The sequence below is a fragment of the Macrotis lagotis genome, chromosome 1 (assembly GCF_037893015.1).
Source record: "Macrotis lagotis isolate mMagLag1 chromosome 1, bilby.v1.9.chrom.fasta, whole genome shotgun sequence".
Taxonomy (NCBI): Eukaryota; Metazoa; Chordata; class Mammalia; order Peramelemorphia; family Peramelidae; genus Macrotis; species Macrotis lagotis.
The window spans coordinates 39,125,958-39,270,136 of record NC_133658.1 but is presented as its reverse complement, the minus strand read 5'-3'; the positions used below and the strand labels follow the sequence as shown (position 1 = coordinate 39,270,136).

Here is a 144,179-nt window from a genome sequence, read left to right as displayed (position 1 = left end):
CTAGGGCAAGAAAATATGATATGGTTGTATATTCTCTTTCAAGAATATATTGGAGAGGGGGACTTTCTGTATCATGCCAATTCCCATGAATAATTTGGTTAGGCAATTTGAGCAAAACAAGATGGAGATCTCTGTGCCAGCATTCTTGTGATTATACAAGTAAACAATATTGACCTTTACCTTGAAAACTTGAAGTCTTTCATGAGGCCTTCCAGTTGACTCTACATTCCTATGTACCTTATACAAAGTATGATTAAAAATTGTTTATTTTTATACCTGTTATTAGATGACTGACTAAATATATGCCCCTAAATGAGTATTCATTCCTAATTACTAACAATCATTATCTTTTATAAAATCAAAATGATTTGAATGATATTTATTAGCATTTGAGTAGAGTTCCTCATTCTAAGCTGATTAGCTTTCTCTTTCATCAATCCACAGAAAAAATCTCTCATTACAATTTAAATGCTTGGAGGGCAGCCCTCCATGTGCAATACAACCACAAACAGGGACAGTTCCCTTACAACTTGTACTGTACATGTTCCATTTCATTAAACATTAACTCATAATATACTAAATATGCAATATATATATCTGAAGTAATTCATTATTTAAGAACCATGAGAAACAAATAACTCCTAGCAAAACATATGTTACCAAATATGAAAATTTGGGGATCATAGAGCATTTGTTCAAGCTCATTGTTTACCCTGCACAAAGGTTCTGCAAATCTCTTGAACTTATGAAAACAATTCAAGCAATTTTGACAAATAACCAGTTTATTATGGTAATGAGAGGCAACATCCCTGCAGACAACAAAACAGATTTAGATAACTGCAGCATAAAAAGTGGAAGAAAATAAAGAACAGATTGAATTCCATGAACAAAGGAATTATCAGTCCATTGCTGTTAGTTGTGGAGCAAAGACTGAAGTGGGATATTGAAAAGGAGGATTTGAAGTCCCAGTCACAGCAGGGTCAGGAACAGGTGGATTAGGAACTATATGGGGACAAGATGATGATGATGAAGATACCGTGTTTTCTCATTGCATCTCATACAGTTGTCCAGTCTCTGAAACATTCTCTGATACAATCCTGTGGTCCTCTGGGGAATCTCTCCTCTTAAGAATACTGGAATGAATGGGGCTTCAAGACATCTTCTAATATATTTGCTTCTTTGGTTTGGGTCACTTGCAGAGATCCCTTTTTCTGTTAAAAAAAATCTCTGACAAAATAGATCTTGAAGCAATTCCAACTTGGTATTACAGAAATCAGGTCAGACAGTGAGAACCAACTCCAGCCTCAATATCAGTGTAGTTTGATCACCACTAGAGCAGAGATTTTACATATTTAGGTCAGTAAATTCAAATAGCTGAAAAAATTCTGAATTTAATATTTGGCAATTATAGTTACCTTGTTGCCACGATTTATTAAAGCCCACTGAAAAATTATCATTCCATCTACTTTCTTTTAACTACTCATTTAGCTATTCTAGGAGGCCAAGCTTTTGCTGGGGAATTAATGAGAGCACTTTTTAAAAAAATCCAATGATGACCCTGATATAAAACTGAATTCATGTTGTCAAGATAATTGCATTTGTCAGAAAAAGTTCTGGGCTAGAATGCATAAAAACACTGAATAGGCAATTTCAAGATACTGAATATTAAAAAAAGTTATTTATATTAAAACATGGTTGTCTTTCAAGACATGCTCAAATCTAGGTGGTAATAATAACCCTAAATAAAATTAACTTTTTTCCATTTTGTAACATTAGCTATTTAATCATTCTACTTCCCCCCTTTTCTTTTTAACACAAAACTGGAGATATTTAAGCTTAAAGTTCTTAATTCAATTCTGAAAATTATGTCACATCTACTAATATTCCTATCATGATATAAGAATTATAAAGTTGTCTCTTATAAATTAATAAACTACCACTTGTAAGATTTCAAGGTCTACATTATTTGTGATTAAAATGGCAATCAAAATGATCTCTCATTCTAACAGCATGCATAACTTTTTCAAAAGTCATCAATAGGGTTCTTCTTTTGCACTTGCTCTTATCAACAGAATTTGCTATATGAGAAGAAAGTCAGACACATAGCAATATTATTTGTTTGATTTCAGGTATAAGTCATGGGCAGTCAATTGTGTATGGCAGGATATCATACCAGGTTCAGCATTAACCCTGTGAAAAAATTTCTTATTTATTTAGATGGGGATAGGTCAAGAGAATCCCATCTTCACGTTTGCAAGATCATTCTCTTGACTTTCCCAGGGACAGACATCTACCTACAGCAGCCCTCAGACTGTAGGGGCTCATAGTATTTTCTTTTTAAAAATTTTATTTATTTTGAGTTTTACAATTTTTCCCCTAATCTTACTTCCCTCCCCCCACTCCCCTCCACAGAAGGCAATTTGCCAGTCTTTACAGTGTTTCCATTGTATACATTGATCCAAATTGAATGGGATGAGAGAGAAATATCCTTAAGGAAGAAACATAAAGTAAAAGATATAGCAAGATCAGACAATAAGATATCAGTTTTTTTTCTAAATTAAAGGCAATAGTCCTTGGTCTTTGTTCAAACTCCTCAGTTCTTTCTCTGGATACAGGTGGTATTATCCATGGCAGACAGTCCCAAATTGTCCATGATTGTTGCACTGATGGAATGAGTGAGTCCATCAAGGTTGATCATCTCCTCTATGTTGCTGTTAAGGGTGTACAATGTATTTCTGGTTCTGCTCATCTTACTCAGCATCAGTTCACCCAAATTCCTCCAGACTTCCGTGAATTCCCATCCCTCCTGGTTTCTAATAGAACAATAGTGTTCCATCATATACAAATACCACAGTTTGCTAAGCCATTCCCCAATTGAAGGACATTTACTTGATTTCCAATTCTTTGCCACCACAAATAGGGCTGCTATGAATATTTTTGTATAAAGTGATGTTTTTACCCTATTTCATCATCTCTTCAGGGTATAGGCCCAGTAGTGGTATTGCTAGATCAAAGGGTATGCACATTTTTATTGCCCTTTGGGCATAGTTCCAGACTGCTCTCTAGAAAGATTGGATGAGTTCACAGCTCCACCAACAATGTACTAGTGTCCCAGATTTCCCACAACCCTTCCAACAAAGATCATTGTCCTTTCTGGTCATATTGGCCAGTCTGAGAGGTATACGGTGGTACCTCAGAGATGCTTTAATTTGCATTTCTCTAATAAGTAATGATTTTAGAGCAATTTTTCATATGACTATGAATTGCTTTGATCTCCTCATCTGTAAATTGCCTTTGCATACTCTTTGACCATTTGTCAATTGGGGAATGACTTTTTTTTTAAATTGACTCAGTTCTCTGTCTATTTTGGAAATGAGTCCTTTGTCAGAAATACTAGTTGTAAAAATTGTTTCCCAATTTGCTACATTTCTTTTTTTTTTTTGCAAGGAAAACAGGGTTAAGTGGCTTTGCCCAAGGCCACACAGCTAGGTAATTATTAAGTTCAGGTCTGAGACCAGATTTGAACCCAGGTACTCCTGACTCCAGGGCCAGTGCTTCATCCACTACACCACCTAGCCCCCCCTGCTACATTTCTTTTGATCTTGGTTACATTGGTTTTGTCTGTGCAAAAGCATTTTAATTTAATATAATTGAAATTATCTAGGTTTTTTAATGATGTTTTCTATCTCTTCCTTGGTCATAAACTGCTTCCCTTTCCATAGATCTGACAGGTAAACTGCTCCTTGATCTTCTATTTTTTTTATGTTTATATCCTCTATCCATTTTGATCTTATCTTGGTATAGGGTGTGAGGTGTTGGTCTAATCTAAGTTTCTTCCATACTAACTTCCAATTTTCCCAGCAGTTTTTATCAAAGAGAGAGTTTTTTATCCCAATAGCTGGACTCTTTGGGTTTATCAAACAGCAGATTACTGTAATCATTTCCTGCTATTGCACCTAGTCTTATTCCACTGGTCCACCACTCTATTTCTTAGCCAATACCAGACAATTTTGATGACTGATGCTATATAATATAATATAATATAATATAATATAATATAATATAATATAATATAATATAATATAATATAATATAATGTAATGTAATATATAATATAATATAATATAATATAATACAATATAATATAATATAATATAATATAATATAATATAATATAATATAATATAATATAATATAATATAATATAATATAATGTAATATAATGTAATATATAATATAATATAATATAATATAATATAATATAATATAATGTAATGTAATATAATGTAATATATAATATCATATCATATCATATCATATCATATAATTTTAGATCTGGTAGGGCTAAGCCACCTTTTTTTCATTGAATCCTTGGAAATTCTTGACTTTTTATTTCTCCATATGAATTTACTTACCACTTTTTCTAACACATTAAAGTAATTTTTTGGAATTATGCTTGTTAGGGCACTAAACAGGTAGTTTAGTTTTGGTATAATTGTTATTTTTATTATATTAGCTCTATCCATGAGCAGTTGATGTTTGCCCAGTTATTTAAATCTGATTTTAGTTGTGTGTGTGAGAAGATTTTGTAATTGTTCTCAAAAGGTTTCTGAGTCTGCCTTGAGAAATAGACTCCCAGCTATTTTATATTGTCTGAGGTTACTTTGAATGGGATTTCTCTTTCTAGATCTTTCTGCTGTATTTTGCTAGTCATATATAGAAATGTTGAGGATTTATGAGGGCTTATTTTATATCTTGCAACCTTGCTAAAGTTGCTAATTGTTTCCAGTAATTTTTTGCATGATTTCTTGGAATTCTCTAGGTAGACCATCATGCCATCTGCAAAGAATGAGAGTTTTGTCTCTTCCTTCCCAATTCTTATTCCTTCAATTTCCTTTTCTCTTATTGCTGAGGCTAACATTTCTAATATGATAATGAATAGTAGTGGTGATAATGGGAATGCTCATTTCACCCCTTATCTTATTGGGAATGCCTCTAGCCTCTCCCCATTGAATATAATGCTTGTTGATGATTTCAGATAGATACAACTAATTATTCTAAGGAACAGTCCATTCATTCCTACACTCCCTAGTGTTTTTAGTAGGAATGGGTGCTGGCTGTATTTTGTCGAAAGCTTTTTCAGCATCTATTGATAAAATCATATAAATTTCTGATAGTTTTGATGTTGATATAATTAATTATACTGCAGTTTTCCTAATGTTGAACCAACCTGCATTCCTGGGATAAATCCTATTTGGTCATAATGTATTATACTAGTGGTAACTTGTTGTGATTATTTTGATAAGATTTTATTTAAGATTTTTGCATCTATATTCATCAGGGAGATTGGTCTATAATTTTCTTTCTGTTTTAACTCTTTCTGGTTTAGGTATCAGCACCATATTGGTGTCATAGAAAGAGTTAGGCAGAGTTCCATCTTTCCCTACTTTTTCAAAGAGTTTATGTAGAATTGGAGCCAATTATTCCTTAAATGTTTGGTAGAATTCACTTGTGAATCCATCAGGCCCTGGAGATTATTTCTTAGGGAACTCAATAATGGCTTGTTGACTTTCTTTTTCTGAGATAGGGTTGTTCAGGTATTTAATCTCCTCTTCATTTAACCTGGGCAACTTATATTTTTTGTAAATCTTTGTCCATTTCACTTAGATTGTCAAAGTTTTTGGCATAGAGTTGGGCAAAATAATTTTGAATTATTGCTTTAATTTCTTCCTTATTGATGGTGAGTTCATCTTTTTCATTTATGATACTAGCAATTTGGTTTTCTTCTTTCTTTTTGTTTTAATCAAATTGACAAGAGGTTTATCAATTTTATTAGTTTTTTCATAAAACCAACTCTTGGTTTTATTTATTAATTCAATACTTCTTTTGCTTTCAATTTTATTAATTTCTCCTTTAATTTTTGAATTTCTAATTTGGTATTCAATTTGGGGTTTTTAATTTGTTCTTTCTCTATTTTTTAGTTGCATATTTAATTCATTGATTTCCTATTTCTCTGATTTATTCATGTAAGCATTTAAAGATATATATCCCCTGACAGCTGCTTTGAGTGAATCCCATAGGTTTTGGTATGTTGTTTCATTATTGTCATAATCTAGAATAAAATAATTAATTCTTTCTATATTTTGTTTTTTGATCCACTCATTCTTTAAAATGAGGTTATTTAGTTTCCAATTAGTTCTGGGTCTATATCTACCTGGCCCAATATTGAATATGATTTTTATTGCATTATGATCAAGAAAGATGTATTCACTATTTCTGCTTTTCTGCAATTGATTATTAGGTTTTTATGCCCTAGTTTATGGTCAATTTTTGTGTAAGTGCCATGTACTGAGGAGAAAAATGTATATTCCTTTCTATCCCCATTCAATTTCCTCCATAAGTCTATCATATCTAGGTTTTCTAACAATATATTTACATCCTTAACTTCTTTCTTGTTTATTTTATGATTTGATTTATCTAAATCTGAGAGCAGGAGGTTGACTCCTCCCACTAGTAGGGTTTTGCTCTCTATGTCTTCCTGTAATTCTTTAAGCTTCTCCTCTAAGAATTTGGATGCTTTCCCATTGGGTGCATACTTATTCAGTATTGAAATCACTTTATTGTCTATGGTACCTTTTAGGAGGATATAATTTCCTTCCTTATCTCTTTTAATGCTATCTATTTTTGCAGCTGCTTTGTCTGAGATAAGTATTGCTACCCCTGGTTTTTATTTTGTCCCAACATTTTACCTTTACCCTATATGTATTTCTTTGCTTCATATGAGCTTCTTGTAAGCAGCATGTTGTAAGATTCTGGTTTTTAATCCAGTCTGCTATTCGCTTATGTTTTAAGGGAGAGTTCATCCCATTCACATTCAAAGTTATAATTACTAACTCTTTATTGCCCTCCTCATGGTATTTTCCTTGAATGATAAATTGTTGATTCAATGCCTTATGTGAGACCAGACACTTCTACCTGGATTCAAGACTTAGAAAGCAGCAAATAAAAGTTCCAAGATACTCTTTGTCAAATAGAAAATTTTACTAATTTACAGTTTAGGACCATAGACCTGTTATACTTTTTTTCCATTATGTTAGCCCTCAAAACTCATTTAGAATTTTTTAACTGTTCACAACTATCATTTCCCTCCCCATCCTTGGTCTGCAGGTAAAGTCTAAAGGAGAAAGGGAGAATGTCAGATCATTTCTAGAATAGAATGGAATAAAAATGAGATGTTTACTCCAGTGGAGTCCATGCAGCAAGTGGCTTATACCTGAGCTCAATCTCTTCAGTGAAAGCTATGGCTTTTGAGTGAACTCTAGTTGGTTTTAGAACTAGGAAATAGTTTAACTGTGGGCAAGGATTGACTTGGACACAATAATAATCTTTATCTGTAAGTAGTCAAAGGGGTAAAGTTAGCAAATAGATATCAGTGAATAAGGCTTAAAAGGCAAGCTGGTTAAAAGAAACATGGTTTGGACAAGTGACTGTCATGCAAGTTGCCACTGGGGTGGCATCTGTAGTAACCTACTCTTTTTTAAATTTTATTTTTTCCATTTACATTCAAAGATAATTTTAATATTGTAATTAATAAGACATTTAATGAGATCATTAATAAGATAATAATTTAATTAATGGAATCTTTTTATAACATTTTGAGTTCTGCATTTTTCTACTACCCTTCCCCCTCACCCCATCTTACAGCAAGTAAGTTGATACATTTAACACATTTCCATATAAGTCACATTGTGAAAGAAAAATCAGAATTAAAGGGAAAGAAAACCATGAGAAAGAAAGAAAAAAACATAAAACAAGTTTAAAAAAGTGAAAATAGTATGCTTAGGTCTGCATTCAAACTCCATAGTTTTTTCTTTGGATGTGGATGACATTTTCCATCACAAGTCTTTTAGAATTGTCTTTGATTACTGAATGCTGAAAGGAGCTAAATCCATCATAGTTGATCATCTCACAATATTGCTGTTAATGTTTACAATGTTCTCCTGGTTCTGCTCACTTCACTGAGCATTAGTTCATGCAAGTCTTTCCAGACTTTTCTGAAGTTCACAAGCTCATTATTGCTAAGCAAACAATACTATTCCATCACATTCATATACCATGATTTGTTCAGCCATTCCCTAGTTGATGGGCATCCCCTCAATATCCAATTGTTTGCCACTAAAAAGAGTTCCTATAAATATTTTTGTACATGTGAATCTTTCTCCCCTTTTTATGATCTCTTTGAGATACAGACCTAGTAGTGGTATTGTTGGATCAAAGGGTATGTACATAGGCAAATGCAGAATGGCTGCATCAGTTCAGAACTCGAGCAATAGTGTCTCTGTTTTCCCATATCCCTTCCATAATTTTTAATACATAATTTGTATGGACTCCATTTGGCCTATCCCTTTATAATTCTGAACTCCTGATCTCCTATGTAGCTGGTATGATAGGAATCACTATACTATCTGGTTTTATATTTGTCTTTTATATCCTTTCATGTCCTGGTTAATCTATATCTCTCTGACCTTTTTTAGAGCAGGTATAGACTAGATTCAAAAGAATAATCTGTTTCTAAATACATCAGATCATTCAGGTGAATAACTTCCTTTCTCATCCCCACATGCACCCCTTCAGTAAATAGAAGTAACACTAAAGAAAGTCATAGTAACATTCAATAAGGATATATATGATGTCTCAAAAGTCTTTGTGTTATTTTAAGCTTTGATAGACTTTTGGGGCATTCTTGAGGTGGGGTGGCACTCAGGTCATTGACATCCATCCACAAGAGATTCAGTAGTTTGTCAGATCTGAAGAGCTCCCTCTCTTTCTGATACCAGTTTGATGAAATTCTTTCCACCTCCCTTCACCTCTAAAGTCACTGTTAGAGCATTTCATCTCTCCTTGTTCTAGGTCTCCATGTAAATACCATTTCATTTCATTTTTTCATTCAATTTTATTTTTAATGGGCTAATTTTATTTTTTATTTTAGAAAACATTTTTAACATTTAATACAATGTTTAAAGATTAACATTTTAAATGATTTTTGAGTTTCAAATTCCCTCCCTCCCTTCCATCTCCCCTTCTTGAGAAGGCAAGATCTTTGATATATTTGTAGTCATGCAAAACATCTTTCCCCATCAGCAATGTTGCAAAAGATGATATAGACCAAAAAATGAATTAAAAAAATAAAGTAAAAAGTATACTTCAGTCTGCATTCAGGTTTCATTAGTTCTTTCTCTAGAGGTCGATAAGATTTGTCATCCCGAGTCCTTTGGAATTGTCTTGGATGATTGCATTATTCATAAAAGCATAATCATTTACAGTTGATCATTGAACAATGTTGCTGTTACTGTGAACAATGTCCTCCTGGGTTTTCTTACCTCAGCCTGCATCAGTTCATGTAAGTTTCTCCAGATTTTTCTCAAATCATTCTGCTTGATATTCCTTTTTTTTTTTTAGGTTTGTTTGGGTTTTTGATGCAAGGCAAATGGGGTTAAGTGGCTTGCCCAAGGCCACACAGCTAGGTAAGTGTCTGAGGTCAGATTTATACTCAGGCACTCCTGACTCCAGGGCCAGTGCTTTATCCACTGCACTACCTAGCCACACCTGCTTGATATTTCTTAAGGCACAATAGTATCCTATCACTCATACACCATAACTTGTTCAGCCAGTTCACAGTTGATGAGCCAGTCCCTCAATTTTCAGTTCCTTGTCATTGCAAAAATAGGGTTTTTTTTTAATACTTTCATAATATAGGACTCTTTTCTTTTTGTTCCTTTTCTTTCTATTGGGGCTACAATTATAGTAGTGGTATTGTTGGTTCAAAGGGTATACACATGGGCGGGCACAGCTCCAAATTCCTCTCCAAAATGATTGGATCAATCCACAACTCTATTAAAAAATCCCAATTTTTTCGCAATCCCCATTGAAATTTTGGCCTGCAGTATAAAGAGGATAGCAATGCAAGATGAATGGCAGGTGGTGGTATAAAGCTGTTTACTAAAGGAAGAAATGTGACGGGGTCAGAACAGACCACAGAAGTACATAGTTGGGAGAATACACCTTTTATAGGGTGTTATAAGAAAGTAGGGTGTTGTGGCTTTCATTGGAGTTTAAAAGTTGTTTGTGGTCACCATGGAGGTTCTGAGTTGCTTGCGGTCTCAGCAATTCTGGGTTCTTTGAGGTTGAGAGTCATTTAAGGTTTCTATAGAGGTTAAGATTTATTTTCTTAGGAATCAACACTCAACCAGGCTCAAAAAGCAAGAGTGAAACTCAGGCCTGGATCCAACACCCATCAACATTTATTGTTTTTGTTTTCTGTCTTATTTGCCAACCTGATAAGTTATGTGGTGGTATCTCAGGGTTATTTTAATTTCCATGTTTCTATCCATTAATAATTTAGAGCATTTTTATGATTTTAGATAGCCTTGATTTTTTTAATCTGAAAACTTCTTGTTCATGTCTCTTGGAAAATTACTCATATTCTCATATAAATTCTACCCAGTTCTTTATATATTTGAGAACTGAGACATTTATCAGATATATTTACCATAAAAACTTTTCTCCACTTTCCTTGTAAGATGTTTCTAGGAAATTTTCAAAGTAAAATTATGGTGAAACACCCAGGGCCCACTCCAATTCCTCCCACTGCTGCTGACCCAGTTATATATATTCTGTTCCCCTCCCCTTGCTGCCATTCTTTTCTCATCTCACTCAGCTTGGCATTACTAGAATGGCCTCCATCTATAGGTTAATGGGAATCCCAGAGAATAAAACTTTATGTCTTACCCATATTTTCTGTCATTTTATAATAATCCTAATTCTCTAAGATTTATTTTTTAAGGCTAACACCTACTATGTGCCAGGATTATACTCAGAGTTGAGGCTACATAGAAAAGTCAAAACAGTCCTTTCTTTCTTAGAGCTCATAATATGAATGTGAAAGACAACATGGAAGCCACTATACAAATCAGATCTATATAGGATAGAGAAGGCACCAGCATTAAGGGGTAACAGGAAAGCTCTCAAAAGATAGGATTTTTTTCTGGCACCTGAAGGAAGCTTGGAGGAAGAAATGGGAAGGAAGACAACTGAAGGTGTGAGGGACAACCAGTGAATATAGCAGAGTAAGGAGATGGAGTGAATTATTCCTGGAGCAGCAAGGAAGCTGATATCACTGCATCAAAGACTATGTGGAGGCACATATACAAGGGAATTTCCTAAAATCTCATATTTTTGATCCAAAACTGGTTTCTCAGTCTCTGAATTTTAAGTCTGAATTTTATCACTACATCCATAAATTTAGATGTCAACTTTGTATATGTCAAATTTGCTTGGTCATCCATATCCTTTTCAATAAATTAGACTTGCAGTTGTCCTCAAATTATAGGAAGACAGATGATAGGAGGCAGGAAACTTGTCTGGTTAGCTCTAATTAAGCCACATGTCTTCCTACTATTGTGAACTTCTGGCAGAAGAAGAAATGTTAGTTCTCTCTATTTGAATTAAGCCAGAAAAAATGATTCTCCTAAAATGTAGGTCTCAATCCTCTTCCCTTTTTTTCTTTTCTCTTCTAAGCTTCTTCTCTTTAACAATATGGTCTCAGCTCCATGTAGCTGGATCTATGTTGATCTAAGTTTCAATCCTTTCTTTTTCTTTCAAGCCCTAGACTTTTTTTCCATTCTCAATTTATACTAATCAGCCTATCCTTTAAGTAGCTCATCATCTTGCTACCTCTCCAGAGAGCTTAATCTATGAACTATTTGCAGTCACCAGGGAACTTTACGTAGTAACTTGTCATCTTCTCTAATAACATGTGAATAGTAACCAGTCAATTAAGATCAAAACCTTTCTTTACTCCAGGGTTAGATGGTCTGTCTGTGAATTTTTCACTTAAAATGAACCCAATTTTTAAGCCCTCTTTACCCAAACCAATTTTCCATTATCAAAGTTACACAATCCAGTCATAAAATGTCATTCCTATATTCATCTATTCAAATGAGGTTTTTAAAAAAAATTAGTTATTTTTCATCCATACGTACATGCATATTTCCAAGTTACAAAATTTCCCTCCACCCTCCCTTCATCAGGAAACAGTCAGGTTAGCATTTTACAACATATTTTGTTAAACATGTTTACAGATTAGTAATTTTTGGCATGAGGAACTAGGATTAAGGGAAAGAGACACATAAGAGATAATTTTTATAAAGTGTTCATCAGATTAGGAAAGGTTTGGGTTTTTTTTTTTTCTGTGCGCTCTGTTTTGATTTGTTTTTTTCCCCTCTGGATAGGTACAATATAGTCCATAATCAGTCACATACAGTTGTCCTAGCTCTCTGGACTGCCAGAGGAGCCACTTCCATCAAGGTTGTTCATCTCATAATGTTGTTGATGTGTACATTGTTCTCTTGGTTCTATTCCCTTCGCTCAGCATCTGATCCCTTAAGTCATTCCATGCTTCTCTGGGGTCCAACCATTCATGGTTTTTTATAAAACAATAGTATCCCATAGCATTCATGTACCATAACTTGTTTAGCCCTTCCCCAATTGATAGGCATCCCCTTGATTTTCAATCTTTGCCACTACAAAAAGAGCTCCTATGAATATTTTTGGAGCATGTAGGACTTTTCCAATTTTTTTTTATCATTTCTTCTGCATATATAGTCCTAGAATAGGAATTGCTTGATTAAAGTGTATGAACAGTTTTATTGCTTTTTGGGCATAGTTCCATATTGCTCTCCAGAAAGGTTGAATCCTTTCAAAACTCCACCAGCAACGCATCACTTTCCCAATCCTCTCACAATCCCTCCAACATTGATTATCTTCCCTTTTTTCTCATCTGGGTTAATAAAATAAGTGTGAGATGATATCTCATTGCTATTTTAATTTGCATTTCTCTAATCAATAGTGATTTGGAGCATTTTTTCATGTGATTATATATAACTTTAATTTCTTCAATTGAAAACTGTTCAAATCCTTTGACAATTTGTCAATTGGGGGATGACTTGTGATCTTATAAATTTGATGCAGATCTCTATATATTTTAGAAATGACACCTTTAGCAGAACTCCTGGTTATGAAGATTGTTTCCCAGCTTTCTGTTTTTTTTTTTTATTTTTGGCAGCATTGATTTTATTAATTCAAAAACTTTTTATTTACTATAGTCAAAATCATTTTTCAGTTTATAATGTGCTCTAATTTCTTGTTTGGTCATAAACATTCCTTTTCCATAGATCAGATAGATAAGTTTTGCTCTATTAATTTATCTATTATATCACTCTATGTCTAAATCCTATACCCATTTTGACCTTATTTTGGTATAGGGTGTGAGATGTGGATCTATGCCTAGTTGATGCTATAATGTTTTCCAGTTTTCCTAACAATTTTTGTCAAATAGTGAGTTCTTATCCCAGAGGCTGATGTCTTTGGGTTTTGTCAAATAGTAGATTGCTGTAGTCATTTACTGCAGTTTCTTTTGAGCCTGTCCTAATTCACCGAGCCATTACTCTGTTTCTTAGCAAGTACCAGGTAGTTTTGATGACTGCTGCTTTATAGTAGAGTTTTAGATCTGGTAGAGCTAGGCCACCTTCCTTTACATTTTTTTCATCAGTTCCCTTGCTATTCTTGCCCTTTTGTTGCTCCAGATGAATTTTGTTACTATTTTAACTAGCTCCGTGGCTTGATTGGTATGGCACTGAATAAGTAATTTAATTTGGGTAGAATTATCATTTCTATAATATGAACCTCAACTTAACCATGAGCAATTTTTCCAATTACTTAGATCTGACTTTATTTCATTGAAGAGAGATTTATAACTGCATTCATACAATTTCTGGGTTTGTTTTGGGAGGTAGATTCCCAGGTACTTAATGTTGTCTACAGTTATTTTAAATGGAATTTATCTTCCTATCTCTTGCTCTTGGGCTTTGTTGTTCATATATAGAAATGTTGATGATTTATGTGGGTTTATTTTATATCCTTCTACTTTGCTGAATTTGTTCATTGTTACAAGGAGTTTTTTTAAGATGATTTTCTAGGGTTCTCTAGGTACACCATCATATCATCTGCAAAGAGTGAAAGGTTTGCTTCCTCATTGCCCATTCTGATTTCTTCAATTTCTTTCTATTCTCTTATTGCTACTACTAGCATTTACAATGCTATATTGAATAGTAATGGTGATAATGGGCATCCTTGTTTCACCCCTGAATTTATTTGAAATGCTATGAGTTTATTCCCATTAAATATAATATTTGTTGATAGTTTTAGATAGATACTATTTATTATTTTAAGGACAACTCCATTTATTCCTAAATTTTCTAGTGTTTTTAATAGGAATGGATGTTGTATTTTATAAAAGGCTTTTTCAGCATCTATAGAGATAATCCTATGATTTCTGTTGGTTTTACTATTGATATGTTTAATTATGTTGAGTGTGTTCCTAATGTTGAACCATCCCTGCTCACCTGGTATAAATCCAACCTGGTAATAACTTGCTGTAGTCTCATTGCTAAAATTTTATTTAAGATTTTTGCATCAATATTCATTAGAGCTATAATATTTTTTATCTGTTTTGGTTCTTCCTGGTTTAGGTATCAGCACCAAGTAGTTTATGTTGAATAGGAAGTAGTTGTTCCCTAAATATTTGGTATAATTCACTTGTAAATTCATCTGGATTTGGAGACTTTTTCTTGGGGCATTTATTGATGGTTTCTTCAATTTCTTTTTCTGAGATGGGGTTATTTAAGTAATTTATTCCCTCTTCTGTTATTCTGGGAAGGTTGTATTTTTGTAAATATTCATCCATTTCACTCAAGTTGTCCAATTTGTTGGCATATAATTTGGCAAAGTAGTGCCAAATTGTCTATTTAATTTCCTTCTCATTTTTGGTTAGTTCACCCTTTTCATTTTTGACACTGGTAATTTGGTTATCTTCTTTCTTTTTTTTTTAAATCAGATTACTAGAGGTTTGTCTATTTTATTGTCTTTTTTCATAAAACCAACTCTTAGTTTTATTTATGAAATCAAAAGTTTTCTTGCTTTCCATTTTATTAATCTCTCCCTTGATTTCCAGAATTTCTAATTTGGTATTTAATTGAGGTTGTTCAATTTGTAGGATTCTGGTTTTTAATCCATTCTGCTATCTGCTTCCATTTTATGGGACAGTTCATCCCATTCACATTTACAGTTAAGATTACTAATTCTTTATTTCCCTCCATGCTTTTCTCCATTTATATTTATCTCTTTCCTTTTCTCTTATTCCTCCTCACCAAAATTTTACTATATTTCCTCTTTGATTCTTCTTTTAGAAATTTAACTTTCAGTTTATTTTCACTTATACCTTCCCTTCCCTTTTATCAGTCCCTTCTCTTATCTTTCCCATTCCCTATCCCCTCCTTCCCTGTAGATTAAGTTAGATTTTTAAACCCAAGTGGGAATGTATCTTATTCCCTCACTGAACTAAATCTATTGAATAGAATTTATTCAGCATTCACATTCTCTTTTATTTCTCTCTAAAATTATAAATCTTTGTGCCTCTTCCCTTGGTGCTCTAATATTATTAATCAGGTATCATAAATCACAGTTCAATTATTTGATTGCTTGATAACCTCCTACTATTATCAGTGTATCATCACAGGTTGTTTACCCTATTGCTTGATAAGCAGCATTGACTCAAATTGCCTCAAATCATAATTATAATAATTTTTTACCTTAACCCCTTTTCAATATTTTTCAAGTACACATAATCCTCCTTATAAACCAACGTATCATCCAAAGCCATATCATTTCTTGAACTTTTTGTGCCCCTTCCCCAGTCCTATTTTCTTTCATACTTCCCTTCCCCCACTCCCCACCCAGGGTACTTAACCTTTGTTAAGTGAAGCTCTGGTTGTTAATCTGATTAAATGTAAGAAACTTGAAAATCTCTGAGTACTGAGCTGCTCTGGAGGTCTCACTGAGAACTTAACAAATGATTGAAAGTAACAGAGACACTATCTCAGGTCTTCACAGTTTATGATGCCTTCATTAGACAAAGTGTTTAGCACCTTGTGATTAAAGTGAGATCAAGTATAATGAGACTCTTAAGTTAAAGTTAACACATTGATTTTTTTTTCAAGGGCTTTCTGTCTCAAATATAGTGATGTGTTCTTGGACCTAAGGGAGTTTTGATGAGTTCAACTCAGGGAAGCTAGCTCTCACTATTCTAATCAGACTGCCTGGACTTCTTGAATAAGAAATCAGAATTCCTAAGGCTTGATTCCACACTCTTTTCCTCTTCTCCTTCTTTTTCGCCCTCCACTTTCCCAGTCAATTATCTACTTCAGGTGCTCACCACTTTTTATGAATTTGTTTAGTAAAAAGTTCCTTATTTGTCTCCCTGTCTCAGGTCTCTCCCCATTTTTACATGGTGGCCAAAGCTATTGCCCCAGAAGGCATTTACTCAATAAATGGCTATGGTTCCCTATTGCCCATAGGTTCAAGCCTTTCTATAGTATTCTTCTTTTTTTTCTCAAAACTGGATCTTCTTATCTCTCCCACAATGGAAGTATGGGGCTATTCACCAGTTTCCATTTTAATGGGTAACCGAATTTAATGGGTAACCGAATTGCTGCTTTTCCTGCCATGAGCTTGTTAACCCGTCCTAAGGTAGGCTCATAGTCATACTCCCTCTTTGCAGGGACTCACAATTGTTATTATCATAATTAGTGTAAACTCCATTTGATCTAGGCCACTGTAGTCCAGAACTCCTGAGCTTCCCAGGTAATACCTGTTTTTTTATTTGGCCTTTAATACCCATTATGTCCTGGCTTAATCAAAATTTCTACCCCTTTTTTAGAGCAGATCCAAAATAAAATTCTGGATCTGAATATATTGAATTAATGAGATGAATAACACACTCACTCACTTCCATACCCATCCTTTTACTAATTAGTAATAAACAGAAAACAAAGTTGTAGAAATATGCAGGATGGCTCCAAATTCTTAGGGTAGTTTTAAGCTTCAATAAACTTTTATGGTATTCTGTATAAGTGGGAGGCACTCAGATCAGTGATATCAGCCCACAAAGACTCAACAGTTTATCACATCTGAAGAGCTATCATCCTTCTTTGATGTCATTTGATATCACTTCCCCAGTTGGCTGTTGGTGCACTTCATCTATTCTTTTTCTGCATCTCCATGTGAATAACCCAACATATGTCATTTCATTCATTCATTTTTTTACTTCCAAAGTGATTGATTTTATTTTATGTATCTACTTCAGAAAACAATTTTTAACATTCATTTTACATAGTTTTTGAGTTCCAAGCTCTCTCTCTCTCTCTCTCCCCCTTCTTCTTCCTTGAGAATGTAAACACTTTAATATAGATTATACATTTGTAGTAAAATATTTTAATATTAGCCATGGTGGACATGAGAATACAGACCAAAACAAATGAAGAAAACACAATAATATATTCCGTTCTGCATTCATTATCCTTCAGTTCTTTTTCTGGAGATGGATTACATTTTTTTAAAATTTATTTTTATTAAAGATATTATTTTCCCCCAATCTTGCTTCCCTCTCCCCATCCCCACCCCACAGATAGCACTCTGTCAGTCTTTACTTTGTTTTCATGTTGTACCTTGATCCAAATTGGATGTGATGAGAGAGAAATCATATCCTTAAAGAGAACATAATTCTCAGAGGTAACAAGATCAGACAATAAGATATCTGTTTTTTTTCTAAATTAAAGGGAATAGTCCTTGTACTTTGTTCAAACTCCACAGCTCCTTATCTGCATACAGATGGTACTATCCTTTGCAGACAGCCCAAAATTGTTCCCAATTGTTGCACTGATGGAATGAGCAAGTCCTTCAAGGTTGAACATCACTCCCATGTTGCTGTTAGGATGTACAGTGTTTTTCTGGTTCTGCTCATCTCACTCAGCATCAGTTCATGCAAATCCCTCCAGGTTTCCCTGAAATCCCGTCCCTCCTGGTTTCTAATAGAACAATAGTGTTCCATGACATACATATACCACAGTTTGCTAAGCCATTCCCCAATTGAAGGACATTTACTTGATTTCCAATTCTTTGCCACCACAAACAGGGCTGCTATAAATATTTTTGTACAAGTAATGTTTTTACCCTTTTTCCTCATCTCTTCAGGGTACAGACCCAGTAGTGGTATTGCTGGGTCAAAGGGTATGCACATTTTTGTTGCCCTTTGGGCATAGTTCCAAATAGCTCTCCAGAAGGGTTGGATGAGTTCACAGCTCCACCAACAGTGTAATAGTGTCCCAGATTTCCCACATCCCTTCCAACAATGATCATTATCCTTCCTGGTCATATTGGCCAATCTGAGAGGTCTGAGGTGGTACCTCAGAGAAGCTTTAATTTGCATTTCTCTAATAATTAATGATTTAGAGCATTTTTTCATATGGCTATGGATTGCTTTGATCTCCTCATCTGTAAATTGCCTTTCCATATCCTTTGACCATTTGTCAATTGGGGAATGGCTTTTTGTTTTAAAAATATGACTCAGTTCTATGTATATTTTAGAAATGAGTTCTTTGTCAGAATCATTAGTTGTAAAGATTGTTTCCCAATTTACTACATTTCTTTTGATCTTGATTACATTGGTTTTATCTGTGCAAAAGCTTTTTAATTTAATGTAATCAAAATCATCTAATTGGTTTTTGGTGATGTTCTCCAACTCTTCCCTAGTCATAAACTGTTCCCCTTTCCATAGATCTGACAGGTAGACTAGTCCTTGATCTTCTAATTTGCTTAGAGTATTGTTTTATATGTCTATGTCCTGTAACCATTTGGATCTTATCTTGGTAAAGGGTGTGAGGTGTTGGTCTAATCTAAGTTTCTTCCATACCAACTTCCAATTATCCCAGCAGTTTTTATCAAAGAGGGAGTTTTTATCCCAATGGCTGGACTCTGGGTTTATCAAACAGCAGATTACTATAATCCTCTCCTGCTTTTACACCTAGTCTATTCCACTGGTCCACCACTCTATTTCTTAGCCAATACCAAACAGTTTTGATGACTGATGCTTTATAATATAATTTTAGATCTGGTAGTGCTAAGCCACCTTCATTTGCACTTTTTTCCATTAAGCTCCTGGCAATTCTTGACTTTTTATTTCTCCATATGAATTTACTTACAATTTTTTCTAACTCATTAAAGTAATTTTTTGGAATTTTGATTGGTAGGGCACTAAACAGATAGTTTAGTTTTGGTAGAATTGTCATTTTTATTATATTAGCTCTACCTATGCATGAGCAGTTGACATTTGCCCAGTTATTTAAATCTGATATAATTTGTGTGACAAGTGTTTTATAATTGTTTTCAAAAAGATTCTGAGTCTGTCTTGGCAAATAGACTCCCAAATATTTTACACTGTCTGAGGTTACTTTGAATGGGATGGATTACATTTTTTATGATAAGTCCTTTGCAATTATCTTGGATCAGTTTATTATTAAGTTGCTAAGTCATTCACAGTTGATCATCATGAAATATTGCCCTTACTGTGTATAATTTCTCCTGGCTCTTCTCCCCTTACTCTATATCAGTTCATGGAAGTTTTCCAGGTTTTTATGAAAGCATCCTACTTATCATTTCTTATTGTACAATGGCACTGCAATTCATATATCATAAGTTGTTCAGTCATTCCTCAACTGATATATATATATATATATATATACATATATATATATATATACGAATATCCCCTCAGTTTTTCAATTCCCTGCCACTACAAAGAGAGCTGCTATAAGTATTTTTAGACATAGAAGAGTCATTTCTTTTATTTCTTTTTCTTTTCTTTCATGTTCTTCTCTTTTCCTAGTAATAGTTCTGCTAGTAACAGTCTTAATAGATCAAAGGATATACACAAGGGCATAGTTCTAAATTCCTGTCCAAAATGATTGGATCAGTCCTCAACTCCACCTATAATGCATTAGTATCTGAATTTTTCCACTTCCCTTTCAACATTTATTAATTTCTTTTTTTTGTCATATTAGCCAAGATCATATTCTCCATTCTGAGGTGGTACCTCAGATTTTTTTTTATTTGTATTTCTCTAATGAATAATATTTAAAGCATTTCCCCCACACAACTATAGACAGCTATGAGTTCTTTATTTGAAAACTTCCTGTTCATATTTTGATCATCTATCAATTGGGAAATTACTTGGATTATTATATATTTGACCCAGCTCCATATATTTGAGAAATTAGAGCTTGCTGCAAAAAAAGTTTTTTCACTTCCCTGGTAGGAAAATAGCTTTTAGACAGAAAAACAGCTATCTAGGAAGTTTTCAAAGTAAAACTAAGGTGGAACCTTCAGAGCCCAACCCATTTCCTCCCATTGCTGTTGACGTAGACCTTCCCACCCAGTCACCTAATCCACATTCTTTGACATCCCCATACCAAAATGAGGTCAAAATGTGTACAGGATTTAGACAAAAAGAGCAATATCATAGATAAATTAATAAATAAAAAATACTCTATCTATCTGATCTACAGAAAAGGGATAAATTTATGACCAAACAAGAATTAGAGTATATTATAAACTGCAAAATGAATGATTTGACTATATTAAATTTAAAAAGTTTTTGCACTAATGAAATCAATGCTGCCAAAATTAGAGGAAAAGCAAAAAACTGGGAAACAATATTCACAACTAGGAATTCTGATAAAGGTCTCATTTCTAATATGGGGAACTCATATGGGAACTCTAATATGGGGCATCAAATTTATAAGGTCACAAGTCAAAGGATAGTAACAGGCAGTTTTCAAATGAATAAATTAAAGCTATATATAAATATGAAAAAAATGCTCCAAATCACTATTGATTAGAGAAATACAAATTAAAACAACAATGAGGTACCATCTCATACCTATTAAATTAGCCCAGATAAGAAAAAGGGAAGATGATCGATGTTGGAAAGGTTGTGAGAGGATGGGGACATTGATCCATTGCTGGTGGAGTTGTGAATGGATCCAATCTTTCTGGAGAGCAATATGGAACAATGTCCAAAGAATAATAAAACTGTTCATACCCTTTGACCCAGCAATTCCAATTCTAGGTCTATATCCAGAAGAAAGTGTAAAAAATGAGAAAAGTCCTCCATATTCCAAAATGTTCTTAGCAGCTCTTTTTGTAGTGGCAAAAAATTGGGAATTGAATGGATGCCCATCCATTGGGGAATAGCTAAAGAAGTTATGATACATGAATCCTATGGAATATTATTGTTCTACAAGAAATGATAAATGTAAGGATTCTAGAGAAGCATGGAATGACTTAAGGAATCTAATGCTGAGCAAAGGGAGTAGAGCCAAGAGAACAATGTACACATCAACAACAACATTGTGAGATGAACAACCTTGATGGAAGCAGCTCCTCTCAACAGTCCAGAGAGCTAGAACAGTGATTAGACTGGTAATGGTCCATATTATCTCCAACCAGAGGAAGAAAAACAAAACAAAACAAAATAAAATACACAGAAAAAAACACCTATACCAAATCTGATGAACACTTTACAAAATTATCTCTTATGCATCTCTTTCCCTTAATCCTAATTCCTCATGCTAAAAATTATACACACACACACACACACACACACACACACACACACACACACATATATATATATATATATATATATATATATATATATATATATAAATGCTAACCTAACTGTTCCCTATTGAGGGGAGGGGGGTGGGAAGGAAGGGTGGAGGGAAATTTTGTAACTTGGAAATATGCATTTGCAAATGGATGAAAATTTAAAAAATTTAAAAACATTCTTTGGCATCATTGGTAATAATATCAGATACTGGAGCTCTCTCCACCCAAGCTACAGAACAATACAGATCTTCAACTAAATAAAAGGCCAATCAGCTCCAGAAAATCTCACAGCCCAGGAGTTCAGGAAAATTGGAGAGAGTAGTTGAACCAGGATTCTCTTTGTTCCTTCCTCTAGGCAAAAGCCAGGTCTCTGAATCTTTCTCTCCTTGCTGTGTCTTGGGTTCCAGAGATTAGTGTGGATGTGAGACCAAGTATTTCTATTACCTGGATGTTTTGGTTTTTGCTATAGGGCTCTTTATGGTCTGTGAAGTAATCAAATGCCTTCTGTCCTTCCTTGGAGAAGACACTGATGCCTGATGGGCCAGATTAGTGTGGAAATTCTTTTTTTTTCATTTTTTTCCTATTAAAGATGATAAAGATAGCTTTCACATTCATTATATTTTGTAGGATTTTTGTACCTTCCTCCCTTTCCTCCTCCTTCCCCTTGAAGGGGAGTAATCTAAAATAGGTTATATATGAACAGCTGTGTTGAACATATTTCCATGTTAGCCACATTGTAAAAGAAGAATTAGAACAAAAGGGGGGGGATCATGAGGAAGAAAAAATAAAACAAATTTTGAAAAGTGAAAATAGAATGCTTTGATTTGCATTCAGAGTCCAAAATTCTTTCTTTGGATGTGGTTGGCATTCTTCATCAGTGTAGATTCTTTCCCAAATGGGAAAACTGCCGCATTGGTGAATCTTCCCATTTGAATGGGAGTATATTCTTGAGGGCTTGTCTGCTGGCCCATCTGTTGCTCTAGAGGATACTGGGGAGGGTGGAGGTGATGCCTGTGCCCAGGTGGCATTTCCTGCTGAGCAAGGTGAACAGAGTGCTCAGGGGTGCCAGAAAAGATGAACCATCTGTAAATGTGTGTAGTGCAATAACCATGACCTGCTAACGCATGACCCAGGAGGTTTCCTCAGTTTTGCACAGATATGTGGCACAGTAGAGGGCTGAGCCAGGAGTCAGGGGGACCCAAGTTCAAATCTCACTTTAAAAGTTCTTAGATATTTCACTTTGAGTAAGTTACTTAAAAACCTCTGCCTTAATTTCTTCAAATGTAAAATGAGGATGTTAACCACATGTGCCTTCAAAGTTGTTATAATTATCACATGAAATAATATTTGTAAAAGGCTCAGTCCAGAAATATTTGTACAGTGCTTAGCTTGGCAGATAATAGGAAGGAAAGAGAGAACAAGGATTAAATACTGATTAAGTTCTGTCTATTAAGGTCCTTCAGAAATGCATGTTTCCTTCCTTTCTCACTGACATCTCTGGATAGAGGTGCTGTAAAGTTAGGTATGGATCTGTTCCTGAAGAAAGCCCTATAAATCCACTATGTTTACTATATCTCTACGGGACCATAGAGATCTATCATGAGTACAAGTGACCTGAATATACACAAGAATGGTGAGCAGACAATATGATGGGCAACATTGTCTCTCAGACTAGTCAGAATGAGCTATGTAGCAATGTTAAGAGCATTAGTACATTAAAAAAAAACTTTAAAAAAAAGAGCACTGGTTCTAAAGTTGGAAGCCTGGGTTCTAATTCTTTCTCTGATGCTCACTGCATAGGTCTTCTTGGGTCAATCATTTAATACCTTTGTGCCTCAGTATCTTCTTATAATAGTAGTAGTAGTAGTAGTAGTAGTAGTAGTAGTAGTAGTAGTAGTAGTAGTAGTAGTAGTAGTAGTAATAATAATAATAATAATAACACCAACAAATAGCATTTGTACAGGGCCTATGATGTGCCCATCAGTGTACTTTACAATGCTTATTTCATATGATTCTCACAACAATTCTGGGAAGGAGGTGCTATTCTTATTTTATAACTGAGTAAACTGAGGCGATATGAGGTTAAGTGACTTGCCCAGGTAAGAATCTGAAACTTAATTTAGCCATATACATTACACTATATGGTCACTATGATCTTTTATAGCTTTGGTTCTATTCTCTACATCCACCCAGCAGACCTGAAAGCTAAAGGCCTACATTGTTTGACAATGCCCAGTTATGGAGAACCCAAAAGTCATGCATATTTGAACACATGAAGTCCCCTCAGTTTATCCAGTATATGGAAGACACTTGTGTGTCCCATAACATTCATTTTCACTTATGCCTGTGGTGGAGGCTTTCTTATTCTCATTGGTTACTGATTTTATCCCTCTTGAAACTACCCCACATTCAGTTTGTATATATTCTGCATCTTCCTATATAGATAGTTCTTACTTTTCATAAATTTACTCAAATTTGACTTTTCTTAAAGAATTCTGAAAGGAATCCCCATTCCAAAAACCACCTATGTTAGCCTGACTGTACTGTATCCACTCTCTTTCTCCACTCCTGCCTGTTGGTTTGGGTATTCTTTATCCTAAGGGCTTCACACTCTCCCTCACCAAGAACAAACAAAAAAGCCCTTAAAATTAAACCCTCCAAGAGAAAAAGATATCCCCCACTGTTGTGAGGTGATAGAGGACTTGACTGGAGGTATCCTGTGCTGAGGAAATTTCCTTTGCTCTGCTTTGCCCATCTGTCCTCCTGTCTGTCTTCTATCTGGTACTGTAGGTTTGTTTTCTCCAGTCTCTATCTGTCTGGCCCTAACATGTCCCCTCAACCCCACCCTCTGTTCTTCATTAAGGTTCTGTCTCTGATCCCTGTGAGTTCCTCCTTCTGTTCTCACTCCTCTGTCTTTGTCCTTCAACCTGTGCTGACCCTTCCTAATATGGGAGGCAAGCCCCCTTTGCAGCCCCCTTCCTCCCTCCATCTCTCTCTTTCCCAGGATCCCAGGTAAATTCACTTTACTTCTGAAAAATCCACTCACATAAAGAGAACTGTCTGTATGTGTACATGTTCCATCCTCTGTTAGAATTTAAGCTGTTTTGAGGGCAGGGATGAGCCCTATTGCAGAGCAGATGTGCTTGATGATTGATTGATTTATTGATTGATTGAAGTATATCCTGTCTTCTTTAACCTGGAAATAACACACTGCCTAAATTATTATGCTTCTGCTTTCATTACTTTTCAGGTTTAGAGACACCACAAATACATTATGGTGAAACATAACTGTGCCCCCTCCCATTGCCCCCATGTGTGATAGTCTGGGTTCCCTGGGAGAGGCAGGGAACTGTCTGAGGCTCATGTAGTTCCCTGATGACACTAAGTCATCTACCAATGATCATCTGTCCATTTCTATTATTTTATACTCTCCTCTGATGCATACCCCCTTGACATTTATTGTAGGTCTATTTGGTCTTGGAAAAATGTCTTATGTGGCATGGGCCCTTAAAGGAATATATGGAACATTATCAGCCCAGAAAAATCTTTTAAAAATCTTAGAAATATTTCAGTTTTCCCAATTATATGTGGCTTTTTAATAATAATTTTTGTAAATTTTTTCTCTCCCTTCAATCCTTCCTTCCCCAATATAACAAAAAATCTGATACAGGTTGTACAGGTATAATTATGTTAAACATATTGCCATGTTACTCATGGTGTGACAGAAGAATCAGAAGAGAAAATAAAAGACCCTACAAAGAAAAAAATTTTAAAAGTGAACAAGATTATGCTTCGATCTTTATTGAGACTCCATAGTTCTTACTTTGGAAGTGGATGCTATTTTCCATCACAAATCTTTTTTTCCCCAATTTTTGCAAGGCAAATGGGGTTAAGTGGCTTGCCCAAGGCCACACAGATAGATAATTATTAAGTGCCTGATTTGAACCCAGGTACTCCCGACTCCAGGGCTGGTGTTCTATCCATTGCGCCACCTAGCTGCCCCCAGAATGAGAATGTTTTTAAGCCAAAATAATAAAGGACTATTAATTACTCTGCTTTTGGTAAGGGAAGTATTCAACAGAAGTCTTGATACCTGAGGTTCTCACAGAAATTAGATATCACTAAGTAGCTAACCCATCTCTGTTTTCTCTTTTTTCATTCTGAGATCCATCTCCTTGGAAGGGAATTATTCATTTCCCCAAGAGGATCTGGGGTCTCAACAACCTGGGTCTTCCCTCTAGTGAGATGAACTACAGGTTACTTATGCCTACCTTCTTTGAAGGAGTCTCTTCCATGGCCTCCTAAAGAATTCATGGATGAACAAAATTTCCTCTCATTCTCTGACTTGCCTCCCTCATCCCCAGGTTATTCCCAATAAGAGGATTTTTATTCTTCTTCCTCAGGATAAGAACATAATGGACCTGTAAAATTTCAGATAAGGCACAGAAACCTTTTGTCTTTCACCATACCTCTACCTTCAAGTCAGCTGTCTGTCCTGGCTGGTTCATCTGCACTTCAGACAAGATGTGGGAGAGCTTGTCAAGATGACCAAGGAGTTGGGGAATCAAAAAAACACAGACTTCTATTTAAAGAGTAATGGGTAGCCTGGTGTGGGGAAGCAACCTCATTTCAGGGAAGACCCACACAATTTGTCCAGATTTTCCAGTTCCCAAAGTCTTTTTACATAATGTTAATTTATCTTCATCTTTAAGCATGATTGACTTTGGCAAGGTTGGTATTATTAACTCCATTTTTATAGAATCCCTTAGCTAGACAAGGTTGCTGTTACCATTGCTATATTACAGATGTGAAAAATGAGGTCAGTCAGGCATGTGATTTTCTAAAGTCTCATAGTTGAACCAGGCCTCTTGCCCCCTTATCTATAGGTCTTTAAACCCTCCACATCTTGGGGAGTCCCTCCTCTTCTCTTGACTTATCATGAGCTATGATGACCTTTCTTTTTTCCTGTCTTTTTAAATCCCTTACTCTTTCTAAGTACCTAGATTCCTCCTTGGGCTTTTCACTACTGAACCTGAAGCCCATTCCTACAGTTGAGGGTACATTCCCATACCCTCCCAGATTCATGTGTAGAAGCAGTATTAGGAATATTTCTCTCATTATCTCCAGTATTTTCTCCTGCTACCTTGGCCCTTGCATCTGTTCCAATGGAATTCTCTATGGGAGCAAGAGGCCATGGAGTTTCTCCTCCATCTCCCGAAACAAATTCACTTTGGCACCAACTCTCACGGCATACTTTAAAATATATTCATGTTCAGTGATCTATCTGTGGTTATAGGGTTATAGGTTTCAATTTGGAAATAACTTGAGAGGTCATTGAGTCGAAAGTCTACCAAACAGCGAACTGCCACTAAGTCAGATGAAAATGCAACTGGGAAAAGTTTAATAAATAAAAATATAATACAGTATTTTTGCTTAGTTGGTGTCTGATTCATAATGGTCCCATTTGGGCAAAGATCTTGGGATGGTTTGGCTGTTTCCTTCTCTAACATACTTTACAGATGAGGAAACTGAGGCCAACAGAAGTGACTTGCCCAGGGTTACACAGTTAGTAATTGTCCATGGACAGATTAGAACACAGGAAGATGAGTCTTCCTAACTGTAGGTCTTGCATTTTATCCACTGGAATACCTAACAGTATCCCTACTTGCATAGTTTCTGTAATCAGACTGTAGGTTTCTTTAGTCCCAAACCTATTTTCCATTTTATATTTTACAGCCCCCAAACCTAGCAAACTTACCACAGGAATTATCTTAACCCTTTCATTAATGGCATTGTCATTGTGGCCATCATAATGAATACCTGAAACTTTTAGCATCTCTCTTCCTAAACTCTGCTTCATTCCTAGTCTATGCTGGCTGTACCCAGAAATACTTCAAATAATAGGGCCTTTCTGGGAGAGAGACTGACATTAGATTGGAATTCTTGGTGGGTGAATGATCTGCCTTCATGTAGAAATACCCTAAAAAAACCTTTGCTAGTTTTCCTTTACTGTTAGGGATGTTCCTTTTGTGCTTTTCTTCCATTTACCTTACTTCCATTCCTTTCTCTTTTATGAGCAGTGAGTTTATATTTTTTCTTCATTAGACTTGATGGCAGAGATCATGTTGTAGCCTTATATCATTCGCATAGTGCCCAATATTTAGTAAGTTTAATAAAAGCTTGTTCCTGGCAGGCTCACTAAAAATTCCCTATAACAATGAAATCATAAGAGCAGTTCAACAAAAAAAATACAGTTTGTGTGTCTATATAATGATTGAAAAATATTAATCTTTTATGATATGCAAAACACTGTGCTAAATAGACTGAACCCCCATATCTCTCCCACAATAGAAGCCAAGGGATGGACAATTATTGCCAGATTTCATTTTAATGGGCATAGAGAATTCTAGCTATGACTTATCTTGGCCTGGGCTGATTCACCCATCCTTAGTCAATCTAGTAGCCCCTCCATGCAGGGACTCACAATTGTTACTATTATCATTAGTGTGGAGTCCATTTGGCCTAGATCATTGGAGTTCAGAATTCCTGAACCTCCCAGATAGCTGAAGTTATAGATTGCACCATTACACCTGGCTTTCTATTTGGTTTTTGAAGTCCTTCTTAAAACCTGACCTACTTTAAATTTTTATGCATATTTTTATGTAGGTATAGACTGGATCAAGAAGATAATCCTGGATCTGAATAGGTTGAATTAAGGAGGTGAATAACTTCCCTACTTGCTCTCATGCAATCGTTTATAAAATAGAAACAAACACTAATCATAGACACATTTAGCAAGAATATACAGGATTTTTTTACAGTTTTTGAGTTCTAAGTTCCCCTTACCCTTCTCTACCCTTGTAAGAAGGCAAGCTCTTTGATATAGATTATACATTTACAGTTATACAAAACACATTTCCCTATTAGCTATGTTGCAAAAGAGAAAACAGGATAAAAAATAACTAAGAAAAATAAACAGTATACTTTAATCAACTTTGAGATTCTATTAGTTCTTTCTTTGAGGGTAGACAGTATTTCTCATCATGTGCCCTTTGGGATCAATATTACTGTTATACTGTACAGTATTCTCTTGGGTCTGCTCATTTCACTCTACATCAGTCCATGTAAGTTTTTCCAGGTTTTTCTGAAGTCTTGCTTGTTATTTCTTGTAGCACTGTATTCCATCTCAATCATACACCACAATTTATTCAGTCATTTCTCTACTGAAGGACATTCCCTCACTTTCCAATTCCTGAAGACCACATAAGGAGCTTCTATAAATATTTTGGACATATAGATTGTTTAATTTTCAGCTCTTTGCAATATATACATAGTAAGTGTAATTGTTTGATCAAAAGATATACACATGGGCATAGTGCCAAATTTCTCTCCAAAATGGTTGGATCAGTATACAACTTCATATACTTTTCACTGGTGTCCCAGTTTGTCCACATCTCCTCCAACATTTATTTTTTTCCTTTTCTGTAATATCAGTAAACCGATAGGTGTGAAGGGTTACCTCAAAGTTGTTTTAATGTGCATTTCTCTAATCAATTTCTCTAATCAATAATGACTCACATCATTATAATCACATGACTCTAGATATCTTTGATTTCTTCATCTGAAAACTTCCTATTCATATCCATTGACCATTTATCCTTTTGGAAATTGCTGCTATTCTTATAAATCTGTGCCAGGATCTAATTGAGAAATGAATCCTTTATCTATTAGATTTCTTGTAAATATGCCCCCCCCAACTAGGAAAATATCTCCTTGACAAAATAATCAAGTGTCTAGGGATTTTTCAAAGTAAAACTAAGGAGGAAACTTCAGGTGGCAGAATATTCCAGAGGGTTCATCTTCTATCTTATCTGTTGCACTGAAGAACAATGGAGGTCTCTGTTACAATCCTGTGGTCCTCTGGGAAACTGTCCTCTCAGGAATACTAGAATGAGTGGAACTTCAGAGTAGTTTCTAGTAGATTTGCTTCTTTAATTTGGGTCATTTGCAGAGATCCCCTTTTCTATTAAAAAATCTCAGACAAAATAGATCTTAATACAATTCCAGTTTGGTATTACAGTAACCAAGTCAGGTCAGCTCAAACCTCAATAGCACTGACATGAACATCACTTGATCAGAGAATTTGCATTTTTAAGTTAACAAATTCAAGTAGCTGAAAAAAATTTTTTTAATTAATTCTGAAGACAAATTATATATATGGTTATTTCTAATTACCTAATCTTATTACAATTACTTATTAAAGCTAACTGAAAAAAATTATCACTTTTCTTTTCTAGCTATTTTCTTTTAGGTGCTCATCATTCCTAACCTAGGAGGACAGGATTTTGCTAGGAAGCTAGTAAGGGAGCACTTTTTTAGGTTTTTTTTTTTTTTTTGCAAGGCAAATGGGGTTAAGTGGCTTGCCCAAGGCCACACAGCTAAGTAATTATTAAGTGTCTGAGACCGGATTTGAACCCAGGTACTCCTGACTCCAAGGCCGGTGCTTTATCCGCTATGCCACCTAGCTGCCCTGGAGCACTTTTTTAAAAAATACAATGACGACCCCTGATATAAAACTGAATTCATTTCAATTTTAAGTTCTGAAATGGGATGTATAACTATATTAAGTAATCAATTTCAAGACAATTCAGATAAATAAATTATTTAATCATGTTCATCTTTCAAGACATATTCATTTCTGTGTGGTAATAATAAGCTAAATAAAATTGACTTTTTATATTTTGTAACACATTCTATCATTCTGCTTTTTTCTCATTTTCTTTTCAATTCCCAAAAAGATGATATTTCTGCTTTAGGTTTAAAATTCTAAACGCAGTTTCAAAAATTGTGGCACATCTCCTATTAATCCTATTATCATGATCAAAAAATATAAGGTTGTCTCTTATAAATTAAATACCAATTGAAGACTTCATGGTCTCTATTATTTGAGATTCAAATGACAATCAAAATGATCCTTCACTATAATACTATGTACATTTAACTCTTATCTAAGGTCACCAATAAGGTTCATCTTCTTTTGCATTTGTCCCAATCAATGAAATCTGCTATGTGAGGAACAAGGCAGGGACAGAGCAATATTAGTTCTGTTTGATTTCAAGTCTGAGTCATAGGCACTCAATTGTGTGATAGGATGTTATAGCTACATTCAGAATTAACCCAGTGGGAAAATTTTACATCAATATTCCTTAGGGAAGTTGGCCTATAATATTCTTTGTGTATATTTGTTCTTCCTGTTTTAGGTATCAGCAGAATATTAGTGTCATAAAAGAAATTTGGCAAAACTCCACCTATTCTTTCAAATAGTTTATATAAAATTGGATTTAATTGTTGCTTAAATCTTTGGTAGAATTCACTTGTAAATCCCCTTGACCCTGGAGATTTTTCTTAGGAAGTTCTCTGATGGCTTGTTCAATTTATTTTCTGAAGTGGGGTTATTTAATATTATATTAAGATATTATTTATCTGGGCAATTTATATTTTTGCAAATATTCATCCATTTCACTTATCTTGTCAGATTTATAGGCATACAGTTGAGCAAAATAGCCCTGAATTATTGCTTTAATTTCCTTCTCATTGGTGATGAATTCACCATTTTCATTTTTTGATACTCATAATTTGGTTTTCTTCTTTCTTTTATAAAATCATATTATCAAAAGTTTTATCTATTTTATTGGAGTTTGGGGGCAAAATCAACTATTAGTTTTACTTATTAGTTCAAATATTTTCTTTCTTTCAATTTTATTAATCTCCCCTTTTATTTTCAGGATTTTTAATTTGGTTTTTACTTGGAGATTTTTAATTTTTCTCTAACTTTTTTAGTTTCATGTCCAATTCATTGATTTCCTCTTTCTGTGTTTTATTCATATGAAAATTTAGAGATATAAATAAAATTTCCCCTAATATCTGCTTTGATTGTATCCCACATGTTCTGGTATGATGTCTCATTATTGTTATTGTCTTGGATGAAATTAATGATTATTTTATAATTGGATGTATGATCCATTAACTCTTTAAAATTAGGTTATTTAGTTTTCAATTAATTTTAGTCTATATTACCATGGCCCTTTATTACATATAATTTTTATTGAATCATGATCTGAAAAGGATGCATTAAATATTTCTCCCTTTCTGCATTTGAGTTTGAGGCTTTATGCCCTAGTACATGATCAATTTTTGTGTAGGTGCCATGTACCTCTGAGAAAAAGTGTATTCCTTTCTATTCCCATTCAATTTTCTCCAGAAGACTAATCATATCAAACTTTCTCTAAAATTCTATTCACCTCCTTAACTTCCTTCTTATTTTGTGGTTAGATTTATCTAATTCTGAGAGAGGAAAATTGAGTTCTCCCACTAGTATAGTTTTGTTGTCTATATCTTCCTGTAACTCATTTAAGAATTTGGATGCTATACCCCCCTTGGTGCCATATACATATATATATATATATATATATATATATACACATATATATATATTTAGCATTGATGTTCTTCATTATCCGTGGTACATTTTGGGTAGATGAAATTTCCTTATCTCTTTTAATTTGATCTAATTTTGCTTTTAATTTGTCTGAGATCAGGATTACTACCCCTGTCTTTTTTTTTTACTTCAGCTGAAGTATAATATATTCTGCTCCAGCCTTTTACCATTACTCTGTGTGTATCTCTTTGCTTCAAACATGTTTCTTATAAACAGCATATTGCAGGATTCTAGTTTTTAATCCACTCTCCTTGCATTTTATGCAAGAATCCAGCCAATTCACATTCACATTATGATTACTAAGTCCGTATTTCCTTCCATCCTATTTTCCCCACATTGTACTTTTCTCTCTCCTTTCATCTTATCCCTCCTTACTAGTGTTTTGTTTCTGACCACTGCCTCCCTCAATCTGCTCTATCAGCCCCACTCCCTTTTCTAGTTTCTATTCCCTCTTATTTTTATTCTTCTTTCTGCCCTCTTCTTTCTTTCTTTTTCTCCCATTATAATCTTTTATCTCTTAATTGTTTTATAACTGTTTTATACCCTCACCTTCTGTCTAAATATGCTCCATTCAACTGTCCAAATAGAAATAAAATTCTTGAGTTACAAGTATCATCACATCATGATCAACTTCTGCTCTCTAACTATACTTCTTTCAACTGACCTAATAGAAATACAAATCTTAAGAGTTATAAGTATCATCACATCATGATCAATTCATACTCACACCCTTTAAATATATTCCTTTCAACTTTCCTAATAGAAACACAATCATCAAGGATCATAAGTATTTTTTTGTGTTCCTGTTTAGGAATGTAAACAGTTTAGTCTTAATGATGAACATTTTTTATTTCCATTTATATTTTTATGAATCTTTTGAATCTTATATTTTAAGACCAAGTTTTCTAAACTTTTTATCAGGTAAGTTTGAAAATCCCTTAGTTTATTGAATAACCATTTTTTTTTCACTGAAATAATATACTGAATTTTTCAAGGTAGCTTGTTTTTTTTGATTGTTATCTAACTCCTTTGCCCTCCCAAATATCATATCCTAGGCTTTTTGATCCTTTAATGTTGAAGTTGCTATATCTTGTGCAATCTTGTGATTCCTTGATATCTGAATTGTTTTTTTTTTTACTTCTTGCAGTATTTTCTCTTTTAGCTGATAATTCTGAGATTTAGCTACACTATTTTTTGGAGTTTTTATTTTGGAATTTCTTTCTGGAGGTGATCAGTAAATTCTCTCAAGGACAATTTTACTCTCTTGTTTTAGGATAATAGGGCAGTTTAACTTGATAATTTCCTGAAAGATATTGTCCAGGCTCCTTTTTTTGATCATGATTTTCAGGTAGAACAATAATTTATTAAATTATCTCTCCTAGAGATATTTTTAGGTCAGTCATTTTCTTCTATTTTTCCAGGCTTTTTGTTTTCTTTGATAGATTCTTGATTTTTCATAGAATCATTAGTTTCCAATTGACCACTTCTAATTTGTGAGGATTTATTTTCTTCCATTAGCATTTTTATTTCCTTTTCAAGTTATCCAATTCTTCTTTTAAAGTTATTTCCTTTCCCAGTTTTTCATAATTCTCTTGCATGCCTCTCAATTCTTTTCCAATTTCTCTTGTACCTCTCTGATTTTTAAAATCTTCACTTCAGCAAAAGCTGAAGTGAATACTGCTGACACAGTATATCCCTCATTTTAAAAGACTTTCCTGGATATTAATCCTGTGTCAGTATTGGGAGACGTGGACTATAACTAGATGTGTTCCTGCCTGTTCTAGAAGCTTAGCATTTAACTCCATGGAGTTAAATGAAACTTTATGCCAATCATTGCAGTCACTGATATAGATATCCTAGGGTTTTAATAACTCAACCTCTTAACTCCCTATGCAGTCAATTTTCCTTATATTCCCTAAGGAAGCATGACCCAATTCCTAATGACGAGAGGAGAAGCTGACAGCAGTCGTGAAGATTTTTGCCAGATGACACTTGGGAAAATTTTTCTTCTAGAATTGCTCTGAGGAAAATGCTTTTCTTACCAAATCTGTCCCAGTCTTGTAGCTGTTTCTCAGACTTTAAGCATTAACACCAAGGATCTTGAAAAATTAAAAAAATATATTAAGGATGCAGTCCCCAATGGGTTTATGGATATGAACTGTCTGTCAGGATGTTGGGATTATTGGAATAAGATGAATGTGCATAAACTTGAGCACTAAATAATTTAAATATATATGATACATATTTTAATATTATGTAATTATGTGTATGATACATTTATAGTTATATTATACATAAATATGTATTTAATATATCATACACAAGGCACAACAGAAAGAAAGAAGTACATTTGAATGCATGTGTACCATGACTAGATTGCATAGTATAGTTGATAAAGACACTGAATAGGGATTCAGAGGATGTGGGCTCAAATGCTAACTGACACTTATTACCTGTGAGATTATGGCCAAGTCACTCAACCCTCTTCTTGGGCCTCAGTCTCCTCACTTGTAAAATTAGAGTAAAACTCATAGTTTGTTGTGAAAGAACCAGGTTGAGAATCTAGACCTGTTGACTCCAAATTTTCCCCTGTTTCACCTTCCTGCCTCCCAGAACACCATATCAACCCCAGCACTTCCCTGCCTCCATGAAATATGAATTCAAAATTCATATTTTGAATTATTATTCAATAGATCATGAAAATATGTGTAAAGTTAGATGACAAAGATATTGATGAGGCACCCAGTGCACATAAACATGTTTATGTGGTATAATCAGATTGAGTCAAAAGCATGTATGTATAGATTTCAGTGCATGTCATTACTTGGATGTCAGAAACTGATATTCACCATCTGTCTTCTCTGTACCAATGAATGAATGGATGAGTAGGTGTATAAGAGATAATTTAGATATTTGTACAGCATAATTTTACTGCTATAAATGTTGTTGTATTTGATTCTATGAATTGTTTTCTTAGTAAAGATACTAAAATGGTTTTCCATTTCCTTCTCCAAACAGAGGTAAAGTGACTTCTTACCCAGGGTCACACAGCTAGTGAATGTCTGTGACCAGATTATAACTAAGGTCTTATCTCTAAGCCCAGTGCTCTATCCAAGTTGCTTCCAAGGCAGATAGAGGTTAAGTGACTTTCCAAAAATCATATAGCTAATGATTGTCTGAAGCTTTATTTGAACTCAGATCTTCCTATCTGTATCTGAATAGTTGTCTATAAATTAATTACCTGATATTCATAATACTGAGTGTCTGAAATCTGTTTTTCTTATTTTACAGCTTTGTGCTTTTCACTTACAAACTAACAAAGGATGTGCCAGTGATCATCAGCATATGAGAGGTCTTGTCCTTGTTCTGAGTCCTTTAATAGACTCAGAAAGAGGGGCAGCTAGGTGGTGCAGTGGATAGAGCACCGGCCCTGGAGTCAGGAGTACCTGAGTTCAAATCCAGCCTCAGACACTTAATAATTACCTAGCTGTGTGGCCTTAGGCAAGCCACTTAACTCCATTGCCTTGCAAAAAAAAAAACCTAAAAAAATAGACTCAGAAAGAGATTAATGTTCTTTATCCTCCCTCAAACTCATATCAGAGGATCTTTCACCCATGTCTCAGCTTGAAACTCAGGCAGGATTTTCCTTGGATCAAGTATCTTTCCTGGCAAAGGGCAGCAATCCTGGTAAAGGAATTTATTATTAGTGAATTTCTAAGGAAGAATCTATAAACCTCCAAATTTGAACTTGTCTGAATCTGCCTCTTACCCATACTGTTGAATGTGACTTGGGTCAAACAGTTACATGTCTAAAATGACAGAGTGCTTGCTGATCTGTATATACAGAAAGTGCTTTTATCATCTGGAACCTCCCTGTACTGATGAAATCAAAAGTCTAGTCCCCAGTACAAAGTCTACCAGAAATTAGACTTCAGAAATCTAATAGGTGATAGGAAGAGTTGAATGAACCCCTTTGGGAAAGAAAGACTTTATCATCTCAGGTTCTGTGACCTTCAGCAAGTGTGGTTAAGATGGAGAAAAAAAAACAACATAACTTCTAAAGACAGTGAATTTGGGTTCAACTCCTACCTCTGCCATTTACTACTGTCTGAACTTGTGCCTGTCATTTCTTCTTAGTGGGTCTCAGTTTCCTCATCTTTAAACCTCTCAGGAATCTTTCAGTTCTAGATTCTAACCCAGTTAACCTTCCTCAGCTTTGATCTTCTCATCAGCACAATGGGGTTTCTCCACTAACTTCACAGGGATGTTAGAAAGTTCCATTGAAGTATTCTATATGTGCTTTGAAAAATTCAAAAATCAAAACCTAAAACAAAGGGGGGGGAGGCGGCTAGGTGGGGTAGTGGATAAAGAACTGGCCTTGGAGTCAGGAGTACCTGGGTTCAAATCCAGCCTCAGACACTTAATAATTACCTAGTTGTGTGGCCTTGGGCAAGCCACTTAACCCCATTTGCCTTGCAAAAAACTAAAAAATAAATTCAAAAATCCATTATATCAACTCACTCACTCTGAGCTCATTCATACCTTCAAATTTATGTCCATTGTTTTGAACTTAGTTCTTTAGGATTCCAAGGCTGTGTCTCTATCTGCTATGGCATGGTGCCTTTCTGAGTGCTTCACTTATGAATGAAGTCCCTGAGAAGGACTGATAAATAATGAGCCTAAAATGTGTCTTCAATAAACTTGAAGGTTGAGGTTAGGGAAAGGTCATTAAATAGGAAAATGTTTTAGGATGGGGAGATGTCTAGACTTCTTTTTCTGTGCCATTTTTCCTAAGAGTTGACATCTTTAGCCCCAGAGAGAAATTAGATTTGGAATCAGGAAAACCTACATTATTATGCTGCATTATGGTAAGAATTCATTTAATCTCTTAATCTCATTCCTTTCATCTATAACATGGGCACCTATCTCTAAAGGTTGTTTGAATAATAAGGAAGAGTATAAAGTGATTTGTAAAGAATAAAGTACTATAGAAATATAAGCTATTTTTGTTATTCTAATTATTATTCTGTCCCCATTGAAAATCTTCTCTGAAGAAATAGAGGCAGTGACTAACACTGTGATTTCTTTGGTATTGAGAACTTAAATAGCCTTGCTCATATAGATTGGTACATTCTCATGAACTCATATTCTTAGAGAGTTGTTGGGGAATCCTAAGAAACTAGATCACTTGCCTCACAGGGTGGCGTGAGTCAGGGATGAGATCTGAACTCAGATCTTCCTGACTCCATCTATCTACTATGTCTGATGCCTCTCTGAGTAAGGAATTTATAAATGAAGACATTGAAAAAATTTGACATGAAATGAGAAAATGTAAACATGCCTTCAATGAGTTTAGGGATATATTCTCAGGAAAAAATGTAATGAGGGAAGACTTCCTCTAACGAACTTACCTACCTATTGCCTTTGATAATAGTATGATTTTATATTTGTATAACTGTTAAAGCTTTGGGATTTGCCAATGTAACATATTCCTCCTTCTTCCCCATTTTGGGCATGATGGAAGAAGGAAGGGAGCCTAGCTCATAAGTCAATAATGTCATATCCAAGACAGTACAGAGAGAATCATTTGTCTTGGGGGAAATAACCTAGGAAGGACAGTGATCAACAGGAAAGATTATGAATTTTTCAAGGAGGAAAAAGGACAGAGGAAGGGCAATAGGGATACTGGGGATATGGTAGAGTTATTTCTAATTCTAAAAGATTGGATGAGACTGAAAGATCTGAACTGAACACAATGTGTAGAGCATCCATATCTTGCACTTAACTACCTGCCAAACACTGTATTGGGCACTGGGAAAACAAGGGCAAACAATGATAATATCCACATTTCTAGAGAATGGATATTCTGCAGAAGAAAATATGGAAAATTACATTTAAAATATATATAATGGCATATAAAGTTAATTTTGGGAAGAGGGTAGTAACAAATGGAAGGGGAAACTGGGAGAGATCAGTCTCCCTGGAGAAGATAACAATTGATATGTGATGGAGGAGATGGCACCTGATAGGTGATGAGCTTGTGGTAGGTGCTAAAAGAGCAGAGCACATGGTAACTTCTCATTTGGATTCTTTGAGTGCTGAACCCTCCATGAACAAGGGCTGAGAAGCTTGAATCTGAGAAACCACAATGGGGAGGTTTGAATATGAACTGCCTTTCTTGAACTTGGGGTTTAGATTATCTGTGATTCAATAGCTGTAAAAATTCAAGCCTGAAGGAACCATAGAGCTATATAGATGCAGTGATTGTTCAATGTATCCATTTTCTTTCCTTTTCTATCTTGTGATTATGAATAAAGAAAAGCATTTTATCATACTTTGCTTGTAGTATTCACTGTTGAAACAGAGAGGGAAAGGGAAGAAGACCATGTTTTCTAGTGGATGGGTCCAATAAGATATAGTCACATAGTGCAATCTTATAGGCTGATGGGATGAGAATGACCACCTGGAAAAGAGGACAAAGGGAAGAGTTCTAAGAGCAACAGAGAGATTGGTATCACCTAAGAACATTCTCTTAACTTGGGTGAGGCAGAAAGATTAAATGATTTGCCAAGGTCATTTAGCTAGGAAGTATCTGAAGCTGAATTTGAACACAGGTCTTCCTGCCTCCAGGCCCAGTACTCCATCCACAATTCCATCTAACAACCCAAGTTGACAAAGTGATTCATAGTACAGGCAAGTTATCGACTGCATAGCCTTCTGCCTTATCTGGCCTTCTGGGCTCTGCCTAGGAATAACCATCCGATTATTGCTTATCAAGCATTTGGATCTCACACTAGGAAGCCAGGCTGTTAACATTCTCTTTGACCTCAAGTACATAGTTAAACATTGACTAGATTAGTAAAAGTCCAGAAGAATTATATACATGAATTATAGAATCCAAGATTCCAAACATTCCTAAGCCCCAACTCTCCCAAGGCAAAAATTTATTTTAGGTTGAAATATGGTTTTTCCCTTTCAGCCTGCCATAGTTGTGGGAGAAAGGTTCATTATCCTACCATAATCCTCTCATTCCAGTGAAGTGGAACTGAGATACAGAACACTGTTTCAATGACAGCATTTATTAAGCAACAACTATGTGCAATACCCTGTTCTGGATACTGGAGAGACATGAAATGGAAATAGTCTTTTCCTTCAGGGAGCTTACATCAAAGACCTAAAATCAAGGTAAAAAGAGATTGGAACTGGGGGCAGGAGGCTTCAGTGATTCTCAAAAGGGGGGGAGGAAAAAAGATGGTTGGAGAGAGAAGGGGAAGGAGGATGGAAGAAAGAAGAAAAAGAGAGAGGCAGGAGGGAAAAAAGAGGAGGGGACTTTTTTCTCTTTAGTTCTGATTCTTCTTTTACAACATGACTAAGATGGAAACTTGTTTAACATGATTGTACATATATAAACTATATCAGATTACTCACTATTATGGGGAGGAGAGAGAAAAGGGAGGTTGGCTAAAAATGTGGAATTCAAAAGTTTACAAAAAAGATGAATGTTGAAAACAAATTTGTATATAATTGGAAAGAATAAAGGGGAGGAGAGGGAGAGGGAGAGGGAGAAAGGGAGAAGGAGAAAGAGAGAGAGAGAGAGAGAGAGAGAGAGAGAGAGAGAGAGAGAGAAGAGATGGGAAGTCATAAAACTTCTAAGCTTACTGCTTAAGGTCTTGCTCTTAGCCTCTTTGTGAGAGGTCATCTTTCACAAAGACTGGGCAAGCATAATTCAGACCATGATCTCTACTGGAAATATCTCTCTAGGGGGCAGCTAAGTGGCACAGTGGATATAGCACAAGCCCTGGAGTCAGGAGTACTTGAGTTCAAATCCGGCCTCAGACACTTAATAATTACCTAGCTGTGTGGTCTTGGGCAAGCCACTTAACCCTGTTTGCCTTGCAAAAACCTAAAAGGAAATATCTTGCTAACCTTTGCTTCCCTCAAACCCTATTCCTTACCCATCCTCCCATGCCCAGTGACCAAGGTGGAAGAAGGTAGGGAGAAGGAAGAGAAGGAGGCAGCAGAGGGAGGGAAATGAAGAACATAGAGAAAAGAACAACAGAAGAGGAGAGACTTGTCTATTTAAACACAGGTAAGATCCAATCCTTAAATCTTTAGAGAAACAATAGCATCATTTGGAAAATTATAGAGTTCACATAATCATAATATGAGGTTTGGATCCTCCAGGTTATTTAAGCCATAACCCATTGTAATAGATCTGACAAGGGATTATCCAGTCTCCTTTTGAAAACCTTGATAGCTCCAAATTTTAGAAAGTTTTTCCTGGACTCCAAGATTGATACTTCAATGATAAATTCCTTCTGACTCTTAATCCCATGATTCTTTTTAGGATCTCTACCTCTCAGAGGCCTTAGTTCCTTCAAAGTTTAGCATTACCTGTCACAAGGCCTTTTCTGACTGTCCAGTACAAGTATTTTTTTCTGTGTCATGACCCCCTTCTGCAGACTGACAAAAACCTGTGAGTTCATAGTCACAATCACAGTTTTTAAAAGCATAAAATCAAATCAATCAGTAAACATTTTTTATGCACCTACCCCTGTGCAAAACTCTGGGGAGGAAAAAATAGATGAAGACAATAAGCAAAGAAATACAAAACAAGCTATTCAGAAGATAAATAGGAAATAATTAAAGGAAGTAAATTAAGAAATGCATGACATTTCTTAAAAATATGGAAATGTGAGGTACCACCTCACACCTTTCAAACTGGCCAATATGACCATAAAGGGCAATGATAAATGTGGAAGGGATGTGGGAAATCTGGGACACAAATACATTGTTGGTGGAGCTGTGAACTCATCCAAACTTTCTGGAGAGCAATCTGGAATTATGCCCAAAGGGCAATAAAGACATGTATAACCCTTGATCCAGCAATACCATTACTGGTTCTATACCCTGAAAAAATCATGAAAAGGGGTAAAAACATCACTTGTACAAAAATATTCATAACAGCCCTATTTGTTTGGGCAAAGAATTGGAAATTGAGTGAATGTCCATCAATTGAGTAATGGATGAACAAATTGTGGTATATGTACATTTTGGAATACTGTTGTTCTATTAGAAACCAGGAGGGATGGGAATTCAGAGAAGCCTGGAAGGATTTATATGAACTGATGCTAAGTGAGATGAGCAGAACCAGAAGACTCTTGTATACCATAACAGCAACATGGGATTGAAGATCAATCTTAATGTGTTTGCTTGTTCCATCAATGCAACATTCAGGGACAATTATGGGATATCTGTGATGGAAAATACCATCTGTATCCAGGGAAAGAATTGTAGAGTTTGAAAAAAAGACCAAATACTATTACCTTTTAATTTTTAAAAAAACCATTATATTATTATGTAATTTTGCTCTTATATTTTATTTTTTTCCCTTAAGGATATGATTTCTCTCACAGTACATTCAATCTAGATCAATATATAGCATGGAAAAAATGTAAAGACTAACAGACTGCCTTCATGGGGGGGTAGGGATAGGGAAGCAAGATTGGGGGGAAAATTGTAAAATTCAAAAATAAATAAATTTTTAAAAAAGAAAAAATGGATATGTATAAATTTTAAAGGAGAGCAATTATAGTGAAATGTTACTATGATAATATTAAAGAAGGGAAACAAGCTCAATGTCCCCAGGTTGAGATATATTTCTATGTCCCCATGTATCCCTGATACCGTGTAACTTTCCTGAAAGCAGGTAGCAGTTCCTTTCAGTCTTTGTATCCCTAGCACCTGGGCAGTGTCTGATAGAGTAATGTCTTCATAAGTTCATTTTGAATGGGAGATTGAGAAGACAGTTTTCTGATGGAGGCTGGGTTCCAGGCAGAGACCGACCTAAGCATTTTATTTGGGTACACCCTGAATGAAGGAATGAGATCCTGAAATGTGATAATGTAAAAAGATCCTGAAATAGGATATGAGAGAATTAACTTGAACTACTGTTTTTTCATGACTATGGGATAAAATGGAGAATGAATCTCCTTAGAGTTACTGGAGAGCAAGCAGAGCCATATTGGTATCTAGTATCTTGTGTTTTGCAACCATGGAGAACCTAGTACATTTTAGGGGGGGGAAAGAGTTGTCCTTTGAAAGGATGTCTGGGAAAGACAGAGGAGAAGGAAACACTTTCCAATGAAATTATTCCATTCAGAAGCGAAATTAGAACTCATGTGGAATCATGTGATTATAGAATTAGAGCTAAAAGGATTATTTATTAGATTATTAGAATTATTTATTAGATTATTAGAATTATATAGTCTACCATCTCCCATCCAATTTTACAGATGAACAAACTGAGACCCACAAGGTTAAGTGACCTGCTTAAGATTGTACAAGTAGCAAGCATCAGAGAAGGGAATTCTACCTAGGCCTTCTGATTGCAGGGCCTGTGCTTTGTCTGCTCTCCTAATGCATCTTAGGGACATCTAGGTGGTGCAATGGATAGAGAACTGACCTTAGAGTCAGAAGGATGGGAGTTTGAATTCAGCCTCAGACACTTGACACTTACTAGCTGTACAACTTGGGTAAGTCACTTAACCCTGATTGTCTCACATCCAAGGCCATCTCCAGTCATCCTGAATCATAGCTAGTTACTAGACCAAGATGCTCTGGAGGAGTAGGTGAGGCTAGTGATTTAGCACTCACTTAGATACCATTCATGGGCATGTAATGGCATCACCTCCCTGAGACAATGATCTTTTTTGAAAATGAAGAACACATCTAGAGGCATTCCCAATAAGATTGGGGTGAAACAAGGATGCCCATTATCACCACTTCTATTCAATATTGTATTAGAAATGTTAGCTTCAGCAATAAGAGAATAAACAGAAATTGAAGAAATTAGAATTGGGAAGGAAGAGACAAAACTCTCACTCTGGTATACTTAGAGGATATCAAAAAATCATCTAAAAAACTACTAGAAGGTGGCTAGGTGCACAATGGATAGAGCAATGGCCCTGGAGTCAGGAGTACCTGGGTTCAAATCTGGCCTCAGACACTTAATAATTACCTAACTTGGTAAACCACTTAACCCCATTTGCCTTGCAAAAACCTAAAAATATAAAATAAAATAAAAAACCTTAGTAGAAATAATTAGCAACTTTAGCAAAGTCACAGGATATAAAATAAACCCTCATAAATTTGCAACATTTCTATATATGACTAGAAAGATACAGCAGAAAGAGCTAGAAAGAGAAATCCCATTGAAAGTAACCTCAGACAATATAAAATACTTGGGAGTCTACCTGCCAAGGCAGACGCAAAACCTTTTTGAAAACAATTACAAAACAATTCTCACACAACTAAAATCAGATTTAAATAACTGGGCAAACATCAACTGCTCATAGATAGGTCCAGCTAATATAATAAAAATGACAATTCTACCAAAACTAAACTATCTGTTTAGTGCCCTACCAATCAAAATTCCAAAAAATTACTTTAATGAGTTAGAAAAAATTTTAAGTAAATTCATATGGAGAAATAAAAAGTCATGAATTTCCAGGGATTCAATGAAAAAAAGTGCAAAAGAAGGTGGCTTACCCTTACCAGATCTAAAATTATATTATAAAGTATCAGTAATCAAAACTTCTAAGTTTGGCTAAGAAATAGAGTGGTGGATCAATGGAACAGACTAGGTGCAATAGCAGGAAACAATTATAATAATCTGCTGTTGGATAAATCCAGAGTCCAGCTATTGGGATAAAAACTCTTTCTTCAATAAAAACTGTTGGGAAAATTGGAAGTAAGTATGGAAGAAACTTGGATTAGACCAACACTTCACACCCTACACCAAGATAAGATCAAAATGAATACAGGATTTAGACATAAAAAACAATATTATAAGCAAACTAGAAGAACAAGGAGTAGTTTACCTGTCAGATCTATGGAAAGGGAAGCAGTTTATGACCAAGGAAGAGACGGAGAGCATTATTAAAAACAAACTAGATAATTTTGATTACATTAAATTAAAAAGCTTTTGCACAGACAAAACCACTGTAACCAAGATCAAAAGAAATGTAGTAAATTGGGAAACAATTTTTACAACTAGTATTTATGACAAAGGATTCATTTCTAAAATATACAGAGAACTGAGTCAGATTTTCAAAAGTACAAACCATTCCCCCATTGACAAATAGTCAAAGGATATGCAAAGGCAATTTACAGATGAGGAAATCAAAGTGATCCATAGTCATATGAAAAATTGTTCTAAATCACTACTTATTAGAGAAATAGAAATTAAAGAATCTCTGAGATACTACCTCACACCTCTCAGACTGGCCAATATAACCAGAAAGGACAATGATCAGTGTTGGAAGGGATGTGGGAAATCTGGGACACTAATGCATTGTTGGTGGAGCTGTGATATTACCTTCAATTTAAGGAGAAAAAACCCATTATCTTATTATATAATTTTGCTATCTCTTATACTTTATTTTTCTTCCTTAAGGACATGTATTTTCTCTCATCACATTTAACTTAAATCAATGTACCATGGAAATAATGTGAAGACTAACAGACTGCCTTCTGTGGAGGGTGGGGGGAGGGAAGTAGGAATAGGGGAAAATTTGTAAAACTCAAAAAAATTAAAATCTTTCTTTAAAAAAATAAAAGAAGCTGAAGGACACACATCATCATCATCATCAATTCTTCTTGGTCATTGGACATGGGAGGATGAAGAAGGAATAAGACTTTGAGGAAGCAGGGGATGGAGTGAGATTGACAGCAAAGACCATGGTCTGAATTAGACCTGCTCTTTGTGAGAGACAGTCTCTCACAAAGAGGTTAAATGCAAGACCATAGACAAAAAGATTAGAAGTTTTATTATGTCAAATATTTTGTTTATTCAAAATGTAAGTCATCTCAAGGAAGGAGCATTTTTCAAACTGCTGAAACGGAGGCAGAGCTAAAGGAATGAATTAATTCCACACCAAACTTGATAGAAACTATTTTGAATTTTTAAAATAGTTTTTCCCTTAATTTATATATGAGTTATTTTATTTTCTCAGACTTTAAGTTCTTTCAGGTCGGACACTGTTTATTTTTATCTATGAATTGCTAGCTCCAAGCTCAACTTCTGGGCTTAATAAATTATTGTTGAATGAATTGAATATATTGCTTCTCACTTCAAGGAATTATATGTGTAAGGCAAGCATGAGTTTTGTCATAGCCCTGAACTCTTTTTGAGTGAGAGATGTAGGCAGAAGGAGAAAGCAACAACCCACTCTCTCCATTCAGCCTTTGGTTCTATAGGCCTTCAATGACAGAATCAAATATGACCCTGCAATGTTTTCTTTTATTTCCACTGTTTTGCAATTTGATTGAGGTTTTTGTCCTAAGTACTGTCTGATTTTCAGTTATCAATGGCTTCAAATATTTTATGGATATTTTTTTTGGTTTTAAAAAGGACCAATTACATCACAGGGTGATGTCTTGATTTGTGAGGTACTTGATTAAGTGAGGAAGAGTTGCATAAAGGGGTATGCCTCACTGTCTTCCAGAGTCATCACTTTCTGGTGACAAAAGTCAGACAATATAATGATGGTCTTGGAAATTTTGATATCTCACCTATGTCTGGGCTCTTCATTGCCTTCTTGGTCATTAGAACACATTTTTCTCATTTGCCCATTCTGCCAGGAAAGTCTTCATAGACTTGGGGTAGACCCCCACCTAACTCACCGACAGATTTGAAGCTTTAAATATTTTGGAGAGAAAAGTCAAGTCAAGTGTGAAGGAGGGAGAGAGTGAAGGTGACTAAGTAAGTTTTATCATGATTTGGGTCTCAATACCCTCTTCTAGGTGACCATGGATGGAGAGAGCAATGTAATATGAAGTGTTCAATTTAGAGTGTGGGGACCTTAGGTTAAAAATCTCAACCCAGTCACATATTACTTGTGTGCTTTTGGACCAATTATTCAATCTCTATGTATCTGGACTTCTTCATCTGTAAAATGAAGGAATTTGGATTAGATGGTTTCTAATGTGCCTTCCTATTTTCTAACTATGATTCTATGGTCCTTTCTAGGTCTGATCTCAGATACTTTGGTACCATAATCAGGTTCTGAGGTTCTCTGTGATTCAATATTGTACTGTTTCATAGGTCTGGGTTTCCAAAGCAAATCTTATGATTCCTCCTCAGCACTTTGACTCTGACTCAACACACATTAAATGAATGATCTGTGCCAGACAAGACTCCTAGGATCAAGGAATTTTAAAAAGACTGAATTTCGGCGGGCGGGACCATGGCGGGCAGCGGCGCTGCTGGACTCGGCGGGGCTGGCGAGACGAAGGTGATTTACCATCTGGACGAGGAGGAGACGCCGTACCTGGTCAAGATCCCGGTCCCGGCCAAGTGCATCACCTTGGGAGACTTTAAGAGCGTCCTGCAGCGCCCCGCCGGGGCCAAGTACTACTTCAAGTCAATGGACCAGGATTTCGGAGTGGTGAAGGAAGGGATTTCAGATGACAATGCCCGATTGCCCTGCTTCAATGGGAGGGTGGTCTTTTGGCTTGTGTCCTCAGATAACTCACAGCCAGGAAATGCCCCCCATCCCCTGAAGCTCGGGCAGAACCCTCATCTCCACCCCCACCATTGCCTCCCCTCCCTCCTGAGAGGACTAGCGGCATTGGGGACTCAAGACCTCCATCCCTCCACCCTAATGTATCTAGCAGTCGAGAGAACCTGGAACCTGAGACAGAGACAGAGTCAGTGATATCTTTAAGGCGAGAGTGTTCCAGGAGGAGAGAGAGCACTGATCACGTTGGTGGAGGCCATTGACCTAGTGGTTCTTCCCGCCTGGAGCGATACCTGGCTGGTTATGAGAGTCCCTCTACTCTCCTAACTAGTGAGCTGGAGAACACCAGCCTGGGAGATTCAGATAAGGATGATACCATGAGCAGATTCAGTAGCTCCACAGAACAGAGCAGTGCCTCCCGACTCCTCAAGAGACACCATCGAAGGAGGAAACAGCCCCACCTCGACTGGAGAGGACTTCATCCTTCAGCAGTGTAACAGATTCCACCATGTCTCTCAACATCATCACAGTCACACTGAACATGGAGAAGTACAATTTCCTGGGCATCTCCATTGTGGGCCAAAGCAATGAACATGGCAATGGCGGCATCTGCATTGGCTCCATCATGAAGGGTGGTGCTGTGGCTGCAGATGGGTGAATTGAACCAGGGGACATGCTACTGCAGGTGAATGACATGAACTCTGAGAACATGAGTAATGATGATGCTGTACGGGTGCTGAGAGAGATTGTGCACAAGCCTGGACCTATTGTGTTAACAGTGGCCAAATGCTGGGATCCCTCCCCTCAGGCCTACTTCACACTCCCTCGAAATGAACCAATCCAGCCAAATGACCCTGCTGCCTGGGTGTCTCATTCAGCAGCTCCTACTGGCGCCTTCCCTGCCTACCCAGGTTCTTCTTCCATGAGCACCATAACCTCGGACTCCTCCCTGCCTGATGGTTGTGAAGGGCATAGCCTCTCTATACACACAGACATGGCATCTGTGACCAAGGCCATGGCAGCCCCTGAGTCTGGGTTGGAGGTCCGGGACCGTATGTGGCTCAAGATAAGTATCCCCAATGCCTTTCTGGGCTCAGATGTAGTAGACTGGCTTTATCACTATGTGGAGGGATTCCCTGAGCATCAGGAGGCAAGGAAATATGCCAGTGGGTTACTCAAGGCAGGCCTCATCTGACACACAGTCAACAAGATCACCTTTTCTGAACAGTGTTACTATGTCTTCAGGGACCTCAGTGGGGGCTGTGAAAGTTACCTTGTGAACCTGTCTCTGAATGATAATGATGGATCAAGTGGAGCTTCTGACCAAGACACACTGGCTCCCCTGCCTGGGGCCACACCCTGGCCTCTGTTGCCTACATTCTCCTACCAGTACCCAGCCCCACATCCCTACAGTCCCCAGCCTCCCCCTTATCATGAACTCTCATCCTACAGCTATGGAGGGGGCAGTGCTGGTAGCCAGCATAGTGAGGGAAGCCGGAGCAGTGGGTCTACACAAAGTGATGGGGGAATAGGACGGACTGGGAGACTGGAAGAATGGGGCCTGGAGTCCAAGTCAGGCAGTGGGCAGTGGTAGTGAATCAGAGCCATCGAGTCGTGGTGGCAGCCTCCACTGGGGTGAAGATTCTGGTGATGCCACCCCTCCTCCACCCAGGGGATGGGGGGGGGTGGAAGTAGCCTTCGTTCCATCCTAATCTCCATCCCTATGGGCCACCTCCTGGTGGCCACCCCCTCCCTTATAACCCCATGATGGTGGTTATGATGCCTCCTCCACCACCCCCAGCAATTCAACTTCCTGGGGCACCTCCTGTTCATGACCTGGGCTCTGTACCACCTGAGTTAACTGCTAGTCAACAGAGCTTCCACCTGGCCATGGGTAACCCCAGTGAGTTTTTTGTGGTTGTCATGTAGGACTTTTTCTATCACTTGACTAGAGTTTTCTTGTATTATTTGTGTCTTGATTTTAATTCCTAGCATATGAGTAGCCCTTCCCCCTCACATTTCTGTAGCCAAGACTCATTTTTACACCATCAGTCCAACGTGGTTTCTTTTTTTTTTTTGGTGACTTAATCCAGCCAAGAAATTGCTACCACCTTTAGTGCCTGATTTGACTCTTTTCATTAGGGTTGCAGGAGATTTTATATAATAAATTTTTTTTTAGGGGAGGAAAGGGGAAAATGTTCTTATACTTTTTGGTACTTAAAAAAGATATTTTTCTCAAATGAAGTAGCCCTGTAACAGTCCCTTCCCATCTTCTTTGTCTTTACACAAATGTTGGGGAGTAATAAAGGGTTGGGGATGATGTTGTGGGGACCCTTATTTCCACCTGGCTTTAGAATTCAGGAGCCCCAAGCAAGGGCTCCATAGCTGCCTATATTGCTATTTATTTTAGATTTTTGTGTATAAAACCCTAAATAAAGCAATAGATGGGGGAAAAAAAAAGACTGAATTTCCTTAGATGCTAGCTACAACTAGCCACTAGATGGCGATCTTGGGAATTCATTTCTCAAAAAAAGTACGGAGCATTTACTAAACTGAGCATACTCGATATTCTCTTAAACAAATCAAACTTTTAATATTAAATAAAACTCGCGTCTGAACAAATTCTTATTGTATAAAGCTATGACATAGCAGCAATTATTGTTGTTATTGTTGACCTGGACTATTAATTGATCATTTGATCCGAGGAGGGAATAGGAAATAGAACACTACGAGTCGCTACAATTGCAAGCATTTAGCTCCTCATGAATAGCTGGTATAACAAGGGCCAACAAACCTCACTTGCAAGTCACTCCTTGGCCTGTTAAGTGATTTGGTGTCATATGGATTTTTATCATCCCAAGCACTAGAGCAATCCAATTGTGAGTATTTCCTCATTACTTAACAAGATGCTACATCTTACAGTAATTAGCAAATCCAGTTTTTTTAATTAGGAATTATTTCATATTTCATCTCAAAACCTCTTATTTTCTAGGACTAATTCAGAATCCAAGATACTGAATATGCAATTTATTAACAATATAGCTGATAATGACATAAAGATGTAAAATCTGTTATATTCTAATAGATAGTAAAAACACAGTCAGAGTCACCTCAGATTTTTCCTGTGATGTACAATACTTTTTGTGCTTCTGGAAACATAGTTCCACCATTCATTTTACTCAAGATACCAAGCAACGTCTCCACTAAAGATTTAGCACCACCTGTCCCACCAAATAAAGGTTAAAACATTAAGAGAGTATCTTCCTGTTCATAATTGCTGACTTGAGCTGTGATGAATAAAGAGCTCTATTTTTACTCTAGATCATCTGCACAGAAAGATGAAATAAATGAGGAATTTGGAAAACATAAATAGCCTGCAAAGAAGAATGATACAGAAGCTAGTCAGTCAGTCAGTCAAGAAACACTTATTTAAGGTGAATTTGTACTAGACACTGAGCTAAGCACTAGGGATTCAAAGACAGTCCTCCTATTTTTGCCTCAACTTTGGGCATTTGTATATAGATAGCTGAGATTGAGCATTTTCCTAATGATTCTTCTTCTGGATTTTGTAACCTATGAATTTCTAATTTTCTCAGTTACTATCACTTTTTTTCTTTGTGCCTTTCTATAGTATATAATTCAGAAGATATGTAATCCTGCATGCATACACACACTATGTGCACATATATCCCCTTTCAAAGCTTATTAGCATTTAGCTTGATCTTATTAAGGAAAGGATTCCTAGTCATGCCACGTTGTTAGATAACAGTGAACAGGAGATGGCTTTGAAGAACCAAAGCTTAGCAGATGGTAGTAGAGAAGAGTTTGGAACACCAAAGCCAGATGTGGCAATACAAGAGAGAGTAGGGATAAAATACTCCACAAAGAGAACATCAGAAGACATGTATCACATGGGTTCCTGGTACATATGCTCTTAATGCAGGTACCCTCTCTGCACAGATTTCTGTTTCGAGCCTATAGCCACATATATTCCTTAATTGTGTACTCTCCATGTGTAGTTCATAGAAAAAGAGAATCAGAGCTTAAAGGAACCTTTTAGTCATCTAGTCTAACCCCTTCATTTTATAGAGCGGAAAATTGAAATGGAGGGTGTTTAAATACTTTGCCTAGGGTCACATAGCTAATAAATTATCTGAGACAAAATTCAAATTCAGATCTTCCTACCCGTGTGCTTCTCACATCTCCTGCTATTGCCTCCTTCCCTGTATTCTAAAATGAAATATTCCTTCACCTTGCCGAGGTCAATGTCTCTCCATGTAACCTCTATTCCATTTTCTCTCATCCTCTCCATCAGATCCCCTTTCCAATCATACTCATTCTTTCTCTAATCTTCTATTTCTCTATATGATGCCTACAGATAGATCCAAGTTTTTTTATCCTTAAAACAAACCCTCAGTAGATCCTGTCATACCTACCATCTATTATCCTTAGTCTCTTCTCTACTCATCTAAATGACTTAGAAAAAACATTCACAATTAGTGGTTACATTTGACTATAACTTTGATCTGAGGAAGGGTTCACAATCACCACTTAGTTGATCAAAGTTGTTTAGTAGCAATATAAATAGGTTCATTTTGCCTAGAGTTGCTTATGCTTTCTAGCTTTTGGAACATAGTGAAAAAATGCCAATGTGGTATTTGTTCAAGTGGGTGGCTGACAGATACAAGTCTTTCACAATTCTCTTTAATGATCTCACTCTAGACACTGCAACAGTTCTCCCTAGTTCCCATCACAAACAAGAATTCTCTTGATTTTTAGATTTGGATGTGCTATGATGTACAGGACTCTCTGTATGTATTTCTTTAAACCAGCAATTGCTACAAAAGTTATCCATCTGATTTATCATTACAAAGTAGTATGGAACCACAGATCCCAGGATTATTTTGGTGTTGTTCTGCTTCTAAAGTTTGTAATTATTACAAAGGGATGAGGATAGTTTAGTTACTATTCATCTAACAAACTATGGGCACATATTTTCCCATGGGAAACTTTGTTGCCTCCAAGTAGAACAAGTTATAAATTTGCTGCACTCAATTATCTGTTAATATTTTACCCTTTTCACCAAATATTCCACACCCTCCCCCACCCATCTGCTGAGCCTCAGTGATTCCACTCTGTCTCCATTTTTTTGGTCATTAAAATTATACAGTATTCAATTTGGGGAGTTTCTATCTTGTTCTTTTATGGAAGACATTCTATCCCTGTTAACCTGATCCAGTCCAATCCCCCCAAAACCAGCATACAGAAACAAAAACACAATGACTTCTTTCAGGACACTGAGTTGGTTTCATCTCCTTGTTACTTATATCATCCCTACCTCCTTTTGAAAGTTCAGGCTTGTCATCTGACCCAGTTAGAAATCTAACAAGAATTCTTGTTCTGCAGGATTCCATGTCATCAGAAATAACTCTCCCTTTGGTTTTATTGAGTAGAACTGCAGAGAGTGACATTCATCCTCTTTACTTGTATAAATTTAAGACTGGGCAATTCCATAAGAACTTTACTATGGTTCTGGGACCTGAAGGAAGCATAGTTAAAGCCCTTGAATTCTAAGAATTGCTGGTTATTTCAGGTACCCTCTTCTCAGGTTCAACTGGTGAATGACCCATGACCTCCAGGGGCTCTAATTACTGGGGCAGAGTTTAGCCTACCTCTTTGCAGAGTTTGAATATGACCTAAATTTTCCATTTATCATTCTCATTGTGGAGGTGGAGGAGGGTACTCTCTTCCCTGCCTCCTGCATGTAGCACAGGGACAAGCTAAGATTCCAATGACCTTAGAGTTCTCTGAAACTTGAGATGGGGGGGGGTTAGTTAATGAACGTGACATTCTTTCTCCTTTGAGAATTTGGGCACAGACAAACAGAATGTGCTTTTCAGGGAACAAATCACAATACTGGAGAGATCCCTGATGGGTATTTATTCTTGAGGTGTTATTCATTAGTTATTCAAAAGGATACTGCAGAGAGGCAGAACTTTTGTGGAACTATGTTGGGTTCTAGCATGTTCTGGGATAAGGTATATACCTCCCTTTCTCATTGTCATAATGGTACACACTAATCCCTCAGCCGAGAGGATGGGATTGTTTGGGGGTGTCCCTGAGTACTCCTTTATATTTAGTTCTTCAGATTCCTTATTGTTTTACTTCTACAGGTACTGTAGGGATGCACTTGGACATGGAAATGAATGCTGGATGTTCAGGTAGGGAAACTTCACCAGGGACATCATGAACTTGTGTTTGATAGAATCCTCTTTAAAATAGGCAAATGCAAGAAGATTTGGGGCTTGTTCTGTTTGATTCTAAGAGCTTAGGAGTTGTATTCTTTTTAAAACTTCCATAACAGGACTAGGTGGATGCTATAAGAGATTTTTGGAGCTCTCATTGTGTGATTAAAACATGAATTCTCCTCTCCCTAACCTTTTTTTTGCCTTTCTGTATAAGGACTGTAGCAAAGAGTTTCAGAAGGAGCTCTACTGGGGAATTTGTAGGAAAACACTCAGGTAAATAAAGGCAAAATTGGATCAAATAGTCTATTATCCTTCACTTCTACCTTGGATCTTGACCTGGAAGAGAGAAGTGATCATCACACCATCCTCTCTATGATTTTGGGAGTCCAAGGGAATTCTTCAGTTATAGTAAGATCCTCAGTATTCTCACTTTCTATTTCAGCTTTCCCTAACTCAAGTGATAAAAGGGGACAAAAGTGGTGAAATTTGCTGTGGTATTATCATAAGTGACAATCCACAAAACATCCTTCTCTTGAAAAGATTCATGACATCCATTGACTGAGCACTTATAACAATATCTTATGGAGAAAATGTGAACTCAGGTGAGTCAAAAACTCTGTTCTATTGCCTTTGGAAATATCAATAAAGTTATTTTAAATAATTGAGGATATGTTCGTTTTCAGTTAAAGTTTAGTAAAGTAAAGATCATTATTTTTTCCATACAAGTTCAAGGACTCCCTAAATTCTATTCACCAACATCAGTTTGAGAACTCCTATCCTAATTTAACTCTCTGACTCAAGTCTCTTCTCAATCACATACAACTGTCAGCTACATAGAACTGTCAAAGTATTATTCATTATGCACAGATCTAATGATGTCATTTTTGCTCAGAAACTCTCAATGACTCCTTCTTATCTTTTTCCCAAATTCAATTTTATTTTTATCATTTAACAAAAAAAGAAGAAAAAAGAAAACCCTGCAATAATTATTCATAACTAAGAAAAACACATTCCCATATTGGCCATATTCAAAAATAGATCTGTATATCTAGTGCATCACCTCACCATCAAGAAGTGGGTAACATTCCACATTTTGGGTCATCTGGAATAGTGATTGATCCTTTGGTTGATAAGAATTCTTATGTCTTCCAAAGTTGTTTATTTTCACACTATTGTTGGTATAAATTGTTGTCGTTTTGTTCAATCTATTCTGTTTCAGATCAAAGTGAGCTTTAAGTGATGCCCACTCCCCTCATCCCTTCCTTCTTTGTCTAGACTCTAATTTATACTTTCTATTTATTCCTCATGTTGATGTCACAGTTCCTAAGGGATGTTTGTATTAAGCTTCCTCCTCTGATTAGAATGCAAACATATCATCTTTATAAAAAGGATTGCTTGTTTACATTCACTTTTTTTGTTTCTCTCGTGTTTATATTTCAAAGTTTCTATAAAGCTCTGGGGTTTTTTTTTTAGCAACAATTCTTGGAATTCCTTTATTTCATTGAAGGTCCAAATTTTTTTTCCCATCTTTAGCATTATAGTTATGTTGCTGGGTAAGTTTAATGCCTCTATCTTTTGCTTTGGAGAATATTGTGTTTGCTATTTTCTGTTTCTTTGTAATGGTAGCTGCTAAAATTTGTGTAATCTTAACTGTGGCTCCTTGGTACTTGAATTCTTATTTTCTTACTGTTTTTCATATTTTTATTTACCCTGGGATCTCTGGATTTTGACTATGACAATCCTAGAAATACTAGGAATGCTAGCACATTACTTTAAGGCTTCTTTCAGCAATGGACTGATGAACTAGTTTTATTTTCACTTTGCTTTTTAGCTATAAGTGATAAAGAAATTTTCTTTCATGATTTTCATGATTTATTGAAACAGAATATCTAGTCTCCTTTGGGGGAAATGGTTTTCAGAAAGCTCATTGATCTTTTTTCAATATTAGCACTTTATTTTTTTCGAGCAAAACACATTTTTATATTATCCATTTTACAAAAAAAACAGAAAATAAAAATATAAAGAAAGTGGTGTGTGGGAGGAGATGTATACTTCAGTATTTATAGCAGCTCTTTTTGTGGTAGCTAAGGATATGTTATTATATATTATTAAATATATTTAATATTATATTATTATATATTCTATACATAAAATAGATATATTAAAATGTTGTTGAAGGAATAAATGTTGCAGGATAGAGATCTAAGCACAGGAATTGTGCAGATAAGAGCAAATAGAGGGACCAGGACTGTAGTCCCCCAAATTTTGGGATTTCTCTCTAGAACTTCCCTGAAGTTGATACACAAAGACCACCCTATCTGTGAGGCACTAAACTAAGGATGATGGGCTCCCTAAGAATTCTTTTAACTCTCCCCCTTCATCTACTTTTACACAAATATCTTTTTTGCTACAGTAATTATACTTCCATTTATGTATGCTTGGATACTCCACAACCTTTTCTCCTGTGGTGTTTTCAGTGATTCTGGAGGTACCATCATTTAGAGATGATTCCCTTCATAGAGAAAAGGAGAATCCTATTTACCTGGCTATAAAGGCATCAGGAGTTGTCTGAGTTATGTAATGAGTAGAGAAAAAACCAATCTGCAGTTGGTGGTGAATTGTTGAGAAAAACTTGGTAGGGGAAAACCAATATAATTTATAAATTTTCTGGATATGTTTTATGAACGAATAACTTTAAAGAAATTTGCCTTGAACAAAGAGAACAGCAGATAAAAATCTATTGATAATATTTAGTAGAAATTAACAAATTTGTTTACTGCTTCAAAACCTCAGACACATGGTTGAATATAACACAGGACCACAGTGTTATAAATTGGGATTGAAGGCACTTTACTGGTTATCTGGCACAATGCCTTCATTTTAGAGCTAAGGCACCTGAGATCAAGAGAAGCAAAAGAATTTTTCTGAGGTCACATGGCTACTACATGGCAATGCTAGGACTGAAATTCAATTCCCTTCAAAAAATATCCAGGAGTTCTGATGAACTGCAATGTCATTAACCCTCTCAGTGCTCAGGATCTAGGTAAAGGCCAGTAGACCATCTGGAAAACTCATCCCACAAAGACATAATTTTGTTCACTTATGGGAAAAATATTTATTGGGAACCATGAAACACATGAATTAGAGAAAAAATTCTTAGTTAAATAATGATCCCGAAATAAATCCAGGACAATTTGAGACCAGTCAGAAATGTTCTCCACATCAGGGGAAATTCCTAATTTAATTTAAACATATGAATCTTTATGATGTGGCTTCAATAGGATGAAAATAAAATCTTTAACAATAATCCTAAAAATATTACACAATTAATGCAGAAAAGAGGATACAAGCCTTTTCAGAAGACCCTGTGAATTTTCTAACCCCTAGAATAAAGGGAGAAAGTGTGAGGGGATAAAAAGAGACTATTGGCTGTTACTCCTCTGCCTTCCTAGTCAGAAAGTAGGTGATAAATGTAAATTTGTTGATTGGCTAATTGATATCAAGAAGTGAAGCTCTTTATTGCTATGTCCTCCACAGTGGAGCCAGGAAAGAGGAAAGCAGAAAAAACATGCTTGCTCTCTTGGAAATTAGATAGAGAAGAAGGAAAAGAATCAAGAAACTATTGCTATGACCATCTGCAAGAGAAGAGAGAAGATGATTAGAAAGCTCTCACCTACTTCCACTCTCGTTATTTGAATCCAGACCTGCTCAGCTCTATCCTCTTGAGGTTTGGGAACAGTCTCATGCCTTCTCTGTTAGGAATTCTATCAAATCAGAATCCCAGAACCCCTTGGATAGAGATTTTAAAGGCAATTATGGAGTTAGTTTCCATTTTCCAAGTAGGCATTTAATTTGAAGTTAAAGTAGTCCTGCTTTATTTGTAATAGAAATCTGTCTTCTAAATCCCTGGCCTATTGAGGACTATTACACTCCTCTCTACCAAGACCTATAATCCTGGCTAAAGCTGAGTGAATGAAGCATTTTCTTTCTTCCTCCTCTTCCCCAAATTAAAAAAAACAATCTAGGAGACCATTTATCAATCTACCTTAAGATATTTCCAAGGATGTTTGAATAGGAAGGCTCCTAATTTTAAAATCATTATAAATTACTGAAATGGAATCCCTAAACCAATTATATTTTAGATTGTCTTGAAAGGCATAATTCCCAGAAAAAAATGATATAGAAGTTCCGATGTACCTGTGACCTAACCAAATGATATCTGAAGTACTATGTTCAATTTATGGTTCAATTTCTGTTCAAACCTGATTTTGCTAGAATGAAAGCTTTTCAATTTCATGTAATTGAAATGATCTTTTTGAGTATCGCTGCCTCTCTTCATGTTTTCCTAAGAATTTTTCCCGGTCAAGCTGTAAAAAGTGATGATTTAGTTATTTTCTAGTTTTTTATGGTGTAATCTTTAATATTTAAGGTTACATATTCAAGGTGTTAGGTGGTGAAAATTTCCACCAAACCTTTTTCACATTTTTCTAGCAGTTTTCATCATATAGAGAGTGCTTTTGCAAGCACTTTATGCATACTAACCACTGGATTCATTTGGCCAATGGTTTCTTATCTAGTCTATTCATTGACTAAAACACTTTTTTTTAATGCCTTAGAAGAAGAAAGTACCAAACACCTGAGGCAAGGAAGGCTTTTGTCTTTTACCTGAATCACACTGGCAGTACCTCTACCCTTGAGTCAGCTACCTACTCTGGCTGCTCCATCTGCACATCTTCAGACAAAAATCAACCTGTTGCCCTGACCCAAAATTTGGGAGGAAAGTATAGAACTGCTTTCTATTTAGAAATAGAAAACCCCAAATTGGATCCTCATATCTCATCACAGAGTTCTCTGCTTTTCAAGGCTTTTCACACACATAAGTTTATTATCATAATATATTTGTGACATCATCAGGATTGGCATTTTAATTCCTATTTTGCATATGAGGGGAATAAGGCCAAGAGAAGTTGTGAGATTTTTCCAGGTTCACGTGGTTGGTGACTTTCCCTTAATGAAGTGAGAGCCCTTGGAACTGCAAAGCTTTTGAGTCATCTCCAGTTCACAGTTCCTCCCTTTAGCCTTCATAGATGCAGCATTTGGGGGTGTTTCTCTAAAATTCTTCTTAGTACCTGATAACACATTCATCAGTGCCAACAAGACTCACTGGTGGTGTCTGGGAACAATGATTTAGTGTCATGATCCTTCACAGTCCCTTGAGAGGGGCTTCAACCACATTGGCTCTCACTTCATTGACCACTGAAAGATCTTAACATAGGAAATATTAGGGAAGAATCTCTGCTACTAATTGTGTGATATTCGATAAATCAATTCCCCTTTGGGGACCCAGTTCTGTATTTGTAAAAATGAACAAGATGGTTTTTACAAGTCAGTTGCAGTTTTAAATCTAGAACTCTGATAGAAAATCACCATACACACATATGTGTGGATACATACACACAATACATATATGTTTGTGTATACATATATATCACATATGCATTTGTGTATATTAATATCTGTATTCTTGTGTGTGTATATATAATTATATATATATCCATATATCTGAATATATAGATATATCTCACCTATGTGGTACAGTGAATAGAGCCCAGGACCTGAAGTTAGGAAGGCTCATCTTTCTGAGTTCAAATCCAGCCTCAGGCACTTACTAGTTGCATGACCCTGGGCAAGTCTCTTAATCCTATTTGCCTCAGTTTCCTCATTTATAAAGTAAGCTGGAGAAGGAAATTACAAACTACCCAGTATCTTTGCCAAGAAAACTTCAAATAGAGTCACAAAGATTCAGGCATGACTGAACAACTCAAAATCAACTAAATACGTCTGGGTGTAGGTATATGTGGGTGTCTTCCATAGGAGGAGGTAATTACATAAACTTTCCCACTTTTCACATCCTCCAGATAGATAAAATTGTAGCTATCACAGATGATTCTTCAATCAAATTAGAAAGATACAAGAAAATCTAAACATGTAACAAAACTATGAGGTAGTACTATTATCTTGCTTTTAGCGTCTTTCTAATCTATACCATTTTCTGTGACATTGGCAGAGACTGACTTGAACAAAATAATAAAGTAAATGAGCTTTGGGGGTATGAGGGAGCATTCCCAGACTTTCCTTTCTGGGTTCTTTCCCCCTTAGAGTAGACCCATTTTCCACCCTTCCATTCCTTTCTCCTTACACTGCTATAGGTTCCATAGATGATTTCAGTTGGCACGCAAAAGATGTCTAAAGGGGTGCAGAAAGGTAAATAACAAAGGAACTTCCCTTCCCTTTTCAGGTATTCCATATTACATTACCCCCATATAAAAAAGTCAAGAGAGTGGGGGGACATGTGTAATTAGTGGGAAAGGAGTGGGAAAAAGTAGATTTATAGAGAATGCATGTAGGCAGTGACTACATCTGGCCAGGCACTTAGGTTGGTATCTCCATTGAAGTATCTCCCTGACTCTGTTGTTGATATTTTATTTCCCCGAAAAACTGTCCATGTCATCTGCTAATATAGAGAAGTCATCAGAAATAAGCAGCTTCCTCAAGCAAGATACTCATAGCCAGGGTTACTCTACTGCATCATTCTACCATTTTCATGGCTCTGTTGAGTGATTTTTTTGCAGGGTACATTGCTGCCACCTCCTGCCTACTTCCCAAATTGCACTTGCTGAGTGTCCATTTCTCCATAGGAAGAGGCTCAGTAATTTTCAGTTTCTAGCTTATAGGGGTGATCTTAGCTCTTTCGTGTGACAGACCCAGCCGCTCAGCCAGTCAGAGAATGTTTAGTCATGTAATCTGTCACTTAAACTTCTTTCCTTCTGCCTATTTCTTAGCCATCTTTTCATTTCCTACAAGCTACTCTCCTCTAGATTTCTCTAACAAGTCCCAGAAATCTTTTCATCTTAGGAGATCACTTGAGCCCTGGACCTCACACATCATAAATCCCCTCTACCCTTATATTGAATAATTTCTTCCAGATAAATATATATATATATATATATATGTGTGTGTGTGTGTGTGTGTGTGTGTGTGTGTGTACTGCTTTTCCAATCCCTTTTATGTGTTATTTTCCCCTGTTAGAGGTCAGGGATTATCTTTCTTTGTGCATGTATTTGTGCTTAGAACATCACTTCATTTGTAGATGTTTTTGCTTTGTTGTTGTTGTGATTTGTTCTTTGCTTTTGACGAAGGCTAATTACATCATGAATGAGATCTTGACTTGCTCCTGAATTGGACTTAAGTGAGGTAGAATTGCCCCAAAGTCATCAGATTCATTCTCTCTTCCTGAGTCATTGAAGTTCAGTGATAGGACAAAAGTCACGACAGTTGGCAATGATCCAGTGGATGATCTTGGCTTCTTTGATGTCTGGCCAAATACAAAGATTTCTGCCTTCATGGCTATTGGAACACATTTTGTTATCTGCTCCTGTTGGGAAAAGTCTTCATGGGCTTAGGGTAGACAATCCCTAACCCACTGAGATGTTTGAGGTTCTTGGTTACCTTTAAACTGGTTTAGTCCATCTGCTGAGATGGTTTACCAAGGGGTAACCACTATGCAAGCTTTAGCTTCTTAGAGCCACAGGTGAGAATTGGGTGAAGGCAGATGCCAAAGGTGGACAAATAGCAGCAAGTTCTCACCCTAGAGGTACTAGTCCTCCCTGAACATTCATGTACCCCTTGAGGCACATTGAATCTGCCAGTGTGACTGGAGAAGGAAAGGCCAGATCAGGAAAAGATGGATGAAAAGATCCAAGGAATATTTTCCTCCCCTCTTCTATAGTACTTATAACTATCATTTTCTGAACCTGATCAGAGAATGAGGAAATTCTGTCCCCTTGATTATTGAGGAGAGAAATAGCTTTAAGGTTGAATCTTCCTCCTTGTTTTAATTGGGACATCTCTGTAAATCAGCGTTAACTGACTGGTACTTGACTCTGAGCAAATCACCTTGGGATATTTGCTTAGCCAAACTGGAGAAAACACAGTCTTCCTTCACAATTCTCAGGTCATGAGTCCCAAAGGGGGGGGGCATCAATTATAAATAATTGGTTTCATTAATATATTTTATTATTACACCACAATCATTTTCCAATAAGCCATTATCCTTTCCCCCTAGCAAGATAGTGACCATATGGGACAATGTATACAGCACTATAGTGAAACTCTTTTCACCTCTTGAGAGAATACTGGAAGACTATAGTGTTTCCACCTCTCTTCTCAGGTCAACATTTGTCTTTGCAATTTTTTGGAATTCAACTTTTATTTACATCATCTTAGTGATGGTCAATATTGTTCTTCTTGTGCTTTGTACTGTATTTCTTTTCTCTGAATTTCTAATGATAATCATTCCTTTAAGTAGGTGTTATTATAATTCCTGTTTTATAAATTAGGAAACTGAGGCAGCTAGAGGTTAAATGACTTGCTAGTATGTTTCGAGGCTGATTTTAACCTCGCCTTCCTGACTTCAGTTCCAATCTTCTACCCATTGTCTAATATAGCCTAGAATCATGAATGAAGAACTAGAAAGGATCTCAGAACACTAGTCCCTCTTATTTAACAGATAAGGAAACTAAGGCCCAAGGAAGTTAAATGGATTGCCCAAGTTCTCATCATTGATAATTGTCTAACAACATTGGTCTTTGAAATCCCTTTGAAATCTTTATTCATGCTTCTAAGCTAGATGTGCAGTGGGTCCAGAGCACTGGACCTAAAGTCGGGAAGAGCTCATCTCCCCACCCCATCTCACCTTGCAGAATAGCCAAACTGGAGAAAATACAGTCTCCCTTCACAATGCTCAGGTCATGAATCCCAAAGGAGGAGGCATCAATTATAAATAATTGGTTTCATTAATATATTTTATTATTACATCACAGTCATTTTCCAATAAACCCTTATCCTTTTCCCCTAGCAAGATAGTGACCATAGGGACCGCATGTTCTGCATCCTTGATATACCAAAGCCAACTACTTGCTTCAGAAAGCAAGTCTCTCAGGAAAAAAAAAACTCCTGGAAAACCTGCACACTCTTATTTCTTAGTTGATGTTATGCTTCTTTCTTGATTCGGCGTGGTGTAGTACTTTGGGATAGACAAGTTAGAGTTTAAGGTCACATGAAACTGCAAATCTGTTATGTACAACTGATTATTCCTTTGAAACATAAAATATAGTTATCATGTAAATTTTTTTATTTCCTCCACCTTACCACCTACCTTTACCCACAAATTTATCCACACATGTGTGTGTATATATATATATATATATATATATATATATATATATATATTTCTGGATGCATATAACATCTTCCTTCATATGTCCTTTGTGGTTAATTTAGTTAGCTAATAGTCAAAATGAATTAATTGCTCAAAGTCGTTATTAAAACAATATTGTTGTTACTGTTTGTAGTGTTCTTTCTCTTGGCTCTGCTTATTTAGGTCTTCGTAATTTTGAACAAGGCTAACCATATTTTTCTAAGATCACTGAATTCTTCTTATAGTACTGTAGTATTCCATAAAAATCATACACTATAACTTGGTTAGCCATTCCCCAATTAATGGGGTCCCCATAATTTCTTATTCTTTGCCATTCACAAAGAAAGTTGCTATAAATGTTTTAGAACATATAGGTTCTTTTCCTTTTCCCTTTATCATCTTTGGAAATAGATCTAATAGTAGCATCACTAGGTCAAAGGCTACAGGCAATTTATTAACTCTCTGAATATAATTCCCGGTTGCTTTCCAAAATGGTTAATCTGTTCACAGTTCCATCAACAATGAATTAGTGTGTCAATTTTTCTACATCTGCTTCAACATTTGTCCCATTCCCCTTCAATTATTTTAACCAATCTAATAGGTGTAAAATGATATCTCAAAATTGTTTTAATTTACAATTCTCTAATACATAATAATTTAGAGTATTTTATTGCTTTTTTTCTTTATTGGAAAACTGTCCAAATCCTTTGATGATTTATCAATTGGGGAATGACTCATATTTTTATGGATTTGCCAAAATTCTTTATATATTTGGATATGAAACCTTTATCTAAAAAATGATCTATAAATTGTCATCCCAATTTTCTGCTTTTCTTCTGATGTTGGCTACATTTGTTTTATTTGTACAAAACTTTTTAACTTAATGTAATTAAAGTTATCCATTTTATACTACATTTTGCTCTCTCTTGTTTATTCATTAATTCTTTGTCTATACATAAGTCTTCTAGGTAATATATACTCTATTTTCTTCAAATTTCCTTGAAATCTCTCTCTTTATATCTAGGTCATATATCCATTTTGAACTTAAATGGTGCGAATTTCTGCTATATTATTTTCCATTTTTTCCAACAATTTTCCTCAAAATATGAATTTTAGCAAATACACTACCAACATTCCTATATATCACAAACAAAACCATGCAAGAAGAAACAGTAAGAGATGCCCCCATTTAAAATAATTCTAGATAATATAAAACTCCTGGAAATACTTCTGCTAAAGCTAACTTGGGAACCAGATAGACAAAATTGTTTTAAGTGGCTAAGTGGCACAGTTGGATAGAGCACCAGCCCTGGAGTCAGGAGTACCAGAGTTAAAATCTGATCTCAGACACTTAATAATTAACTAGCTGTGTGGCCTTGGGCAAGCCACTTAACCCCATTGCCTTGCAAAAAAACTACAAAAAAACCTTTTTTATACAAATAAAATTAAATTTAAATAATTGAAAAATATTAATTATTCATGGAAAGGCAAGGCCAATACAATAAAAATACAATTTTGCCTAAACTAATTCACATATTCTGTGCCATTCCAATTAAATTACTAAAATTTTATTTTGCTAAATTAAAAAAATAATAAAATTCATTTGGAAGAACAAAAATCAAAAATAGCAAATGAACTAATAAAAATGTAAAGAAAGTTGGTTTGGCAGTACTAGATCTTAAACTAATGTTTCTGACAAAGGACTCATTTCTAAAATATATTTTAGAGAACTGAGAACTGAGTCATATTTTTAAAACAAAAAGCCATTCCCCAGTTGGCAAATGATCAAAGGATATGCAAAGGCAATTTACAGATAAGGAGATCAAAGCAATCCACAGTCATATGAAAAATTGCTCTAAATCATTAATTATTAGAGAAATGCAAATTAAAGCATCTCTGAGGTACCACCTCACATCTCTCAGACTGGCCATTATGACCAGAAAAGATAATGATCATTGTTGGAAGGGCTGTGGGAAATCTGGGACACTATTACACTGTTGGTGGAGCTGTGAACTCATCCAACTTTTCTGGAGAGAAACTTAGAACTACGCCCAAAGGGCAACAAAAATGAGCATACCCTTTGACCTAGAAATACCACTACTGGGTCTATACCCTGAAGAGATCATTAAAAAGGGTAAAAACATCACTTGTACAAAAATATTCATAGCAGCCCTGTTTGTGATGGCAAAGAATTAGAAATCAAGTGAATGTCCTTCAGTTGGGGAATGGCTTAGCAAACTGTGGTATATGTATGTCATGCAACACTATTGTTCTATTAGAAACGAGGAGGGATGGGAATTCAGGGAAGCCTGGAGGGATTTGCATGAACTGATGCTGAGTGAGATGAGCAGAACCAGAAAAACACTGTACATCCTAACAGCAACATGGGGGTGATGTTCAACCTCGATGGACTTGCTCATTCCATCAGTGCAACAATCAGGGACAATTTGGCACTGTCTGCAATGGAGAATACCATCTGTATCCAGAGAAAGAACCATGGAGTTTGAACAAAGTTCAAGGACTATTCCCTTTAATTTAGGAAAAAAACCTGGTATCTTATTGTCTGATCTTGTTATCTCTTATACTTTATGTTTCTTCTTTAAGGATATGATTTCTCTCTCATCACACTCAATTTGGATCAGTGTACAACATGGAAACAATGTAAAGACTGACAGATTGCTTTCTGTTGGGGTGGGATGGGGGAGGGACATAAGATTGGGGGAAAATTGTAAAACCCAAAATAAATAAAATCTTTAATAAAAAAAAGAAATTAAAAGGTAGATTAGTGGAACAGAGGAAACTTCAGATTTATAACAGCAAATGAATATAGTAGTCTTGTATTTGACTAGTATAGAGACTTAAGTTTTTGGAATAAGAATTCATTGTTTGGGGGCAGCTAGGTGGAGCAGTGGATAGAGCACTGGCCCTGGAGTCAGGAGTACCTGAGTTCAAATCCGGCCTCAGACACTTAATAATTACCTAGCTGTGTGGCCTCGGGAAAGTCACTTAACCCCATTTTCCTTGCAAAATCCTAAAAAAAAAGAATTTATCATTCAGTAAAAATTTGTTGGGCATGTATTAAGGTCTTCTCTGTTATCCCAACTATTGCTTTGGGGATGGAAGGTTTGTTGAAAGCTAAGATATCTGTCATGTTAGAGCCTGTCCCAATCATAATTACTCTTTCTGCAGCAGGAGTGGACACATCCCTGGAGTGACTGAGTAGTGATTGAGTCTATGAGATGCCAGTGAAGATATATGCCGATGCATTCCTTCCATGACAGCGCTTCACATTGCTGACTACCACTCAGTCCTGTTTCTCTGGTCTCTGAGAGCTTGCCATGAAAAAGGAAAAGAGAAAACTTAAGGAGATATTATCAGAATCTTCTGAAAATCTTTGCTTACTTCAAGTAAAGATGGTTAAAAATCAGTTCTGGGGGGCGGCTAGGTGGCTCAGTGGATAAAGCACAGGCCCTGGAGTCAGGAGGACCTGAGTTCAAATCCTACCTCAGACACTTAATAATTACCTAGTTGTGTGGCCTTGGGCAAGCCACTTAACCCCATTGCCTAGCAAAAACTAAAAAAAAAATCAATTCTGGGATGTAACCAGGTTCTCCTTGCAGGAAGGGATTGGAGCTTCCATACTCATCAGGGGATCAGGACTTGGGACTGGCAGGGGAGAATGTCTCTGAATTAGGATATGAAGGCAGGATGGTAATGAAGTAGGAACTAGGCTGTTTGTGGAATGATAAGATCTGAATTCAGATCTCTGCTAAGGGCAACTTTTTTTTACAAGGCAATGGGGTTAAGTGGCTTGCCCAAGGTCACACAGCTAGGTAATTATTAAGTCTGAGGTCGAATTTGAACTCAGGTCCTCCTGACTCCAGGGCCAGTGCTCTATCCACTGCATCATCTAGCTGCCCCTAGGGGCAACTTTATAAAGGTCACTTCAAGGTTTGAGATTTTTCATTTTTTATTTGTTTATTTATATATTTATTAGAAAGATTTTATTTATTTTGAGTTTTACAATTTTATCCCCATTCTTCCTTCCCTTCCCCCACTACCCACAGAAGGCATTCTGTTAGTCTTTATATTGTTTCCATTGTATATGTTGATCTCAGTTGAATGTGATGAGAGTGAAATCATATCCTTAAGGAAGAAAAATAAAGTATGAGATATTAAAATTACATAATAAGATAATGGGGTTTTTTCTAAAGTGAAAGTAATATTCTGGGTCTTTGTTCAAAGTCCACAATTCTTTCTCTGTATATAGATGGTATTCTCCATTGCAGACAGCCCAAAATTGCCCTTGGTTGTTGCACTGAAGGGATGAGCAAGTCCATTAAGGTGGATCATCACCCCCATATTGATGTTAGGGTGAACAATGTTTTTCTGCTTCTACTCCTCTCACTCAGCACCAGTTCATGCAAATCCTTCCAAGCTTCCCTGAATTCCCATCCCTCATGGTTTCTAATAGAACAACAGTGTTCCATGGCGTACATATACCACAGTTTGTTAAACCATTCCCCAACTGAAGGACATTCACTTAATTTCCAATTCTTTGCCACCACAAACAGGGCTGCTATGAATATTTTTGTACAAGTGTTGTTTTTAACCTTTTTAATGATCTCTTCAGGGTATACACCCAGAAGTGGTATTGCTGGATCAACGGGTATGCACATTTTTGTTGCCTTTTGGGCATAATTCCAAATTGCTCTCCAGAAAGGTTGGATGAATTCACAGCTCTACCAACAATTTATTAGTGTCCCACATTTCACACATCCCTTCCAACATTGATCATTGTCCTTTCTAGTCATATTGGCCAGTCTGATAGGTGTGAGGTGGTATTTCAGAGATGCTTTAATTTGCATTTCTCTAATAAGTAATGATTTAGAACAATTTTTCATATGACTATGGATCACTTTGATTTCCTCAACTGTAAATTGCCTTTGCATATCCTTTGACCATTTGTCAATTGAGGAATGGCTTGTTTTTTTGAAAATTTGACTTGGTTCTCTGTGTATTTTAGAAATGAGTCCTTTGTCAGAAATACTAGTTGTAAAAATTGTTTCCCAATTTACTACATTTCTTTTGATCTTGGTTACAGTGGTTTTGTCTGTGCAAAAGCTTTTTAATATAAAGTAATCAAATTATCTCGTTTGTTTTTAATGATGTTCTCCATCTCTTCCTTGGTCATAAACTGCTTCCCTTTCCAGAGATCTGACAGGTAAACTATTCCTTGATCTTCTAGTTTGCTTATAATATTGTCTTTTATGTCTAAATCCTGTATCCATTTGGATCTTATCTTGGTATAAGGTGTGAGGTGTTGGTCTAATCTAAGTTTCTTCAATACTAACTTCCAATTTTCCCAATAGTTTTTATCAAAGAGAGATTTTATCCCAATGGGTGGAATCTTTGAATTCTCAAACAGCAGATTACTATAATTTCCTGCTATTATACCTAGTCTAGCTAAGCTACCTTCTTTTGTACTTTTTTCTTTGAATCCCTGGAAATTCTTGACATTTTGTTTCTCCATATGAATTTGCTTAAAACTTTTTCTAACTCATTAATTTTTTGGACTTTTGATTGGTAGGGCACTAAACAGTTTAGTTTTGGTAGAATTGTCATTTTTATTATGTTAGCTCGACCTATCTATGAGCAGTTGATGTTTGCCCAGTTATTTAAATCCGATTTTATTTGTGTGAGAAATGCTTTGTAATTGTTTTCCAAAAGTTTTTGAGTCTGGTTTTGGCAGGTAGACTCCTAGGTACTTTATATTGTCTGAGGTTGCTTTGAATGGGATTTTTCTTTCTAGCTCTTTCTGCTGTATCTTGCTAATCATAGATAGGAATTTTGAGGATTTATGAGGGTCTATCTTATATCCTGCTACTTTGCTGAAGACGCTAATTATTTCTAGTAATTTTTTACATGATTTATTGGTATTCTCTATATATACCAACATGTCATCTGCAAAGAATGAGAGTTTTGTCTCTTCCTTCCCAATTCTAATTCCTTCAATTTCTTTTTCTTCTCTTATTGCTGAAGCTAACATTTCTAATACAATATTGAATATTAGAGGTGATAATGGGCATCCTTGTTTCACCCCTGATCTTATTGGGAATGCCTCTAGCCTATCCCCTCTGCATATAATGCTTGTTGATAGTTTCAGATAGATACTGCTTATTATTCTAAGGAACAGTCCATTTATTCCTACACTCTCTAGTGTTTTTAGTAGGAATGGATGCTATATTTTGTCATAAGCTTTTTCAGCATCTATTGATATGATCATATGATTTCTAATAGGTTTGTTATTGATATAGTTAATTATACTGGCTAAGAAGTAGAGGGGAGGACCAGTGGAATAGACTAGGTCCAAAAGCAGGAGGCAATTATAGTAATCTGTTGTTCGATAAACCCAAAGAGTACAGCCATTGGGATAAAAACTCTCTCTTTGATAAAAACTGCTGGGAAAATTGGAAGTTAGTATGGAAGAAACTTAGATTAGAACAACACCTCACACACTTTACTAAGATGAGATCCAAATGGTTACAGGATTTAGACATAAAAAACAATACTATAAGCAAATTAGAAGATCAAGGACTAGTTTACCTGTCAGATCTATGGAAAGCGGAGCAGGTTATGACTAAGGAAGAGATGGTGAACATCATCAAAAACAAACTAGATGATTTCGATTACATTAAATTAAAAAGCTTTTGCAAAGATAAAACCACTGTAACCAAGAGCAAAAGAAATGTAGTAAATTGGGAAACAATCTTTACAACTAATGATTCTGACAAAGGACTCATTTCTAAAATATATAGAGAACTGAGTCATATTTTTAAAAAAGCCATTCCCCAATTGAAAAATGCTCAAAGGATATGCAAAGGCAATTTAGAGATGAGGAGATCAAAGCAATCCATAGTCATATGAAAAATTGCTCTAAGTCATCAATTGTTAGAGAAATGCAAATCAAAGCTTCTTGGAGGTACTGCTTCACACCTCTCAGACTGGCCAATATGACCAGAAAGGATAATAATCGTTGTTGGAAGGGTTGTGGGAAATCTAGGACACTATTACACTGTTGGTGGAGCTGTGAGCTCATCCAACCCTTCTGGAGAGAAATTTGGAACTATGCCCAAAGGGCAACAAAAGTGAGCATACCCTTTGATCCAGCAATACCACTACTGGGTCTATACCCTGAAGAGATGATGAAAAAAAGGTTAAAAACAACACTTGTACAAAAATATTCATAGCAGCCCTGTTTGTGGTGGCAAAGAATTGGAAATCAAGTAAACATCCTTCAATTGGGGAATGGCTTAGCAAACTGTGGTATATGTATGTCATGGAACACTATTGTTCTATTAGAAACCAGGGGGGACAGGAATTCAGGGAAGCCTGGAGGGATTTGCATGAACTGATGCTGAGTGAGATGAGCAGAACCAGAAAAACACTGTACATCCTAACAGCAACATGGGGGTGATGTTCAACCTTGATGGACTTGCTCATTCCATCAGTGCAACAACTAGGGACAGTTTTGGGCTGTCTGCAAATGGAGAATACCATCTTTATCCAGATAAAGCGCCATGGTGTTTGAACAAATCTTAAGGACTATTACCTTAAATTTAGAAATAAAAAATAGATATCTTATTGTCTGATCTTGTTATCTCTTATACTTTTTGTTTCTTCCCTAATGATGTGATTTTTCTCTCTCATCACACTCAATTTGGATCAATGTACAACATGGAAACAAAGTAAAGACAGACAGATTGGTTTCTGTGTGGTGGGGGGAGGGAAGTAAGATTGGGTGAAAAACTGTAAAACTCAAATAAAATCTTTAAAAAAACAATGTTCTCAAACCTCAAATCAAATCATGATAAATAAACAAGAACTTATTTAAAAAATTATGCTAACAGCTTTCCTAATATTGAACCAACCCTGCATTCCTGGGATAAATCCTACTTGATCATAATGTATTATCCTAGTGATAACTTATTGTAATTTTTTTTGCTAAGATTTTATTTAAGATTTTGGCATCTATATTCACCAAGGAGATAGGTCTATAATTTTCTTTCTAGGTTTTAACTCTTCCCGGTTTAGGTATCAGCACCATATTAGTGTCATAGAAAGAGTTAGGCAGAGTTCCGTCTTCCCCTATTTTTCCAATGAGTTTATATACAATTGGAATCAATTGTTCCTTAAATATTTGATAGAATTCATGTGTGGATCCATCTGGCCCTGGAAGAGAAGGCTCAGCTTTGCCAGACAATGGATTCTTGGCTGCATTCCAAGCTCCCTTGCTCTGTGGAATATCTCATTACAGACCTTCAATCCCTTAATGTTAATGCTGCCAGGTCCTGTGTAATCCTTACTGTGGTTCCTTGATAGTTAAATTGTTTCTTTCTGGCTGCTTGCAGGATTTTCTCTTTTATCTGATAGTCTGGAATTTGGCCATAACATTCCTTTGTGTTTTCATTTTAAGATCTCTTTCTGGAGGAGATCGATGTATTTTTTTTCTATTTTAATATCATTTCAACTACAATTTATTGTTACTATTATTACAATAATTTGTTATAAGAGTAAACATAAACCCCCTCCCCCCCAGAAATGAGAAACCTCAAGAATAGTGAGAAATAGAGAGAGAGAAAAAGTACTTCAGTCTTTGTTCAGATTCCAGTGTCTCTGTCTCTGGGGTAAATTGCTTTCTTTATCATAAATCCACCAGAGAAGTTGTTTCGATATTTTTCCCACAGTTGCTATTACTAGCTGTACCTTCACTCTATTCCTCCCTTCTCTCATTTATTCTGTTCTCTCTCTCCTTTGATCCTCGTACTGTCCAAAAGTATGTTGTATCTGAATACCCTCTCCCACAATCTTCCCTCTCTTCTATCACCTATTCCCCTCTTTCCTCCCCCCATTCCCCCCTTATCTCATCCCTTTCTTCTCATTTCCTCACCCTATTAAGTGTGTGTGTTGTTTCTTCTCTGAGCCATTTCTGATGAGAATGAAGGCTCACTCATTCTCCCTTGCCTTCCCCCTTCCTGCTCCATTGAAAAAGCTTTTTCTTGACTCTTATGCAAAATTTCTTAGCTTCATCTCCTTTCCCTTCCTCCCAGCATTTTCCTTTATCACCCATTGACTCCATCTTTTTACTATATTATAACATTATATTCCACTCCTTCCTATGTCCTGTCTACATATGCTCCTTCTAACAGCTCTTATAAATGGGAAAGTTCATATGAGTTATCAATATCTTCTTCCCAAGCATAAATACAAACAGTTCAATATCATTAAGTTCCTCATAGTTAGTCCTTCTCGTCCACCCCCTCTATGGTTAACCAGAGTCCTGTACTTGGAGATCAAACTTTCTGTTCACCTCTGGTTGTTTCAGTAGGAAAGTTTGAAAGTCCCCTGTTTCATTGAAAGTCCATTTTTTCCCCTGAAAGAGGATGTTCAGTTTTGCTGGGTAGTTGATTCTCAGTTGTAAACCAAGATCTTTTGCCTTCCAGAATATCATATTCCAATCCCTACAAGCCCTTAATGTAGATGCTGCTAGATCCTGTGTAATTCTGACTATGGAGCCTTAGTAGTTGAATTGTTTGTTTCTGGCAGCTTTTAGAATTTTCTCTTTGATTTGGGAGTTTTGGAATTTGTCTATAATATTCATGGAAGTTTTTCTTTTGGGATCTCTTTCAGGAGGTAAATGGTGAATTCCCTCAATTTCTATTTTACCCTCTGCTTCTAAGATATCAGGGAAATTTTGCTGTATCATTTCTTAAAAAATGAAGTCTAGGCTCTTTTCCTGATGATGGCTTTCAGATAGCCCAATAATTTTAAATTATTGCTTCTGGATCTGTTTTCGAGGTTGGTTGCTTTTCCAATGAGATATTTCACATTTTCTTCTAATTTTTGGCTTTTTTGAAAGAGTTTTATTTCTTCCTGATTTCTTGCAATATCATCAACTTCCTTTAGTTCCATTCTGCATTTGAAGGAGTTATTTTCTTCAGAGAGCTTTTTTTTATTTTTATTTTTTTTTTGCAAGGCAAATGAGGTTAAGTGGCTTGTCCAAGGCCACATAACTAGTTAATTATTAAGTGTCTGAGACTGGATTTGAACCCAGGTACCCCTGACTCCAGGGCTAGTGCTTTATCCACTGCACCACCTAGCCACCCTTCAGAGAGCTTTTTTTAAGGGACGGCTAGGTGGTGCAGTGGATAGAGCACTGCCCTGGAGTCAGGAGTAGCAGAAAGCTTTTTTATCTCCTTTTCCAGCTGGCCAATTCTGCTTTTTAAGACATTCTTCTCCTCATTTGCCTTTTGTTTTGCTTTTTCCATTAGGCCTAAACTGGTTTTTAACATATTGTTTTCTTCAGTATCTTTTTGTATTTCTTTCACAAAGCTGTTGATTTGGTTTTCATGATTTTTCTGCATTACTCTCATTTCTCCTCCCAATTTTTCCTCCACCTCCCTTAATTGCTTTTCAAAGTCTTTTTTGAGCTCATCCACAGTCTGAGCCCATTTTCTGTTTCTCTTTGAGGGTTTGGATATGGAAGCTTTGATTTTGTCATCATCTGAGCATGTGTTTTGATCTTCCATGGGACTAAAGTAATTCTCTATGATCAGATTCTCCTTTTTTCTGTTATTCACTCATTTCTTCAGTCCAAGACTAATTTACAGCATTTCCAAGGCTTGGGGTTTTTTTTTGGGGGGGACACCCCACTGGGACCTTTATTCCTCCAAGGTCTTATGCTTTCTTGCCTGTGCTTTGATATGTAGATGACTACTGCACTTCCCCCTTCCCTGGAGCTGTATGGAGGAGACCTGCTTGGCTATCTTAGTATGGAAGCCCAAACTGCAACCTGGATCTAAGTGTGAGCAAAGAGCAGAGTCTACCCCAAGAGAGAGCAGAGAAATTTCTGCGGTCTTCCCTGACCCCCTTACCATCTGTGGGCTCTGCTCTAGGGGTGCAGGCTGCTTTCTCCAGATTCTCGCTGCAAGTTCTGCGGCTGGTGCTCTCTCACTCCACACTCATTCTGGTGTAGCAGAATTCTCTCCCTGCCCATTCAAACTGTTCCAGGGCTGTGAAGCGACCAGGACCTTTTCCAACTCCTGGTGAAGCACATCTTTCCCACAGATCTTCTGAGTTATCTTGGATTGGAAAAATGCATCCCTCAGTCTTTCTGAGTGGATTTTGCCCCCACTAAATTTTGGCTAGAGTCATAACTTGTTGGTTTTTGGAGTTTTGGGGGGAAGGAGTTCCCAGTAAATGCTGCCTTCATGCCGCCATCTTGGCTCCGCCAATCAATGTATTCTTTCAATAACTATTTTCCTCTCTGGTTCCATGATATTGAGACAATTTTCCATCACTAAGTCCTGTAATATTAAGTCCAGGCTTTTTTTTTCCTCTTCAATGTTTTCATGAAGGCCTATAATTCTCAGGCTGTCCCTTCTTGATTTATTCTCAAGGTCAGTGGCTTTGCTGATGAGGTATTTTACATTTTCTTCTATTTTTTCAAGCACTGGTTGATTTCTCTTGAGTATTTGAGGTCCTCAGCAGCAGGGTCTCAGTTGACCTTGAACACTGGGCTGGACCCTGGGGGAGGGAGTTAATCTCTTTCCCTTGAGTGGACTCTGTTGCCCTGAGGGGGTGGGGAATTCTTTATTGTTTGTTCTGGGCAAAGGGCTCAGCTGAAAGTATGGAGCTCAGGTCTCCAGCCCAGCTGGTTGTTCTCCAGGCATGCTCTAAGACTCTGTGTTGGAACTCACCCTCTCATAGTTCCTCTCCCCCTGGCCAAAGACTCTGCAGCTAAATTTGTTAACACCCTCCCATGACTCTGACCACTTTCCCTCACTTTTTTCTCTCCTATTCCTAAACTAGTCAGTATAGCCATGATAGGCAGTCCCTTTATGTCTTAATTGCTCCAAAATTTTGAGCTCATTGCTTCTTTCCATCTGCTTTCCTCATACACTGACACTCCCCCTCTCCCCAGTGTTTGCCAGCATATACGAGGTCTGTAAGTTTCCCAGTAAGCAGGGATAGCCTCATTCTTGTATTTGTGCCTCCAGAGCAAGATGTCTGGCATGTAGGAGGTGCTAATTAAATGTCGTTGATAGATTTCCTTTTTCCATTGCCCAGATTGTTCCCTCTAATGGATTTTTTTTCTTCCTGATCCTCAGGATGAGAAGCTAATGGACCTATATAAATCAAAGAAGGCAAGAAAACTTTTATTATTTTTTTTTATCAAAACAACAATGGCTAAAGTGACTGAGAGCTTGAGAAAACACAATACAATTTCCAAACATTTTTATATTTTTTTCATATTTATTTTCTCAGTGGTAGGAGGAGACATACTATGGAAATTCCCTCCATTTCTGCACATCATCTCTGTCCAGTACCCTTCCTCTGCAATGCCATTATCCATGGTTGATATCAAATCTGAACTCATCTCCACTCCAATAGGCCATCTGTCTTGACAACTGCTTCTTAGTCCACCCCAATTTTATGTTTTCTAATTTCCACTGAGTCTTCAATGAATCAAGATAATCCTTCTGTCTTCCCTCTAATTGATTCTTTTAATTATTTTTTATTTAAGGATTGTCCAAGGTTAAATGAATTGCCCAAGGTCACACAGCTAGGTAATTATTAAGTGTCTGAGGTTGGATTTGAACTCCAGCCCTCTTGACTCCAGGGCCAGTGCTCTATCCACTTCACCACCTAGCCACTCTAATTGATTCTTTATATATCATCACAGTGATTGTGGCAAACCTTCTCTTATCTCCTTTAGTTTTCAGAGGAGCCCTTTCAGCTGAGGACCTACTCTACTGAAAAAAATAGAGACCATTTCCCTAAATTCTTTTTTTAGAAAGATTTTATTTATTTTGAGTTTTAAAAATTTCCCCCCATTCTTGCTTCCCTTCCCCCACCCCCACAGAAGGCATTCCGTTGGTCTTTACATTGTTTTCATATTATACATTGATCTCAGTTGAATGTGATGACAGAAAAATCATATCCTTAAGGAAGAAAAATAAAGTATGAGATAGTAAAATTACATAATAAGATAACATTTTTTTGTTTTTCTAATTTGAAGCTAATAGTCTTTGCTCTTTGTTCAAAGTCCATAATCCTTTCTCTAGATACAGATGGTATTCTCTATTGCAGATATCCCAATATTGTCCCTAATTGCTGCACTGGTGGAATTAGCAAGTCTGTCAGGGTTGATCGTCACCCCCACATTTCCTTAAATTCTAATGTAAGGTTCCAAGGATGGGGATTCATTTCCTAAAGTCAAGAAATCACTTAAGTTAGATTCTGTATGTAAGGTCTCCTGGTTGGGTGGGGTCGCCCTAGGTTGGCAGAGCATGCAGCCAAAAAATTTGGACAATTCAATCTATGAGCAATGTCCTTCAGAGACTAACTAACTGACCTGGCATGGCAGCACCTGGAGTCCTAAGTCAGGAGGACTTGAGTTCCAATCCAACCTCAAACACTTGACACCAGCTGTAAGTTGCTCAACTCTTATTGCCTCACATCTGGGAACATCTCCAATCATTCTGATTCATATCTGACCACTGAACACAGAGGACTTCAAAGGAAAAAGTAAAGCTGATGACTTAGTAAAGCACTCCCTCACTCAAATCCCATTCACATATATATCATGGCATCCTTTCCTGATGTCATGGTCTTCTTTGAGAACAAAGGACAAATAACAACAAATGACCTACAAGAACCTGAATGAAGAATGAATGAAAGAAAAAGCCAATTAATATATAATTGTATTTATTTAATTATTGTATTCATTTAATATTTTATAATATATTAATGTAATATACAGTAATATTAGCATTGATATGTTAAGCATAAAATATTATATAATATTATTAATATAATAGAAAATAATAATTTTTCTCAAGTCTGGTTTTAACAGTTCTCTTGGAGAAGCCTACTCCCTCCTTCCCCTTCTCCAACTGTTAGTGATCAGAAGCCCAGAAAGTCTTTATTTGTCACTGGTCATCAGAGGATACTGGCTAGCCCTCTCCCTCCATTTCTATTCAGAGGAAATAAATAGGTAGGCTGACAAGGGGATGGGGAGAGGCAACAATGCTTGAACTGGATGGGCTGGAAATAAGTCTTGAGGAACTCAATGGTAAAATGAGTTCTTTCCACAAGAGGAGATACACAGAGTTGGTAGTAATGAAGTGTTGAAGTGAGTCTTAGGTAGTGCTGAAAGAAGTTGTAATATTTACATTAAGTTTGTAAATCTTAGTTCACAAGATGAGCAGTCCAGAGACCATTTGATTTTCTTGAGGTGCTAAGACTCAAGTTGGAGTAACAGCCAGATTAGAACTGATCCCCAGTTTGTGAGTACTAGTACCTATCAGGCTTGACTTTTTCCACAGCTAAATAATATACTAGATAGTACCCCTATACACTGGTTAGAACACTAGAGTTAAGAACACTGGAGTTCAGAAGTCCCAAGTTCAAATCTGACCTCTTATTTTCCTAGCTGGGTAACCCTAGGCAAGGCACTTAACCCTGTTTCCTGGGTCAGAATATAGGCAGTTTTCTAGTCTTTGGGCAAAGCTCCAGATTGCTCTCCAGAATGTTTGTAAGAGTTCACAATTTCACCAGCATTGCATTCGTGTCCCAGTTTTTCCACATTGTCCATCATTTTTATTTTCCTTTCTTGTCATGTCAGCCAATCTGATAAGTGAGGAATAAAATGAAATTTAATTGGGATATATGTAAAGTCCTAGACTTGGTTCAAGAGGCAGCACAGTGTCTAGAACATTACCCTGCATTGTGAAAAGAGGTCTGGACCTGGAGTCAGGAAGATTTGAGTTCAAATATGACCTCAGAAACTTACTAGTTGTGTGATCCTGGGAAAGTCACTTAAATCTTTCTTTATCTCAGTTTCCTTAGCTGTAAAATGAGGATAATAATAGAATCTACCTCCTAGGGTTGTTGTGAGGATCAAAAGAGACATAGTTAATATTCTATACATAATAACTATTGTTTTATTATTATTTTATTTACTAAAAAGCGATCTCCAGAAGTTCAAAATGGAGGAGGCACGTTTAAATAATAGTTTTACTGAAAATATATCTGTGTCGTTTTTAGTGAACAGCAAGTTCAGTATGAGTCAGCTGAGTGAGAAAGCAACTAATAAGATCTTGGGCCACAATGAGAGGCATAGCCTTCAGGATTTTCAGGATTTAGTCTCACTGTCCTCTGCCATGATCATGCCACATCTGAAGTATTGTGTTTAATTCTGGAAGACACACTTTAGAAAGAGCATCGTCAGGCAACTAGGTAGTACAGCAGATAGAGCACTGGTACTGGAATCAGGAAGAGTTGAGTTTAAATTCAGCCTGAGGCACAAGCAGTGTGACCCTGGGCAAGTCACTTTATCCTGATTGCCTCCCCTACCCCCTCCCTAAACAGAACATTGTTGAGTTGGGAAATATCCACAGGAGAGAAATTAGAATGGTGAATGGTCTTGAGTCCATGTCATATGAAATCTAGTTGAAAAAATTGGAACTGTTTAACCTGAAGGAAAGAAAACTTATGTGAGAATAGAGTATAACAGAAAATATGACACCTTTGATTTTTTATCAGAAGAATTATCATAAGAAAGATAAATTATATCCAGTTGCCACTCAGCAATTTGGGTATGACCTTTCACCTATATTTCTGGCATCCTGTATTTGGTTCAAGAATGCCACATTTAAGTGAGATAGATAACTTATTGAAATTAGTACAGAGAATAATTACTAAGACATCAAGAAGCCTGGGAACTTAGTCTTATGAAAAATAGTTGAAGCATCTGAAGATGTTTAATCTTGGGAGACTAAGTGAAGGGTAGAATAACTATCTTCAGATTTGTTTCGGAAAAAGAAATCAAAACTTTATTTGTTCTAATGAACTGAACTGAGGCCAGTTCAGTCCATCAGTCTACACCAAATAGAGTAGAATACTCTAGCAGTATCAATTGATCTGCCTGATAACTGGGCTACTCAACACTTCCTTTAGTACAAAATAGTTCAATATGGAAGTGCTCCAAAAGTGACCAAATTCCTATCTTTTAGAGAATTTATATATAGGATTCCTCTACTGATGGGAAGTTGGATTTAATAATTGATAGATTTCTCCTGGTATTAATATTCAATTGTGGGGTGGCTAGGTGGTGCAGTGGTAAATCACCGGCCCTAGAGTCAGGAGTACCTGGGTTCAAATCTGGTCTCAGATACTTAGTAATTACCTAGCCATGTGGCCTTGGGCAAGTCATTTAACCCCATTGCCTTGCAAAAACCTAAAAACCCCCCAACCAAACAAATATTCAACTGCAACACTTTTGGGAGTCATCATGGAAAATGGATTTTACTGACCAGTACTCATTTCTTTCTAGTCCCTCTGCCCTGTTGAATAGGGGCAGAAGTGAAGCTTTCCAAGTTCTTTCTGGGAGTTTGAGTTTAAATTTTTCTTTGTTGTTTTCCAGGAGTTACCATTTTGGGCATGAATCTAGGTTGACCTGTTTCGTTTCCTCCTTTTGGGTTTCTAAGCCTCCCAGACATCTGTCATAATTGAATTACCATTCATCATGGAATTTCCCTAAGTGGCTGGGGCTTTCTTACCCTGCATTATCCTTCCTTCATTCTAACCCCCTTCTCTCATTGGTGAGTCCTTTGGGCGTGGGTCCCCATTTTGGAAAGGGATTCAGGAAGATCAAGCTTTATTTACCTTTCTTTGGTCACTTTCTCCACCCTCTTTACCTCCATTCACTATTATTTGTTGTTTTTCACTTCAGCTTCTTGAGGCAGGGATTCTTTCTTTTTGGTTCTATTAGAATCCTGAGTAGTTAGCACAGTGTCTGGAACAGAATCAGTGTTTAATAAATTCTTATTTCCTATTGCCAGTCTGCCTTTCCTACCTAATCCCTTTTCTTTGGACATTTGATCAGGCACAGTTGGTAACAATTAACTACCTTCTTATCTGATAGACAATATAATGACACTCAGGTCCATGTGATTCCTTCTTCCATTTTATGGAATTTATATCAGATGAAAATTTAGCTGTACTCTCCAAATAGTTAGGATTCCCCAGTTAGGAAAGTTCTAAACATTCAGAGAGAAGTTTGACTCTCTGGCCTAATTTAGTTTTTTGTGTATCTCTAATTAACCCTTTGCCTCTCTATATTTGAAACAAAATCAGCAATACAGGCAATATTTAGATAAAAGAAGTGAACAGAGTATAATATAGTGTCTGTAACTGAACAGGCATGGGAAGGGGAAGTCTGAAATAGAGTAGACTTCTGGGAGGAAATCCTTGAAGACAGTAAACTGAGGTGCCCATTCTGAGATGCCTACAGATGGTGGATGGTCAATCTCAATTTCCCTTTCTTCTGGCCCAGCTCTGCCCTCTGGTTTCCAATTTTCTTTTCAGTTTCTGTTCCTTGGTGTAGCATTTCACTGAAGGATTTCCAGTCTGGATGATTAAGTCTCAGGCAAGCAGGAATGGTGATGCTATCTATTCAATCCCTCTTTTCAATGTATTCTCTCTCAAATTGCACATAGGTCTTTTATTAATATTCCCAAGTTTTTCTTCTGGCTCAGAGATGAAAATAGTCCTGAAGACTCTCATGACCCTGTGAACTACAAATCCCAGAATGCCAACTAGTTCTTAATGTTCTATTATGCATGGTAATTCTATGAATAGCTTATTTATATGATTTCCTGAACAACTTAAAATGTTGCTTTGCCTAATGAGGAATGCTTTCTCTAGATGAGGACAACCTAAGATTCATAGTCTTTTGACTTGAGTTTGCTACTTCACTTCCCTCCAAAAGCCATTTTATAATACATCCCAAAAGTCTGAGGGTAGTGTTAACTATCATTGACTTCTGGAATGAACTGTACAGCAGAACAAATGTGGGTTACTAGCTATTCATCAATGCCATTCCATTTCTTGTATTTCTTCATGCCTTTGTCAAAGCTGGCACACACATACTGTCATGCATTCTATCCTTATCTCTACTTCTTAGAGTCCCTTATTTCCTTCAAATTGCAACCCAGAGTCATAAGACCTGGGTTCAAATTTCACCTCTCATATATACTATTTAGGTGTACTTGAATGAATGTCTCTATTTCTCTGGACCTCAGTTTTCTCATCCATAAAATGTGGAGGTTGAGCTAGATGACCTCTCTTTATTTACTCCTCCTGAAGAAGTGATTCCTCTCTTCTCCTTAAAATTCTTTTTTATGCATCATACTCTGAATTTTTGGAGCTCTTGTAGTCCCTCAATATGAAGTAATTTCCTTGAAACCAACGACCACTTTATTTGTCCATCTTTATGGGCCCAGTCTAGCCTAGTTCCTTATATAGTAGTTATGGATTTCCTACTTGTGAGATCTTGGGTAAAAACCTTAAACACTCTGGACCTTTCTGCCTAATCTGTAAAATAAAGGGGATGAACTCTAGAAGATCCTTAAATTACCTTCCATCTCTAAATCTCAGCTCCTAAAGCATCTTTGTTTACTCTTTATTAAGCCTTAGTTAGCCATTCAAAGGAAAGATACCGTGTAGAATGATATTTAAAAGTTGGGTACAATGTGGGACCCTTCTCATCTTAAACTCCCATCAATAACAATTACCATTTAATTTAACCTTTGGCCATTTCATTAGACAAAGCTTAAGTGAGAGAGGATAAAAATTTTTTATAGCCAAATGATTTTTCCAGAGCTATTATGTCTAAAGATGCTATATAATATAGTTACTGATCATATGATATATTTATAAATATGTTCTCTCACAACACAAAAATATACATAAATGTATATATGCACATGTATAAGTGCATGTATATATGTCCCTATGTGTGCATCTGTATTTATTTTTATATACACATCCTAAGGACTTAACCAATCCTGACACATTTCAATCTATCTGTCTTCATTTTGATTGATTCTGGCTCTGTAGGGTTTCAGAGTGACCTTATTTCAAAGACTTTCACTTATTCTCTTGAAGCATTGGTAGAGAAGGGTTGATTTACTTCTCTATCACTCCTAAGTCTCAGGGCAACTCTGCAGGACTCTCCTATTGTTCTCTATTTTTTAACTTCTCTCCTAGTAGTAAAAGGAAGATAGATAAAAAGGAAAATGGTGGATGCACTCTGTCTTGTGATTTTCTTCTTCTTATTCAAGGATTCTGCTGACAAATGTTGGTCCCCTTCTCCCAATCAGTATCTAGTTTACTTTGAATGAGTTTTATAAGATTTATCACTGGAAGAGTAAATAGATCTCATAGTCCCACCCTCTCATTGTTATAGATGAGGAAATAGAGATTAGCAAAATCAGGGTTGGACAAATAGGTGGTGCAATGAATAGAGTTACTCTGGAGTCCAGAAGACCTGAGTTGAAGTCTGTCCTGAGATTTCATGGCTGTGTGACTCTGGGCATGTCATTTAACCCCTATGTCTTCAATTTCCTCATTTGTAAAATTATGATAATGATGATGATGATGATGATGATGATGATGATGATGATGATGATGATAATACCCACTTCCCTGGGTTGTTTGTAAGGATCAAATAAGAAGTAATTGTACATAGTAAGTGCAATATAAATGTTGTTTGTTGCTATTATAAAATGATATTATTATAATTATTCAAAACTAACTCCTCTGACACCAAATGCAAGATCATTTCCATTGTGCCACATTGCCCCTACCCATTACTAAACTTTGCATTCTACAACTTGGGTCTTATTTTTTTTTTTTACACAGATGGCTCCTTAAATGGATTTTGTTTTTACTTTCTTAACACATTTAAAGCACATTTAAACAAAAGAAAGTCAAAGAGGTAGTTAATGAACAAAGCAAGTATTGATCAGATTTATTCTCACATGGAAAAGGGAATATTAAGCACAAGGAATTATAAAATGATAACTCAACCCTACTAGTACAATCATTTGGAAACCTAATATTCAAGCCTTATTTGGACTTTTTTTGTAAGACTGTTAATGAATCATTTTTCATTTTACCTAAGTACTGAGTACAATCTGATGAAATGTTGAGATCTTTCCAGTGGTCTCTCTGTTTTCCATATTTACTCTGCTTCTGACACCAGCTTGTTCCAGGGATGCAGTCACATTAGCACTGGTAGGTGTTGTTTCTTAATGGTAGTCAGGGGTCTTCCAGTACCTTTTGGTACTTCCAAATGATACAAAAGGAAAGAAAGATGATGTAAAATGTAGCAAGGATCTTTGGTAAAAACCTCTCTAATTGAGCACATACTCTACTTAGGGAATTCCTTTTGCTATTATGCAGGAAAGAGAAGGGTCATTTTTAAAAATATCTTTCTGATATCATAGTTTGTCACCTGGGAAACCAAAGACAAAGAAGGTGGCAATCCAAACACCTCTTCTTTTTTTTTTATCAGGTTCATGATCTTGTTCTATTTCTGCTGTTAAAGGGTGGGGAGAATGACTAGGGAACCAAAGTCTATCACCCCATTCGAAAGTGCCCAATAGTTCCTTCGCCTCTGGACCACCACATGATTGGGAGAAATTGGGAAGCTCACCAGTGCCAAAGGGAAGAGCAATGAGTCATCTTGTCCATCCGGGGAAGTTCTGGTCCAAGCATGCTGGATGGCCTCTTTAGGATCAACATTAAGCATCTTAAATCAACATTAAATATTTCCTGAATTAGACTGGATTTGATTGTCTTTGGGAAAGAGTTGCAATTTCTCTGAAGAATTAAAAATGATTATTACATGGAGGACAATGATGATGATGATGATGATGATGATGATGTTTGTCCTTCATTCTTTTTTTTTAGGTTTTTTTGCAAGGCAAATGGGGTTAAGTGGCTTGCCCAAAGCCACACTGCTAGGCAATTATTAAGTATCTGAGGCCAGATTTGAACTTAGATACTCCTGACTCCAGGGCCAGTGCTCTATCCACTGTGCCACCTAGCTGCCCCTTGTCCTTCATTCTTGAAGACCATGATATCAGGGAGGTGATACTATGACATGTATGTGAATTGGATCCAACGAGGGGTGGGCTATGCCTCCAGTCTCACTTTTTCCTCCAGAGCCATCTGGGTACAGTGGCCAGATATGAATTAGGACAACTGGAGATGAACCTGGATGCAAGTCAATCAGAATTAAGTGACTTGTTCAAGGTCTGTAAGTAGCAAATATCTGAGGTGAGATTTGAACTCAGACCCTCCTGTCTTCAGAGATGGTGCTCTATCCTCTGCACTACCTAGCAATGAAAAGGCAAATGGTGTACATGAGCAGAGGAACTCCAAGGAAAAAACAAATAAAAATTGTAATCTGTGAAATGTGTGATAGGAGAGATTGGACTGGTTATATGGTGAGGACAAGGAATGCCAACTGAACAGCCAGAAGGTTCCACTGGTTTCCTCAAAATGTCAGAGAAATCAAGGAAGGTCTTTGGCATGTTGAGTGGACTTCTTGTGGTAAACTTATGGAAATATATGGTCAAAAGTCAGAATGGGCAGACATGGATGGTTTGTGATCTGTATCATGGTAGGGAATATTCAGATTGAGAAGACTATTTATTCATTTGAGAATACATGGAAGAAAAGACAGTGCTCTCTATCCACTGTGCCACCTAGCTGCCTAGGCAAGAACAAAAGAAATATGTGCTTATATGTGTGTGTGTGTGTGTGTGTGTGTGTGTGTTCATTTGAGGATGGTTATATTAAAACCTGAATGATGGAAGAAAAGAGATTAATGCCCTTTAGATGAAAGAGAAAAATGGTAATGGAAGATGGAATTGATGCCATTCAGTTTTATTCAACAGACCTTTCCTAATGTGTGTAGGGATAAGTGCTGGGTCCTGAGACAGATCCAAAGTTCAAATAAATCATAGTCCCACTTTTCTGATCTATGGAGTGTGACCAGTTGGTTTAGTTTTCCTGGAAGCAGACTATTTACTGCTTGGAAGAGAAGAGATGAAAATTTGATAGGTGATATAACCTCAAGGTAAGCAGTAAGAGGAAGAAGCTGGTAGCCTGTCATTAGAATGTGCTAACATTCACAAAGCAGGTGATTATGGCTTGGGGATTGATCATACACTAAATGAATCACTTTGAAAGTTCCTAGGCATATATGCAATCAATGAGTCTTAGAAGGAAAGATACATTACACAAACTAGGCATGAACAGTCAAGAGAAGTGATCCAGTTCTTGTCTCATGGGACAATCTGAATGTCACCAGCTTCTCTTTTCAAAAAGCAGGTGAATTCCCCATTTAGGTAAGCCCCTTCCAGAGGAATTTCTTGTGAAATCCTTTGTCATTAAAACCCTATCTGGGAGCGGCTAGGTGGCATAGTGGATAAAGCACCAGCCTTGGAGTCAGGAGTACCTGGGTTCAAATCTGGTCTCAGACATTTAATAATTACCTAGCTGTGTGGCCTTGGGCAAGCCACTTAACCCCATTTGCCTTGCAAAATCCTAAAAAAAAAACCTATCTGCATGTATGGATGTGACTGGCATCCTAGAAAGAGTTTCAGTCTAGAACCATGCAGGGTAGGGTCCCCAAAGTCTTTTCTGGATATGACTGTGGCAAAACTATTTACCTTTCCTGCTTCCCCAGAAACAATTGTGGATTGAAAGGTAACCCTAGAATGAGGGAAGGTGGTTGAAGGGCAAATCTATTTTATAGATTTATTAGTGTCATGCATTCAAATATAAATTTCCTTATATTCAACATTTAAAGTTTTCTAGAAAATAGCAATGAAAGGAATGGGAGATGTTGGATGATAATTTGAATGCAATTCAAAGTCAAAGGAAGGGACATTTTTTAAGATTGGATGGAACCAGGAAATGTAGCAAGCAGGTAAGGAATAAATACATAGGGAGATGCTGGAAATGAGAAAGGATGAATGAACAATAGAGCAAGAAGTTCTCCAAGAGGTCAACAGAAGATGAGACCAAAAATATTCTTCAAAAGATAAGCCTTGGTAAAGAGAAAAGTCACCGAATCCCAGGAAATTGGAGTGAAACCCACATATACACTTATAGCAGATCATTTGTTGTTATTGTTCAGCCATGTCAGTCATCTCTTGCTCTTCATGAAAGGTCAACTAGATAGAGCAGTGGATAGAGCACCAGTCCTGGAGTCAGGAGGACCTGAGTTTAAATTCAGCCTCAGACAATTGACACTTACTAGTTGTTTGACCTTCGGCAAGTCACTTGACCCTGATTACCTTACATCCTGGGATATCTCCAGTCATCCTTATTCATACCAGAACCCAGATAGCTTTGGAGGAGAAAGCGAGGCTGGTGATTTAGCATATGACGCCCTCACACAAATCCAATTCACATGCTTGTTATGTCATCACCTCTCTGATTTCATGGTCTTCAAGAACGGGTAAAACATTTTCACCCTTCGTGATCCCATTTTGGATTTCCTTGGTAGAGATACTGGAGAGGTTTGCCATTTCCTTCTTCAGTTCATTTTACAAAAGAGGAAATCAAGGTAAACAGGGTTAAATGGATTGTCACACAATTAGAAAGAGTATGAGAGAGGACGCTAGAATCATCCCACTGCTTCCAGGTACTCATGATGAAGAAATCAGGGATTCTAGAAATAATGATTTTGGATTCCTAGTGGTCCAACCTCTTTTGGATTCTAACTGAATTATAATAAAATAAAACTGCCTTCCAATGTTCAGGGTTCCCAGGACATACTGTCCCTGGAAAATGGTGGATTCATTTCCTAAACTTTTCATCTCAGGATGCTACATCATTCTGGTGGTGGAGTTAAGCTCAGGAGTAACAGATAAAGTGTTGGACTTGAAGTCAAAAAGATGAGTTCAAACCCAGCCTCAGACACTTTACTAGCTGTTTAAACTTGGGCAAGTCACTTAGCTTCTATTCACTTCAATTTATTCATCTGTAAAATGAGAATAATAAGAACACTTACCTCCCAAGGTTGTTCTGAAGTTAAAATGAGATACTTGTTCAGTGTCTTGTAAACCTTAAAGTACTATTTAAACTATATCTATTAGTATAACCAGTAAAATAGTTATAACTATTCTTATAGTATAACTATTATACTACCTGTATGATCTTAAAGCAAATAATGACCCTAAAATCAATAAAGAGTTCAAATCCTGACCCTAATACTTTTCACTTTGGGCAGATCACTACTTGTTGCAGGTCTAGCCTACTCCTTAGGAAATCAGAGGATACTTTCATAGTTCCAACTTTCTATGTAAAAGTTAATGGAATTTTTATTTTATTCTCCAGTGCCAGCAGAGGCATCCAAAGAGTTCCATCTTCAAAATCCAGCAAGTGTTAGATCTGTGGGATAAAACTCTCATAGCAATGCCACACAGTGACTACATGATTCCTGGTGAGCCTACCTTCCCTCAGGGTATCCCAGATGGTCTCCCGGGGTATAACCACCCTTATGGTGGGCAAATTATGACAGATTTAACAATGTGGAACTGCATATATTCCTTCATGGGAACATGATCCTGATAACTCATATGAACATTCTTATTTATTAGAGCAATGAGAAGGAGCATGGATAGACAAGGCGCAGGAGGGAGCTGAATATGAATGTATAATATATTATAAAGATGGAGTCAATGGGTGAGAAAGGAATGTCCTGGGAGAAAGGCTAAATTATTTCATGTAGAAAAGACAAGAAAAAGCTTTTGAAATGGAGTGAAGGGGGGGAGGTGAGGGGGAATGAGTGAGCCTTTACTCTCATTAAAAGTGTCTCAGAATGGGGCAGCTAAGTAGCACAGTGGATAGAGCACTGAGTCAGGAATACCTGAGTTCAAATCCGGCATCTAACACTTAATAATTATCTACCTGTATGGCCTTGGGCAAGCCACTTAACCCCAGTGCCTTGCAGAAAAAGAAGTGGCTCAGAGAAGAAATAATCTACACACTCAACTGGGTATAGAAATTCAACTTACCCTAGAGGAAAAAGGAGAGAAAAGGGATGGGAGAAAGGAGGCAGGGGGAGGGGAGGGTGGTGTAGGTGATAGAAGAGAGGGTAGATCTAGGGAGAAGGTAATCAGATATAACACATGTTTGAGGACAGATGGGGAAAAGAGAGAGAATAGAATAAATGGGAGTGGGGAGGAATAGGATAGAGGGAAATACAGCTAGCAATAGTAACTATGGGAAAAAATATTGATAAAGAATGTGATCCATCCCAAAGACAGAGCTGATGGCATCTGAATACAGACTGAAACACACTTTTTTCCTTCTCTCACTTTACTTATCTTGAAATTTCTCTATCTTTGTGGTGGGAGGGGGAATTGTATTTACCTTTATAGCAAGACTACTGTAATATAAAAAATATTAAACATTCATATTATAACTTCAAAATGACATTATGTTTATAAGTGATGACTCTATGGAATAAGGAAGGATAATATATTTAGGGTAAAAAACACAGTAGCAGAATATTTTATTAATGTAAAAAAACATTTGTACAAAATGAGAATAAAAAAATAAATTTAAAATTAAAATAAAAAATAAAATAAAAAAAACCACAGTAGCAAAACAAACAAAAAATTCAATAAAATTTAGTTTAAAAAAATCAATATAATAGTAAGATCCCTTCTGCTTTTGTGTTACATGAGGAAAGGCTACTTCATTGGCTGCTCATCAGTGGAGCTGTGGATAAGGAGAAGACAGTATCAGCTAGACATAAATAGCTTATTGTTTTAGGCCTGCACTACAAGTCTTAATGTTTATTAGGAAGAGATTATTACTTGATAGAAGCTCAGCAGATGGTAGTAGAGAGCAATTGATAGAGCTTAAGAGCCCAAGGACCAGCAGATGGTAGCAGAGAGCATAGTTACGAGACTAGGGGAAATCACTGCAGAAATGCCTCAGCAGTAGGGATAATGTGATTCCCCACAGAGACTAGCATAGTGTTATCTTTTTTTGGTAGCTTTTAATTTCATTTAAAATATAGTTCAGAAACTACTGTAAGTAAACTGATTTAGGGGATTTTTTTCAGCATTGTTCACATGAGAGATCAACTTATTGGGGCAACAACAATCTTCCAGAGCTCCAACTGCTCCATACATTCATAAACCAGGGACTATGGGAAAGTAGCTTCAAATGGCTCTACAATAAATATGATTTTGCCATTTCCAAATTTCTTTAGTTATTTAGGGAAAATAAAATGATTGTGGAATTCACATGTAATGTTTAAGTGTAAAGTTTAGTCTATTGACAAGTACATTGTAGACTGTACAAATATTTTTTCAAATTAGGAATAATTCTGTAGAATGCTTTAAATAAAGCATCTGTGAGGTCATCATAAAAAACATTAGTTGCCATTATAATAGGAATAAAAGCTTATAAGTCAGTAATTTCTTCTTCATAACAACTGAAAGAAACATAGATATCAGTATACAAGTCATCTTTCAGCTAATTTAATTGTTTGGGAGGTTTTTTTTGTTGTTGTTTACAAGGCAATGGGGTTAAATGACTTGCCCAAGGTCACACAGCTAGGTAATTATTAAGTGTCTGAGGCCAGATTTGAACTCAGGTCCTCCTGAATCCAGAACTGGTACTCTATCCACTGCACCACCTAGCCACTCCCAATTTAATTATTTAACCTTCTTTAACTTGTTTCATTCACGTTCCTTTTTAGGGTAACATTCCATTCACATATAGCCAGCAGATTTGAATCCATATCTGTGTATCCCTTACTGTGATGATGTTGGCAATCTCAGTACTGATACCAAACTCAACATGTTTTGGTGCAACTTTTGGACAGATCACACTAGAATAAAATGTAGTCAACTAGAAGGAAAGTACCTCATCATACCTGTTTGCCAACCTCTTCCGGAGGGTAGCCATGGTGTGCTCTCCTTTAATTATATTGTGGTGAATGCTTTCTTGCTCTTCTTCATTGAAATTTTCTGCTCCCTGGATTAGACTTTCAGTATGTCTCTTATTTCTTATGACTCTTTTTTGTTTTGTCTCAGAGAAAATCAAAGTCTTTCTTGTATATTGCCTGGTCTTCTCTCTGTTTGTACCCTTCCCCACTAATTGTCAGTGGTGGAGCGTACCCTATATATATAGGAGATCCTCATTCCTCATTTAATTTGCCTTAATTGATTAAATGTCTTTTGGTTTGAATTCATGTGTCCTCTGGGTGAAAGGTCTTCTTACCACCACTAAGTCATCATCATTATCCAATAGAGCTTCTAGTCTCATAAAAGAGCAATTTTAGGGGTGGCTAGGTGGTGCAGTGGATAAAGCACCGGCCCTGGAGTCAGGAGTACCTGGGTTCAAGCCGGTCTCAGACACTTAATAATTACCTAGCTGTGTGGCCTTGGGCAAGCCACTTAACCCATTTGCCTTGCAAAAAACCTAAAAAAAAAGAGCAATTTTGAGTTCCATTCTTGTTCAGGAAAATCTATATCATTGCTATTCTTATCACAGGATTCCGGAATATTTCTGCCATCTTGTACAATATATAACTAATAGTATTTCTTATTTGAATGTCTTTTTGTTTTCTTATCTTTATCTTGAGTATCTTTTCAAAAATCTTTGTTCCACAGAGGTTTGAATTGTATCTGAAAAACAAGTTAGCTGACATCATTCATACACACTAGGGTGCGCTTTTGGGGGGGGGGGGGTTGTTTAGATGCACATCAGATAGCACAGTATAATTTCTTCCAAAGTTTCCTCCTCTTCTGGTCCACCATTATGCAGTGCTGCTATTAATTTCTTTATGAGCATCCTGCTGTCAGGGAGAGTCTAGGTTCAAGTGACCCATCATCCCTCAAGTCCACCAGTTGGGGGTAAACCTAAGTCAAACTCTTCCCCTGCCACCATGTTTGGCATATGCAGCCATTATGTGATGTTATTCTTAGAGAACAATGATGTAACTACAGTTATGGTTCTTAACTTTTTTGGTATCATGAACCCTTTTAGCAGTCCAGTAGAAACTATGGATCCCTCTTCAAAACAATACATCAAAACACAGAATTACAAAGGAAACCAAATATATTGAAATAACAAAGTATTTTTGAAAAACTCACTGAATCCCTTTTTTAAGAACCTCTGCTCTATAGCATTAGAAATATGAGTTGCCCCAGCTATTTCTGCAAACTGGTTACATATACCTGTGGCCCTTTTATTTATGTGTCCTGTTCATATGTCTTCTCTCTGTGCATGCCATCCCCACTAATGGTCATTTGTGGAGTGTAACCTATGTATTTGGGGGGGGGAGTCTTTATTTATTGTTTAATTTGACTTGATTGCTTAAATATCTTTTGTTTTGAAGCCATGTATCCTCTTAGAGAAAAGAGTTCTTGATATATGAATTTGCATGAGCGCTGATCAACAAAGTGCCTCAAAACTGGAATAGACTTCTAAAGACCCATGAATGAGGGAAACCCCAAATTCTATTCATAAAACTAGATTGTTTTCACATAAAATTATCTCTAATTTTACATTCATATATACATACAATATGACCAGTTATTTGTACTTGACATGGCTCCATTTGAGGTTTTCATGGCAAAGATATCGGAGTGGTTTGCCATTTTCTTCTCTGAGCTATAATATTATAGCAGTATAATTAGGGAAGTAAAAGGAAACACTCTGGACTTTGTGGCAGAAGAGATCTATTCCCATAACTGCCACTTATTAGTTGTGTAATCTTGGGCAGTACCCTTAACCTTGCTGAAACTGTTTCTTCACTTGTGAAATGGGGATAATACTTAAATTACCTACTACTTGTTACGATAAGGTAAAATGTATACATATAAAGAATATTGAAGATGGAAAACTGCTATTTGATGAAATTGGCATTATGGTTTTTCTCCGTAAAATGCAGGGTGACTTAGGAATTCTTTAGAAAAGCATAGCAAAACAATTAGCATTCCTGTGATTGTTTGTTCGGAGACAGAAGGGAAATCTATTGAGTACTTTTATTTTTCTTAACAAATTTTTCCTAAAAGTACTTTTCTCCCTCTGTTCCTGACTTGGAAAAATTTTCTGTTTGTGTTCCTTGGTCACCTGTGTTTGTATCAGCCTTCATCAGCCTTCTCTCCCTGGAAGTGACTCTCCCCCAATGAAAGAGTTCTTGTCTGGAAACTCCATTTAAGGACTTTCTAGGCGAGGCTTGCTATTCTTGTCCAAGACTGCTCCTGTCTCTCCATACTTTTCTACTTCTGCATACACCTTTCCCCATCTCCATTCTCTAACCCCTACCATTTGTTTTATAGTTTATTTCTTGGTGCTATCCCATCCCCACCCCATTTGAATCTAACCTTCTTAAGAGTAGAAAGTGGCTTTCTTTTTACTTGCTTTGTATTCTCAGAGCTCAAAACTGACATATAGTAAGAGTTTAATAAATGGCTAAATATCTTTCAGCCAGGTCTTAATTAATGAGATTTAATTGAATCTGATTCCACAAAGGTCTATGAAAGTCATTGGATCACTTAAAAAAAGAAAAACAAACAACAATTAATGAGAATAGAATCTCTTGATGTGATCATATAAATTAAAATTCCCAGTATTCAAAGTTATAATTATGCAAAATATGATATCTGGTCCAGCCCAATGCAAATATGCCAAGTAAATTCGAATAATTTAGACACATCAGAGGATTCTTTATTTGCACAAATCAAGATCTTTCTTTTTCTCTCTCTCACTCTCTGCCTATCTGTATGTCTGTCTGTCCATCTGTCTGTTCATCCATCCATCTATCTATCTATCTATCTATCTATCTATCTATCTATCTATCTATCCATCTATCTATCTACTTTGTCTTAATCTCTCTTTTGCCTCTCCCTATTTTATGTGGAATAATACTTATCTGTACATCTTTTACACAAAACTGAACAACCCCCAGCAAACTCTAAGTACCTCGAGGCATATATTGTTTTCATATTTTACCTTTGTAAACATTGATTGACTAGCATTGACTCACTTAGCCTGTTTCTTAAGCATCTTTGTAGTTTCTAACATCTCTTCCCTGGTATCATTATGAGTCAGGTCTGAAGCTAACAGTTGGGTGTAGGGAACAAGGAAAGTTCAAGCTAAGGCACTCAATACTAGATGCTGATCTAATATATTTTCATTTAGCAATGAGCCTGGAAAGGGGAATCTAGTAGGAGGAAATTAAATTGAGAAGAGTAGAAAAACTGATGTGGAGCTTGAGACTAAGTAGGAAACTAGAGAACAGTTAATACATTCATGTCTCAAAAAGGAAATCAATTATTCAGTCAGCCAAAAAGCATTTTTTCCAAATCTCTTAAATATCTGAAACTAATGTTAGGTAATAGGGGTACAATGACAAAAATGTTAGGTAAACTAATGTTAGGTAATGGGGTACAATGACAAAACTGAAACTGTTCTTGCCCTTGAGTAGCTTACATTCTACTGGAGGGGGGGGGAATTACACATACAATTTTAGGTATAACCCCTCAAACTGCTAAGATAGTTCCTCAAAAGTGAAGCTTATCTCCCCCCCCCCCAGGTATAAGGTATTATGTAAGTCCTCACTCCAAAAACTATAGTTCATGAGTCCACCACTCGTGTGCTTCTGTGTTAATTGGACATCCAATTAGCTCAAAACTAAGAATTTACAAAAAACAATAAAAGTATTCCATAAAACTGGGGCACACTCTTCCACAATTAGCACAGTGTCAGTGGAATGAGTGAAGTGTTCGCTGAGTAAATCAGTAGGTGTGACCAAGAAAATTCATATCTCTGGCATTGCTGGTCTTTGTTAGCCTTTCCCTTGTTTTACCATTCTCATGTTTCCTTGCTCAGCCGCTTTTCCCAAATCTATTCCTCTTCAGAATTCAAATTCTAATATTAACACTAACTAAATTTATAGAGTGCCTACTATGCCAGACAATTAGCTAAATATTTTACAATTATTATCTCATTTGATATTCACAACAATGCTGGGAGACAGGGGCTATTATTATGTCCATTTTACACATGATGACTATTGAATGGTTCTTTTTTCTACTCTCAGAGTCACCATCATTAGAACCATCTCATGTCTCAATGGACTCCTTAAAGGATTCATTTCAGTTTTAAAAGAGTATTTTTTTATTTTTTATTTTATTTTTATTTTCTACTTCTATCAAGTTTGATGAAGTAATTTTTTTCAGGTCTTTTAAAGGATCAATATTATCTACATCTACTTAAAACTTTAAAGACTTCTTTTTTGTCTAGAAAGAAGAATCTTGTGGAGGGGGCAGAACTAGAAAAAGCTGGTGGTTGATACCCTTAGATTATTGCCTTCATATTTTAAAACTTTAAAGACTATGTTTTCTAGGGGAAAAAAAGAATCTGGTAGGTAGAATTTTAAAGAGATGGTGGTTTGTTACTTTTATCTATTATTAGTCTCCTATCTTTTTTTAAATTTTAGGCAATGGAGTTAAGTGACTTGCCCAAGGTCATACAGCTAGGCAATTTTTAAGCATCTGAGACTGGATTTGAACTCAGCTCCTCCTGACTTTAGGGCCACTGTGCCACCTAGCTGCCCTGATCAGTCTCCTATCTTAAAGCTTTAAAGACTTATCTGTTGTCTAGAAAGAAGAATCTGGCAGAGGAACAGCTAGGTGCCAGAATGGATAGAGCATGGGCCCTGAAGTCAGGAGAACCTAAGTTCAAATTTGGCCTCAGACACACATTAGATATTTACTTAGCTGTGTGACCTCGGACAAGTCACTTAACCCCACTTGCCTTACAAAAATTTAAAAAAAGAAAAATCTGGTGGAGTCAATAGAACCCAAAAGAATTAGTGCTTTGCTCTAGTATCAGTTTCATATCTTCTGTGACAGTAGCTAGACTTGGAGGAAATTAATTGATCAAGGATTCCCTGATATACTATCCATACCTCCCGCCACCACTATCACCACATATATACAGAATAAAAACCAGGCAGGTGATGTTTGCATTAGCACCTTGACCTGGAGAATGATGGAAGGTAAAGATTAATTTGGACAGGAAGGTTGGGATTAATCTGCTTTGTGGACCATTTAAACTACAACTGGGACAGACGCATTGGTGTTAGCCTCTGTTGCTTTAGCTTTTTTTGTATTTTGGGAATTTTGTAGTTTTTGTATTTTTATAACTCTTTCCTACATGCATTATTATTATTTAGTCTTGTAGCTTTTTAGTCTTATTTCAATGATTATCTAACCTTTGTTGACCCGTGTTCCATATTCTTTGCCACGAGAAATCATAGGAAACTGAATATGTACAGGAGTACAGGACAGTAGAGACACAGGCAAGCTCAGTTTCTATTTCATATGAGAAGCCACTCTATTCTATTGAGTTCTTAGAGAAATTGAACATTTGATGTATATGTAATAAGCAAATTAATTTAATTTTTTGAACACTAAACTTATGATAGTCAGCATTCTAGGTCAGTAAAATTTATATTAAGTCATAATTTTGATGTTTAAAATTTGTAATACCATAACTTTTAAAATTTTATGGCATACTTAGCAATGCTCAGTGGTTTAAGAATCACTGATTTATTACCTCTAATGCTTGGAGTCAGAGATTTTCCTCTTTCCCACCTCTAAAATTATGCTCTGATGACTTATAATGATGGGCTGTTAAAAAAGTTTTTGTACCAAAAGAAATCAAACAAACAATATATCTAACATTAGAAGGAAAAGAGGTAAAGGAGGAAAATTTAGAGACAAGTTCTCCTGATAAAGATTTCATTTGAGTTATATTTCCAAGATACCTGCAGATAGGGATTGTGATGGATAAAGTACTGGGTGTGGAGTCATGGAAGTCAAGTTTAAATCTAGTCTGAGAAATGTACTAGGTGCATTACCCCAGGCAAATTATTTAACCTTGGTCTATCTTCATTTCCTCACCTGTAAAATAAGGAGAAAAAAGGAGATAGTATTTGTAAAGCATTTTGCAAACCTTAAAGAACCATGTAAATGTTGGCTATGATTTTATGATGGACTAATTCAAATTTGTAAGGAAAGAATGATTCCCACAAGAGAGAATCAAAAGATATGAATAAGCAGTTTTCAAAGGAAAAATTCAAGTTAGCAATATTTATATTCAAAAATACTCCAAGTTATTAAAAGTTAGAGAAATTCAAATTAAAAACTCTCTAGTTCTATATTGCATCCATCATAGTAGAAAATGACAAAAAAGGCAAATGACTTTTGTGAGACTTTAATAAAACAGGTACAATTAACACACTTAGTGGAGCTGTGATTCTAGAAAACAATTTATATCTAAATTGGACATAATCTTTGACATAGCAATATCACTACTAGGCGTATATCAAAAATAGATCAAAGAAAGATGGAAAAAACAGAAAGAATCAAAAATACTTGTAATTGTTCTTTGTGGGGAAGGGCAAATAACTGGAAATTAAATGGGTACCAATCGATTGGAGAATGGTTGAACTAATTATGGTTTATAAATGTTTTAGAATACCCATCCTATAAAAAGTGATTAGGGGGCTGCTAGGTGGCACAGTGGATAGAGCGCTGGCCCTGGAGTCAGGAGTACCTGAGTTCAAATCCGGCCTCAGACATTTACTAATTAACTAGCTGTGTGGCCTTGGGCAAGTCACTTAACCCCATTGCCTTGCAAAAACTAAAAAAAACCCAAAATATCAAAGGAGGTACAGCAGTGCAAATCATACCAGCCCTGAAGTCAGGAGAACCTGAGTTGAAATCTAACCTAAAATACTTAACTAGCTGTATGACCCCAGGCAAGTCACTTTAACCCAATTGCTTCCAGAAAAGATAGAAATGATGAAATTATGGTTTTAGAGGAATGTGAAAAGATTTATGTGAACTGATATAGATGAAGTGAGCAGAACCAGGAGAGAACCAATTCATGTGATAACAACATTGTAAAGATAAACAGTTTTGAATGAGGTAAGAATTCTGATCAGTGTGATTGATTAACCATGATTCCAAGATTACCTCATCATCAGAAGTGATGAACTCAAAGGAAGAGTCATACATTTCTTTTGGAAATGAGCAGTACAGAAATCTATTTTGTCTGACAATGAAAATTTGTTGCAAATTCTTTGTTTTTCTTTTTTCCAATGATGAAGGGAGGGGAGGGAAAGAAAGAGGGGGAAAACTGATTTTTGTTCATTGAAAAAATAATTTAAAAATTCATAATGTACTTTTATTTTTTTTTTTTTTTTGTTTCTTGAAGCTTTTACTGGCAGTAGGCTTAGAGCAGGAAGATACCTTGGAAGTTGTTGAGTCATCCTAGTCATTATACATATGAGAAAACTGAAGCAGACAGAGATTAAGTGATTTGCCCATTGTCAAGAAGGGATTTAAAACTCATGTCTTCTCTCTTCTAAGACCAAGGTTTGTCCACGTTTGCATCTTTACAAAGGTGACTGATTTTTGAGTACAAGCCTGTATCTCTTGTATGAAGACCAGGCTAGCTAAGGAGCTTATCCCCAGATTGGACTCACATGTTTGTTTTGTTTTGTTTTTTTTCCTCTTTGACTCTTCTTGTAGTCACAGAAGACCTGTGATCCATGCTGACAGAATGAGACTTCATGCCAATAAAATCATTTATACTATAAATTAGAGGATGTGGCGTTTAAGTGCATTATAAAATACATTCTAATGGTTGAGGGAATAGAAAGAGTGCAGGTCCACTCACTACACCTTCTTCCACTCCCCACCCTCATCCCCCAAAGGCTATGAGGGAGTTTATCTGGATTGAGATTCCAAAGTAATTGGAAGGAAAGCACCCTGGACAGATCCAAGCCAGAATGGTTTCCTTAACTGTACTGAGACATTTCAGTTAAAATAACAAAGTTTCTGCTTCTGGATCTGGTCAAAGGAGTGCATCCTCTTGGTCACAGGATCAGAGAATTAGACTTGGAAATCATCTTTGAGATCATATAGTCCAACCCCTTCATTTTATAGTTGAGGAGAGTAAGTACCAGAGAGGTCAAGTGATTGGTTTCAAGTTACACAGATAATAAATAGCAGTGGAACAATTCAGCCCCCACTCTCCATTTTATTTAGTTCTGAGCCCTCTGTCTCTGGTGCCAAAATTCCCCCCCTCCCATTCTGAGCTGTTCTTCACAGACAATGCTTTCTAACCTAACACTACCACTGACTCACTAAGTATTGCAGAGAAATTGGAAAGTCCTTAGGAAAATTACTGGGAATGTTCATGATGCTGTGGTAACATGTTCTAACTTGGGACTTCCCTCCAAATGGGAAGGGTTGGGTCAATGATTTTCCTCCTCCCCTTGTTTCTTATAAAGCATGAGTGGATCCCTCTGGAAGCTGACAGAGAACTGACTTGTGGCAGAAGGCAGAAAAGGTACTGTCAGGGAAGGCTCTGGTGTTTCACAGCTCTACTTTCTAATGTCTTGCCTCTTCCTAGATGGCTTTGGAAACTTTTCCAAGTGGCTCTGCTCCAACCTTCTTTGGGTTAGGAACATGTTTTGCTTTTCCTTCTTTAGAGGGAGGAAGGGACAAGGTGGGAAAAGGGACTTGGGTTCAGGTGCCTGATGGGATTTCAACCTTCATTTAGCCTCAGAGACCTATTTTTTCATGATAACTTAGATTCCATCCTACCCTCCTTTAGGACTTTTTCCCCTAGATGACAGAAGATCCTTCAAATTAAGAGCTCAAGATGGTTCTAAGCAAGGCTCTATGTTTCCGGTGAGTTTTCTGTGAATCAAAACTGTTAAAATTCTATGTAAAATGCTGTATAATCAAGTCAAAGTCTAATGCCCGAGGGGAGGTTACTTACCCTTATTGTATCCCTACTGCCATGCCATCCCTTCAGAATTGGTAAAGTTCAAATGGTTGGATTTCTTGGGTTTCTCTGGATTCAATGTTAGTTTTAAACAGCAGGAACTGTAAGCAAAACCTCTTAGCTTCATGCCACTGACTCTTTTTTTTTTAATTCTATTTATTTAAGGCAATGGAGTTGTGAGTTGCCCAAAGTCACACAGTTAGGCAATTATTAAATGTCTGAATCTGGATTTGAACTCAGGTCCTCCTGACTCCAGGGCCAGTGCTCTGTCCACAGTCTACTACTTCTTAGTATTTATTATCTGAGCTACCCCCATCTCATGGAGAATTGTTTTTTTATAGTTATTTGCAAGTCGGCTCCCCAATTTAGAGTGTGAATTCTTTGAGAGCCAGGACTGGGTATTTTTGTTTTCCTTCATGTCCCCATTTTCGGGAGCGATGATTGGCTAGATGACTGATTTGTTTCTTCCACTGACCCCTTTAGAGGACCATAGAATTCTAGCTTTAGAACTGGAAGGGACCTTTGGAATCATTAAGTTCAACCCCCTCATTTTACATATGAAGAAGAAACTGAGATCTTCCTCTTTGTGCTGTGATCTTGCATGGCTAATGCTAAGAAGTTCAGAGCTGTAAAATAGGAGGAACCCCAGAAATTCTCAAGTCCAGTTCCCCCTCTTTTATAGATGAGAAAATGAAGTCTCAAGATCACAGAGGCAGTTAAGTGGGAAAAGGATCTCAGATTCTAAATCCTATGCCTTTCCCACTATGCCATGATGTCAGTGTGGGAGGAAGAAGGGTAGTGGGGAAAGAAGGGAGGAAGGGAATAAATGAGAGGGGAAGGGAATGGTATGTGGAAGGAAAGAAGGATGGTAGGTAGGAAGGAAGGAAGGAAGGAAGGAAGGAAGGAAGGAAGGAAGGAAGGAAGGAAGGAAGGAAGGAAGGAAGGAGGGAGGGAGGGAAGGAAGGAAGGAATCATTAAATGAATGCCTACTACATATCAGACACAATGTTAAGCATTTTGAAAATATTCTCATAATACCCTTAGGAGGCAGATGATATTACCAACCTCATTTTACATTTGGGGAAGGTGAGGCATACAGAGGCTTTTTTCTACTTGTCTAGGATCAGACAACTGATAATTGTCCAAAGTCAGATGTGAATTCAGGTCTTCCTCACTCCAGGCTCAGAGTTTTGTCCACCACTTGCCCTAATCTAGGCACAAGACAGAAGACCAGGATGTCTTTGCCATTAACTTATCTGTGTGACTAACCAAGAAAGAATTTTCTGTGTCTTCATCTCATAGAATGCTTCTCGATTTCATCTAGCCTAACCATTTCCTTTTTTATATTTTAAAAATAGCTACCTTTTGTTTTAGTGCAACAGAGGCTTTCTAGAAAATATCTAAATGCTCCCAAAATAAAAAGATTAGTAATTATTTTTAAAGAAGGGTTGGTTATAACTATTTTAACTTTGAAAGTATCAATCTATTAATTTTAAAAAATTGGAAACAGACTCAGAGAAGTTCAACAGGGGTTTTGGGGGGAGTTTTCCCCCCCCAAAGTCTCACAGTTAACTCATGGTGAAGGCAAATATTGAAACTGGAGTTCCAGCTCCCTTCTTGCTTCTATATCATCTTCTCAGTAGAAATAATTATCTCACATCTAGTTTGAAGAATAAATAAGTTTGGGGTTTTTTTTTTAAGTATTTATCACTTGCATTCAGACTCCATTTCTTTCTATGGAGATGGATGGCTTTTTTCATTATAAATCCTTTAAAGCTAACCTGGTTCATTGTGTGGATGAGGATAGTTATTCACAATTGATCATCATAAAATATTACTGCTTTTGTATACAATGTTTTCCTGGTTCTACTCATTTTACTTTGCATCAGTTCATGAGTCTTTCTAGGTTTTTTTTAAAGCATTCTGACCATGATTTCTTATAGCACAATAATAGTATTTCATCACACTTACATGACACAACTTCTTCAGCCATTCCCCAATCAAAAGGCATCTCCCTCGATCTCCACCACAAAAGAGCTACTATAAATATTTTTGCATATATCTGTCCTTTTCCTTTTTTGTTTTTTATCTCATTAGGATACAGACCTAGTAGTGGTATTTCTGAGTCAAAGACTAAGTGTGATATAGCCCTCTGACCATAGTTCCAAATTGTTCTTCAAAATGGTTAAATCAGCTCACAACTCTACTGCATTGGTGTTCCAGTTTTCCTACATCTCCTCTGACATTTGTCACTTTCTTTTGAAGTCATATTAGTCCATCTAATAGGTATGGGTTGGTTTTAATTTAATTAAAATTGTTTTAGTTTGCATTTCTCTAATCAATAGTGATTTAGAGCATTTTTCATGTGACTAAAGATAGCTTTGAATACTTCCTTAGGAAGCTGTCTGTTCATGTTCTTTGACCATTTATCAAATGAAAAATGTTTTAAATACATAAAAGAAAATAATTAGGATTACACATAGGACACAAATCATATTGAAAGTTATCAAAATATTTTTTAAAACAAGATCATCTCCTAATCCCCCTCCCTATTGTCATACAATGGAGAAAACTGAGTAAGGCTCAGAATCTTTCTCCAGATCACAAAAAAAAAACAAGTCACAGAGCCTGGATTCTAACCTGCAACATGGAAGAACCTGTTGTTACCCTCACAAAACTTAAACAAACTCTTGTATTTCAGAATGAAAGATGCTGCAATGAAAGCCATTTATGTGCAGAATAACCAGTTGTTGGCTGGAAGAATACAAGCAGGAAAACTTATTGATGGTTAGTTACAAAAACAGTCTCGATTTTGCCAGTTGTCTCTTGGGGGAACAGAAAAGTCAGCCAAGCAGATCAGCATTGACTCACAGGCCCAGGCCCTAGAATACTAGTTATATTTAAACTGGAATCTTAACAGATGAAGATCACCTTGGTCCCAGATTTCATGAAATCATTTACCATAAAAATTCAAATCAAAAGTCCCCACAAAGGGACTAGATTTCAACAGATCCCCAACTATCCTTAAACACTTGCTTTGATATTGGAAGGGTAGGGAACATTTTCACCCCCAAAAATGAGTTTTCTCTGCATCTAGGTTTTGTTATGGTGATTCCCTCTGTTTTCCTAGGAGAGGAGACTGGTAGTGAGGTTTTTGCTTCTCCACATGCTAATGTAGATTACCCCTTCAGTACCATGTGCTTCTCCCCTTAGGTCTTTGAGAGGATCTAGGTATAGGCAATCATGCCTTCTGGAAAAAGAAGGTACAGCTGAGCAAGACAAGCACATTTTTACCTTTGGAAGAAGGCAGGGCTTTAATTTCTTTGTCTCTCTGGCTTCTTGCATTATCTGCTCATTCAGATATCTGGTATATTATTGGCAGCTCAGATCATATAACTCAAAGCCTCATGGGAGGCAACAAGGACTCACACTCCAGACCTTCCATTCTGCCTTCTACTCTATTGAAACTTATCTAATCTATATTTTATTCTTTCTTATTCAGCTATCAGGCAAGAAAGTATCTGGCTAAATAATCCCTTTGGGGTTAATAATGTTCTGGCCCTTTAAGACTATTTGCATTTTCATAGAGTCCAGGCACCATGGTAGAGGGGGAGGGGGAGAGGAAATTCAGGAGAAAGAGAATTTTCTCATGGAATTCTGTAGCCTGTTTGTTTTACATCTGGGGCCATCTACAGTCATCATGATTTATATCTTGCCATTGGACCCAGATGTCTCTGGAGGAGAAATTGAGGCTGATGACTTAGTATAGCTCTGCCTCACTTAAATCCAATTCACTTGCAAATCATGGCATCACCTTCTTCAAGTCATGGTCCTCTTTGAGAACGAAGGATAAGTAATAACAATCTTCCAAGTAATGCTTAGGTGGCATAGATCCTTTCACTGAGGTTGAGGAGACTGGACATCACTTCACAGTTGTGTCACAAAGACCCAGAGGATTAAAAACTCAAAGATCTAGACAAGTACCTTAGAATTATATAATCCAATTAGCTCCTTTTCTAGCAGAGAAGAAAAGTGACTCTCTAAAGTCATACAAGTTTTATGTGGAATAGCTGAAAATTGAAATTGGATCAAGTGACTTCAAGTGAATCCTCTGTGAATAAAACAAAATAAGCTAAAGTGAGTGAATGAGTGAGAGATACTCAAAAAAAGGAAGGTCTTTTAGAACAACATTCTTCCTCCTTGATGGAGAATTATTCTATTCTTTGATTCAAATTCATTCAACCAGCACTGTTTTTGTCCTCCTGTTCCATCAGACTAAATGAAGTTTCATTCCCTGGACCAGTTATTGAGGGAATAATCTTTCTAGCCAGGCAGTCTCTCCCCTTCTCTCAGTGCTGCGGGTAGAAACTAAGGGGCCTGCTCCTCAGGCTCATTTGCAAGTTAGGTTAGAGAGGGATGTCTTCTCCTCCTGCATCTGACCCCTTTTTCTAGGTGAGGTGATCAGTGTGGTCCCCAATAGATCACTGGATGCTACACGGTCCCCGGTTATCCTGGGCATTGAGGGAGGATCCCAGTGTCTGTCAGTTGGGATAGCTGAACAGCCTATTCTACAGATAGAGGTGAGTTCTGACCTGCAATGACTCTGGAATACCTAACTCCTGATTTACAATTCACAATAGCCTTGAGTCAGGACCCAGGACAGCAGTCCATTGTGATTTGCCCCTCATTAAACTAGAAGTGTATTGCTTAGTTGTTGGGATTATTTTTTGGTGGGGCGAGACCCTTTTTATGCTAACTTCTAAATGCCTTTGAAGCTTACCTTACCTGGGAATCCTTCCTTGATCTCTTCTATCCTTGGTGGAGGTCAGTAGGCACAGAAAATAAAGTCTGCCTATGTGTGCTGCTTTAGTTTCTCATTATTCTTGCCTTTCTTCCCTCAGCCTAAAAATATCATGGATGTTTATCGCAGCAAGGAGGAATCCAAGAACTTTACCTTCTACATGTGGAACACTGGCCTCACCTATAGATTAGAGTCAGCCATCTCCCCAGGCTGGTTCCTCTGCAGCATCTTTGAAGAGAACCAGCCCATCACCCTCACCAACCATCCTGGGAACTCTGAATCAGTCATTACTGACTTCTATTTGCAGCAGTGTGACTAAGCTTTAGCTTGCTCTAGTAATCCACTGAATGACTCCACCTATGATTCAACTTCTCTCTTCTTTCGATCATAGAATTTGGTCAGCAGAGAAGAGTCTCACAGACATTACTGGACCTAGATTCTGAAAGACCTGAGTTCAAATCCCACCAGAGACATTTATTAGCTGTGTGTATGTGACCCTGGGCAAGTCACTTACCTCCTGTTTGCCTCAGTTTCCTCATCTGTAAATGGAAGTGATAATAATACCTACTATGTTTTGTGTGAAGATCAAAGAGATATATTTATAAAGCACTTCTCAAACCTTAAAAAACCTATATAAATGCTAGCTGCTATTGCTGTTATTGTTGTGGTTGTTATTCTTAAACATGAGTGAAAGGAATCCTTATATAACATACCTGACAAGTTATCACCTAACCTCTTCTTGAGAACTTCCAAGCAGGGAGAACCTATCATTTTCTTTTTTTTTTTAGGTTTTTGCAAGGCAAACAGGGTTAAGTGGTTTGCCCAAGGCCACACAGCTAGGTAATTAGTAAGTGTCTGAGACCGGATTTGAACCCAGGTCCTCCTGACTCCAGGGCAGGTGCTTTATCCACTGTACCACCTAGCTGCCCCCAGAACCTATCATTTTCAAGGCAGTCTATTCTACTAATAATTAGGAAATCTATCCATTCCCCCCCAAAAATAATTGCAACTTAAATTTACCTCTCAGATTCATGAGCCAGTGATAAGAGGGGCAGACATAGATTTCATCCATTCTCCACTCAGACCTTCTAAGTCTTAGTCTCTTCTTCAAAGGGCTGAGCACATTTTGACCATCCATTCTCCAAATGTTGCCCAGGTTGTGGAAATTCCCCTAGCTTAGCCTCTTGAAGGATGGTTCCCTAAGATTTTTTCACTTCCTAGATCTTTCTTATTGTTTAGGGTATCAGGTTCCCCTTGAATTTTACTGTGTTATGTCAGCTTTTCTTAGAAGAGAACCAGTTTAAGTCAGCAGCTATAGGTACTATATTGTGAATAACAACCTTTTCCTGGACCTCACACTCATCTCCATAAGTTGAATCTCAAAGAAAATATGCCTAAATAATATATATGAAATGGCATTTGGGAACCTAAATGCTCCCCATCCACTGATTTTTCTAGGTAACCTTGAAAAAGTCATAGGTTAAGAGGATAAGATGGCACTTAGAAGTTATATTAATCCAACTCCTTCCTTTTTCATGGATGAAGAAACTGAGACTCAGAGAAATTAAATGGTGTGCTCATGGTCACATGGTGTCAGAGTACAGATCTGGACAGATTCTGGCTAGAATGAGACAGAATTGTCTATTTCCTCTCCCTGGGATGCAGGTATTATTCTTTTGGGTTCATCCAAAGGAGACATTGGTTAGCTTGGTGACACCCATATTGCATACAGCAGTGCACTTGGAATCAGGAAGACTCATCTTCCTGAGTTCAAATCCAGCCTCAGATGCTTACCTGTTGTGTGACTCTGAGCAAGTCATTTAAGTCATTGTTTGCCTCAGTTTCCTTATTTGTAAAATGAACCAAAGAAGAAAATGGCAAACTACTCTAGAATCTTTGCCAAGAAAACCCCAAATGGAATCATGGAGAGTCTGACACATAGAAAAATGACTCAACAACAACAGCCTCATGAAAAAGAAAACATTGCTTCTTCATCTTTAAGAATGGCAATGTTTAGGGGCAGCTAGATGGTGCAGTGGATAGAGCACCAGCCCTGGAGCCAGGAGTACCTGAGTTCAAATCCAGCATCAGATACTTAATAATTACCTAATTGTGTGACCTTGGGCAAGTCACATGACCTCGTTGCCTTAAATTAAATAAATGAATGAATGAATAAACAAACAAATGAATGAATGAATGAATGAATGAATGATGGCAACATTTACTATAGCTAGAACCAAAGAGATTCATATAAATGTTTCCAGGAAGCATCTTGGAGAAGAGTCATATTAAACATAGTAGTGAAATTCTAATTTCTAATGAAACCTAGAACAGCGCCCCCTCTCCAAAAAAAAAAATCTCCTAGTTTACTTGAATATTTATTCTCATCCACTGTAGCTTTGATCACTCACATGATAATAATTTCTAAAAGTATTCCCACCTTGTGAGTTACTCCTCGTTTTTCTGACTCCTAATTTCTTTATTCATAAAAGAAGAGGATGAAATAGATATCTTAGAAATCCATTCCAGCTCTCTCATTTTGTTTCTATGGTTCCTACACAAATAATTTAATTCCATAGTTAAGTAGAATATTTGACTGTTCTTTCAAAATTACCCAAAGATAGATTTTTTTAAAATAACAATAAGAAAAAATCTGGGACTAATAGTGAGATCACTCCCACTAGAGGAAAATAGTTCTCGATATTTTAAAGAAATCTATTGTGAATTTTCTTTTCTAGTTTTCTTTTATAAATTTTATCTATTTATTTATTTGAAGAATTCATTATCTCTCCCTCCCACTTCCTCCCCCCATTAATTGATTTAAAGCAATTTTAACCTTTATAACAGATATACATAACATGGTAAACAAATTAACACATTATCTGTGTTAAAAATAGGATGCCTCATTCTGCATTTTATGTCCATTATTTCTCTAGCAGGAAACAAGTAATGTGATTCATCTTCAGTTTTGTAGAGTCATGGATTATGATTTCACATAGCATTATTGACCTTCAAAGTTGACTTTTTTCAATAATATTGTTGTTCTTGGGGGCAGCTAGGTGGCGCAGTGGATAGAGCACCGGCCCTGGAGTCAGGAGGACCTGAGTTCAAATCCAGCCTCAGACACTTAATAATGACCTAGCTGTGTGGCCTTGGGCAAGTCACTTAACCCCATTGCCTTGCAAAAACCTAATAATAATAATAATAATAATAATAATAATAATAATATTGCTGTTCTTTTAATTGTGCTCACTTCACTCTGCATCAGATCACAGGGGTCTCCCCTGTTTTATATGAAATTCCAAATCAGCCTAAGTATTTATATAGTCTTTCTAGAATTGAAAGGCATTTCAAAGACTATTCCGGTGAAGATGTTATATCCCTCTACAAGAATATAAGTTTTTGAGAGCAGAACCTGTCTCGTATTTGTGCCTGTCTCCCTATCATCTAACACAATGCCTGAAGTATATACTAACACATTAAGAATACCTGGTGATTGATTCAAATTTCCCATGTATGGAATATGACCCATCTTTGGTATAAATCTAGCCTATACTTTAATACTTACTTCCAGGGATAGGATTCATTGTTTCATAAGGCAGCCTCAATTGTGCAATGAATAGAGTGCTGGGCCCAGAATCAGGAAGACTTGGGTTCAAATCTAGCCTCAAACATTTGTTAATTATGTGATCCTGGATAACCTCTGTCTGCCTCACTTTTCCCAAACTAAAAAATGGATTCAATTATTGCATCTATCTTACAGGGTTGTTATGGAGATCAAATGAGATAATATTTTTTAAAGCATTGTACAAAGCCTAAAGGACTATATGAACATTAGCTTTTATTATTTTTGAGAAGCTCTTTCTCTTATGCTGATTTGAACTTCATCTTCTTATAAATTCCACAGGATGACTAGGTTTGGCCCTTGGAGCCATACCACATAAGACCATTCCTTATCTTTTCTACTTCAAAGTTATATTAGAAAACAGTCAGCAAGTCCCCTTAAATCTCTTCTTTAGGCTAAACTGTCTCATGTTCTTCAAAAAGTTTCTCATATGAATAACATCAAATACTTTCACAATCTTGGCCTTCTTCTTCTGACCATGCTTCAATGGTTTGTCAGTGTCCTTCATTAAAATGGACTGATCCAGTCCTTCTGGGTAGCATCTTGGAATTATATCAAACAAGTTACTAAACTGGGCCTACCTTTTGAGTTTGACCCATTAACTGACAATATTAGACAATACCCCAAAGTGATCAAATAAAGAGGAAAAGGTCCTGTGATATATAGAATAACAGCATCTCTTTTTTCTATTGTGGCAAAGAACTGGAAACAAAGATTCAATTGGAGAATGACTGAGCAATTATAGTTTATGAATGTGATGAATACTATTGTGCTGTAAGGAGTGATAAAGTGGATGGCTGTAGAAGAACCTGGGAAGACTTGCATTAATTGATTCAGAGGGAAGTGAACAGAACCAGAATTTATACAGTAAAAGCAACATTGCTAAGAATAACAATTTTGAAAGATTTAATCATTCTAATCAATGGAATGACATGCTAGAACTTCAAGAGGACCAGTGATGAAATCTGCTACCCATCTCCTGAGAGAAAGGTGATGAATTCAAAGAGCAAAAGGAGACAAACATTTCTGGACCTTGTAAATATGTAGGTCCATTTTCATTGTCTGGTTGTTTGTTGAAAGATTTGTAGCTTTCCTTTTTCTATTTGGGTTTGGGGAGGGCTAAGTCAAGGAAGTGGAGCTAGTAATTAGTTTTAGCAAAAAAAGGGTGGGGGAAAGAGGGTCTTTGAAGAAATTTTTAAAATGCACATAAAATAGATGAAAGTTTAGAAGAAACATAGTCAAGCAAGAGAGCTTTGAAAGTAACAAGCTGAATTCATTATATACTTTTTTTAGGGTTTTTTTTTGCAAGGCAAATGGGGTTAAGTGGCTTGCCCAAGGCCACACAGCTAGGTAATTATTAAGTGTCTGAGACCAGATTTGAACCCAGGTACTCCTGACTCCAAGGCCGGTGCTTTATCCACTACGCCACCTAGCCGCTCCATTATATACTTTTCAAAAAGCAAGTTGTACAGAATAGAGATTTACAATTTCACGTAAAATTCTTTTTTTTCTAATTTGTTTATGGAAATTATGGTATTTTGAAATTCAGAATAAAATTTAAAATATGGTACTCCTGATGTTGTTTGACTAGTGCATTAGATTGTAGGACCAACTATTTTGTTTCAAAAACTATTTGGGGGAAAATAAGAAAGGAAGAATAGGTATATTGTTAAGGAACCTGAACATTAAATAGGAATACCCTCTGAAACATACAAAACAAATGGTTGTACAATCTTTGGTTGAAAACATACAGTTATGGGGAACTCACTATTTTCTGAAGCAGTCCCTTTCACTTTTGTGCAACTCTACTATGAGTAAATTCTTATTACTATTAGTGGACCAGGAGAAGTCACCAAATGAAATAATAAGAATGGTTAAAATATTTGAGCATTAAATGGGCATTGATTTAGAAATTTCCTTCAACAATAGAGATCATAATTCTTCCATGTCTGCCCATCCAGTATGGCTCTTGCCCATCAAAATCATAAAATTTAATAAGGTAGTCAAAAACAAAATTGGATTCCAAGGAGACTAGCAAAGTTCGGAATTCCTAACTCTTCCAGTTGATATCCATACTGTCCAAGTGTTTCTAAGAGTTTATGACTTTAGAATAAAACTCGTGGAGTTTCTATTTGATACCTTTGGGCATCAGGTTTGCTATTAATCATAGTGGAAGGAGCCTTGACCTTAGAAACAGGAATCCTGGATTTGAATACATATACACTATACAATAATGAACAAAATCCTTTTTTTATGAACTTTCATGAACAAGGTAATCTTTCAGAGCCACATATGAAAAAATGTCCTCATATATAAAATAGAGATAATGCTACATACGGGATTATAAGTAGATCTGTACCAAAGATCTATACCATCATTATAGGGTTGTTATGAAAAAAAGGACTTTAGAGACTTTAAACATCTTACACATATAAGTTATGAAGTAACAGAATTCAAAAAATATCTGAAAACATCTTCTCATGTGAAAATCTAGTACTATATTTTAAATTTTATTCTGAATTTCAAAATCTAATGACTAAAGTTGTCCTTTTGTATGAAGGAAGTCATGTCCTTTCTAAAATACAGACATTACTGGGTAACAGCAACAGTAATTCAGTTACATAGCACTGCATGATTTTCAAGATTTTATGTACATTGTCTCTTTTGACCATTTCCACAACCTTATGAGATAAGAATTAGCATTATCCCTGTTTTACAAATGATATAAAAGAAGCTTAGCCAGGTGAATTGACTCGTCCTGGATCACATAACTAGAAAGCATCTGCAGTGCAATTTGAATGGAGGTCTTTCTTGACACCAAATGTCGGTAGTCTACCCACTGTACTAACCTGATTTTTATGGCATTGTACCTCTGTTATCCAGGAACAGATTCATAGGAATTAGTTCATCTAATTAGCTCCCTATTACTTTGCAAAGGATATTTCCCAAACAAATAGGACATGGAATTGTTATGGAAGGAAGGATCATAGGATCAGAATGCTAGAACCAGAAGAAACCTAGGAGGGATCTAATATTTTATAGATAAGGAATGTGAAGAGTAGAGAGTCAAAATACTCACCCAAGATCACAAAGGCAGTAAGATCAGAGGTAAAATGTGGATCAGGTCTGACTGCAGAACTAAGATGTTCATAAAATGTTGGCCCTTGGCATGAGATACTGTCAGGAATGACAGGTTTAGGTTAGCTGCCTCAATTCAATGGATTCTTTCTTGCTTACCCTACATACCCAATCAGTTGACTAAATATTGTAATTACTTTTTTATATCTTTATTCCTTTTTTAATATCAATTCCTTCTCTACTCACACAACCACTACCCTTTCTTTGAGGTTAACAAGAAATAGTGGTCTAGTGTGGTATTGTCAAACTCAAATTAAAAACAGACCCTACCAAGAAGCATATTGACTCTGAAAACCACAAATTAATATTACCTATGTTTTATTGTATTTTATGTATTTTGTTTAGCATCTTCCAAATACATTTTCATCTGGCTAAGGATTCTCTGGAGAATTTTGTTGGCAGCATGTGACTGGCAGCAGGAAGTTTGACACTTCCAGTCTAGTCCAACCTGTTCTTAGTCACCCTTCACTTGGCTCTCTCCAGCATCACTAACAAGGTCTTATTCAGCATTTGCTTGAAGTTTTCCAGTGGGGTACATCCCATTGCTTCTTTAGGTTATCCACTTCCCTTTTTGTATAGCTCTAATCATCAGGAAGTTACCTCAAACCAAAATCTGTTTCTGTACCTTCTACCTCCTGCTCATAATGCAAATCTTTATGTATATCCTGATTAAATTTCACCTTATTTAATTTGACCCAATTAGCACTTTGATCTTTTGAAATCCTGACCCAATAATTAAATTTTAAACTATCTGTTTTAATTTTTATAAGCAGTTCATGTCCTCAAGAACTGTACAGCCTAATGCAGAAAATTATAATGCCAATTACTATATACTGAATTTAAAAGGTAGTACCCTGAAATAAGATGAAGGAAAATTACTCCTAGAAGAATAAAAATGTTTTGCTATCTATCATCATATGAAAAATTTCTCTTGAATTTCTTTGAATAGAGAAATGCAGATTAAAACAATACAGTAATCAAAATAATCAAAAACAATTTTAAGGGACTTGTGATGGAAAATATAAAAAATTAAAATATTTTTAAAATTAAAAATTAAAATATTAAAAATATTAAAAAAATAAAAACATCCATATTCAGAGAAGGAACTGTGAAGTTTAAATGAAAACCAGAGCTTATTTTCTTCAATTTTAAAAAGTTGTCTTATGTATTATGTCATAGTATTCTTTCTAATGTTTTCTTACTTCCTTTTGGATCTGATTCTTCTCTCGAAACATATTCACTATTGATATATGATTAGTATGTTTACAAATGTGAAGCCTATATCAGATTGCTTTCTGTCAGGGGGAGGGGGGAGAGGAAAGGGAGAGAGGAAGAAAAATTGTAAATCTCAAAACTTTACAAAAAAAGATTGGTTAAAAACTAAAAAAAAAAAATAGTACATTTAGGAAATCACTTGGACCATGAGAAGGACCGTGAGAACTCTCTCTATCCTATTCTAATTTGAATAGAGTGCTTATCATAAAAAAAATATCCATATAGAGTTCATTCATGATTGATATTACAAGAGAGCTGCCTTACTGGTTTTGCTATTTCTGCCTATGATAGCATCTGGACTTACAGATCAAGGGCAATATCAGGCCCTCCGCCCATCATCTGTCAGCATCACCACTTCTAGTTATAGCTTGTTCTAAAGATGACAGGTGGAGATACTGAAAATCCTATTCGTCCAGGATTCTAGCTACCAGGGTCAGGGTGAATCAAGACAATGGGTGCCAAAGTGTTGGTCAATGCTAAGGTCTGGATCCATTGGTAAGAGAAGAGCCATAATTTTGTTTTTCCTTTCTCTCTTTTAAATCTTTGTTACAAGGAATAGTTTGCTTCACTGAGAGGCATGGAAGTTTGCTTGGGAGACAGGGAAGGGTGAGAAAGAGACAGGGAGGGGTAAAGAGTATCTCTCTTCCAGCAAGGGCAATGTAAAAACAAAAGATAATAGAGTAAGATTTTTAAAAGATTATATACTTAGAGGCTTCTTTTGGGGGAATATTTGTTGAGCATAAGGAAAAATCATACATGTGTGCTCATGATTGTGTCTTGTAAGTTTGCTTCTCATTTCTATCTCTGGGAAGGGAAGTTTGAGATTAATGATTGGATGTGTAGATTCATATCTTGAATAAAATGTAATATACCATGGTTCCCATAGAATACCTAGGCTATGTTGTGTAGTGGGCAGATCTTTGGAATTGAAATCAAGCAATCTGGTTTCAAATCCTTGCCCTGGTACTTAATAGCTAAATGATCTCAGGCAGGTCACTTCTCTGAGTCCCAGGTTCCTTATCTGTAAAATAGTGTGTGTGGTGGGGGAGGGATATTTCATTCAAAAGATACCTACTGTCTATAAAGCATGTGTTGGATACTGGGAAAGATGTTGAGTTTGGATAAGACCCTTCTCTTAGAGACTTTGTAAACTCACAATAATGTACCTAAGAGATATAAGAAGTCATGTCACAAATGTTTGCATTTATTTGGGGTTTTTTTGTGCAAGGAAAATGCTTTGTAAATCTCAAAGTAGTATGAAGTATTATTATTATTATTATTAGCCCTTCATCATTTGGTCTTTTGCTACTTTTTTAGACATATTAGACCTTACTTCTGTCCACATTTTCTATGATCCAAGAACAATGGGGTACTTGCTTTCCCCACATATGACCAACTTTGGGAATTTTCAGTGGAATCTCCCATGACTGGAATTCTCTTCCTCCTCATCTCTGCCTCTTGTCTTCAAGTATCAACCAAATCCAAGAAGTCAGAAACCTGACCCTATCCCCCTTAATGCTAGGGTCTTCCTGAGCTATCTCCAATTTAGTTGATCTGAATCTTGTTTCCACATGGTTGTCTCCATTTTGTCTTAGCCATTTGAATGTGTGTTCCTTGAAGGCAGGTACTTTTAATTTTAATTGCTTCCTGAGTGCTTAGGACAACGCCTGGCCCATCCTAATAATAAATAAAATGATAATAAACTTAATAAAAGTTTGTTGAACTGAAATCGTCTAAAGCATATTGGAGATGCTTGCAAAGAGAAAAAATAAATAACAAAAAATCCTTTCTTGTTCTCCTCCCAGTTGGACATTTCTTTCATTGTGTTTAAAAGGATCATAGCATGTTAGATATGGATAGGACCTCAGATGGCACATACTCCAACTTAAAGCCAATCAGAAACCATTTCTCCAAGATCTATAGTTACTAACATTTCCTTTTACTTTTCCCCATTCACCCTCCACCACCCCAATTTGTCCTTCTACATCTTGCTCTGAGAAAAGTGTTCAGATCGATCACAATCAGCCAGTAAACATTTATTAAGCACCTACTGCATGCTAGTCTCTATACTAAGTTTTATTACTATGGTAACTGGAAAGAGCATCTACCACCTTAAGACATTTCTCATAATACCTATGAAGCCCAAAACCAAAATTCCCATTCTTGGTCACTTCTGCTTTCTATGCATTGTCTCTTTATTAGAAGGCAAGTGCATTCAAATTAGGAATTAATTCCCTTTTGAGGTCATATCCCAATACCCAACAAAGGACTTGGCACATATTAGGCACTTAATAAATGATTTTTCATCCTAGCATACACTCATTCATCCCTCCATCTGCTGTTCTTTCATTGAGACCATTCAACTTTTTAAGAAATGTGAAAAATGTACAAATTGCCCTCTGTTTTTGCCTGCTGGAACAAGACTAAATTAATTGACAATGTCACCCATTCCTTGCTTGTGCCCTGGCATCAGTCTGACCTTGAAGCATTCAGAGCTCAATCTGCTCTCTGCTCCACTCAGAAAAGCTCCCTGTTATTCCTTGATCCCCATTGTTCTAGTCTGCATAGTTGCCAGGGATGAGGGGAGGGGGTAAGGATAGGGACACACTTAGACATTTCCTGACTGGCCAGTGATACCCAAATTCAAAACAGGTCAAGAGATGGCACAGGTGTGAGACTGGCTTGGTCATGCACCTGCCCATATTTGTTTATTTGGCTACCGAAGCCACCGATGACAACAGTTATGATGGCGGCGGCAGCAGCAACAAAGACCTAAATGCTTGGGCTATCAATCCTCGTGGCAAACATTCATTAGTACCCCTATCCCTCTTATTATCCCCAGTGACCCAAAAGAGTTGTGAAACCCTTATGCTTCTTTCTGTTACCCTTCCTGAATCAATTATAGGGGAAACAATAGGCTTGACCCACATTGACCAGGACCTATAAACACAGGGCAGACACAGAGACAGACAGAGCAAGTTTCCAAGGCCCAGGATTTAAGAAGTCAACTTGCACAGCCACAGGTCAGTAATGGTTAATAAGCTCGCTCTCTCTCTCTCTCTCTCTCTCTCTCTCTCTCTCTCTCTCTCTCTGTGTGTGTGTGTGTGTGTGTGTGTGTGTGTGTGTGTGTGTGTGTGTGTTGGGGGGGTGATGGAAACCTCTTAATTCACCTCTTTCTGTCTGCTTCTATTTTTCTTTCTCTTAGTTTTCTTTCTCTCCTATTTTCTCTTCCTTCCTCTCCTTTCTTTAATTTTTTATCAGTTTTCTCTTAACCCTATCCACTCTTTCCTTTATCCTTCTGTCTCCCTTTTTCTCACTCTTTCGCCTTCCTACTCTTGTTCCTTCCTTTTAATTCCCACTCTCCTACTCTATCTCTCTATTTTCTTCCCTCTGCCCCTCTCACCTCTCTTTCCTGTCCTCCTTTCATTTTCCCCTCCTCTTTCTCTCCCCCTTCTTCCTCCCTTCCCTCTTTCTCCCATACTCCTATCCACTTTGTCTCTCCTCCTCACTCTCTCCTTCCTTGCCACCTCTGTTTTCCTTTTTCTTTGTCTCTGTCTATCTATCTCCCCCTTCCTCAATATCCATGCCCTTTATACTATCCTCATTCTGCCAGATAAAATTTTAAGCTCTTAATAGACTCCCACTAAAGATAAGAACAAATTGAAGAAAAGCTTGGGAGTTCTAGGAGAAAGTGAGGACAGGTCAAAAATCAATTCAAGTCAAGGTCAATATTTATGAAACCCCATTAATGGGATGCCAGCAGAACCCAATCTCTGGCAAGTTGAAAAAAAGTGGAAAAGTTCTGAGTAATGGGCAGGGTATAGATTGTATTTCTTTTGTCTAAATGATCCTAAGAAAAATTAGAGGTGGCTCATCTCCAGACTGGCCATAGGCTGAGACATTTTTTAAAACTCAGAAAGGCACAAAGACCTTCTACAAAATTGCAGAGGGATCAAGGAATGCCCACAATGATAAAAGTGTGACTCTGTGAGGTCTTTGCAGATAGGAAGATACCTTATCAAAGTGTATTGCTTAGGGTTCTATGGATGTCATGAAAATAGACAAGAAAAGATGCCTCTTAGAGATACTCTAGAGGAAAAATGGATAGTTTAGATGCAAATATGAAGACAAAGAAAGAATTAAAGCTGATGTCTAGTTTTTGAGCTATGTAACCACTGAGAGTAGCAGTGCCATGGTTTAGTGCAATGAATACTCTGAGACTGAAGAATCTGGGGTCAAATGCTGCTTCTGATGATTACAACCACTGAGACCCTGGGCAATGCACTCAGTCTCCCTAGGATTTAGTTTCCTTATCTGTAAAATAGATTCCTTATAATTTTTGATTCATGCTCTTAAGAGTTAGATGCTTCAGTGGAAAGAAGGCTGGGTTTGGAGTCAAGAAGACCTGAGTTCAAATTCAGTTTCATATACTTATTAAATGTGTGACTCTAGGTAAATCACTGCATCTCTGTCTTGACTTCCACAGTTGTAAAATAGGATCAAAACAGCACCTACTTTCCAAAACTATAGCAAGGATGAAATCATATTTTTTGCTACTTAGCAAAGTGATTATTAGTACATAGTAGGCAATTAGTAGATCTTGTTCTCTTCCTTTCCCTAAAAAAATGGGGAAACTAGGACAAATAGTTAGTTTTAAGGAAAAACAATGAATTTGGTTTCCGGACATGTTGAGTTGTAGATTTTTGCAGGAAACCAAAATAAAGATTTTGGGTAGGAAGATGAATCATTAGTGAAAAACAATTTCAGTGGAAATGATACACAATGAAAAGTAGAAGATAGGATCAAAGCATTCATGAAAATATTAACCACACATTTATGTGGCATTTTTATAGCTCACAAAGCACTTTCATAGATGCTATCTCATCTGATCCTAATGACAGCCCTGTGTGGTAAGTAGACAATAGCAGTAAGTTATGATTAGACCCATTATATAATGAAGACAAGGAAATTGATGTTGAGTAATGTGCCCAAAGTCACGTGGTTAATAATAATGGACTTAAGCTGAAACCTTGCTTTGGTTCTAGAGAAATCTGTTGAATTTGGATAAAGTGATCAGATGCCTACTAAAAGAAATTCAGACCTAGGATGTGACTTCCTCCTAAAGCATCCCCAGTGTCACATCACTCACACATACACACACAAACACACCCCTTTCCCTTCTTTTGTTTTCTTTTTTTCCTTGCTCATGAGGAATCAAATGCACTTTCTTATCCAGGTTTCTTTTCTAAAACTTCTGCTTTGTAGGACAATTTTGCAGTTTGGGACCACCCTCCTCTTTATGATCATACCCATTATTCTTAACTGGGTCCTCTAGCCCCAACACCAGCACTGATTTAACAGTTTCTGTGAACAGCCAAAGGATTTACCTAAATTCACACCTCCTGCATAAGGCCATCTGAAATCTATTCATTTTATTTTTTTTTGGTTTTTGCAAAACAATGGGGTTAAGTGACTTGCCCAAGGTCATACAGCTAGGTATCTGAGGTCAAATTTGAACTCAGGTCCCCCTGATTCCAGGGTTGGTGTTATTTCCACTGTATCTGTATCTTGTATCTGTCTTTTTCTTTCTCTCATTTTTTCCTCTGTCTATAATTGAGCTAAATTTCATCACATATACTGAACTCACTCTGCAACAGGAAAGAGATAACTATGCATATTCCTTTAGACAACCTTATAACATACCATGATAGCTCTAAGGCTAGAAGGGATCTCAGAATTCATCTAGTCCAGACCTCTCATTTAATAGATGAGGAAACTGAAATGAAGTGACTTGCCCAAGATCATACGGCTAGTAAAAGTTTTGTCACTGGACTTTGATGACTCTGGTGGAGAGAGAGTGAGACTGATAACCTGAAGCAACTCTGTTTCACTTAAATACAATTCTTGTGCAAGTCAAGAAATCACCCCCATGATGCCATTGGTTCTCTTTGAGAGAAGCTAACAGCTTCAGAGACAGGATTTGAACCAACAATTCTGATACTAGAGTCCCTCCTTTTATCTAGGGCATCAGATTGTCCTCTGGATTTCAGAGCTGAAAGGGAGCCAAAGGGTGGTCAAGATTTCTTTTAGTAAGGAGGAAATGGAAGCTTGGGGATTTGGATATTACTAGCCTAAGTTTACTTAGAGCAGTCAGTAAGTCTAGGGCTCAGTGCTTCTGACTCCCATTCCTATGTACCCAAACTCACTGACTTCCCCAAATTTAAATTCCCACTATTCAGGGCCAATTACAACACAGATTCCTGTATCTCAAACCCACTCACAACTCTATGGTCCTCTTTCTGAAATCAAATGGAAACTGTATGGATTTTTTTCCTTTAAAAACCTTGGCAGAAGTAATAGTCATTTCCACTCATGACGTTCCAAGCTCATTTCTTGTAATTTGCCAATGCAGCCAAATTCTGATATTTTAGTCCATCTAGAGCAGTTCATCATCCCGTGCCTGTACCTTTCCTTTTCCCCACAACCAGGGGCTAAGGACTAGACCATTTCCTTTTGGACGATATAGGACCCAATCCTAAGGGAATATCTCCAGACAGAGATTCTCAGCTGTGCCTTCATTGCCCTACCCCAACTCCAATCTTGAGCTATATTCCCTAGAAATCTGGAATTTTAGAGCTAACTAGGGATGTGGGAGAGAGAATATTATGTCCACACAGTGAAAAAAACTGAGACTGAGAGAAGCAAAGAGATCTTTTCCAAGTTCACAAAGCTAGTAAGTGACCTAGCAAGGTTTTGTAGTAAGAGTTCCCTTTTTTCTAATTCTCTGTAAAGGGGTAGAAACTTAGATATTATATTCCCATTTTGCAGATGAGGATCTTGAGGATCAAAGAGATTTCCAGCCTTGCCTATGGTCAGACAGTAGATGCATGTTTCAACAAGATTTTTGGACTTGAAGCCCAGAACACTTTCTATTAAACTGCACCGTGTCTTTTCTAGTGATACCTTAGCTGAGGAGTAATGTGTATTAATTGGAGAGGTCCATTGGAGTCATATTGTGAAGGGCTCTGTGAATCTGAGTTTGCATTTTTCCCCTTAAAGGTAATTCATTCATACTAAGATATTTATTAATCTCTCACCACTGCCAGCTGGATCCCACTGTAAAGGGGACCTAGAAATCAGAATATAGAGATTGTCAGATCCACAAACTTCCCACTGCCTTTCTTTTCTAAACAGAGATTTCTCTTCCTTTCTTTTCTCAGCAAGGCTCAACTGCCCTTCACCTTAGACAACAGAGATGTGTTCCCTTCCCCTGGCCCGATACTTCGTGTAAGTTTTTCCATTTTCCTGGCAAGGGCCTTCCTAGAGATCTCTATGACTTTGGTGAAGAGAAGATGGGGTGGGAGGGAAACAAGAGAGCTGTTGTTATCTATTTGAAGGCTATAAAAGGGATTAGATTCATTCCATTTGGCATGAAAGGACAACATCTGGAATAGTGAGTCAAATCTTCAAGGAGGAAAATTCAGGCTTCAGCGTCAGGAAAAACTTCCTAGCCTTGCCTCAAGTGGAATGGTTTACTTTCAGAGACAGTGGTTTTCCCTTCCCTGGAGAGCTGAATCATCATTTGTCCAGTATCTCACAATTCTTTTCCTGTATGTGGATGAGATAGCCTCAGAGGAGCCCATTTAAGTATTAGATTCTGTGAACCTGGAATAACAAAAGAGTAACAAGAATTAGTACAAGGCAGAGCTCAGGGCTGGCTCACAGGGGAACAAAAGACACACAAGTAAATCAGCTGAATAAGATCAAGACTGAATTTATAAGTGACTCAGATAATAAGACCTCCAGACAAAGTGGGAAATTCTAAAGGGAGAAGTCCAAACCCTGGGATAGGACTTTGACCCAAATTGGGTAGATGGAAACTTGAATGAGAGGAATCTCATGGGGAAATGACTAGAATCCAGCTTTAGCCCCATTCATTCTGAATGAGGAGTTCCCAGATCCTTAAGAGGTATGATTCATGCAAAGTAAAACCAGCCCAGTGGCCCATGGTAATCATGGCCTTACTTTGATGTCTCTCACACCCCAGCTTCCTTTCCTCCTTGCTCCAAAGCCCCATATTTATCTAAGCCTGTCATTATAACACAATACTGGTCATGAATAATGATGAAGAAACCTTGGTCAACTCTAGTGATCTCTTTTCAGCCACAGGAAAACACTTGGCCAAGCAAAACTGTGACAGCTGTGGTCTTGTCCCATGTGAAAACACCTCATCCTAATGAGTAGAGATTTGGGGAACTGGCTAGAAAAAAGCTGAGACAGACAGATCTAGGGATGGTCAAACCAGTCCATATTCTCATCACCTCTACAGTGAGAGTGATTTTTCATTTTGGGGTAGTTCTAGATGTGTCCCTCCATTGTTGAGGAGGGGAGGAATATGGCAGAAAGTTCAGCTCCTATAATGGTATCTACGTTAAGAGAAGTAGTCTTGAAGGAATAAGGAGATAATAATCCTGTTGTACTCACAGCTTGAGAATTGATCATTGTGTTTGGTTCTAGGTCCTTTATTTTAGAATGAGCATAGAAAGGGTGAAGATCTCACAGAGGAGGACAAACTGTATAGTGAAATGAAGCGAGGTGGTACAGTGAAAAGAAAGTTGGAACTAGATTCAGGAAGATCTCAGTTCAAATTTAACCTCAGACAATAATTATGAAAGTCACTTATCCTGTTTGCCTCAGTTTCCTGATCTGTAAAATAAGGATGATAATAGCAACTACATCCCAGGGTGGCTGTGAGGAGAATTATTATTTATAAAGTTCTTTATGGATTCCAGCTGTTATGGAACTTGACACAGGAGGATCAGTTGAAGGAACTAGAGAGATTTAACCCAGAGAAGTGAAGCAGATTTGGTCCTGATGCTAGGAAAAGGCTTTCCAACAATTGTCTGACTCTACTTAGCAAAGATACTAAAGTGGTTTGACATTTCCTTCTACATCTGAGGGAAGTGCGGTAGAGTTAAGTGACTCACCCAGGGCCACACTTTAAATGGAGTCTTCCTGACTCCAGGACCAGAGCTCTAACCACTGTGTGATCTAGCTGTCCTAACAATTAGAGATTTTCAAAAGCAGGATGCTGCCTCTTGGGATAGTAGGTTCCCCCATTGGGGGGTGCTGGACCAATTGTTGGTTTTAGAGAGGATTGCTTTTCTAATGTGGGTTGAATCAGATAAATTCCTTCATATAACCATTGAGATCCCTTTGGGCTCTGAACCTCAACCTCTCCCCGCCCCATTGAATGAATGGAAAAACTAAGGCACTGGGGTAATATGTCATTGGTTACAGATTGAGTCAGGATAAACTTCTGTTCACTACGTTCCTCCTAATTTGCTGTGAAATTTTCTTTAATGTGTGGGAAAAAAGGAGAGGTTGACAGGTTTTAGGGTGGAGTACTGTATAGTTGGGTGTGCAGGAGGATAAGACTTGGGGCCTAACACTAACCTGAAGACCTTTCAGAATCAAGGATGCTCAACAGAAACCTTTGTACTTGAAGAATGACCAACTCCTAGTGGGAGACCCAAACTCAGAGTTCTGTGGTGCAGGTAAGCAACTCCTAGACATTCCGGGTCGCCCACCTGGACTCTACCTCCCTTTCCCCACCCTACTGATACCAGAGTTGGTCCCTATTGGCCAACAATACTTTACAGGTACAAGAGCAACTTTGAGGGCCTTTAAACATGTGGATTGAGAAATACTATATTCTTTGTTTGGGGCACAATTCAACTAGAGATAATTTTGTTAATTCAATATTAGTTATTCAATAATTAAATTATTCTGTCTATAGAGGACCAGGGAAAGACAGACATTGACAGACAGGTAGAAAGATAGACAGGGAGACAAAAACAGCCGAATAAAAGTAGAGAAAAATTAACTCTGACCCAAGCACAAAGACATATCAATGGAGACAAAAGGAGGGGAGAAAAGGAATGAGAGGGATAGAGGAAAAAAGAAAGAGAGAGCAAAAAAGGAGAGAAAGAAAGAGTAAGACAGATGCAAAAGGACAAAATTTCCCATGCCTTTGAAATTCTCTCTGATACAAATAGTTTTGGATTCAAGTGAAGACATCCCCACACAATGACATGACCCCATGATAATTAAAACAATTAAAAAGCACAAGTGAAAACTCAATTATTTTTGATTCATCTAATAGAATAATTCTTTAAAATGCCACTTAAAATTTTCTCAAAATATTCAGTCCAGTGAAATGTGGAGCTAGTTAATGCCTTTAATTGGATTAAAGTGTTCTAGCTTTAAATCTGGTTACTCCCCTAATATGGGACAGCTAGATGGTATAAAGGATAATCAGTAAGACTCATGTTCATGAGTTCAAAACCACCCTCAGACATTTACTAGCTGTGAGACCCTGGGAAATCATTTGACCATTTTGCCTCAGTTTCCTCATCTGTGAAATGAGCTGGAGAAGGAAAAGACAAACCACTCCAATTTTGGGAGGATTTGTGGTTCTTTTGCCAAGAAAACCTCAAGTAGGGCCATGAAGATTAGTTGAAAAACTGAACTCCCCTAATCCATCTTCTTTCTAAGTTTAGAGTTCTTTCTTTGACCCAGTTTTTCCTCTTAGAAATTGGTTGGAACTTTGATAAGAATGAAGTAAAAAGGTTTCCTAGCAGAAAATTGTTTTGGAATTGATAGTAAAAGACAGACTGATAAGAATTTCCCATTCCAGTCAGACTAAAGTATTTTCCTGAGACTCTTGTGTAAGATATAGCCTAAACTTTGTGGGGAACTCCAAATACTTCCACAACTAGCTTTGTAGGACACTAGCTAATAATGCCAGCAGGGTCCACCTGACCCTTCAGGTTGGGTCAAACATCTAGAACACAGTGCTGGGCAAACAATATCTCAGCCTTCCTTTCTTTAGTGGCCTAGGAGAACAAAGGTTTAAATTGAAGGTTTGGGTTCCCCAGGCAGATCCTGGGGAATGGTTCTGTGTCTGAAGGAAGCACTATGTCTGCCTAGATTCTTCTCTGTTTCTGGGTAATCATTTTAGGGTTCGTTCAGTTTCCAAGTGGATGTTTTTCTCCTTTCCTAGAGAAGGTTTGCGTGCTTCCCAACAGATTCCTTGATAGAAACAAGTTCCCCATCATTATGGGAATTCAAGATGGAACTCGATGCTTAGCATGTGTGGAATCAGGAGAGGGTCCCTTGCTTCAGTTGGAGGTGAGAATTCTTGAGGGCCTCTGAAACACTGATAAGGCACTGATATGGATCTCTTGCATTCCAGTTCCATGTTCTTCATTTGATCTTATACCTCTTTTAGTATATGGAACAAAAACACAGGGTGACAAACTTTGGGGTAGAGGTTCAGTATCTCTATTCCTATTCTTCCTATCACTGATTTTCCTGTGAGGAGAGAAATGCTAGTGTCCTCCTTCTCTCTTGCCTCTAACTCTCCATCCACATAATAGTTATACCTTCCTTTTTTCAAAGATAACTCTCCCCCCCTTACCCTAAAAGGGCTCCTTTTTGATTTCTTTCTCTGACTCCCAACTCTCTTCCTCCCCAGTCTAAAGAGACCTCTTCTCATTCAACATTACCTCCCTGTAATCAAGTGTCCCTTGTTCCCCATAGGATGTCAGCATCGAAGACCTATATAAGAGTGGAGAGGAGGCCACCCACTTCACATTCTTCAGGAGCAGCTCAGGCTCAACCTTCCGGCTAGAGGCAGCTGCCTGGCCAGGTTGGTTCCTTGGGGCTCCAACAGAACCCCATGAACCAATCAGACTCATCAAGGAGAGTGATCCTTCCCCTAGAACCGAGTTCTTTTTCGAACAGAGTCGGTAGGGCTAGGGAGATCGATGGCTTAGAAGCTCCAGACCCTGCTCCATCTCCAAGCAGAGTTCCTCTCTGGGGCCTTACTCTATGCTCCTTTGTATAATGGGAATGGATCAGTATACTTTGAGGGTTGTGAGGGGTAGTGGGAGCAGGGCTGCTTATATCAAGCAAAAGATTCTTGGATAGATGAACCTAACATCTTCTCCCATCCATTTGGTCCCATTTCTCTCCTAAGTGTCCACTGAGATTCAGAGTTTTCCAGACAAACCAAGACCTTCCAGTCTTGAACCTTAAAGCTAAGCCCTGATCACGCACTCCTTCTCAAAGTCTCCTGTTCTGTCCATATAAAACACTTTTGTCAATCAATCAATGTACTAATGACCAAGTACTTTTTGAATGTCTGCTGATTTGTGGGGGAGGAAGAAAATCTCTGCTATGGATGAGCTGGATTTATGGAGACAATAAGATGTCTAATTGGGTTCAAGAGAGAACGAGAACCAAATAGCTGTCCATCTTTCCCAAAGTCAAATAGTATTCTACTCCTCCAATATTTATTAAAGAGAAGATGGGACAGGACAAGCATTGAGGGTTCAGCCCAGGCTATGAAGCCCTTCAGTTACAGAGTTTGGTAAAGGATCCGGATGTTCATTTTCACTGTTGTTTTGCGTCTCCATCTCTGACTTCAGAAATATGGATAACTCAGAAAAATCCTAATACTGACTGGTAACAAATGGAAAGAGAAGCCAGGTGACCTTCTCATGGTCATCCAGCAAGTACATCTTAATGGATAGAATAGAAATTCCTTGAGGGTAAATATTGTTTTATTCTGATATCCCCAGCATCTAGGACAATGTATAGAGTAGGTATTTAATAAATTTGATAAATCTGAGGCAGCCCTCACACTGACCAGCCACATGCCACACCACCTCTCCACATTAAGAATGAACATAATGAAAAAACTCTGATTTAAGTTTCTGCAGGATCCTGGACAAATTATTTCCTTTACCTGGGCCACAGTTTTGTTATCTGGAAAATCCGTAGTTAAACCTAATGGCCTCTAAGACCTCTTCCTTTAGGATTTAAATTCTTTAATTTTTCACTGATAGGTGGATCACAGTAGATCAGTATTTCCCTTCTCATTTCCACACAGAACTTCCTGAGCACCTACTGCATACCCACCTCTGTGTTAGGCAATACTTGGGGCACAAAAGAATTGGATAGCGGCAGCTGGGTGGCACCATGGATAGAGCACTGGCCCTGGACTCAGGAGGACTTGAGTTCAAATCTGACTTCAGACACTTAATATTTACTTGTGTGACCTTGGCAAGCCACTTAATTCCATTGTCTTTACCCCCCCCCAAATTGAGAAGTCGTCCCCTATTTGCTAGAAACTTATAATTTTGTTGGAGAAAAAAGAGACACATCAGGACTAACTAGCAAAAACTTCCAAAGTTACACTTAAGTGATTCTGATTGTGAAGGAGGGAGGCTAGGTGAAGAATTTTCTAAGAATTTAAACAGTCATAAGGATAAGGTTAGAAAGGCTAAATGATGGAAGAAACTGGTATTAGGATGAGTCAGTCTGCAAGTATTTATTAAAGAGATGTGTGGGGTACTGTGAGGGATGAGAAGAAAGGTCAATGCCAGTCCCTGCCTTCAAGGAGCTCCAATCTAATGGAAGTGGCAAGATGCCAACTCCTATGTACAACTGAAGGAAGGTAAATGAATTAAGAGGGGTTGTGAAAGCTTCCTGCAGAAGACGAGTTTTCACTTGGAATCTCAAGAAAGCAGGGAAGTCAGGAGGCAAAAATGAAAGGGGAAAGAATTTTAAGCATGGGAGACAACCAGCAAACACGTCTAGAGTCAGGAAATAGAATTTCTTATCGGGAGAACAACCAGGAGGTCAGTGTCACTGGATTGCAGAGTGGAGAAGCGTAAGGAAAGGTAGGAAGAGACAGATTATGAAAGGCTTTAAAATCCAAACAGAGGTTTTATGTTTGATCCTGGGGGTGGGACAGTAATAAGGAGTCACTAGAAATTATCGAATACAAGGATGACGTGGTCAGACTTGTGCTTGAGGGAGATCAGTTTGACAACTGAATTGAGGATTGGACTGGATCAGGGAAACTGTCAATCAGCAAGCTATTGCAATAATCCATGTAAATGATGAAGACAAGCACCAAGGTAGTCAAAGAAGAGAAGGGATCATATGGAAAAGATGCTGGTTGTTGTCCTTTGTTCTCAAAGAGGTCCAAAAGAATCCATTGTTTTGCATTCATGATATAGTTTGTCCCCCTGTGGCTTATCAGAAGGCTCTCCCACAGGTCAGGACTCTGAGCGTTTGAAGTGGAGATGTTACAAAGGTAGAAATCATAGAACTGGGCAGCTGACTGGATATGGGATGAGAAAGAGTGTGACTATGGCACCTAAGTTAAAAGCTTAGGCAATTGGGAGGATGGTGGTACCTTTGATAGTAACAGGGAAATTAAAAAGGAGGGGGAAAGATAATGGTTTAGTCTTACACATGTTGAGTTTCAGATGTAAAAGAGAATCTCTTTTTCCTATTAGGTGAGGGACCCTAACTCTCAAAGCTTGAGTTCTTTTTCCATAACTGATTCGCCTCTTGACTGCCAAAACTCACACCCCTCAATGTCATCTCCTGCCCCAAACAGACCTTGCAGCGTGTCTTTGTGTGACTGTTGTTCTTTGACTTTCCAATCTTCCTGACTCTACTTAGAGGTTTTCTTTGCAAGGATAGTAGAGTGGTTTGCTATTTCTTTCTCCAGTTCATTTGATAGATGAGAAAACTGAGGCAAACAGGGTTAAGTGATCTGCCCAGGGTCATACTACTAGTAAATGTCTGAGGTCAGATTTGAACTCAAGAAAATGAAGCTTCCTGACTCCAAGCCCAGTGATCTGCCCTCTTAGAGGATACTTAGCTACTATTATTACTCTTAGATACTAGAGCTGCTTAGTTGCCCATGGTGTCTTGCTGCCCACTAATTCCATCAAGTTTGATCAAACCAGGGCATCTAGGTGGCACAGTGGATAGAGCACCGGCCTTGGAGTCAGGAGTACCTGGGTTCAAATCCGACCTCAGACACTTAATAATTACCTAGCCATGTGGCCTTGGGCAAGCCACTTAACCCCATTGCCTTGAAAAATCTAAAAAAAAAAGTTTGATCAAACCTAAAGGGGTAAAAAAAGAAAATATTCTTTTACACTTTAAGAGTATAATGCCTCATTATGTCTCTTACAGTCCTTTACATCCTGTAACCTCATGAATTTGACTGAAGGAAATCAATTTGTCAGATCTCCTAGTCATTCATTTCCTGGTACATGTTAAATGAGAGGTTTAGAATAAACAACCTCCAGTATTCCTTCCAGTTCTAAATTTAGCATACCAGGATTTCATATTTTCTTTTTCCTTAAATTTCTGGAGCTCAGTGAAATCTAGTTTTCTCCTGAAGATGTCATGTTTCTTGATACCCATTCCAAAATTGGCTACCCTTTCTCACACATCCCCTGACCCACATAAGATCAGAAGGAATTATTATCCTCTTTCAGATTTCCTTTTGCTGCCATCATCCCCAAAACACCTCCTTTAAAGTCTACTCCTATTTCAGTTTGTCATATATTTGTTGCCACTTTCTGATTCTTTACTTCAGCTAATATCAAAGGGATAGGCAGAAAAATAGATGGATAGACAAACAGACAGATGGATAGTCCAGATGAATAGACTGAGAAAGACAGATGAACATTCAGATAGATAGATCATACAGACAAATTGATAGATTGATAGATCAATAGCTTGATATAGCAATGAATAGATAGGTTGACAGATAGATATACCAGATGAACAGAATGAGAGGATAGACAGATGGAAGAATGGATGGATAGGTGAATGGATAGAGATAAGAGATCACTATTTCAGTATAATTAGTTTCCTTTGTACTCATATGTATTCCATTTATGTATTCTGAAAATTCACAGGCTTCACCAGACCCTCAATGAAGGGTTCTATGATAGAAATCAGGCTAAGAACTCCTAATCCATGGATGGTCAAAAATGAAACCCCAAGACTAGACAAAACAAATAGTTTGGCACTTAGCTCACAGTTTTCTTCTCCACCCATCCTTCTCAAACTCCTTAGTTCCTGGATTCTTTGAAGTCTCTTTCAACCACGAACAGGTATAGTTATGTCTACACCCTCACTTCCACTCAACCCTACCCACACCAACCTTAACAACATTTTCTCCTTGTATCAGAATTCCTAGTTAAAAGTTTGATTTCAGCAAAAAGACAAGAGCATGGCAATCAGGAGCCTAGACTGATGAGAATAGCAAAGTTGTATCAGGGCTATAAATCCCAAAGGGTAGTTTATGAACCCTTGGAAGTCCCCAAGATATTCAGGGGGGGTCTGTGAGGTCAGAACTATTTTCATAATAATATTAATATACTTCACTTTCTGAAGTGGCAAATACTGATAAATCTAACCCATAAAAACTAAAGCTTTTTATGAGATCACCAATAAGTTTTCAATCTTGAAAGTGGTCATGATGGGGTGGCTAGGTGGCACAGTGGATAGGGCACCAGCTCTGGAGTCAGGAGTACCTGAGTTCAAATCTGGCCTCAGACCCTTAATCATTACCTAGCTGTGTGGCCTTGGGCAAGCCACTTAGCCGCATTGCCTTGCAAAAACTAAAAAAGAAAAGTGGTCATGAGACCAAAAAGTTAAGAACCACTGTATTAAATAGAGAACAGGTGGAAAGTTAAGATGAATTCAGTTGAGGGAGGGAGGGAAAGAAAGAAGGGGAGAGTCTTGAATGCCAGCCTAAGGAGCTGGGACTTTATCCTATAAGGAAGATGGCAACTATATACTAAGGCAAGCAAGAGAATCGCAAATGATATTTAGTTTTGTATCTTTTGAGTTGAGGGGAAACATACTTCTAAATTTTTTTTTTCTGAAGAGTAAGAAATCACTGGATCTCCCTTCAGGAAATTTTCTAAGGGCCTAGTATTTTGAGCATTTGGTTATCCTGTCTTATGTACATCCAGCTTCAGCACTGAAAAGGAAACAATTAGCAATCAGGATTCTGTACTTCCTTAAGGTCCCTTCCCTCTCTGATATTCTCAGCCTCTGAGATTCTAAATTCCAGACTGGTCATTTCTACTCCCTTTTCCTCCTTAATCCTGCTTTTGTCCCCTCTTCCTTTTCCTTTCTCTGAGCAATCTTAATTCAGAGAAGAGTGCCCCTTCTGAACCAGAGTCTGCACTGCTAACTTTGGGCTGCAGGTGGGGACAGAGACCACCTCTAATGAGCTTTTACATCTGGGGGGGGGGGGGGGTGTTGGAGCTTTGTGAGACAGCTTGGTTGTGTAATGGAAGGTGCACTGTCATTAGTCAGAAGACATATCTGATTCCTGACTCTGATGCCTATACCTGCGACCTTCAGCAAGTCATTTCATGTGCTCAGTTTCCTCATTTGTAAAATGAAGGTGCTGGCTTAGATGACCTATGAAAAGCCTTCCAACTCTGGGTTTATATTCCAATGAGATTACCAAGCCTAGGGAGAAGGCAACAGGCTCAACAGCATCCTCTGCCTTCCAATATGGTGATTCCAAACTCATTCCATGCAGAATGTATGACTTTCTTCTTTCATATTCCAGGGAGAAATGAGGCTTCTGGGGAGTGAGTCCTAGCAAAATTCCAGGATCTCTTCAGCTTCTCCAACTCATTCTCATTCTAATTTCCCAGGGAGTTTAGGACTCCCCATGACATATTCAACCTGTGCTCCCTGATCATATGCCACTTTTCCTAGGACACTTACCCCATCCTCCTGGATATAGACTCATCCCAAGCTCCTTAGGTCATGATCACCATGCGCATAGCCTTGGACCCTCAGATCCCTTTGGGATATTTATACACTTTATTCTGAAGTCAGGAAGACCTGAGTTCAAATCTGACCTCAGATTCTCATTAGCTTGTGTGACTGGGTAAGTCAGTTAACTTCTATTTGCCTTAAACTAGTGGAGTTGGAAAATGGCAAAGCACGCCAGTATCTTTGCCAAGAAAACTTCAGGGATGGTATTGATGTGCTATGGTCCATGGGGTGTTGAAGGGTGGGACATGACTAAACAACTGAAGAACAACACCCCATCATGCTCTCTTGACATCCCTTCTCCCTGGGAGAGTTTTACAGTCTCCTCCCTGGAATTCTCTCATCCTCTTTCAGTGAAGCATCGGTTGGAACATCCAATGAACTTGGAGTTTGGTCATCCACTGAAATTCAAAATCTACGTTATTCTGTGAGACACACACACACACACACACACACACACACACACACATACACATCTGCAAGTCAAAAGTCCTAAAGAGGGGGCAGCTAGGTGGCACAGTGGATAAAGCACTGGCCCTGGAGTCAGGAGTACCTGGGTTCAAATCTGGTCTCATACACTTAATAATTACCTAGCTGTGTGGCCTTGGGCAAGCCACTTAACCCCATTTGCCTTGCAAAAAAAAAAACAGTCCTAAGAGCTAAGATGGCATAGTGGATTGGAGTGAAGAGGAAATACAATAACGAAAGAAGGATAAATCTGGAGATGAAAGGGGACCCTAGAGGCCATCAAGAACAAACTTCATTTTACAAAAGAAAACAGAGATCCAGAGAAATCAAGTGACTTGGACACAAGTCAATAAAAGAGTTAGAATAGGTCTGTTATTATATATATATATATATATATATATATATATATATATATATATATATATATATATATATATTATATATTATATATTAAATATATATATTATATATATATTAAATATATATATATATATATATTATACAATGTTGCTTCTAGATTTAATTGGGATCATTCAGAAGGCAGTCATGGAAGAGCGAAAAGAGCCCAGAAGACCTAGTCTTTGCTCTGCACTTTCTGTATGACCTTAGGCAAATCATTCAGCCCTTGACCCTCTGTTTCTTCAACTTCAATGTAAAGAAAATAAACAAAATGATCTCTAAGATCCCTTTGAGGCATGATTCATGACCTTAACCCACTGTCTAATATACACCATGAGCACCCCCCTTGGAGTCAGGCTTGCAAATCAACTAATCCACAGGCTCCGACAAAGGCTCAGGGGAGATTATGCCAACTCCCTCTAGGCCATAAGTCAAGATTTGACATGAAATAAACCATCCAGGGGATTATTTTTAGAGAATTTGGGTATATCCTTCTGTGATTCAATTCCATTGAACTGAATTCAAATGAACATGCATGCATTGGGTGCTTACTATGTGTGAGACAGGAGACTAGTAACTGAAGGTAAAAAGACAAAAAAGACAAGCTCTAGCCCTTAAAAACCTCCCATTCTTCTATAGCATGTTCACAAATGGGTAAAGTTTATTCTTCATTTTCAAAGAAGACCACAACATCAGGGAGGTGATAGTATAACAAACATGTGAATTGGATTTTAATGAGGGGGACTGTGCTAAGTCACCAGTCTCACTTTTTCCTCCAGAGCCATCCGGAGGCCAGATATGAATCAGGATGATTGGAGATGAACCTGGATGTGAAGCAATGAGAGTTAAGTGACTTGCCCAAGGTCACACAACTAGTAAGTGTCAAATGTCTGAGGTCAAATTCAAACCCCCATCCTCCAAGGTCAGTAAAATCCCAAACGGTATCATGAAGAGTTAGATATGGCTAAAATAACAACTCGACAACTAGGGGAAGGAGGAAAGAACCTGGTAGGAGGTTGTTTTTGAGCTGAACCCTGAAGGAAGCTAAGGATTCCAAAGGATGGAGGCCAAATGGATTATTATGCAAATTTCCTCTCTACTGACATCAGTTCAGTCCAGTACGTGCTCCCCACTGTTAGTCACCAGTGACCAATGACCTTTCCCATTTAATCACTCAGCATAAATTAGCTTGTACATAGGGATGTTTTCTTCAAAAAGTTATAGTAAGGACAAAAGTGCAACCACCTCATCTCAACACATCAGAGATTTCTCACCTAAACCACTCTGGTCACATAGGAGGGGAGTGAACTCAGACTTAAGGCTGTTTCTAAAGAGCATCTAAGAGTAATATCCCTTCTGAATGGGTCTTCAAGGATGCACAGGTTGATCTTTGTTCATCAATGTAGTGTTGACTACAAAACACAGCATACACTTCACTCTGGAACCTCCAGATTCCCAGATTCAAACTAAGGTTACTACCTTGAGGTAGTAAGTGAGATCTTGAAAAAGACACTTGTCCTCTCTGGGTCTCAGTTTCTCCATAGGCAAAATGAATGGAAGATTGGAGTAGATAACTTTTGAAGTCCCTTCCAATGTAGGCAAATAGAGCCTGAAGTCAGTAGGAGGCAGTTTCATCAAGATATAGACATGTGCTGGGAAGAGAAAGGATACCAAATTGGTGGAAGGGAGGAATCTATCACAGAGAAGTCATTCCCAGTGCAACCATATGTTACAGCTAGATGACTCAATGAATAGAGCACTGGTCTTTGAGTCAGAAAGTCCCGAGTTCAAAAAAAGATTCAGGTAATTAATTAGTAGGTGTGAGACCCTGTCCAAGTTACTTAACATCTCTCAGCCTCATTTTCCTCATCTGAAAAATGGAATTTATAACAGTCCCTACTTCCCAGGATTATTCTCAAGATAAAATAACATTTGCAAAGAATTAAAAGTGCTATATTATTGCTAGTTATTTTTACGATACTACAATATAATATATAATATTATTCTCATCTTACCCATTATACCAGAGGAAGTCTTCACCTGCTTGGGGTAGACAGCACTCTTCCTCACTGATGGGTCTGGGGCCTGTTGGTTACTCTCAGCTTGGTTTAGTCCATCGACCAAGATGGTTTTCTCAGAATGTGGCAGCCGCATGTGACACCGCCTCTTGGAGCCGTCGATAAGAGTTAGGGGCCAACAGGCACTGTGAAGTAGTTAAAGCTTGGTCAGACATGGAAGGTATCAAGATTATACACTTCTTCCTGGGCATTGCCAATAATCCTGACTCTTCTCCTGCCACTGGACTTCAATGACTATGGGAAAGGGACTGAGATTTGTGCAACCCCGCCTCATTGAAAACAAGTTCACACATAAATCAAGGCGTCAGCCACGTTATCACCGGTTCTCTTCAGAAATGAAGGACAAACAAAAACAACAGCAGTATTGTTATACTATCTGTTGTTCTCTCATGTCTGACTCTATGTGATCGCATTTGAGGTTTTGTTGACGAAGATATTGGAGTATTTTGCCATTGCTTTTTTCCAGATCATTTGACTGATGAGGAAGCTGAGGCAAATAGGATAAACTGACCTGTCCAGAGACACACAGCTAGTAAGTGTCTGAGGCTGGATCTGAACTCATGAAGATGAATCTGCCTGACGCTAGTTCAACACTTCTCCACTATGGTGCCACCTAGCTGCCCCTGCTATCTATATTATATTATGATACTGCACCAGAGAGTAACTGAGCTGCCTGTGAACAAATTGGGGAGGAAGGCGGGCACAATTACCATAAGCATGGCAGAATGTCTTTTGCTAGTTATTATGGTAAACTCTTAATCTTCCCAGTGGATCAGTGGCATGCTGAGATAAGAGTTTGACCCTGATTGATGGCCTCCACTCCCCTCCCAACTCTATTTCATCAGTAACTGGAATGTTGAACTCTCCCCAATTCTGTGTGTATCTGTTACATTTGTGTTTGATTGTAGATAAATGTCCTCATGTTGCGATTGTGGATCTGTTTTGGGTAAAAAATTACCTGAATCGTATTGAGGAATAAAGAGGAAAATTGGCCCTATTGGGACTGGGAGAAGGAATTGAGGATGACTACTGCGTAAGTTAAGAATGATCACCTCCAGCTTGAATTCAGAATGGGAGAGAATGGTTCATGAGAGTCAACCTCAGAACACTTGTTAGGTTTTGGTTTTGTTGTTGGTTTTTTGGTTACTGTTGTTTTGACACAGCCATCAGGTTAAGTGACCAGCCCAAGGTCACACAGCTATCAAGCATCAAGTCTGAAGCTGGATTTGAACTTGGATCCTCCTGATTCTAGGGCCAGTGCTTCACCCACTGGACCACCTAACTGTCCCTCAGATGACTACTTTAATAAAGTGACAGTTAATTTAATATTCATCCCCTCTCTTCCCAGTGTTCATATCTTGAGGATGCTGTCTGCTTCAGTTTCTTAGAGAATTCTATTTGCCTTCACCAGAAAGAACTTCAGAGGCATCTGCTCCAACTTTCTCATTCATTTGACAGATGAGGAAACTGAGACCCAGAGAGGTCAAGTGTCTTTTTTAAGGTCTCGTTTACTATTACTTCAAGGTAGTAAACCTCAGAGGCAGGATTTGAGTCTGGCAATCCAGGAATCTGAGTGAAGACTCTGCTATGTTTTGTAACCAATATGGTAAGTAATCATTCAGAAAGCAGAGCAATCTGAAGGGGATATGGTCTGCTACACCTACTGGTTTGTGCTATACCTAGAGCCCAACCAGAAAAAGGGTTGTTTCCCTCTGCAACAAGGTGTTAAGACAGATAAGACCAAGCCGAAATCCGGTAGTACCCAGGAGGGAAGTCAGGTTTTTGAGTTAATTTGTTCAAGGATTGATTTTTGGATCTATGCCTTATGCCTATTATTTGCTTACCTAGAGCACCCACTATGCTAGACTCTCTCACTGTCACTGTGGTTACTATTTTTGTTTCTTTAAGAGGCAATAGAATCTTGAGAGACCTCCAATTCTGTAGTCTTTATGGAAGAAGTTACTCAAGTGGCAAAGAATGAATATGGTTTGTAATTCATGGCTGGAAGAAAGTATGATTTCAATGGCTCCCTCTGGTAGAGAAATACCAGGAAAAAAAGAATAATGGCTCACATTTATATAATGTTTTAAGCTTTGAAAAGCTTATTATATACACACATAATCTCATTTTGGTCTTCCCAATAGCTCTGATGTAAAGGTTATTATTCTCACTTTTAACATGTCCAGGGTCACAAAGCAAGTAATAAAAATGCCATTTATAGAACACTCCAAAACATACAAAGTGCATTACAGATAATGATGAAGAAGATAATCATCATAGCTAGCATTTCTATAACATTTTGAGGTTTGTTAAAGTACTTTTTAACAATTATCTCATTTGGCTCTCACAACAATGGTGGCAATTAGTCTTATCCTCATACCCATTTCATAGATGAGGAAACAGACTGAGGAGGGTTGTGACTTGCCCAAGGTTAAACTTGAAGACACAAAAGATGATCTCATTCAGGCCCGTGTGGTTGTTGGAGGGCAATGATTCATCCTGTTTTTTGAAAATAATAGTGAGAAGGCCTTGGTTGGGACTGGAAAGATTGGGAAGAAAAAAAAAACAAACCTTTCCTATGTCCTGGAATGCATTTCTGCAAAACTTGTCTTACTTAATAAGTAAATTAATTTGTCACCATAACTGAAATTTATATAGTTCCTGAAAATTTACAAAATGTATCACATAAACTGAGAGGCAGCAGGAGGGTGGTGGAAATATAAAGAAGATGTGGCTTCAAATCCTGCCTCAGAAACTTCGTAGCTGTTTGACTCACACTTGAATTTCCCTGATGCCTATCTGTAAAGGGAGGAGATTGAACTCACTGGCTTTTAATGCTCTTCCAAATCTTATTCTAAGATTCTGTGATCTCAGCAGAGATCTTACTTAAGACCAAAGCAATCCAATGAGGACAGTGCTGCAAGTAGTATTATACCTGATGATGATGATGATGTCTGTACTGTTTTCTAAGATAGTGACATCAGGGTGGTGATGCCCTAATAAGTTCATGAATTGGATATGAGTGAAGATGTACTATGCTAAGTCACCTGCCTCACTTTCTCCTCCCAAGTCATCTGGATCCAATGGCCAGATATGAATCAGAATGACTGGGAATGGCCCTGGATGGGAAGCAGTCATGGTTATGTGACTTGCCTGAGGTCACGTAGCTAGTAAGTGTTGTCTAAGTTCAGATTTGAGCTCAGGATCCTCCTGACTCTAGGGCCAGTGCTCTATTCACTGTGCCACTCAGTTGCCCATTATTATACCAGATAAAGAGACTGAGGCTGAGACAACTAAGTGACTCTCGTGGTCATGATAGGAAGTATTCACACCCAAGTTTTCCTGACCACAAGTCCAAAACTCTATGCCACACAATGAAGTAAACATTTCTGTAAGGCAGAAGTCACATTCAATTTAGCTGAGACTTAAGAGCTCTCAAAAGTCCTGGTCCTGAGTGAGAATTCCTTTGCTCTTCCCCAGCACTGAAAGAGAAACTGAAGAAGTCTGAAGAGTCTCTGAAGGGTTCTCTTCCTCTGAGGTTCCTTCCATCTCTGAAATTCTAGGACTTAGGTAGTTTTTTGCAGGGGGAGCCTGGGAGAAGATGGGTTCCACTATATACAGGGATTATTCTGTTTAGATTCCAGGACCTAAATACCATCTTGGCTATGATGATGATGAATAGCCTTCATTCTTAAAGATGACCATGACATCAGAAATGTGATGCCATGACAAGTAGGTGAATTGGATTTGAGTGAGGGAGTACTGTGCTAAATTACCAGCCTCACTTTCTCCTCTGGAGTCATCTGGGTCCAATGGTCAGATAGGAATCAGGATGATTGGAGATGTCCCTGGATACAAGGCAATAGATTTAAGTGATTTATCCAAAGTCATATAACTAGTGTCAAATGTCTGAGGCCAGACTTGGACTCAGGTCTTCCTGACTCCAGTCCCAGCACACTATCTACTATCTCACCAGATGCCTTAGAATAAATATGATCCTATTTCAATGATTGGTATGGTTGTTCTCATTATTGTTACCATTTGTTTTCTTCACATAGTGACATGAATAGGATTATTACTGTGGCAATGTTCTTGCTATCATTCCTATGAAACACAAACAAAATTCCTGAGTCTAGGAAAAGGCTGCCAGACCCATCAGTGGAATAACAGAAGAAAGACCTGGGTTTGTGGAGTTGGTTGTTATGTCAGGGGTTCTCAAAAATATCCCCAGGCTGAAAGGCCCCAGTCTTAGACAGGGAAGAGGTTAGAGATCATCTACCTGATTACAAAATCCCCCTTGCATGACTGGCCTCCAGTCACTGGTGAGATGTGAGAAAAAGCACATCAAATACCCAGAGGGAAGAGAAACACTTCAACATGTGGTTCACCTTCCCACTTTCCCAAGGATCAGTATGCCAAGAGAGAAGCACAGAATGATGCCCACATTGGAGAAAGCTCCCAAGAAAACCACTAGCCATCACATTTCCCCAAAAGGACTTCCTGGGGCTGGGTAGTTCTTCAAAAGCCTCCACATATGCCTTGTCTACAAAGTAGCAGCCAGTTTATAATCAGTAGCAAATCTTGCTCTTCTTCCTCCTTGGACCCTTCCCTATGAACCGCCTGCTCTACCTAAAGTGCCAGCATTACTCCGCTCAGCCACAAGGGACTCTGCGCTATCTCTTACCATGACAATGATCCAGCTTCTTGCTTTCCTTTTTTGCTACTTCTTCCAGATAGGATGCTGATGGTCAGAATGTGCTGCTGTGTAGGGCTTTGGTGCCCTTACTCATTCCTACCAAGAGAAGCAGGCTACAGCACATGCTTGAGCATGAAGCATAATGCTCCCCTGCTACGGTTCCCTTTGAAAAATATCTTCTGTGGGGGCAGCTAGGGGGTGTGGATAGAGCACCAGCCATGGAATCAGGAGGACCTGAGTTCAAATTAAGACACTTAATAATTTCCTAGCTGTGTGACATTGGTCAAGTCACTTAACCCCATTGCCTTAAATTAAAAAAAAAAAAATTTCTGTGTGCTCATCAACTAGGGGTTGATTATCAAATTGTGGCATGTAAATGTAATGGAATTTTACTATATTGTAAGAGTTCAACATAGTGTTGAGTATCACCACCTGTCATGCAGGAGACTGGAGTCTGATTTCCCAGTGGGGACTCAGAGAAGTTAGTGATACAATGGATAGAATACCAGGCTTCGAGTCAGGAAGGCCTGACTTAAAATCTAGACTTAAATATTTACTACCTAGGTGACTCTGGGCAAATTACTTAACCCTGTTTGTCTCAGTTTTTTCCATCTTAAAATGAGCTGGAGAAGAAAATGGCAAACCATTCCAGTATCTTTACCACAAAAAAGAAAAATATAAAAACCCAAATGGGGTCATGAAGAGTCAGATGAACCTGAAATGTTTGAATAGCAGCAACAAAAAGAACCAAGAGAAACATGTAAGGATTTTTATGAAGGGAGAAACAGAATGGAAGAATGGATAAAGAATTGTATGTGATGGCACCTCTTGTTTCAGCCACTTACTAGCTATGTGACCCTACTAGGTACTGTTCTAAGCACTAGAAGTTTGAAGAAAGACAAAAAATTAGTCTGCTCTCAAAGAGTTCACAGACTGAGCATTACACCCAATAGACAACTGTGTATAAACAAGATATTTTAATTATTGTTGTTCAGTCATTTTCATTCATGTCCAACTCTTCATGATCCCTTTTGGAGTTTTCTTGGCAAAAACACTGAAGTGGTTCACCATTTTCTTCTCCAGCTCATTTTACAGATGAGGAAACTGAAGCAAACAGGGTTAAGTGCTTTGCCCACTCAGCTAGTAAGTGTCTAAGGTCATATTTTAACTCGAATCTTCCTGATTTGAGGCCTGGTATTTGCTCCACTACACCACCTAACTGCCTCAAAAAAACTATCAACAGGATAAATTGGAGAAAAAGCAAAAGAGGGAAGGCACGACTATTATGGCAGGTTGTAAAAGACTTCTAATGGAAGATAGGATTTTAACTGGAACTTGAAAGAAACCAGGAGATAGAGATGAGGAGAAAGAAGTCCAGGCATGAGGGAAGTCAGTGAAAATGCCTGGGTCCGGATATGAAATACTATATGTGATAAACAGCATGGTATTTCACTCCTTTCCAGAGTCACGGGGTCATAGTATGTGGGGGGTGATAAGAGTTAAAAAGACTAGAGGGGCAGAAGAGAGAGAGAGAGACAGCTTCTTTAGGACTTTGAACAACAAACACAGGATTTTACATTTGATTCTGGAGGAAGGCACTGAACTTAGCTGATCAGGGGCATTACATGATCAGACTTAGACTTTAGAAAGATCAGTTTGATAACCGTGGAGATTGGACTCAAGTAGAGAAAGACTTGAGTAAAAGGAAACCAACCAGCAAACTATTTCAGCAATTCAGGAGTGAAGTGATAGGGGCTCACACCAAGGTGATGGTAATATCAGAGGAAAAAAAAGATACTAAAGATGTTACAAATATAAAATCAATAGAAATTGATAATAGATTGGATATGGGCGAAAAGGGTAAGAGAGACTGAGGCATTCAGGATGACACTTCAGTTAGTTTTGCTTGAGAAATTGGAGGTATTTTATACAATTATAAGGAAGTTTTGAAGAGCCAAAAGTTGGGGGGGGTAATGAGTTCATTTTTGGACATGTTGAGTTTAAGATGTCTTTGGGGAGTTTGGCATATAAGACTTTGGGGAGTTCAGCAGAGAAGTTATGATTACATGAGTAGATTTGGGAGTAGCTAAGGTGATGTTTAGAAAGAGCACCAGGTTTGAAGTCAGTAAGGACTAAGTTCAAATCCAGTTTTAGTAGCTATGGGACCCTGGACAATTCCTTTACTCTGTTTGCCTCAGTTGATTCATCTGTCAAATGAACTGGAGAAGGAAATGGCAAACCATTCCAGGATTTTTGCCAAGAAGATCTCAAAAGATGTCACAAAGAGTTGGACACAACTGAAATGGCCCAACAACAACAGAGTAAAATTGAGTCATTAGAGAGAGATAACTGAATCCATGGGAACTTATAATATTCCTAAATAAAATAATTTAAAGGGAAAAAAGAGGTCCAGAACAAAGACCTCATTGGCACCCATCATTAGTTGCCATTGTTTGTCCTTCATTCTCAAAAAGGATCATGACATTTGGAAGATGATGCCATGACTTGCAAGTGAATTGTATTTATTGAGGAAGGCCTCTGCAAAGTCACAAGATTCATTCTCTCCTCTGAAGGTACCCAAGCCCAGGGGCAGCTAGGTGACACAGTGGATAGAGCACTGGCCTTGGAGTCAGGAGTACCTGGGTTCAAATCCAGCCTCAGACACTTAAATTACCTAGCCATGTGGCCTTGGGCAAGCCACTTAACCCCATTGCCTTGCCAAAAACCTAAAACAAAAAAAGAAGCTACCCCAGTCCAGCAGTAAGAAAGACTGGAGATGAACTAGGACTCACCATTAGTAATCATGAACTGGATAAAGATCCAACAAAGAATACTGAGAAGAAGTAATCTGATAAGTAGGTGGAAAATCAGGATATGCAAAAGTCACACCTAAAGAGGAAAATATTAACAAGAAAGGAGAGATTGACAATGACAGGAGTTACAGAGAGGTCAAGATGTCAACTACATTGAGAAGAGGCCTTTAATTTTGGAAATTATGAGATCATTGGTAACCTTTCAGAAAATGGCTTTAGTCAAAACCTGAGCTTGGAAACCAGACTATGGAAAGTTAACAGTGAGAATAAAAGAAATGGAGGTGCCTCCCAATAATCTCAATGTTACTTTTCTTCTCCTGGTTTCAATTTCTACCTTTATGAAATGAAAGCATTGAAGTAGAAGATGTCTAAAATCCCTTCCATCTCTAAATCTATGATAAATGATACAGAGTGAAGTAAGCCAAATCAGGGAAACCATATAGACAATGACTGCAGCAGTGAAAATGGGAGGGAACAACAGTAACAGCAGTCAGCACTCTGGGATAGTCTCAAAATAAGTCTGACCACTAAAAGAAGTTTCAAGAATGCATCTCTTCATTTCAGAGATAAGGGTGAGAACAGGGGAGGAGAAAGGAGGACCATGACCTTGGCTATGGAATTTAATATATTCAGGCACAGTTAGTATGTTATTTTTTTCTCAACTGTTCTTTTTCTCTGTCTTCTAAAATATTTGTTACAAGATACTCAGAAATGAATATGAGGTAATAATAAAAGGCATCAATCAAGAAGGCAATTTCAATATCTATACAAATAAAATTTAAATTTTTATTTTTTTACTTAACAAAGATTTATTTTGTCTCCTACCCAGCAAACATTCCATTAAAAAATAAAGAAAATTAGCACCCTAGTAAATATGCATAAGAATCAGTTTCCAAAATCAGTCAGAAGTTACTGGGCAATTCACTTAGTTCAACCAAAAGGTGCCAAAGTTTCCAGACCCATGTGATGTGCATTGTTATCTGACTTGCCCATGAATGGAATTTTTATACCTGCCAAGAATTCTCCTGCTTCAGAGTGATGTCATCAGAAAGGACCTTAGAGAGGGGGGGGAGCAGGAAAACAAGCTATAAAGAGAATATCCCTCAACTGGGCGATACTTGAGTAAATTATAGGACCTGAATTCAACGAGGGGCTACCGCGCTGTGAGAAATGATTACTAACAATTGAAAGAAACTTGAGAAGACTTATTGGAACCTAAACAGTGAAAGTAATTAGAATTAAGGGAAAAATCTGAACAATAGCAATAATATTAAGGGAAAAAAGTGAAAAGACTTCAGAATTCAGATCAATAAAATGGAGAAATGATGTCTAAACACTCAATAAAGAGATGATGGGTGATAAATATAGAAAGCGGGAAGGAAACAAGCATTTATAAAGCATCTACTATATGTCAGTTCCTATACTTAGCATTTTTTTCTAGGTCACACAGATAATGTATACCTTTTTGAAAAAAATAGTTTATTTTTCCAGCTACATACAATGGTAGTTTTTACCAATCATTTTCCCCTCCCTCCTCCCCCTGATAGAAAGTAATCTGCTATAAACTCTAAATGTATAACCACACTAAACATAGGTCGATAGTGAACATGTTGTGAAAGAAGAATCAGATCCAAATGGAAGAAAGAAAACATTAGAGAGAAAAAAAATGAGAATACTTAAGACAACTTTTAAAAGTTGAAGACAATGAGTTTTGGTCTTCATTTAAACTCCACAGTTCATTCTCTGGATATGGATGATATTTTCCAAAGCAAGTCTTTTAAAATTGTTTTTGATTATTGTGCTTTGAAATGAATGAGTCTGTCATGGTTGATCTTAACCCTACGTTGCTGCTAATGTATATGTTCTTCTGGTTCTGCTCATTTCACTCCTATACTAAATATTTTACAGATATTATCTTATTTGATCCTCACAAAAAACCCTACAAAGTAGGTGTTATTATACACCTCTTAAAATTAAGTAAACCCAGAATGGCTAGGTGGTGCAGTGGATAGAGCACTGCCCTGGAGTCAGGAGTACCTGAGTTCAAATACGACCTCAGACACTTAATAATTACCTTTCTGTGTGGCCTTGGGCAAGCCACTTTACCCCATTTGCCTTGGAAAAAAAACCTAAAATAAAAAAATTAAATTAAAATTAAGTAAACTGAGGCAAAGAGAGGCAAGTGACTTCCCCAGGGTCACACAGCTAGAAGTTTCTGAAGCCAGATTTGACTCAAATCTTTGTGACTCCAGGTCTATTTCTCTATCCTGTACCATGAATCTAATGTAAAATGGGCTATATATGGTTAGGCATGGGCAATGCATCAGTTGGTTTTCCTTAACTGTACATTGTTAAAGAGAAAGGTTCTTTTGAGGGAATCTTTTTTAAAAGTCATCTCTAGTCTTAAGGTCCCCCTCTCCCATTTGTCCCCAAAATATCATTCTTGGTTCTAGGCCATTTGTAGGTCAATACCTTCTTCAAAAAAAAAAGTCTCATGAATCCTCACCAATGTGGTTAGTTTTGCTAATTAGGAGGAGGATATACAGGTAAATGAAAAATTATTTAAAGAGGGAGCAGCTAGGGTGCAGTGGATAGAGCACCAGCCCTGGAGTCAAGAGGACCTGAGTTCAAATTCAGCCTTAGACACTTAATAATTCCCTAGCTGTGTGACCCTGGATAAGTCACTTAACCCCACTGCCTTAAATTAAAAAAAAAAATTTAAAGCTAAGAAATTACATAGCAATTAAAATAACAATAGGACATTTTCTCTATAAACTTTAAACTCACTATCCTATGAATTTCCCCACTAAACTTTAAACTCACTCTCTCCCCACTCGAGAGTAGAATGAATGGGAACAGTTTGCAGAGAGTAAACCCTTTTATGTTAGAGAAAGGCATCAATTCTCTCAACCAGGCTGCTTCCAAGAAGATAACACATATCCAAATTAAGCTCACCTTTTTTCATTTGAAACTTGTCTTTCTTTACCTTCTTCTCTGGTTCCTTCAATTCATCTCTTATGAGATTTATGGCCAGAGACCTACTTAATTTCTTATACTTTATTTATTAAATTACCAAACTGGGGTATATCCAGAGTCCTGCTTCCTTAAATAGAAAAAATAGAAATTGTATTTACACATCATCATCACACTATCACATTTCTCTCTTCTATAAAAACGATAGATTTGGGTTAGTGAAAACTGAAAAGTCCAATGACCTTTGTCCCACTTTATCCCAGCTAATTGTAGCCTGGTCTCTTCCTGGTTTCTCTATACATCAATAAAAAAGTAGTAATTTTTTTTTCCAAAAAAAAAAAACAAAGACACGGCCTCCTCCCTCCAGCTCTCTTGGTCTGCCCTTCTAAGACTACTCAAAAGTAGCCAGGTAGCATTGATTTCACTTAGCACCCATATGTATTCTGAGCCCTAGGGCAATACAGAAAGAGGCAGGATATATGACTCCTCACTGTTAACCTGTCAATGAATGGGAGTGGAATCGATTAAGGCTATGATACTTGTTCCTTGAACTTCCTAAATAGACTATAATGACATGTTGCTTCTGGCCATTCTACAGAAAAGCAAAGAGATCACTATTTCAATACATAAACCATTAGAGCAAAAAGGGAATTATGAAAAAAAAACAGGAAGTCAGAATCCAAAACCAACATCCTCACAGAAGCACGAATCCACAGTGTGTGCAAACTTTTCAGTCTTAGTCTTTGTTAGTCATTTTACACATAAAGAGATCATGGAAAAAATAGCCTTGTTTATAGAACACTGTTGATTATCTTTACTTCCCTATGCAACTAGTGATACAAAATGGAGTTGGCAGTGAGAAGGAAATAAATGAAGACTTAGGGTTTGGGGATTCCCACAAATATTAATTTGTTCATCAGAAAACTCACATCATGCCTTGGTTGTCATTGCTTTTTTCCTTGGTTAAAGGAAGGTATACTGGACCCAAAGTTAAGGATTTAGTATCTATATGGACCAAAAACCTTGACAGATAGTACTGCTCACTACTTCTGACTACAGTCAGAACTACATTCATTTTTTAATTGATAATTTTATTTTATTTTTTCAATTGCATGCAAAGGTAGTGTTTCAACATTCATCGATTTGCAAATTCATGAATTCCACATTTTTTCTACCACCTTCCCTTCCCTCCCTCCTCCTCATGGTAGTGGAACAATCTTCTAAAAGTTGTAAATGTATAATTGTGTTTAACATATTTCCTTATTAATCATGTTGTAAAAGGGGAATAAGAACTAAGGGGAAAGGAAAAAATCACGAGAAATGAAAAACATTTAAAAGAAGTTTTTTTTAAAAAAAGTAAACAGAATTCTTTGCTCTTCATTCAGACTCCTTTGTTTTTTCTCAAATGTGGATATGAATGGCATTGTCTATAACAGGTCTCCCAGGATTGCCCTTTCTCATTGAACTGCTGAGAGAAGCTGCATCCATCACAGTTGATCATCTCACAATGTTTTTGTTAATGTATACGATGTTCTCTTGGCAGCATTTCATTCTTCAGACCCATTTTTTTTCTACCCCACAAGAATAGAAGCATAGAAAAAGCTTAATTAATCTGTGTTGGTCATAAAGGAAGCCCCCATTTTCATCATCTTATCTATTTTAATTAAATGCTGCATCAAAAAAATTAACATTGAGGGAAGTTAAGTGTTACAGCAAATAGAGCAGCATCCTTGGAGTCAGGAGAATCTGAGTTCAAATGTTCCCTAAAACACTTAATAATTACTTAACTGTGTGACCTTGGGCAAGTCACTTAACCCCATTGACTTGCAAAAAAAAACCAAAATAGAGATCAAATCCAAAATTCTTTTCTTCCTCTAAATTAGGAGTTCTTAATCATTTTTGTCTATCCTGAACTCCTTTGGCAATCTCATGGAAGCCTTTGGACTCCTCACAAAAAATATTTTAAAATGCATAAAATAAAATATAAGATTACCAGGGAAAGCAATTAGAATGAATTACAGGTAATAAAATATTTAAAAAAAAACAAGTTCATGGATCCCAGGTTAAGAATCCTCACTAAGTCTTCATCAGGATTTTCTTTGTCTTTTCTCTCAATTTTTCCTTATGCTGCAAAACAACGCACTGTACTAATCCTTTTACCATCTTTCAAAGTTATGTATTTATTCATTCATTTATTTACTAGAAAACTGAATGAAAAGTTGGATGGTTTCCCTGATCATAGAATTAGGATAAGAGCAAGAGGTCCTTGTTTCATTCAGCAGCAGTCTTTTCATTCAAATCCCTCAAGATT

General features: G+C 37.2%; 2 protein-coding genes and 2 pseudogenes across 4 annotated transcripts; 3 read left to right on the top strand and 1 right to left on the bottom strand.

The window, feature by feature from the left end:
- The first annotated feature begins 46,368 nt into the window (after positions 1–46,368).
- On the top strand, positions 46,369–48,570 carry LOC141513136 (segment polarity protein dishevelled homolog DVL-2 pseudogene; annotated as a pseudogene).
- A 39,601-nt stretch (positions 48,571–88,171) lies between these two features.
- Positions 88,172–89,364, bottom strand: LOC141504990 (methyltransferase-like protein 22 pseudogene; annotated as a pseudogene).
- Positions 89,365–97,419: 8,055 nt separating this feature from the next.
- IL36RN (interleukin 36 receptor antagonist) lies at positions 97,420–104,073 on the top strand. Its single transcript, XM_074222655.1, has 5 exons — positions 97,420–97,473; positions 97,741–97,817; positions 100,616–100,701; positions 102,367–102,494; positions 102,816–104,073. The coding sequence occupies exons 2-5, from the start codon at positions 97,789–97,791 to the stop codon at positions 103,032–103,034; spliced, it is 462 nt and encodes a 153-aa protein (XP_074078756.1). The 5' UTR covers positions 97,420–97,473; positions 97,741–97,788; the 3' UTR covers positions 103,035–104,073.
- Positions 104,074–111,135: 7,062 nt separating this feature from the next.
- Positions 111,136–122,959, top strand: IL1F10 (interleukin 1 family member 10). 3 transcript variants are annotated; one of them, XM_074222635.1, is made up of 7 exons: positions 111,136–111,248; positions 113,659–113,776; positions 115,607–115,663; positions 117,974–118,040; positions 120,225–120,310; positions 121,819–121,946; positions 122,358–122,959. In XM_074222635.1, the coding sequence occupies exons 4-7, from the start codon at positions 118,009–118,011 to the stop codon at positions 122,568–122,570; spliced, it is 459 nt and encodes a 152-aa protein (XP_074078736.1). In that variant the 5' UTR covers positions 111,136–111,248; positions 113,659–113,776; positions 115,607–115,663; positions 117,974–118,008; the 3' UTR covers positions 122,571–122,959. The 3 variants fall into 3 exon arrangements, with proteins under 3 accessions (XP_074078736.1, XP_074078728.1, XP_074078744.1); XM_074222627.1 differs by lacking the exon at positions 115,607–115,663; XM_074222643.1 differs by lacking the exons at positions 113,659–113,776; positions 115,607–115,663.
- The last annotated feature ends 21,220 nt before the right edge of the window (positions 122,960–144,179 follow it).

What these genes read in the sequence shown, in the direction of transcription:
- IL1F10 (XM_074222643.1), top strand. Translation starts at nt 118,009, where the DNA reads ATGTGTTCCCTTCCCCTGGCCCGATACTTCGT. An exon ending in CCCCTGGCCCGATACTTCGT is followed by an intron (nt 118,041 to 120,224) that starts GTAAGTTTTTCC and finishes AAGACCTTTCAG; the next exon opens with AATCAAGGATGCTCAACAGA. An exon ending in CTCAGAGTTCTGTGGTGCAG is followed by an intron (nt 120,311 to 121,818) that starts GTAAGCAACTCC and finishes CTCCTTTCCTAG; the next exon opens with AGAAGGTTTGCGTGCTTCCC.
- IL36RN (XM_074222655.1), top strand. Translation starts at nt 97,789, where the DNA reads ATGGTTCTAAGCAAGGCTCTATGTTTCCG. An exon ending in AGCAAGGCTCTATGTTTCCG is followed by an intron (nt 97,818 to 100,615) that starts GTGAGTTTTCTG and finishes CTTGTATTTCAG; the next exon opens with AATGAAAGATGCTGCAATGA. An exon ending in AGCCTATTCTACAGATAGAG is followed by an intron (nt 102,495 to 102,815) that starts GTGAGTTCTGAC and finishes TTCTTCCCTCAG; the next exon opens with CCTAAAAATATCATGGATGT.